Source organism: Hevea brasiliensis, chromosome 14 (assembly GCF_030052815.1).
Source record: "Hevea brasiliensis isolate MT/VB/25A 57/8 chromosome 14, ASM3005281v1, whole genome shotgun sequence".
Taxonomy (NCBI): domain Eukaryota; kingdom Viridiplantae; phylum Streptophyta; class Magnoliopsida; order Malpighiales; family Euphorbiaceae; genus Hevea; species Hevea brasiliensis.
The window spans coordinates 3,073,981-3,218,159 of record NC_079506.1 but is presented as its reverse complement, the minus strand read 5'-3'; the positions used below and the strand labels follow the sequence as shown (position 1 = coordinate 3,218,159).

The following is a 144,179-nucleotide window of genomic DNA, read 5'->3' as shown; positions in this document are numbered from 1 at the left end:
ATATGACTTCCCACCAAGACTAGTAGGAGATACGGGTCCAAATAAATCAAGATGAAGCAACTCTAGTGGCCTAGTGGTAGACACAATATTTTTAGATTTAAAAGATGCTCTAGTATGCTTTCCTAGTGCACATGCTCTACATTGAAATTCATTCTCATAATTAATCTTAGGAAGACCATTAACAAGTTCTTTCTTAGACAATTTTAAGAGTGTATGCATGCTTGCATGACCCAGTCTTCTATGCCACAAATAACTAGAGTTATCAAGAGATACTAGACATGTACCATGATTAGTTTCAAAATTATTCATGTCAAGCAAGTAAACATTATTGGATCTATTTGCAATGAACAATGTGTCATTATCTAAGTTATTGATTGTACATAGAGAAGAAGTAAACTTTACCTCAAAACCTTTATCACAAAGTTGGCTTACACTTAGCAAGTTGTATTTCAAATCTTCAACAAGTGATACATCTTCAATACAAGGTTTGGTTCCAATTGTCCCATTTCCAATTATTTTTCCTTTCCCTTTATCTCCAAATTTTACATATCCTCCATCTTTCATTGTAATTTCTGAAAACTTGTCCTTTTCACCGGTCATGTGCTTTGAACAACCACTATCTATATACTATTTATCACTTTCCTTCATCCCTTTGAAACAAACCTCATTGTCACTTTCTTCTTCCTTTTGTAAACTCTCGACTTTCTCTTCAAGTGCCATCATACAAAGAAGAGCAGTTTCTTTGTCACTTGATTCATCATTTGAAGATTCTTCACTGTTGCTCCATACTATTTTCATAGCTTTCTTGCTCCTATCTTCTTTTCCTTTCTTCATTTTGAGTAATGGACATTTGGGCTTGATATGTCCAGGTTTGTGACACTCATAACATGCAATTTCTTCTTTTGAATCCCTGAAGTGTTTATCCTTGGGAGTATACTTTTTCAAGAATTTCTTGTATTTGCTTCCTCCCTTCTTGAAAGCTCTTTTAAATTTTCTTGCAAGCATAACCATTTCATCATCATCATCACTAGAAGTACTTGAGTTGTCACTTGAGTCAACTTTGAATGCAACTCATTTCTTCTTATCTTCATCCTTATTTGACTTGAGAGCAATGCTTTTCTTCTTCTTTTGCTCATTTTCAACTTCATCTTTCATGTATACCATCTCATGTGCAATGAGAGATCCAATGAGTTCATCATAAGCGAATGTTTTAAAATCCTTGGTATCTTGGATAACTGTAGTCTTTGCTTCCCAAGATTTTGGAAGTGATCTAAGAATTTTCTTCACAAGTTCAGCTTCCTCAAATCTTTTACCAAGCGCTTTGAGAAGATTTACAAGATCAGTAAACCTTGTACTCATATCCGCAATTGATTCTCTTGGCCTCATTTCAAACAGCTCATAATCTCGAATAAGAAGGTTTGCTTTGGACTCTTTGATGACATCAGTTCCTTCATAAGTGACTTCAAGCTTATCCCAAATTTCCTTAGCATATTGACATCCTGAAAACACGATTGTATTCATTAAGGTCAAGTGAGCAATGCAAAATATTAATAGCTTTAGCATTTATAGAAATTTTCTTCCAATCATTGTCATCAAATTCATCTTCAAGTTTTGGAACTTTTGTAGTTCCTGGACCATTCTTTTGAGGAACAAGTGGACCATTTTTAATAATTCTTCATGCATCAATATCTACAGATTGTATGAAATTTCTCATTCTTACTTTCCAAAATGAATAATTAGTGCCATTGAAGAGTGGTGGTCTAGTGATTGAGTAGCCTTCAGCTAATGGTGTGGGTATACCGGCAGTATTGCTAGATGAACCAGCCATTATGGATCACTCTAAGGTTGTAACACCCTAAGCAAGAGAGACAAGCTCTAATACCAATTTGTTGTCCCAAAACAGTCCAAGAGGGGGGGTGAATTGGACTTTAACAATTTTTCGGCTCTTGCTTGTAGCCTAATGAAAAATTGTGACTTTGTTCAACTAGGTGCTTTTCTATATATATATAATGAAAGTAATATGTGTTTCAACAATGTGTTCCTAAATTGCAATTCAAGCCTCAATCAATGTATATGGCAATATCTAACAAAACATGCATCATACAATATACAACTAATTTCTCAAGTCACTCAATATGTCCTCAAGTTTATCAATTCAATCTATTCAACCAACATTCAATATCATGTATACAAAGTAAAATTTAAATTGCACAAAAATAAGGAGGTCAAGGTTAGAGAGATCAAACACATTGATTTTTATAGTGGTTCGGCTTAACTAGCCTACATCCACTCTCTCAAAAAACCCTCTTTGAGTCTTCTCTCCACTATTTGCTTCTTTTGAAGGCAAGAGACCAAAAGCCCTTTACAACTTTTCAACACCAAGCTTTTACCAAGGTAGCTTGAAACCTTCACAAGTACTATCTCAAGCACTTACTCTCTCAAGCTTCAATAGGTGCTTGTACAACCTCTCTTAAATGCAATTCAATGTTGTAACACTCACTCTTACTCAATACAAATCAAACTATAAAGAAGAGATGAGTTGATTTGCCAATGTAGCTCAAAGACTTTAAAGCTCTTGAATGAAAGCAATAAATGAAAAATCAAGATTGGAGTTCAAATGTAAGCTTTCATCAAGTGTAAATGAAGTAAAGAAGGTGTATTTATAGTCCCAAATCATTTTAGACCGTTTGAAACCTTTTTGGAACGTTATACACACTGCCCAAGACAAAATGGCCGTTATTTTGTCCTTTTGTGCGAAGTTGAGCAGCTGTGATCATTTAGCAAACTAATGAAATTTTGGCAACAGTAGTAAACTGGTTAGCAAACTAATGTTTTAGAAAACACATTAGCAAACCAGTTAGCAAACTAAGTCAACAGCTGCATGTCTCAACTTGCAATATTAAATAAAATGATTTAGACCTTAAAAAAAATGTTCCAATAGTAGTGTCCAAGGTCATGATGAGAAAAAGTAATCAGAAAATAAAATTTCATTTTTGAGCTCCATTTGACTAAATTCTCATCTATTCTTTTCACATAAGACCTAAGACTCAATCTCTAACTCTATGACTTTCATACCTTTTCTTTGAGTCTTGGCTTTCATAGTCTTGTTCTTTTCTCATTTTGAATTTGTCTTGAAATGCCTTTGAGTATCCTTTCTCCTTATATGCAACTTCAAGAATTCTTTATGAATAAGACAAAGAATCTACACATCACTTTAAAGTTGGGTTAGATAGATTCTCTTTGAGTTTTGTTATCATCAAAATCAATGCTCATTTTGAGCTACACGGGGTCAACATACATCATATAGGATTATGCATAGAAATAACTATTTAATACCTCACTTATGGTATTCAGATCGAAGGTGAAGCAACAACAAAGGGTAGAGGACCTAGTGTATGGGACACATTTTCCAAGGAGACTCCAGGTATCTTTGAATGTGTATGAGCAAATTATTAATCTCTAAAATTCTTTATATATGTATCTGCAGAATGTTAATGATTTTTATGTAATATCGCAGAGAGAATATTGGATCACAGCAATGGAGATGTTGCAGTTGATTTCTACAATCGCTTCAAAGTATAATAGTCAAACTATTTTTCATTTTTTTTTCTTTAATGGATCAACAATAAAATTAAATAAATTGTGAAACTGATCTTGTAGGAAGATATAGCAAATGTGAAGAACATGGGTTTTAAAGGTTTCAGAATGTCCATTTCATGGTCCAGAGTTATACCTAGTAAGTATTATATCAATCATTTCAATTTTGATACATAGCATATTTATCATTTTCTAACTTTAGTTTTGAAATTTTAAATGTTCAGGTGGAAGGAGACGTGAAGGAGTGAATAAGGAAGGGATTAAATTTTACAATAATGTTATCAATGAAATTATAAGCAATGGTGATGATTTTCTCCTTTCATTTTAAAGGATTCAAATGACAAATAGAAAATTTATTCCTTCGGTATGTAGAAACCATGTTCAACATGGCATATTGAAGGGATGTGTTCTTTTCTATTCCCATTTCAAAAACATAATAAAACGCAAAATATTTATTGGAAAATTTGAACAAAATACAATTATTCAACTAGCATAAATTGATCTTCTAGTTTCTCTTTTTTTTTTTTTAAGGGAAAGAAGAAATTTTATCTTCCATGCACTACTCTTATTGAAGATGGAAATTATATCTAACTTCTAATTTATTTTGTTGCTAAATTCAAGATTGGGGCCTTTTTGTTACTATTTTTCATTGGGATACTCCTCAAGCTCTAGAAGACAAGTATGGTGGCTTTTTAAGTCGTAATATAGTGTAAGTAGACAACTTTATATTACATATAAAAAATTGATTGTTAGAAGTTTCATATCAATTTTATTCAACAATAATATTCTCATTTATCTAATAAAACATCTTATTAATTATTTGCATAAAATATAGGTATGATTATCTTGAATATGCGAATCTTCTTTTTGAAGAATTTGGTGACCGAGTGAAGTATTGGATGACTTTCAATGAACCATGGGCTCTTAGTGGATTTGCCTATGATGATGGGGGTTTTTGCACCTGGTCGATGCTCATCTTGGGTGAATCATCAATGTCGTGCTGGAAACTCTGCCACTGAACCATACATAGTTGCCCATCATCTGCTTCTTTCTCATGCTGCAGTTGTTCAATTATATAGAGAAAAATTCAAGGTATATATGTGTGTGTAATTAATTACTTAGTTTTTTTTTCCCTAGTAGAAATATATGCATATTTAGTTTTTCTTCCCAAGTAGAAATATAAGCATATTTGAGTTTCTTATTATATTGATTGTGCAGCTAATTCAAGGTGGCCAAATCGGGATAACATTCTTTACCTTCTGGTTTGAGCCTCTATCCAATGAATCAACGGATGTAGAGGCAGCGAAAACAGTGCTTGATTTCATGTTTGGATTGTGATTTTTTTTCCCCCTCCAAATTAGGCTAATAATTAAACATTTATTTGTACACAAGTCTATACATTTAGTTTTCATAATTTTCAGGTGGATGGATCCTATGACCTATGGCACATATCCGAGAACTGTGAGGGATTTAGTTGGAGATAGATTACCCAAGTTTACTGAAACAGAATCTAAGTTTCTTAGAGGATCATATGATTTTCTTGGGTTACAATATTACACTTCATATTATGCAAAACCGAATGCTGCAGTTGATCCAAATCATATTAGATACAAACCGATAATCATATTACCGAGACTCGTAAGTTCATGTGTATGTCTATATATGTGTATATATATATATATATATATATATATATATATATATATCTTTCTTAAAAAGTTTAGTTGACATGGTAATTTTGTTTTGTTTTTTTTTTGGCACCTGGTAGCATATGATTATGATGGTAATCTCATTGGTCCACAGGTTAGCATGCAAGACAATATAATAGAAAGAATATATAAGAAAGAGAATTGTACATTTATGGATGATATTATTGACATAAAAAATAAAATTTGGAGGCTTACTCATCCTGGTTTTACATTTTCCCAAAAGGCATCCGACATCTTTTGAATTACACCAAAGACACATACAATAACCCAATAATTTATATTACTGAGAATGGTAAGTAGTCTATGCCTTTCTCATGTAGAAATGCTAACTAGTTAATTAAAGTTACATTTTTTTTTTGCCTAATTTATTAAATTTTTCATACTCAAATTCAGGGGTTGACAATAATAATAATGAAACCCAACCCATTGCGGAAGCGCTTAAGGATGAATTCAGAATAGAATATTATCGAAAGCATTTATGGAATGCGTTGGGATCCCTCAAGTGAGTTTACAATTTCCAAGATACTAACATAGAGATTTTCGATAATCACTAAATATTTTTCCTAACATGGTTGGTTTTGGCAGGAATTACTCGGTTAATATCAAAGGTTACTTTGCATGGTCATATTTGGACAATTTCGAGTGGAATATTGGTTATACATCAAGATTTGGTTTGTACTATGTAGACTACAAAGATAACCTGAAAAGATACCCCAAAGATTCAGCTAAATGGTTCACAAAATTCCTGAGCCATTAACCTAAGAAGCCATTGCAATCGAACAAGATCTACGAGGTTACTTCAAGGAATTCAAGGAAGGTTGGCAAATACTACATAATGTAGCTTATGTTGCGCTTTTTATATGTCACTTGCAATAGAATAATATCATTGGACTACTCTCAGCTCCAATGACCTAGATTGTATTGTCTCCATTAATGAAGGCTCTATCTTTTATTTAAAAAAAAAAAAGAAAAAAAAAACTTCTTAGATCTAATTGGTTATGTTAATATTTATAATCTATTACAAACTAAATTCGACATTTTATTAATTGTTAGACTAAATTCTCTTTATCGCAATTATAGAAGCGTGTAACCCATGACAGAATAAAACAAACACAGTACAATATGATATTTATGTGGTTTATCCTTTTATTGAGGCTAAATCAACGAACATGAACAAGTGTCCCTATCTTTTGGACTTATAATCTTTCTCTATCCATATGTTAAAATTTAATAATCTCTCCCATATAATGTTTTTATTTATAGTGTTAATACTTCAATTCTAATTATAATAGAAATTTCTGTCAATTGCAAGTTGCCAATTTTTTTTTTTTTTCATTGATCATATATAAAAAAAAAATTCATCATCATTTTTTTTATGGATCATTTCATCAAAAAAAAAAAATTTTATTTTTTTTTTTTTTTTTTTTTTTTTTTTTTTTTTTTTTTTTCAAAATGAGAGTGATGAAGAAAAAGTTAAGCTTCCAGTTGGATTAGAACTTTTTTTTTCTTTGCCTCTGCTTTTTTTTTTTTTTTTTTTTTTTTTTTTTTTTTTTTTTTTTTTTAAGAGTTGTGTGTCACTCTGAATGATATATAAAGTTCATGGATAAAAAAAAAAACCTCTCTGCATCAATGCAAAAGTGTCTGCCATAGTAAAAAAAACTACAAACTTGTTCCCAATGTTGTTTAAAAACATTACTAACTGGAAAACTTCCTCAGCTATTATTCTGTGTTATGCTTGGTGTGTACAAGATATGTAATGGAGGACAAGAGATCAGAGAATTCATTAATGGCATACTACTTTCCAACCAATTGTATTTGTTGTTCTAGCTCCAATTTTTAATATAACCATGAGGCCTGCTTGCAAGGCATTCTTCATCCAGTTGATATCAATGAATGAGAATTTTTATTTCAAATGAAAATTTATGAAATTTCAACATTATGTTAAATTCAAATACCTTGTAATTTGAAATTCACACATATCCAAAATGAGCTTTACATAATTATTGAAAACTGGCGGTGTACCGCGTTTCTGCGGTAGCTATTTAATTTTTTTTAATAAATTTTGTAAAAATTAGAAAAAAAAAACTCAAATCAGGTAAAAATGTTTTGCCTTTTAGGTATGAATTGAACTAATAAAAAAATTATTAATAATATTTTTCTTCAAATGACATATTAATAATGTTGTAAAAAAAAATTACATGACCTATATATCTTTCTGTGGAAAGTGAAAAGGAAAAAGATCAGATATATTTATTTTTGTGAATATCTAAGAAAAATAATTGGTGGTATGTACACTACTGCTTGAAATGAGGGGAACAGTACTTATGTTCAAACTTATTATTTCTTTTTCTTTTCTATGAGAGTGATTTAAATTTTATTTTCATGGTTCGGTAGTAATTATTTATTTAATTAATACTTATATTATAAATTTAATGAGTTTTTCAGGTCGGTCACACAATCCAAGTATTTCACAATCCTATATAAAAGAAATGGCATTGTGAAATTACAAAAAAAAAAGTTTCACAATATATATAAAAAAAAAATGGCATTGAAATTTTTTATTTTATTTTGCTACAGCAAATAAAAAAAAATTTTATTTTAAAAAATAGTTTTATTATGTCTTTTAGAACTTTGTAATAAAATATAATAAATCTATTTATGTAATTTAAAGTTAGAAGGATCTTCTTTGCTTTTATGTAATTGTTTTCTTTTGAAATCTACAAAAATGTAGTATTGAATAACTGGGTGGCATACATCTTACATTCAGAATCTGTAGTGATCCAATTTGTTTTCCTATCATGGAGAGGACAGGAATTGAGTGAAATCATGTTCAGGGTCAGATCAGTAGTCTTGGAAGAAAAAGCCATTGAAATAGATAAATAAGCTGAGGAAGTGGTGGAGCAGCTTTCAACATCCCATCCAAAACTGATAGCCAAAAGATGATGCATGGTGGTGGGGAAAAGAGTAGTAGATAATAAGATAGTGTTGGTGCTGTTATTATTAGTTTCCTAGTTACCTGAGGTGCAATAGAAACAGCTAAAATGATTCTCATTCAATATATTCTTGTAGGCATGAGATCATACTAAATGACTACTTTCTTAAATTCTGATACCTTAATAAAGATTATGCCAAATTATTGTATACAATTGATGACTAACCAGCATCATAACTATCTACAAAGATAAATGAAGAAATGGGAATAGGATTGTTGTTTTGGTTCTTAAATGGAGCAATGAATAAGAAAAAGCTACATATGAACCTAAAGAGAAATTTTGATGCAAAATAGCATCTTTGAAGGCATATTTTTAAGATTTTAATCATTATTTTGGATGGAAGTATATCTTTGAATAGAAAATAAAGAAAAGTTGCAAATAAAATATAAAATAATATTCTAAGAGCTCATTTCCATCTCATTGTGCTCTTTGCCTGCTATGGTAGTTCTGGTGGTATAACTTTCTTCCAGCATATGTGAAAACTGAGTGAATGAACATAAAAGGTGCAAGGCCAATCTGCTGACATTTTCTGCTACCAATTTGTTATGACTATTATGCAGCAATTCTAATATCCAAGCCTCACAATTAGGAGCCTTAAACGACAATGCAGAAGTTCGGATGGAACATGAATGGATCTTCATTATGTAAGCCAGGTAAGAGTGGAATTGGTGGAGTCCTTAGAGATTCGAATGGTTTTTTCATCTGCATTTTTTATTGTACTACTGGTTTTTTCAATGTTTCTGAGTTTAAAGCTCTTTCAAAAGCTTTGGAATTATCTCTAGTCTCCCTTTGCATTTTAAATTTTGGTGCTGAGGTTATACTTGAGTCGGATTCAAAGATTAATCTCTTGGTCAATGAAATTAGACACTGTTCCTTGGCGTGCTAATGCTGTTGTTAACTCTATTTCTGCTGCTTAAATGCTCTTCCTCCAGTGCTATTTTCTTATTCTCTTAGGTAGGTAGATTTTGTAGTTGAATCCTTAGCAAAACTAGGTGTCTTTTGGTCTGATGATCTGGTTGCACTACTTTGGTTTCAATTTGACATCTTGTAAAGGAAAAGGCTGGTCTATAGGTTGGGTGTATCAGGGACTGCCTGATAGCATGGGTTGGCTAGGAGGCCTTCTTCCTTGTTTTTGATCATTTTTATTATAAATTTCTCTTGTTTAAAAAAAAAAAAAGGCACAGAAGTTCGAATTTTAATATTCTCGGTCTTCAAAGAAAGTGTTTGGGACCGTATAGAATGCAAATTTAGCTAATATTTCCCAGCTAATAGATACAGATTGCAGTCCACACCTAATACGATAATGAGAAGCCACTTGGAATTTCCATTTCTAGTCATCAACAAAGATCCTAAACATAAAATAAGAGTGCTCAAAGGATGCATAGAACAACTAATTAGTATTAGATGGTGATTGAACACACTAAATTGAGCAAAATAATTCCAGTTTTGCATGTATATGTGATAGCTATCCTGAATTCAAAAGCTTATTCTAGGCTTTCAACAACTACAAATATAATTAGTCTTTCATCTCGTTTATTGCTTTCCAGATTTTAAAATATGTACCTCCATTTTACCAATTTGGTAGCTTTGCTCTCTTCCTCTATTAGCATCTGACAATTCCAATTCCACTCCATTTCTCCCGCTTCACTGTTAAAAATTTAACACAATTTAGAAAAAAAAATGGCAGAGGAACTATCATGAACCACTTCACCAAACTTGGAAAGTTCTTCCCTCAATCCCTCTGAAGTAGTTCATTAGCTAAGTTCTGAAAATATAATTAACAAAGTGCCGAATCAAAATCAAACATATTAATTAATTGAAAATGACCATCCCAAGTAAATAAGCAATGTCATAGAATAGTTGGTCAAAATTGCAAAATAAAAATAAGAAATTCAAGTCATTGAAACACCTCAAACATTTAGTACTCTCTCTAGGAAAATAGGAATTAAAAAACATCAATATAGTCATTCAATACAATGTTCTTTTTTTTTTTTTATGGCTATACATAGTCAGCCTTGTACCTATGGTAATGGCCCCTCATTAAAGATTGAAAAATCATTCCTTCAACATTTTCTCTTGCCTAATATACCCATTTAGAAGCATCCCAGTAACAGAAATCACACATTTTTGTTCTCTTTGGTTCTTTAGCACTTAGCTATAGCTTGCTAGCAACTTGCCACCAAATATACATAAACTAAGTAGAGTTAGCAATGGAAGAGACTGAAGAGTGCCTTGAGCGAGGAAGATCAAGAAATTGGGAAGGGAAAATATTATCAGAAAAGCTAAAACCATATCTCTTGTTAGCAAAATCAAATGAGCAAATAAAAATCATAAAGAACAAATCAACAAAAGGTATGAAATTAACAATTTCAACAAAAGAAAGAAGAAAGACAAATACATCACATACTAATAATTGAAGAAAGAAACCAATAACTCAACAACAGAACACAAACAAAAAAACAAAGAAAAGAAGTAGGATTTTAAGAAGAAGCTAAATCATGGAAATTGTACAAAACATTCATACAAAGATACAAAATAGTACCAAAAACGTGCAAGGAAAAATCATGACTAAGAGCACGCTGAAAGGAATAATAGTGAATTCACTATTTCACATGGGAAATTCAGCAATGGAAACAATGAAATGGTAACCCAAATTAAATGAAAAATAATAGTAAATCAACTATTACCCATCAAATCAAGAATAAGCAAGCCACTTAAAAGAAGCAAAAGCATGGAGAAGAAGATGCTCTGCCACTCAATGCGCAAATGAGTCTCATGAAATGAACGAAAAAAGCCGAAACGAAAGAAAGACGAAATGAGGCAATAAGGCAGAACAAAGATGGAAACGGCACGCCTAAGACTAAAATGGTTTGCAGAAAGATTTCATTATTCTATCCACTTTGCCCTAACAGCAGGAATGGGCTAAGAGCCATTCTACAACATCCTTAAGCGGAACAGCAACAACTACAAGAGATGGGTATCCTTTACCATGCCAAGGTCTCCTTGACCGAAGTCTGTAGCAGCTCAGTACAGACAAAGAAAGGACTTTGCTCAACCCAAAAAGGCCTAGTCTTTCAAAGGTCGCGCCTCAACAACAACTATATCTAAAAGCATGACCAACCCCTAGCTCAAGTGAAGTCACCCTCGCTCCTGTACCAATTAATTTAGGATTTTCTAACTTCAAAGGTAGTTTAGCCACCTCGGTCTGAATAAGGGAAAAGAGAAAACTAGTTCAAACAATTTCTTGGGGCTGTTGTGGTTGTGTGCCCTTTGTCCTTGTACCATTTCCTACTCCTAATAAGTGAAATCTCAAAAGTTTACGTTTTTTGCGCCCTGCAGGACGCATGGAGAAAGGAATGGGGAAGGCGTCCAGCATGCAAGGGAGAGAGGAAGTAAATTTGAAGTAATCCATAATATATTTCATTCAGTACAAAATTTAAAAAAAAATCTAAATCCGAATAACTCATAAAATTGAAGATTTAAATGAGTATTAATCAGTCAAATTGATCTGTAAACATTGTTTATAATAAATGTTGCATATGTAACTCGAGTCGATGCATGCACTTAAATTAATCTAAAAATTGCATATTCTTGTTTAATCCAAGGGTTAAAAACATATTATTTATCTGATCGTTTCAGTTCGAATTCTCTCTCTCCCTCAACCTCCTTACACAAAAAAATCTAAAAATATTTTGAGGGTATATATTATTTCAAATAGCTATCAATTGAATAATCACTTTTTGAATTGATTTTATCAATTTTCGGTTAACAAATGGATTTTTCGATTTTGTTTGCTCGCTTTAACACGGCATTGGCAATTTTCAACTATTGACATGGACAAATATTTATGTATTTATTTTTTACACTCCACACTTTGTCTGTTTCTCCACCGCAATTTAATGTGGAACATTGTCAATCGCAGAAATCTTTGATAATGGATAATAACATTATCCCATGTATACCGTGTACTCGTCTACTTCTATCTCTTTGTCACCACTAGACAAGAACACTATAACAATTATGCACTCATGTATATATAAATGCATTGGTCAACATAGAATGAACAAGCTCCGTTTTACACAAATTGTGGTGCCCACACTTACATGGCATCAGAGCTAGAAAACTAAGCCTCACAGCTCTCAACGAAAATGAACCCACAACAAATCATTGTTCCCAACACAAGTTCCTCTTCTCTTTCTTCTCTTTCGTTATCCAATGCCACCCAATATCTTTTCGTGAAATTAACCTCCAGTAATTATCTTTTATGGCAAGCCCAAATGATGCCTTTGTTAAATGGGCACAATCACATAGCTCCACATGCTGCTCCACCGCCTCAAACTCTCACGGACAATACTCCTAATCCTGAATATATTTCTTGGTATCGTCAAGACCAGCTAGTACTAAGCTGGTTATTATGCTCAATTTCAGAGACTTTACTCCCTCAAATTATTGGTCTCCAAACTGCAAAGGAGGCCTGGCAAAAATTAGCAACGATTTTCTCCTCTGGATCTCGGACACAAATTCAGCAGTTACAAAAACAACTCAAACACCTTTGCAAAGGAAGCGACTCTGTTGATGTATACATGCAGAGTGCCAAATCAATTAGAGACCAATTGGCAGCACTCCAATGTTCTATTCCGGACGATGCTTTTATCAGTGATATTTTAGGAAGGTCTTGGTGTTGATTAAAGATATATAAGTATTAATTTATTTTATTATATAACATATAGAAGAACTAAAAGTGTAAATTTTTTTAAAATATATATTTTTTATGTTATACATAGTTTTTATCATTTAAGAATAAATATTACAACTAGTTTAATTATTATTTATAATATTTTTATATTTATCTATTATCTTTTAGTTCCTCATTTATGGTAGTTAGAGTGAAGGTAAAGAACCCTTTGGACCTAGTATATAGGACACATTCTCCAAGGAGACTCCAGGTGTCATTTTATTTGTTTGCAAGTAAATTATTCAATTTCTAAAACTCTTTATCTATATAAATATATATGCAGAATGTTAATTATTTCCATGCAATATTGAAGGAGAATATTGGATGGTGGTAATAAAAATATTGCAGTTGATTTCTGTAATCACTTTAAGGTATAATAGTCAAACTTTTTTTTTAATTGGATCAACAATATAATTTAAATAAGATTTGTAAAATTGATCTTGTAGGAAGATATAGCAAATGTGAAGAATATGGGCTTTAAAAAAGTTTTTGGATTGTCCATTTTATGATCTAGAATTATACCTAGTAAGTATTTTATCAAAGTTTAAATTATAAACTTTCAATTTGTGTTGGCTTCATCAGAATTCTGATTACATAGCATATTTATACTAAACTTTCTTTTGGGAGCATTGTTGGAATAATTACCTAAACTTTCAGCCATGGCCAAGGCTACATTAAGCTTTTTCACGTTTCGTCTCATCAACTCATTGTTTGCTCAAGGCTTCAAACCTTTTAGAAAATTGAATAGCCTACTTGTTTCTCACATATCCTTGATGTTTAGCATTAGTGCCGAAAAGTTCCTCACCTACTCTCCACATGCTGGGATAAAATTATGGTTTCAGTTCCTTCTTAAAGTTATCTCAACTAACAAATGTCTCGATGCGCTTATCTCGTTGTTCAAGGGTAAGGCAAACTGACTCATGCTCTATTGTCATCCCCTCAAAAGTGTCACGAGGTCATTACCTTCTCTTTAAAAGGTGCAACTAATGGAGTGTAGCACCCCCACTTATGGCAAAAAGCCTCCTCTTTCTTATCTAATGTGGGACCAAATCACCTTGTCTACTCCTTTTGGGGCTTGGCATGACAATCATTAGGACATTCATAGACTCAAGCAAAATCATTTAAACCCTTTTTTTTAATGGGTGTTGATAAGTGCATAATTTATTAATTTTACTCCCATCACATTTAGTATTTTTAGTGTGTTTTTTATGTTTAATTCAGTTAGTTAAAATATATTTGTCATTTAGATATATTTTTAGATAGTTGTGGAATAATTGTGTTAAATGGATAAATTTTCAGTGTTTGACATTTGCTATATTTTTTAGGTAATTTTAAAGTTGTGGGTCTCCAAATTGATTGTTGTTTAATCCATTGAAAAACTAAGATAGAGCACTTCAAATGATAAAGAGGGACCAAAGCCCAAATCAGTCTCCAAGGTTGACAAAATGAGCTATGGATCTATTGCAAAAGCCCATAATCGATGGGTCACTACCAGTTTCAGTATTTATTTTGTACCTGTAGTTTTAGACGTCCAAATAAAGCAAGGCCAAGCCCAATTGAACCTTAAGAGCCACCTCTACAACTTCTATGAAGGGCTAGACGAGAGATGAGGCCATTTTAATTGTCAAAAATGGCAATGAAGTCGTCACAATGGGCTGGACTGTCTGACTGAACCAGTCCCAGTTTTTGGGCCATGACTTGGGCTGTAGACCTTCGATTTGGGTCCATGAGTACCCATTGGAAAGCTAAGAAATAGGGCTAGCTTTCCTGAAGAGGGCAGAGGCAGATTCGGAAAGAAAGTTGCTGAAAATCTGCCTTGATTCCAGAAACGTGAATGCAGGCTGAAAATCTGCATCTTGAATTTCAAAACCTTTCCTAGTTTGGTTTGGTTCCTATCTTTGGGATTAGTTTTTTTTTAGTATAAATACGTCTTTGGGCAGCAGCTAAGAGCATCCCAATTCAGACCTTCATTCTCCATAGACACCATTCAGCAGCCTCTCCATTCGTCTTTTAGAATTCTTATTTAGATTTCTTTATTTTATTTTTCTCAATCAACTCTACTTAGAAGTTCCTTAACTTCACCCTATCACAATATTCTCTAACAAAAGATTAAAAGCTTGAAAGAAGAGGCAAGTAAACTAATAACCATCACAATAAATTCCATCAACACCATACCAATATATCAATAATTTTTCAACACAAAACAAAAGGGTTGAAATCAATTAAGCTTACACAATTAAAGTTCTATAAAATTTTAAGTCAATACACACCAAAACACAAGGCTAATTTATCAAGGTACAACCATTATAGCTCTTTGCAAATCTTAGGAGAGATAGAAATGCCTTATATATATATATATATATATATTTGAAATTGGTACTTCTCTTTTGTCACAGTTACTTTTTTTTTTTTATTTAACCATCACCTTCAGAAAAGTACCTTGCTCATTTCCTAGCTAGCTTTTGGCCCGAGAATCGACATGGGGTTCATAAAGACCCCTGGTTAGTTTGCTTAACTAAAATAGTGGAGCAATTTTCAAGTTCAACCTTTTATTTCTCCTAATTTATGCATTTACATATTATAAAGTGTCATAATAGATTAAACAAAGTTCTGAAATATGCATGACACTAGTTTAAAGCACACATAACTAATCATTTCACCATTAAATCAAGCCTAAATGATTTATGCAGAAAAAAATTGCTCTATGGTATGGAGAAGAGGGAAAATCCATCATTAAAGTTACTATTACCTTGCTTAAAATCTCAAAAATTCAATCTAAAATAGAAAATTTATTTCAAGGACAAAGCACTTATCTCCGAGAGTTAATATAGAATCATGAATCAAGCTTATAAGAATAAATTTATTTTTTTTTTTTTTTTTTTTTTTTATTCAAAAAGATTGCAGCAACAAATTTCTCCTCCCCCACACTTAAAACTTACATTGTCCCTAATGTAAAGCTCAAATACAAAAGAAAAGAAAAAAAAATGCTAGAAAATAAAATAAGATAAAGAAAAGAAAACAAATATGATTGTGGCTAACAAGCCACCCATGGGTTGCCTCCCAAGAAGCACTTTTGTTTATCATCGTTAGCTCGACATGGTAAAGCTCCTTAGTCCACATAAATTGGGTTACTCAATTTGAGCTCCTCCACTATATGCTCCTGAAACTCTTCATAAAATGGCTTGAATCTATGACCGTTGACCTTGAACACGTTATTAGTTCCTAAACTTTGAATTTCAATTGCACCATAAGAAAACACATTAGTAACAATAAAGGGTCTAATCCAACGAGAACGCAACTTACCAAGCATCAGCTTTAATCTGGAATTATACAATAAAACTTTTTGTCTAACCACAAACTGCTTCCTTAGAATTAGTTTGTCATGGAATGCCTTGGTCTTTTCTTTATAGATCTTAGAGTTCTCATAAGCCTCAAGTCAAATTTCCTCTAATTCCTGCAATTGTAATTTTCTTTCCACACCACTAGTATCTAAATCCAAATTACATTGTCTAACAGCCCAATAAGCCTTATGTTCTAACTCAACAGGAAGGTGACACAACTTATCAAATACCAATCTGTAGGGGGACATACCTATGGGTGTCTTATAAGCAGTCCTGTAAGCCCACAAAGCATCATCAAGTCTAAGGCTCTAATCTTTTCTATTTGGCTTCACTGTTTTTTCCAAAATAGACTTGATCTCTCTGTTAGACACCTCTGCTTGTCCACTTGTTTGAGGCTGATAAGCTGTAGATATTCTATGGTAAACAACATATCTCCTCAATAATGTCTCAACAGTTCTATTACAAAAATGTGTGCCCCGGTCACTAATTAAAGCTCTAGGAACTCCAAACTTGCTAAAAATGTGTGACTTGATAAAACCTACAATAGCTTTAGAATCATTAGTCCTGGTGGCTTTGGATTCTGAATCATCTCATTCCTATTTTTTTGCTAGTTCATCTTCATAATCCGTAATTGTTGTATAAGATTGAACATGAGTAGCAATTAGGTTTTATTGATTATGATCCAGGTTTTCAATAATAACCTAAGGAAACAATAGGATGGATTAAATGATTTATGCTTCATAAATTGTTATTCAGCTTAACTACTTCATTTTCTTAAAGCAGTTATTAATTTGATGAGGATTGCTTAATACCAACTCTGTTCATAATTAGAGTCAATAAGAGTGCTGAGCTCGAATTGATGAGTATAGGGAAGTCAGGGGTTTACCTCGCTATTTGGTAAATCTACGTTAAGTATTCAATAAGAGATAATTGTATTTCTTTTGTCTATGATCAAATCAATGCATTGGAATGCGAATTACCTTGGACTGAAGTTTGTTTAAATTGAGATTTTCATATTTAGTTCTTGAATTTCTGATTTCTTCTGATTTTGTGTTACAAACACCCCCCTCCAACAATCTTTGTTTCTTTCATTTTTCATTACACACAAGTGCACGAAAATTAATAATTCAGTCTCTAAGGTTTGACTTGGATTTACCACTTGCTACAGAAAATATTTCATTACTGGTAATTTTAGTTAATTTAATTTCTGATGGATTCGACACCCATCAGGTGTCAATAAATGCACAACTAATTTCTTCATGCTTTCACATTATCACATATCAGTGGTTGTACATCCAGGAATTGAAGGAAGGTTGGCAAATACTTCATAATGTAGTTGTGATTTTTATGTGTCTTATAATAAATTTTTGGTGGTGTTGTGTTTCCTTCAGGAATTCTAAACTTGTGTTGTATTGTTATCCTATCTTTGAAATAAATGTTATTATCTTTTTGTGTTGTGTTTTAAATTGTATCGTTTATTTTTCTTAAGATAAGTTGTATCGTTTTACCCAGGTAGGTGTAAGAGTTACATTTCCTTTATCAATTAAGACTTCATTTCAAAAAAAAAAAAAAAAGAACTAATTTGAAAATATTTTAACTGTAAGTAAAAAATTTGCGTCTTAAATGCTATTGATTTGTTTGGCCACTTTTTGAATCGATTTTATATCAATCGTCAGTTGACAAATGGATTTTTTTTTTCTTTTGTTCGCACACTCCGTAATTAAATATAGAATTAAATATTAATTTATAAAATATTATTATCTAACAATTTCATAAATTCTTTCTTTTAATAATTAAAGTTAAAAAATTTATAAAAAAAGTTTATAAAATATTTTTTTTCATAGGATTCCGATCGATTCTTTATGCTCCTTCCTCCGACTTCTTGGCATGGCGCTGCGAGCTACGTACCTTCATCAATCATTCTTTTAATAATGCAAAGACTAGCTGCGTGCCCGCTCATTGCTGTGGATAGCTAAATTAATTCTTTTTAAATAAATTTTGTAAAAAAAAATCAAATTAAGTATAATCACACAGTATTTAAAATAGAAGAAGAATAACACAGGATTTAACATGGTTTAACCGGAATGTCTACGTCCATGGGCAAGACAAGAGAAAAAGGTCCCACTATGATGAAAAGAGCAAGAAACAAATCAATCAGAACTCTCAAACTCTAACTCCAGTGTGTTTCCCAAATATCTCATAACTCTACCACAAATGGTAGAATATTACAATATTTATACTGGTCCATACCGTAGGGGCGTTGCCCCGCACCCCCAAGGAGACAGTGGTGGGCTTCGGGTCCAGGCCTATTGGCCTATGCCCTCCACTACTACTACAAATCTCACTTTTTATCCCAATTGAGTCGCAGCGCGAAACTTTCGAGTCGGGTCACAATTCGAACCCATGAAAACATATCTAAAAATTCATAGCCACAAAAAATAACATGAACTAATAAAGAAATTATTAAATAACATATTCTTTTAAATGATACGTTAATAATATTAAAAAAATTGCATAACCTATATTTCTATTTTGGAAAGCGAAGAGGAAAAAGATCGGATATGTTTATTTTTTAAATATCTGAGCAAAATAATCAATGATATGTACACTACTGCTTGAAATGAAAGGCAACAATGTTGTCTTTAGCTATGGATTGAACTAATAATTAAAGAATATATATATTATTTAATAATAAAAGTAGATTCTTATGAATTATTATATTAATTGAATAAATAATATTAAAATAATTAATAATATAAGTTATTCTTTTTTATGCTGAAATAGAATTTTGTTGAAGTCATTAAACAAGAGTCATTATAAATAAACCAATTGCAAGCACAAATGATGAAATAAAAATCTAATTTTGATTGTTATAATTTGATTCCGGTAGCCATAATCTTTGTGAATTTTATAATTGTTTTTAATTAAATAACAAAATAAATTATATTCAATTTCAAAAGTAGTAATATTTTTAACTAAATAAAAAGTAAATTTAATAATTAAAATGCAATATTTTAAAATTTAAATTATATAAAAAAGGGTTAATAATATTATAATGGAAGTTGATATGCATAAATATAAATTGATTGAAAAAAAATAAGGTGAAAAAAAATTATTAAGAGGTAATGAAATTTACATAATCATGTAATACATATTAAATTATATTATTAAAATAAAAAAATAATTAATTAACCTGCACAACGGATAGAATTACTAATAAATTAGTTTACCTTGTTTTAAGGATTAAATCATTAATGATTTCACATTATTTATAATTTAAAAAAAATTAAAAATTAAATTATATTTTATCAATAATTATAAGTTATAAATTTTAATTCGATGTGTTAAGTTCTTTGAATTTAAACTAACTAGTAACTTGTAATTCATTTCAGTTCACATAATTCATAATTCGAACTTAAATAACTCAAAAATTAAGAATTTAGTTGAGAAGCAACTCAATGATTCGATCAAAAACTATCCTATCAACTCTAACTTTAATTTAAAAATTAAATGAATAATATTTATTTTTTTGAAAAATTTAATATTTTATTGAAAAACGATTTACAATTAGTAAATTGATTCATTATATATATATAAAATGACTCAACAAACAGCTTGATTTAATCTATAACCCAAGATGACCTGACTCAACACGTTTTTCAATTCTATTTATAACCATAACACATTACAATTGCGCGGTGCAAGTCCAGCCTTGAGAACAAAGAGAAGAACCATGTCCTCTAAACCTTTCCGACCCCACCTCCCTCCACCCAAACCCATTCACCATAACAATTCCTTAGCTTACCCTAGAAATAACTTTCCTATCAACTCTAACCAGTGATGCTCCTTCCATTTACGTCGAAAATTTTCCCTCTGAATCAAGTGTTCAAGGCCTTTGGAGGGCCCTCTCCAAGCTGGGAACAATCCTTGATGTTTACATCCTAAATAAATTAAGTGGTTTTATTAATGTTCCCTCATCATCGTTGTTGAGCATCTACTCTACATCCTCAACTACACTCGGATTGGTTCCTATAAGCTTAGAGCTTTTGTCTCTAAATACTCTAGGGGAAGGGGACCATCATTTGTCCAACCTCCCACTATCCAACCTCCCACTATCCCCGTTAAAGGCAGCCAAAACTTCTACTTTGACATCTGCCCAAAGCAACCAAGGGAATCAAATTCTCTCAAGTAACAACCTCTAGTAAGGGGTTGTTATAAAATCCCAAAGGCCATAGAGAAACCAAACTTGGCTTGGCTTGCTCAATCTTCTACTGTCTTTTTAAAGAACATTCACTCTCTAGTCAGTCTTCAAGCAAACTTTATGTTAGAGGGAATTTTCTCCATTGATGTCAAGCCCTTCGGTGGAGACACACTACTCTTAAGCGGTGACAATAAAGAAATCATGGACATTTTTTTATCAAATCCACTAGATTGTAAATGGTGTGAGAATGTCAACAATGGCAAGACTTTCATACCGCTATCACTCGCTTGTTTGGCTTAGTATTCAAGGTGTTCCGCTCCATGCCTAGTCAGAGGACTTTTTAGCTAGATAGGGAGTTCCTGTGGCAACTTTGTATCAATGGACAATACTAGTAAGTCAAAAACAAGATTGGATTCACTACAAAAAAATAATCAGTTTTGCAACAAATTATTGTAACTGACTAACCGATTATTGTAACTGACTAAAATCGGTTGCTATTAGCAACTAGTTTTATAATTGATTTATGATTTTAGTTTTTTTAGTAAAATAGTTAATTTTAAAAAAATTTGGCAACCAATTAAAGAATCAGTTGCTAAATCAGTTGTTGTTAGCAACCGATTTATAAATGGTTGCTGAAATTGGTTGCTAATAACAACCGATTTATAATTGATTGCTAAATCATTTGCTAATCGATATTAGAAAAACCTTAAATATATAATTAGCAACCGATTTTAAAATTAGTTACTAAAAATATATTGTTAATAGCAACCGATTTTAAAATTGATTACTAGTAGCAACCAATTTAGGGAATTGGTTGCTAAATTAAAGAATTATTTTAATTGACCTTAGATCGGCTTCCAAAATTAGCAACCAATTTGCAATCAGTTGCTAAAATCGGTTATTATTTGTAACTGATTTCATGTCAATTATTAATAGCAACCGATTTTTGCAATCAATTGTAAATCGGTTGCTGAATTTTTTCCCCCAACAATTTTCTCCCAATTTTTTTTTCTTTTATTGATTTATAAACGATTTGCGAAGCGGTTGCTAATAGTTACCAATTTTTGCAATCGACTTCTAATAGCAACCGATTTTTGCAATCGACTTTACAACCAATTTTTCCCTCTGAAAATTCCCACCCAATTTTTTATTCTCCCTTTTTGATTTGCAACCAATTTGCAAATAAGTTGCTATTTTTTCCTCTAAAAATTTTTGCCCAATTTTTTGTTTTCTTTTTTTTATTTGCAACCGATTTGTGAATCGATTGTTAACAACAATATTTTTGAAATCGATTAAAATCAATTGTTATTAGCAATTGATTTTGCAACTGATTTATTCCCCCCCCCCCACCCCACCCCAAAAAAAAAAAATTCTTGTACATTTTTTATTTTTATTTTGATTACCACCGATTTGCTAATCGGTTGTTGATTTCTGCAATCGAGTGAAATCAATTGCTATTAGTAACCAATTTTGCAACCAATTGCGAATCAGTTGTAAAATTTTCCTTTCAAAAATTCCTGCTTAATTTTTAAAAGAAATTAGCAACTGACAATCGCTTGCTAATTAACTTATATAAACTACTACTCATTTTCTTTCTCAACTACTCTTTTTTTTTCTCCAGTACTCATTTTTTTCTCTCTTTCTTCTCTTTTCTCTCATTTTCTTTATCATCTTTTTCATTCTCATCTATTTTATTTATCATCTTTTCTTTTCTAACATATTTTTTTTATTATTTTTTTCTTTCTCATCTATTGTTTTCATCATTTTTTCCCATCTATTTTCTTTTTCATCTTTTTCTTTTTGATACATTTTGTTCTTCACTATCTTTTTCTTTATCATTTATTTTCTTTCTCATCATCTTTTTCTTTATCGTTTATTTTCTTCATTATCTTTTTCTTTCTCATCTATTTTCTTCACTATCTTTTTCTTTCTCATTTTTTTTATTAAATTTATTTTTTTGGCATAAAATAAAAATTGTGTACAATTATATTTTTTGTTGGTAAATTATTTGTAGTATTAATTTTTAGTAATTTTTTGTTATAATATATATATATATGGTAATTTTTTTTAGTGATTTGTATTATAAATATGTTTTTATATTTAATTTTTTGTTAATATTTTTATAATAGTTATTATTAGTAATTTTTTATAATATTTTTATATTAATTTTTAGTATTAATTTTCATTAATAATTTATTATTTTAGTAATTTTTGAAAATTTTATTTATTTGAATTTTTTATTTCTTATTTGGAAATTTAATTTTTCTATAATTTTTTAAAATTAGCAACCGACTTTTTGGTTACTAAATTAGTTGCAGATAACAACAGATTTACAAAATGGTTGTAAAATTATAAAATTAAGGATACCAAATTTTTTTACAACTGATTATGTTTTGGTTACTATTAATAATTGATTTTGATTGCTAAATTGCTGCTAGCAACCGATAGTTTTTTTATTAAAAGTTTTATTTTTTTTTTAAAATTAATTAATTTAGCAACAGATTTAATTATCGGTTGCTATTTACAATAGATTTGATTATCGGCTGCTATTTACAACCAGGCTCATTGTAACCGGTTGAATCGGTTGCTAAATCGATTTATTAGGAGTTGCTTTTTTTTTTTGTGTAGTGGTTATGCTAAAATTCTATTGTTAACCAGTCATATTCGGGTCAAATCAATTCTAGTAGATATTAATTTTTCGTGGTTCAACATCAAGATTTATTAGGAGCCCTGTTTTAATCTTTTCTCCCCAGCCATTGAAGCTCATTTCCCTGTTCCTTCTCCGTCCATGGAAGTGGATGACAAAGTTTTAAATGTTGAGGAACACAGCAGCCCCAACACTGGAATCAGGTTCCATCCGGAGAATACCTGTCCTTCATTATATGCGTCTCCCCTTGGGAACTCAACCCCTCTACATGTTGAGCCTTCTGAGTTGTCGCCCCAGTGTAATAATCGTTCTCAGCCCTTCTCTGAGCCAAACGGCCCTCTAGGAAATTCAAGTAATGGGTTGCCTCAACTCTCTGTTGTTAGGGGTTCTAAGCTGGCTGTTCCAGCTAGCCCTAATAATTGTGAGACAGTAGGCTAGGAGCTTGTCGAGACGACTGTTCCCACGCCTGTTGCACCTGTGTTAGCTGATCCTTTAGTCACGTTATTAGAGAAAGAATCTGAGTCTGCGCTCCAACCCCATTCTCCTCTCAATCTGGAGATGTTGGAAGCTTATGAGCCATCCCTCTCTGCTACTGTTGATCCTAACCCTTTGCCTTTAATCCCTTTTGTAAGTCCAGCCCACCCTCTCCCTCCTCTTTGCCTTCAAAAAGCATTTAAGCTCTCTAGGTTATCAAAACAGAAAAGGAAGAATAGACCTACTCGTGATTTGATTGATTTTATGCCCAAGTTGCATAAGGCCAGTAAAAAGAAGAGTAAGAAAATTGGTTCTCCTATTCATTTGAAGAATGTAGGCCCAACTATCCTGTTCATCCTTCGGACCGTGACATTGTCCGCATCAATTGCAGTCATCACACCACAGGTACTAGAAAAGGCATAGATTCAATTTTGTTTGATGATGCGGAGGAAGCAATCCAAACAATTAAGCTTGGTAAGGATTTGGGCCTCACTTTTTTGGCGCCAGATGAGGAGATTCTAGATTTCATGTCAACCATATTAGTTCTCATTTAGCCCTACGGATGAAAGGAAAATAGTCTCTGCTGATTTTACACTCTTGGGTTGGTTTAGTTTTTTAAGGATTGATTTGTGGTTTTCAGCTCTTTGGTTGTTTTGGAGTTTTGGGCTTGAGTGGTTCTTTAAAATTCTGTGCAGTTCAACTCTTTTCTTGATTTGTGTTTTTTGAGTTTTTTGTTGTGATGGTCTTCGAGTGGGGATGCTATCTTGATTTCTTCCTACTATGACTCTAAATTGGTTCCAAATCATTTTTGGCACTGACATCTCTTTTGCATTTGTGCTTTGAATGGCCTCTGTCAGATATTGGAAGAGGTCTTGGTTAGTCTTCTAAACGATGCCTAATCGAAAACTTTATTAACTCAGTTCACATCTCTTCCTGTGGAATCTCTGAAGCGTAGGTGGTGCAAAGTATAGGAAATGTATTTTTTTTGGCAATTCAGGTGGCTTGCATGCTTGTTGGCATTACATAACTTTCGAATTGATCATCTCCTCTTACTCCCAAATTCAATTAAAGGGAAGGAAGAAGTGTTCACAAAGCGTTTCAAGAAGTTTAAGGAAGAAGTAAGGATGATTCTCTTCAATTAATGTTGATGAAGGGGTCCAATTGCGCAAGCAAGAGTGGATTTTGTTTCCTTGGGGAATTATTTCAGTCAAAGATGGCAGCAGGTAGTTAGGTGTCAAAATGGGAAGAGGTTGAATTTTTTTAGTTGGATTTTCTACTGCACTGGAAGGTCTTGGGCCTTAATTTCCTCTATTTTCCCTTCTTTTATGCTTCTCTGTTTTTGATTTGGAGGCAGCTATCCCTTGGCAAGATGCATGGGGTTTATATGGCAATTTCCAATAGGTTAAAATCCATGGTTGTCTTGTTCTTCTATGACCCTTGGTGTCTGTTGGTTTTGGCTTTTGTCTATTTTCCTTTGCTACTTTCAAGTCTTTATACCAAGTCTCAGCAATTCTTTTTTTATTTTGTTGCAGCATATCTTTGGGCTTGTTTAGTCTCTGCACATTGTTTCAGATTTGGTATTCGGGTTTAGCTGAGTTGGATTGGCTCTAGTTGGTTGAGTCCTTTCTTTGTTTTTCTTCATTGTTATTAATAAAAAATTTGCTTATAAAAAAAATTATAACAGATTATAATAAATGTCAGAATTAACAGCAAAAATTTTATAGCAACATTAATTTTCTTGCTATAAAACTAACATACAGCAGCAACAACAACAACAACAATTACTATTAATGGGACATAAAAAAAAAATATGACAACAATTATTATTCATTGTTGTTACTCTTGATAAATTTTTTACACCAATAATTGTTGCTACTGATAACTTTTTTTTTTTTTGTAGCTTACAGCCATAATTTTTTAACAGTATTATGCAATAATTTATACATTGTTGCTAAAAGTGTAAAATTTATTGTCATAGGTTTATGGCAGCAATATAAGAATTATAGCATGTTTCTACTAAAAAATTATAACCGTATAAGTATTTTACAACAAGATTATTGTTGCTACCAAAAGTTTATCAATGGTAACAATAATGAATAATAAGTGTTGTCATATTTTTTTTATGTACTATTAATAGCAATTGTTCATATTATTGCTGTATGTTAACTTTATAGTAATAAAATTAATATCGCTACAAGATTTTTTGTTGCTAATTCTAACATTTATTGTAATAATAATATGAAATGATAATTAAAAATTAAATTATATATTTATTTACGATTATATTAATATAAAACGACTTTATTGATTTAGTCCACATGAAAACGTAATATAATAAATGTGCCAAAAAAAAATCTCCCATCAAACACATGCTAATCTTAAATTGCGCATCCAACTTGCATTGCAGCACAAGTTTTTTCCTTTACAATAAATTAATGATCTAACAAATACAGTCGAAAAAAACTTTTTTTTTACTTTTTTAATTTTATTTCATCCTTTTAATTTTAATAATTTATTCTAATTTTATCAATTTAACTATAAAAATTACAATTAAAAAAATTTTAATACGTATTTTTTTTTTCTATCGTTCTCAAACAACTCAAACGCTTCATTCTTGTCTCCTACCTTTGCATAGGCATCTAATGTTGTGGTCCAACAAACCGTATTTCTCAGGGACATTTCTTCAAGCAGCGTGTGAAGTTGAATCAAATCTCCGGCTTTACCAAACCTTCAGGCTCCAGTCAATGAATTCAACGAAACAAAAATCTCACTTATAGTTAATCATAAATAACTTCACCCAGCCTGCATGTTACATGCCTTTAAAAAACTGTAGGTGCAGCGACTCATTATAATGAACACTGCATACTGAGTTACATAATTTTTATATTTTCATAATTCAATTTCTTTTTTTAGTTTATTTATTTTTATAATTATATTTTATTCATTTACTTTTTATAATTACATTCTTAACAACTAAGTCACCTTGTGTATTTTATTTATTTATATTTATTTTCAAGACAAATATTTAAAGGATAATAAAATTGATTTCAAAGACACAATACCAGTACATAATGCATTACATATTTTAGAACAATGAAAACAACCAGGGCACGGATCACCACAATTTTTATCACAAACACAAAGTCACCGGCCGGATCTGAGCAGCAGCCTAGTGATATTATTCAACTAAAAAACACGCAAGTCACACAGATGTGGAACCTCTAGAAAGCACATGCTATTTGAACTCGCTAGCCTCTGGAGAAATCTTGGGGATCTTGCATGAATGTAGTAGAAGACCACATAAGTGTAATGGCTTCGAAGAAAGGAACCGGCAGAACCAAAAAGCTGAAGACTTGGGGCATCTTTTCAGGTTATCTTTGTAGTCTACGTAATACAAACCAAATCTTGAAGTATAACCAATATTCCATTCGAAGTTGTCCAAATATGACCATGCAAAGTAACCTTTTACATTAACTTTGTATTCCCTGCCAAAACCAACCATCATTAAGAAAATCATAAAGGATTATAAAAAATCACTATATTAGTATCTGGAAATTAGACTCACTTGAGTGATCTTAGCACATTCCACAAATGTTTTTGATAATACTCTATCCTGAATGTATCATTAAGCGCTTTGCCAATGGGTTGGCTTTCATTATTTTCATTGTCAACCCCTGAATTAGTGTATAGAAAACTTACATAAATCAAACCAAAATATAAAAGTAGCTAATTAACGAGTTAGCATTTCTATATGAGAAAGACGTCAACCACTTACCATTTTCAGTAATGTAAATGACTGGATTATTGTATGTATCTTTAGTGTAGTTCAGAAGATGTCGGATACCTTTCGGGAAAATATAAAACCAAGGTGAATAAGCCTACAAATTTTGATTTCTTGTTAGTGATATCATAAATAAAAATATAATTCCGTCTTTGCTCTATTTTTATCAATTTATTTTCTTGCATACTAACCCGAGGACCAATGAGTTTACCATCATAATCATAAGCTGTCAAGTGAAAAAAGTAAAACAAAGTTACCATGATATCAATTAAACTTTTTAAGATTTTATCAAAAAACAAATAAACTTTCTAAGAAACTTATATATATATATATATATATATATATATATATATATATATATATATATATATATATATATATATATATAATTTTCTACATGAACTCACGAGTCTCGATGATATGACCATCAGTTTTATATCTAATATGATTTGGATCAACTGTAGCATTTGGTTTTGCATAATATGAAGTATAATATTGTAACCCAAGAAAATCATATGATCCTCTAAGTAATCGAGATTCTTTGTCAGTAAACTCAAGTAATCTATCTCCAACTAAATCTTTCACAGTTCTTGGGTATTGACCATAGGTTATAGGATCCATCCACCTGAAAAATAAAAAAATAAATGGGATTATGAACGCACTAATATAAATATTTAATACAAGCCTAATTTAGAAGAGAACTTACAATCCAAACATGAAATCAAGGGCTGTTTTGGCTGCTTCTATATCTGCTGATTTATTAGATAGAGGTTCATACCAAAAGGTAAAAAGTGTTATCCCTATCTTGCCATCTTGAGTTGTCTGCACATTCAATTCAACAGAAAGCTTAAATCTACTTAAGTTTTTATTTGAGAAAGAAACAATATAATCACCATATATATGGTCTACATACTTGGTATTTTTCTCTATATATTTGCACAGCTGCAGCATGAGAAAGGAGCAGGTGATGGGCAACTATATAAGGTTCAGTGGCTGAATTTCCAGCACGACATTGACGATTCACCCAAGATGAGCATCGACCAGGGGCAAAAACACCATCATCATAGGCAAATCCACTAAGAGCCCATGGTTCATTGAAAGTCATCCAATACTTCACTTGCTTACCAAATTTTTCAAAGAGAAGATCCGCATAATCACGATAATCATCCCTATATTTTATGCAATTATTCAATAATATATTTTATTAGTTAGATGAGAACATTATTGTTGAACAAAATTAATAAGAAAGTTTCAACTTTTTTTTTTTAAATATAACATGAAGTTGTACACTTACACAATATTACGGCTTAAAAAGCCACCATATTTATCCTCTAGGGCTTGAGGAGTATCCCAGTGAAAAATAGTAACAAAAGGCTCTAATCCTGAATTTTACAACAAAATAAATTAGAAGTTTGATGTAATTTTCTAACTTCATTAAGGGACAAGAAAATATTTGGTGTAATTTTGCTAGTTTTTCAAATTTTCCAATAAAAATATATGGTGTTTTATTATGCTTTTAAAATGGAAATACAAAAAACACAACCTTTTAATATTATTATCATTTTGACATATTTTCTTAATATTAATTAGAGACATAAATTTTCTATTTGCCATCTTGAATCCTTTAAGAGGAAAGGAGATCATTATCACCTTTGTTTTTAATTTCATTGATAACACTATTATAAAATTTAATTCCTTCCTCGTTCACTCCTTCATGTCTTCTTCCACCTGAACATTTAAAATTTCAAAAATAAAGGTAGAAATTTATAAATATGTAATGTAGCAATTATTCATATGTAGCCACCACAAGTTGAAGGGTTTAAATTTCGATAAATACTTACTAGGTATAACTCTGGACCATGAAATGGACATTCTGAAAGCTTTAAAACCCATATTCTTCACACGTTGTATATCTTGCTGCAACGTTAATTTTACAAATCTTGTTTAATTTTATTCTTAATAGTAAGCAAGGATTTTGAAGGAAAAAAAGAAATTATAAAAGGTTTAGAGTATTGTACTTTGAAGTTATTATAGAAATCAACTGCAACGTCTCCGTTGCTGCCATCCTTTATCCTCTCTGCATGATTACACAGAAAAAATATTATATGCATAAAATTTTAGAGATTAAATAATTTACTCACACACACAAAGATACCCGGAGTCTCATGAGTGAATGTGTCCCAGACACTAGGTCCTCTACCCTTTGTGTTTGTGTGGCCTTCAATCTGAATACAAAATATACATTATTAATTTCTTATTAATCTTCAAAATATATTTTTTGGAAAAATAAAAAAACAAGAAGTGCTTGCACTCTTCTTAACACATATATACTGCTATATTTCCATGTCACGATGGACGAAGGTTTACATATACCTGGTAAGCAGAAGTAGAAGTACCAAAAATGAAGTCATTAGGAAAATAAGTGCGGTGAAAATCTCTAGGGATATCATCATAATCGTCTGCCAGTGTTGGCTCAGTGAGAGTTAACAAGCTCACGAGGAAGACGAGCATCCCTAACAGCTGCAGAAAGTGTTTAGTAGCCAAAGCCATAATGATAATGCTATGATTTCAAGTGCTTGTGTGCTTTTCACTTGTTGGAAATGCCCCCTTTATATAGACTTCATGCAATACTTTCACGTGACGAATCGCATGCATGGTCGGTAGGTTTTTTTCCCTTCCACACACCACACCCCACCAAACCCAAAGAGGGTTCAATGCAAAATGAAGCGAGGATACAAATGAAAATTGACATGAAATACGAGGGTATTTGTAATACAATATGTTTGGAGGGGCCATCACCAATTTTTAAAAATTTATACTACAAGAAAAATATGCTATTAGTAACGCTGTTAATTCAATTTAGGGATGCTGATTAGCTTAAATTTTAGATAAATAAAGGTTTTAATTCAAAATCTTATAATTGTTGAGATCATTTTACTACCGCTAAATTAAAATTCAATAGTTTAACTTCTAAACAACCGCATTACTAAATTTAATATTTCATTAACATGACCAAGTAACAGTTAATAAATTCTACTAGGGTTATTCTATTTACATTTCATTTCTGGTTATTGGTATATTACATTTTGTACATTTCCATAGTTTTTCTAAAATCAAATTTTATTGTTCAACATTTTAGACTATCCATCCCTTAGAAGGCACTGTTAAAAGATTATCATATTTAATGCTTTTTTTAGTTAAATTGACATAGTTACTTTGTATGAATGTGCTTGTCTTTTAAATATTTAGAGAAATTTAAGATTTTTTAATATATAAACAAATTTAAGCTATCTTTATAAAATTGTTTTTTCTTATTTTTTTTTTTATTTTTGCATATAAGAATATCAAGAAAACACTTAATTTAAAAGTTTAAAGGTGTAAGTGAGGATTTTAATAATAGTTTTATATCTCTGACACACTCTCACATGTGAATGACCATTAAGCATGAATCATGAACAACTACACATGAAAAATCTAAATCTTTTGATTAGAAAGATTTTGATATCATGTAAAAAAAAAATAATTTTATACCTCTAATAAAAAAAAAAAAGTAGTGGTTTATATGTCTGCGGAGCTACTATGTCTTTTGTCATATTAATATTTAAATAATTAACTAACATCGTGTTAGGTAAAGATTTTACATGAAAAAAATAAATGGGAAATTGAGATTTAATATGCTATTTGCATCGTTCTCATCATTCATTAGCTTAGATTTTTAGGTTGGATAGTATTTATCACATCGGAAAAAGTTTTACCTAGAATTATATATTATAAATCTAAGACATAAATATATAAATTTTACATATTTTATATATAAATTTTATCATTTATGTTATGACTTGAATCTATGACAAATTAGATCTATGCAAAAAATTTTCATATCACATGTAGGGCCTGACACTTATGTTAGTATAGTTTAATTGTGCCCTTGTATTCCATCAGTTTGTCCATTCAATTATGTCACAGGCAACATGGCCTAACATATTTTTCTTGCATAAATATGGGATATCATCGGTTTACCATTTTGAGTTTCACTTTTTTTTAAGAAGGATTCTGGTCATATTCCTTCCATCCTATAAAAATATGTTTACTTTTCTTTTTTTATTTGTTTTAAATTATATATCACTTTTTTTTTAATTAGTAATTATTTATTGACTTGTTGATATACTCCTATTTAATATGCACTGAAAAAGTAAAATTTATTAATTTTAAGAATAATTAGTAATATGAATTATTTGATTTTTAATGTAGTAATTAGAAAAAGATTAAACAAAATTTGTTACTTTTAATTATATTAACTATATTTTTTTTATTCATATGAGAATAGAAGTAACCCAATCTTTTATAGGATGGATGGAGTATTATATTGAAATGTAGGTTAATTATTATAGTTACCCATCAAATGACTACAAAAAAAAAAATTTCGGTACAAAAAAAATTAATTTTTATTAATTGAATTTTTAAGTTAAAATGTGGGTTAATCGAATTAATTCAAATAAATTAATTTCCGATAAATCATACAAGTCATTAAATTGATTCTCTATTTAATAATTAATTTTGTGCATGATTTAAATTTGTTATTTTACAATGTTATATGAATTAAAATCATTTATAAATATCATTTTAAATTAAAATAGAATTGACTTAAATGAATAAATTGAATCAAAATTTATCACCTCAAATATCTAAATTTTTAATGTATTCATTAGGAAAAAAATGGTTTCACTTTCAATTTTGAAGTTCGTTATATATACAAAAAGATAATATTCGATATTTTATTCCGACTTTAGAACTTATAACACTTGTATGGCATATTTATAGTTTTATAATAGTTTTTTAAATTACAATATTTTTTTTAAAATTTAAATTTACTTAATAAATTAACTTTTGATAACATGTTTTGAAGTTTATTAAATAGGAAAAAGATAATATTTTAATAAACATTCATATTTATTAATTACTTACTGTTTATTGTTTTAATATTTTATCTTATTAGATACCTACTACCAACTGTTCAATTTAATAATTTATAGATAGTTCATTTATTCCAATAGAGGGTAGATATTTAATAAATGCTAACACCGATCTTATTGTTGGTAGATGATGGGTAACACCTACTATTTGTTAACATTTATTATTCATAAGTTTAATAATTAATTACTTTTATGAATTATTTTCATTTATTGATTTTATCTCCTTTTAATGTGAAAATTTTTATTTTCACACAATTCACAATTATAGGTGAATTGGGTTTTATATATATATATATATAACCCATGATCATAATGTAAGTAATTTTTCATTTTCATACCTTTTGAAAAGTATAAGAACACCAATTAATTTAGATTTACCATATTAATATTTATTAAGTTTCTATCATGGACTGAATTTGATATTATAATAATATACATCATGGTAGATGGTAATAGTAAGAAATGGTAGTTAATAAATTGTATTTTGACCTATGATCGCTGGTCAACATTTCTGTTTGTATATTGGTCCTATGGATGGACCTTAGTTGACAGTAATGCAACAACTATACCTTACTAAGCTTTGAGGGCTTGTACTACCTCATCAAAGGGGAAAAAGGCTTTTAAGTCCGGTAGGTTGATATTATTTCAAGATGGGGATCATTTAAGTTTTGTTTTTTTTTTTTTTTTTTGTTAATTTTAGTTGAATTCTTTTGAGTTACAAATTAATTTAGATTATTATATGAAAAAATTTTAAGTTAAATTTTGATTAATTAATAAATTTATAGTTATTTCAGGTTAAATTAAATATGAATTTTTATTAATTTATTTTTTAAATCAAAATTAGATTGATTAATTATTATCTTTACATAATTTATTAAATTTTATATTATTAAAAACCTAGCTACCTTTTACTAAATTTAATATTTTATAAATCATCAATAAAATATTAAAATTAGTGGATGATAATACTTGATAAATGTTAGTATTTATTATTAGTAGATGAAAGGTAAAAATGCAATTAGCTTATCATGCACCTACTATTTGTTAACATTTATTATTCATCATTTTAATAATTTTTTTAATTATATAAAATTAATTTAGAAATGTTATTATTTATTAAAAAAATTCAGTAAAATAATTTATTTAAATATAAAAATAAAATTAAAAAAAAAAAGCTTAACTTTAAAATTAGCAACAGTTTGGATATTCTAATATCCATTGGTCGGTTCTTTTTTATTTATTTATTTGTGATATGAGAAGAACAAGTTATTTAAATAGCTATATCACATGCTTCACAACAACAATTAAACAACACAATGTAATTGTCTACCATATAATGTGAATGATTCTATTTACCTAATAAGTGAATCCTTTCAATTCAACGATTTAGCCAACTTTTAAAGAAAAAGGAGAAATATGGCAACCATCCATGAACTGATTTATTTTTTATATTTTGAAAACTTTTTTTATTAGACTAGCCTGATTTGATCCGGTGATTAAAAATATATCATTTATGTGATAGGTGTCAAGTTTGAATTTCTACCTCCAAATTTCCTTATAAAAAAAAATTTTAAAAAAAAATCATTAATGAACTGGGCTTAGCCCCTATTCAACTATATTCAGTTTGTACATATTAATGATATTTTCCAATTTCCATGCCGAATTCAATACGTTCGAAATGGGTTTTATTGCTCTCATAAATAGCCAATTTTTCCGGTGGCAACCACCTTCCCTTTCTTTTTTTTAGTAACTCTCGTATTTATTTCAGTTTGAAAAGATTTATTATAGTAGATTTTAAGTGAATAAATCATATTTCTCTTTACTGGGCAATAATTTTATTAAATGTATTATAATTCCGGAAAAATTTAGCAAAATGAATTCCATCTAAATGTTGGTCGATAAACTGCCCATATACACCCAACTATGCTAAATGAAAAAAATCTGGAGCAAGAACACAGAACAGAGAGACCAAGAGCTGTTACAATCTCTAGACACAGAACATAGCAGTTGATCAGCAGCAGCCAGAGCGAAAAGGGACAAAAAGAATTCCAAGGATCAAAGGACTCGGGTGACAAAATAATAAAGCAGCCAATACCATGACAAAATTGACTCCAAAGTAAAAGGGGCAGGCCCGAAGCTCAGCTCAGCATCTCCCCAGCAAATAGCAAGACAGCAGGTGCAAGGAGTCATTGGCAAGAGACAGCAGGTGCGGGAGCCAAAGACAAAATCACATAATCAAAAAGCACTGATGGACTAAAATCCAAGAACTCATGATATGGTAACCTGCAATCGGATGGTTAATAAAGAGGAGGTGCAAAAAGAAAAACACATAAAGGCAATAAAATCTTCTTGGCCTTGGAACCCTTGCTTAGCTAAAAAATCAACTGCAGGGTATAAAATCGCTGTGAGAATAAAGAAGGAGAAGAAATTGCCCTTCCCTTCCAAATGATCTCCAAACCTGTTAACATTTATTATTCACAATTTTAATAAATAATAATTATTTTTTATTAATCTTATAAAATTAAAATTAGAAATATTAATTTTTATTAATACATTTTAATAAACAATTTAGTTTAAAAATAAAATAAAATTATAAAATGCTTCAAAAGTGAAACTTTAAAAAAATCAATGTAGTTTGGATATCAACCAAATTATTAAAGTTAAATGGCTATAATTCACCCTTAGTTCACAACGGTCATCACAGCATCATGTAATTATATCTACGAATGTGAATGATTATTTTAAGATTCTATTTTCCTAAGTTAGTGAATGCTTTCAATTCAATAATTTAGCCAACTTTTAAAGATAAAAGGAGAAGTATAGCAACCATGAACGTATTTATATATATTATATATTTTTAAAAAAAAGGACTTTCATACTGGACTGGCCTCAGCACCTCTAGTCTGTTTCTGCAAATCCTTTCGAAAAGTTTCCATGCCCAATTCAAGCCATTCATAATGAGTTTCTTTGCATGCCGTAACCCATAATCAGAATAGAAGTATCAGATTCTCAGAGAAAATTCTTACTATAATAAATTATTATTGATCTATATAAAAATTCAAATTTGAAATTCGACATTCCCCTCACTTTTTAAAAAGTATGAAGAGACCAATTTGGATCTAATTGAAAACCTAGCCGCCTTCTTTTTTAAACTCTTTCTCTTCTCTCTCTTCTTTTGTGAGCTTTTTAGAGTGGTCATCAATAAGTATTTTCACCGGTGGTTATCTTTTCCTTTTTTTTCATTTTTTTTTTTTTGTGTTTTTTTTTCAACAATCTCTATATTTATATCCTAAAATAGATCTGTGTTTTGTTGATAAATTTGAGTTTTGTCACCTCCTGTGGAAGGATTTAGTGTTACCTCTTTTGTGAGAATTCGATACGTCCTCTATGACAATTTGTTGTTTCCTCCTTTACAAAAATCTATTTTTTCTTCTTTATCATAGAGTTTATTAAGTATTTTGCTTTGTTATTTGATTAGAAATGCAATGATAGAAAATACAACGGATATCAAAATTTGATGGTTTTCAAATCGGGCTCGTAGGAAGAAATTTTTTTCCATTAATCAATTGGTTTGATTAGATTATAATAAGATGACCCTTTTTACGATTATGTATCTCTTTCTACATTATATATATTTTTATCAACTGACCTTTCTCACTTCTATACTAATTAATTTTGGCATGAATAATTTATTTATAATATAATACATTAAAATTAATCTATATAATAGAATAATTTCAGTAATAAAAAAAAAAACAAAATCAAAATGACCAGTTCATTACCTTTCGTTGTTGCATAAACCAATGTATTTTAAATGGCAAATTTCGTATAAGTCAGATATTGAGGAACACCAAGCTATGTCTATTACTTGTTTCCCACCCACAAATTCATATACAATCAAAACTTTAAACATATAAATCTCAGCAAAGTATATGTTTCTTCTTATCTATTTTCATGTATAGAATAGAAAGAAAGCCTTGAAAGTATTTATATTTGCAGGGTGAAAACAGAATCAATAGCTGAAATATTTCTCCCAGTGCTAAAAAAAGGGAAGCAAAAATAAATAACAACACATGAAAGGAAGAATTGTATCAATCAATAAACTCATTATCCAAGGAAGATTTATCAGAGACTAAACCTGCTTATTGATGATAACAAGCAAACAACCCCACGACTGCCAAATAGAATGCATGCATATTGTATGAGAAAATGCCTAAAAGAGATTAGTTGTCACAATCCATAATCTAATGCATCAAGAGCTGTAAATATTAAAATGCAACAAACAATATGAAAGAGCCAGATAGGACTTGCATATCTAAGGTCCGCAAAGTGAAAAGGCTCTCAATAATAAACCAAAATAAAATGTTGAAAAAAAAAAAAAAGGAAAAAGCATAAAAACCCACTTGCTGTTGTGCAGTTTGGTGCTTGATAACAAAGTTTGTTGCTCTTGCTTATGAAACAGAATCTAGATTACATTATAATAGTGGTAATTAACACTATGTTTTATAAGGTGATGAGCAATTTTATGTGTTTCTAAAATTATAAATTTGTGTTTGGGAGAATTCATGATTTTTTATACTATGATTTTTGAAAATCTTACATTTTTCCGCTCAACACTGGTTGATAAGTTTTTCACTTGAAAGCTCTCAAAAACCTTCACTTCTTTTTAAACAACCAAAAATTATAAAAGTTTAAAAACTATTAAGTAAAATAAAACAATAAGATTTCAGGAAAACAATAAAACAATGTGCAGCAAGTGTATTATAATGAATGCATATGGATCTTTTATTAAAAGGAAAAAGATGTAAATGAATTAATCTGAAGAAAATAAGCATCTGCATGAGACAACAGGTGAGATAGAGGCCTGATTTGTTGATTTCTAAACTGCAGTCTATGGCCTCCACTACAGCGTTTCTTGTCCAATTTGTACCATGAAAACAGAGACATTAATGTCCAATTTGTACCATAAACTGCAGTCTATGGCCTCCACTAGAGCGCCATTTGGCAGCGTACAGTGACCCTATTTTAGAGTTCAGCTTTATAATATTTATTTATATAGATATGTGATGGAGGACAAGAGATCAAAGAGTTCATTAATAGCATACTACTGATCAACATATGGTTCGTTTTCTTTTCAGGTATGCTTCAGCAATCGCAGAGTATGAAATTGCTGTGAAGATGGAGAAGAAGGAGAAGAACTCGACATTTCCTTTCCCAAATGATCTCAACACACTTATGTATTTTCACTGAAAATTAGCATAAGTAATGATTAAGAATTGAGAGGTAATTGACATTTTTTTTTTTTAAATTTAATCATTCTGAGTACAACAATGAAGATGCAGTGATTCTATTCTTCTTTTGGAGGAATTTCTTGAACCACAAAGCAGATTGTTTGAGATATCTTTTTAATTCATTTCTGTAATCTACATAAGTGATTCCAAACCGAATGGTATAACCCAAATCCCATTCGAAGTCATCAAGAAATGACCAAATATAGTATCCTCTCACATCAACACCTTCCCTGCCAAGAAATCACATCAGGCTGCATCAGTATAAAAATCAATTTCTGTTCAATCAGATATAATAAAGATGGATTTGTCAATGCCTCAACTTACTTGACAGCTTTTAAGATAGATTGTAGATGAAGATGGTGATATTTTATCCTCAACTTATCTTCTAGAGCATTAGCAAGTGACAATGAGCTACTGTCTCCCATTCCTGAGGATAAGAAAACCAGAAATATTGCAACAAAAATTCTGAAATCTTAACCAATCAAGAATTGAATCAATCAAGCACGTTCTTGACAAACTTGAGTATGTTTTTACCGTTCTCTGTGATGTAAATGGCAGGATGATTGTATTTCCTCTTTAGATACAGTAGAAGTTTATAAAGTCCTTTGGGGTATATGTATAGCCAGCTGCAATCAGTCTACAGAACAAATATAAATAATAAAATTTCTCAGTATAATTATTCTTTTTTCTCTATGTGTTTGTATGCAAGAGAAAGAGAGAGAGAGAGACAGAGAGAAGGCTTACCGGCTCGCCAATAGGAATCCCATTCTTCTCAGCTGAGAGAAATAAAAACATGTGTGTATAATTAGAAGATATAAATGAAATTCCTTGTCAAATTTGTGCAAGGTCAGAATTTGTGAAATTACTTGTTCTATTAACTCGGCTATCCGTTGTATAACTCAGATTGATACTGCTATAAGATGCAACATCTTCTGCATATGATGCTGTATAGTAATTTATTCCAATGAAATCAAAAGACCCTATCACCATTTTTGCTTGTTTTTCTGTAAATTCAGGAAGTCTATTACCCACCAAATATCGCATGGTTACTGGGTAGTCACCATAAGTGATTGGATGCACAATCCTACAGAAATCATGTACACAAAAAGCTCTTAGCAAGGAAGAAAAAATATTGTTCCCAAAATCCAATAATGGGTTGAAAGAAAATCGATGTACAGAACTCACCATCCGATCAAGAAATCAAGAGCTCTGGAGGCAGCTTTCCTGCTAGAAACATCATCATATTTAGGAACTGCCCATGCCGTAAAAACAGTAATCCCAATAATTCCTCCTTGAGAAGCCTAAATTTTCAGTTAATTGCGTCACAACATTGATTACAAGACATTCATTCCTTTGATAAGTAAAAATAAGTAAAAAAACCTGGTACTTTTCTCTATACAATTTCACAGCAGCTGCATGGCAAAGAATCAAGTGGTGGACTACTATGTATGGTTCTGTTGCAGAGTTGCCTTCGGTGCAGTTTCCGACATAATCCGAACACCGACCTGGTGCATTGTATCCATATGCATATCCATATATACTCATTAAATTAGGCTCATTGACAGTGACCCAGTGCTTCACTCTATCACCAAATTCTTTGAAGCAAAAGTCCACAAAGTCATAGAAATCGTTCCTAATTAAGACCAGCAACCAATTCCCAGAAGTAAATAGATTAGATTCTTTTTCCTTTTTTTTTTACATAAGGTCAGGGAGACTAAGTGCCCTCTCCAGGCAATCTTAAGGACAAAAATAATCCTAGAGTACTCCCCAGCTGAATCCAGTTGGGTATAGATTAGGTAATTTTAAATGCTTATTTTTTACTTACACAATGTTGGGGCTTAAGAGTCCTTTATACTCATCTTCAAGTGCCTGTGGAACATCCCAATGGAACAGGGTCACAAGGGGCTGTATACCTGACCAACATAGAGGATATTAGAAAGAGGAATTTCACATTGAAAGGGGATCAGAATTTTACCATTAGAAAGCAGATCACTGATTAGAGAATTGTAGAACTTGACTCCTTCCCAGTTCACTCCACTGCTAAGTTTTCCCTCTTAAGAAGAAAAAGCTCCATTTAGAATCAACATTGATGCATTCAATAAAAGATTTAGACATAAAAAGTTTAAGCAAAAAGATTTCTCAAGCATGAATACCAGGCAATATTCTTGGCCACGAAATCGAGAATCTATAGGAGTCTAAACCAATTTCTTTCAAAATAGAAATGTCTCCCTGTACATAACATTTCTCAATTATACATTCATGAATGGGAGAAAATTGCAGAGAAAGACCACATGAATTTTATTTCAGTAAACCTCATAAAGATGGTAGAAATCCTCAGCAACTTTCCCATTACTATGGTCTGCAATTTTTTCTGTCATGAGATCAGAAACTGTCTTAGAAACAATAAATTTGTATATGAAAAATTTCTTGTTGGGGTCAATAAAATCATTGAAGGACCAAGTTTCAATTCATATAAAAGAAAATGAAAATGTTTGACATGTATTGAATTCGATTCTTCCGCATTCCCACACTGGGTTTCCCAAAAATTCATACTGCTGCCATAGACAAAATTCAATATTTATACTGGTTTATACTACGGGAGCATTGTCCCCTGCACCCCAACATCATTTGTGGGCTCCTATCACTCTGTTACCACCACAACCCTCGAAAAGTATCCCATTTGGGTAGCACCATATGCTTCTCAGCTTAAGTCATAATTCATTCCCAATAAAAATCATATCTAAATTACAAGCCATATCATAACAGTAAAAACTAAGCATTTTCAGAGAGGTGGAGAGAGCAAGAGACCTGGATGTTCCTTAGTGAAAGTATCCCATATACTTGGCCTCCTGCCATCTAGTTCTGTTGCTCCTTCATACTGTGATGCAGGAAAAATAAAAAAATAAAAAAATAAAAAAATAAAAAAAAGAAGAAGAAGAAAGAGAGAGAGACAACATTTAGCATTTAAGGGAAACTGTGAATCTAATTGAACACATTGGGCACTGACCTGGTATGAACTTGATCCTGCTCCAAACACAAAACCAACAGGAAAACTACTCCTACTAAATTTGGTAGAAAGCTGAAGTGTATTCTTCCCTCCAGCAAGAGCAAGCAAATAAGCAAGATTTAAGAGGCAGAGGAGGAGATAATATTGTATGTTCATTCTTGACTGGAACAAAGTTTGTTCTAAGCTCCCTATACGATCAAGGGGTTGAAAATATTACTAGCAGTAACAAAAGTAATAGTATATTAATTCCACCAATGATATAAAAATAATAATAAAAAAATCAATTTCTAAGCTATAAAAAAATTCAGTTTCTCATGAAATGGAAACAGAGTACTGTTAACACTTTTATCCATTTGGGTTACCAATTTTGCCTTAAACAAATGGGAGAATGGTACTTGTCTGCTGATTTCTCATCCACCTTGCAAATTTAAACTCTAATAATTGAGTTGGGAAATTAATAGATTTCTGGTTGTTGAAAAAGTTGGGCATCAAATAGCTACCAAATGTCAATATCTGTCAGTTAGCCTTCAGCTTCATGTCATTGGCCATCCAATGAACAAATAGTTGATCAAGAAAATCAAGAAATGATAATCATCAAGAGAGGAAGAAAGCAAGAAAATCAAGAATACTCACCCAAAAAAAAAAAAAAACAAAGAAATATGCTGGGTTTTGGTTAAGAAGATCAAACTGACACCCAAAAAAAAGGAGGAGAAAAAAAATCTACAGTTTTGACGTCATACCTTTCGTTTGTTTTCTTGCAGAAGAGGAGGTTTAGCTGAGTATTTAAGCAGATGGTGTCAGCCATTTTCATCAGGAATAAAGTTCTGCTATGCTCCAAAACAGAATGTCATAGTCAGGGTAATACATTTCCACACGTTGTTAGTCACGTGGAAACAGCAGAAAAACGAATAATTGAATTTGGGTCCCAAGCAATAATTTTAAAAAAAATATATTAATAAATATTTGAGTCTCCAACTATCAATCTCAACCATCAGTATCTACTGGTCAATTACCAAGATGAGTGTTATGTATTAACTTAGTGGCACTTATTGAAGATGTGAAGCACTTGCCAATGAATATTATGTACTATTATCTTCATGGCATATATTGGAAATATTAGAGCCATAAATTTTGATTTAATATTATCAACTTCACACAAATATGTCCAAATTAAAATGAACGGTCAATATCTAATAGTTAATTACCAATAAGCATAATCAAATTCAGAGAATGATCATATAACAGGAGAGAGAGGTGAGTTGATGCCAGCCTAGCCAGTCACCATAGATGTACAAGTCAATTTTAATTTAAACATCCTAGTTTAACCCAATTACAGGTTTATACATAATTAATTGATAATGGGTTTGCATAATCTCTTGGTCTTAGTTATGGAGGATGCAAAACTTAGAAGCTTAATTAGTAAATGCACATACATGAAAGGATGGCTTCATTATCAAGTGTACAGATTTAGTCAAAGATGAAAACTAAGAACATCTAATAATCCACAAAATACAGCTAAAAGAATAATCAAAGGAAGCAAAACAACAAAAATATCAACTATAGATAAAGCCAGAGAATGGATAATATTGCCAGCTTAAAGCAGGATAGAAACATAGAAGAAAAACGTTTGAATGGACAAGAAAAATACAAGGTATTGACTTTTTTAAGAGTCTATATATGTGATATATATTTAATGAATTGACTTAAGAACCGAGAAAAACTTACTTAGACCTTATTTATTATAAACTTAAATCATCAATATATATATATTGATCCCACTTATTTAATACATAAGTTTCATTATGCATAATATGTCTTGAATTTACGATGAATCAGGGCTCCTTAAGGATCTATTAATTATAAATTTAGGAAAATCAAACCAAACTTTTTGGCAAAACTTGCTGAAGAATTGGTTGCCTCTAGGATGAGGGTTCACTTCTAAGGTTATTTCTATTACTCCAATGCCTAGGCCAAGAGTTGCAGAAATTCTTCAGCCTTGCTCTTGGCATTAGAACCATAATTAACTTGACTAGGGTCCTTGAGCCATAAAAGCTTTTACCATATTTTAGTTTGGGCTTAACGTTCTGACATTCAGGCAATTAATTAAACAAAATTAACAGCGTTCTTTGCGTTAATCAAGAAAAAACATCTGTTTGCAATCACTGAATTCGATTGATGATGACCAGATATTTGCAATATTATAATTGAATGCGATTTTTGTTTGGAAAATTTGCACCTTTTTAATGCTCTAGCGAAAAACATCAACATCTGAGGGGTAATTTTTATAGACATTTTTAAATTTTATTCCATATTTCACTTCCATCTCTTAACTTTAATTTATTATTAAAAAATTCTTAAATTTTAATTTTGTTATACAAAAATCCCTTTAACCTATTATAAATATGCTATAACAACTTTTCAAGTTAAAAATTAATAAAATTACATTTTTACTCCCTTTCCTCTCACACTTAAAAAATATCCAATATTTTAACTATCATCTATACTTATTATAAAAATATTAATGTCATCACAATAATTTATTTTCTATAAAAGATGATTATTTACCTATCACTGAAAAGTACTGAAACTGTATTTGTAGATGTCATATTATAATTTAAAAGATTTTTAATTTGAAAAACCTGTTATTGTAGTTTAGAGGGTTTTTTTTTAAATAAAATTAAAGTTTAAAGATTTTTTTAGTAATAAATTAAAATTAAGGGATAAAAGCGAAACACGGATCAAAGTTTAGGGATATGCTATAAAAATTATTCATATATGAGGTAATTCTACTTATTAAAGTGTTTTGTTTAGTTTATAAGTTGATGAAACTTACTTATAAGTAGAAAGTTATAAGTCAATTAATGTTTAAATTACTTTTAAATATATATTAAACAAACATTTAAACTATTTAAAAGTTAATTTTAAGTAATTTTATTAAATAATTAATTATTTATTTTTAAATTAATTTATAAGTTAAAAAATAAATTTCAAGTCAAAAAGTTAAAAGTGAATAGTTAAATCTAATATCTCTTAATTTATGATTGCACTGTAATGGGCCACTATACCTGTGAGATAATAACAATCAAGGTTGTCGGTCGTTTAATTAAAAAAAATGGATTTTTTATTTATTTTAAAATTCAGTTTAATTTAAAAAAAATTAACTTATTCTGTTTGACTTAATTTTTTAGAATAAAAAAATAATCAATCAAAATTTTATTTATTTATATTTTTATATAATATATATAATAAAAAATTGAATCCAGCCAGCATATCTCAAATTTTTTTTGTTCAGTTTAGTTTCTTTATGTAATTTGGTTAAGTTTTTGAAAAAAAAAATAATAATTTGATCATTCAATTATTTTAATTTGATTAATTTAAAATACAGCAAACACTTGCACTCCGCTGATTACCGCAACGATGAACTAACAATACCAATCATACAGCACTCCAAACTTTATGTTATGAAGGAATAATTATTATTTAGCTTTTTTATTTTAATATATTTTAAAAGATGCATTTGTTACTCTTAATATTTAGGTTCTGGTTATTTTTTAATCTCTTTAATCATTTTAAATGTTAATTTAAATTTTATTTAATTTCCATAGTTTAAAAAAATATAATTATATATTCAATCTAATTTTTAATCATTAAACTATTTAATTTTCATAACACTGATTTCTCTCTTATTTAAATATATTGATTAATAGAAAATTTTAATTTAAACTTAATAAAGTAAAAAAAGTAAAAAGAACAAAAATAGAAAGATTAACTAATGTATTTAGAAAAAAAAAAAAATACAGTCAATAGGTGATCCAAATTAATCTGCAGCTCAAAATGACCCACTTAAATCCATCCAAAAAAGGCAAGAATCGAGATGATCCACAGCACGAAATAAACCTGAACTCAAATGATCTAAATCCGACCTCACTTGATCCAATGGGTTCTGGGTTGATTCAAATTACCTATCGCTTTATTTATGCATAAAGAATTTTGAATTAAATTCAAGGTAATTGATATAAATTGTGAGTTATATCGATTCTAAATGGTTTTTTTTTAAAAAAAAAAAAGAAAAAATATATAAAAACTACTTTGTAATTTTATGTTTTGATACTTGAAAATTTGTGGTTTAATTTTTCTCAATTTGATATATTGAATTTTTCTCGATTAACAAATGTAGTTTAAATCATTAGTTGCTGTTAAATAATGTTGATATGGCACTGACATGGTAACATATGGACGATAGATCAGCAAAAGCACCATGTTTGTCAGTTATTGCCATGTTAATGTCACATATTTATTAAATTAGTATTATTTAGTAGTAACTAATAATTTAGATCACATTTACTAACTATGAAAAATATAAGATATTAAATTGGTAAAAATTAAATTACGTTCTCTCATAATCAAAATGCGAAATTATTGTGTATTTTTTATCCTTTTGAAAAAAATAATAATTTCATTCATTTAATTTTCAAATAAAAAAATAAAGTTAATTAAATTATTGAATTCACCCACAATTTATCAGATTAAAACAGATATATTTGGATCAAATTTGCTGGTAAGGTCAAAATTTATCACCTCAAGGGAAAAACTAATCACTTATTGATATTCTGAAAAAAAAAATTACAACAGATTATTATCTATTGTTTTGCAGACCTCGTGTTTTGCCAACTTTTTTTTTTTTTTGTCATATTCTAACTACCACATTGTCACATTGATGTATATTAATGTGGACGGCAACTGGGTTGATAAAAATATTCACATAAAAATATTATGTATGATCATATATTCCACCTTAGAGAAATTAATGAAATTTTGACGGAAGAATTCCAGAAATCTTAAAATAAGGTGAAAGAAAACCAATAGATTAATCACTATATATCCTTCAACCATCCAAAAAAAAATCAATAGATTAGTCACAAGTGCTACGTCAAATGCGTAGAGGATCATAAGTGCTTAAATTTTTTATTAATTATTTAAAGTTTCTCCACCTAAAATTCTTTTCCTTCTTAGTAATGTCACCTTCCAGTCAGAACATTCGTCATTGGAAATTGGACTCTTGAGTACATCAAGACATTGTGAGTTAAAATTATTCATTAGATTAAAAATTTATATTTAAATTTCGACATTTTTTATATTGTTTACATTTTAATATAAATATTTAATTTAATTATTATTAATTTTGTTTTTATATAAATTCAAATTTATGTTAAATACATTCATTTATCAATTTTTTTATTTATTCTTATGTCACTTCGTTTAATATTTTTATACGATAATTAAAGAAATAATTAAATTATTTAATTTATAATAAAATACTCTTTAATTTGATTAAATTATCTCATTTATTTTACTTAATTAAGAAAGAGAAGAGAAGTGATGAGATATTTTTTAAAAAAATTATAAAAAATAATTATTATATTTAGTAGACATAAAAGTGAAATTAAAAAAAAAATTTAATTAATACTCTTAATCTTCTCAACCAATAGATAATTATAAACAAAACAACTTATAAAAAATGATAAATAAAAGTAGACAAAAGCAATATTAATAGAGATATTATTAAGTTAATTTTCACATTTTAAAATTAAATTTTTTTATAAGGGTGCATTTTCCCACCTCTATCTAGTATATTATAATAAATAAATTTGAAATATATCACAATAGATTCAAATTTTAATTGATAAAAAAAATGAGAGTTTTCATACTTACCAACTGAACTACTCCAATTGGGTGGTACATTAACATTAATTTGTCAATCATCAATTTATAGATCATGAATTGTATATATGTTCATATTTTAAGTAAAATATTAATTACTCATGCCACTTCTTTTCCAAATAACTTTTTAATCAAGTTCTCATATTATTTGTTTTTTATTTATTTTAAATAAGTTTTTAAGAACATAAACAGGTGTTTATGTTTTGATTTTTTTTTTCAATTTATTTAAAATAAAAACACTTGATGATTAGTATTGGTAATATACAAATGTGAAATGTGAGTTGTGAGTTGTGTGGAGTTAAAATTTCCACATTGGAAAGAGATAGATGAGTGAAAGATAATAAAAAGAAAAAAAAAACTATAAACATACTGCCTTAATAATATTGTGGGTTGGATGTGATACCAAATTCATGAGTTTATTCTTTCACAAGACTCATCAAAAAGAAATTTTCTATGCATTTTGAGCTCTCTGAATCTCTAACACTTGGGAGAGATAGTTGAACTTATAAGAAGAATGTAACACCCCCTTTATTTTAATTTTTCAGAGCTCTTTCCGTTCTTGTTAGCTTTCTAGTCTAGTGGAGGTCTAGCCAGTATGCACTTTTGACAGTTTACTTTTCTTCTTGAATTTCTGGTATAAATATAAATATAGAAGTTATGATTACTAGAAATCTATTGCTATACTCCTTGATCTTCATAGAGAGGAAAATTTATAATTATATTTTTGGATGTTCTTAATCGGATTAGTATCATTTCAGTTAACTGTGATAAGAATGTCAGATAAATTGTTTATGTCCTTGTTCTAGGAGGTGTTTATATTTCTATTAGCAATATTTTAGGCGAAACTCTATTAGCTTATCGAGTTGCATCCATTTCTATAGGTTAGGGATGGGTGTGACAAAGAACTATAAACTGATTGTTTTATGATTTTGAGTTGAATGTAGCTCATCAACAAAAATTCTCATCTAATATTTTGGACTCTTTATATCTCTAACAGATAGATTTTATTTATCATTATTTCAAATTAACTATTTTATGTAAACTCCATTTACAATTTATGTGTTTTATTCCAAAATTATAAAAATTTCACAACATTTTCAGTAGTTGATGATGTTTTAAATTATATTACTTTTTAGCCAAAATGTTTTAAATTATCTTATATTTTTCACTCAATATACTACATAGCCCAAATGAATTTTTATTAATTTTTTAACTACCATTCCAAATGCATACGATCCAACTGCATATGAACAATCAAATAGCTGATTCTATCAGTTTGTAATTGATTTCAATCATCTTGAAAGACTGGAGTTTCAGATTTCTAAACAGAGGGTTGTTGTGGCCCATTGGAGACTTGACCATTTCAATCACTCCGAATATAATAAAGAGGTTTCATTGGTTTTATTCCTTCTTTGGAGGAAACTTTTGAACCATAAAGCAGAGAATTTGTGATATCTCTTCAACTGATTCTTATAATCAACGTAAGTGATTCCAAATCGAAGAGTGTAACGTGACATCCATTCGAAGTTATCTAGAAAAGCCCATAAGTAATAACCTCTCAAATCAACTCCTTCCCTGCAAAATCAAATATATAATTAAGCTGCAAATTAAATAGAAGAAGTTATCATTGAGTGATTAGTGATGTTGAAGTTATATATATCTCGAGTTTGAACTCCAATCAAAGCTTAGTGCAAAAAATAATGTTAGAGATCTAGGGAACTCAAAAAATAATGCAAAAACACCTAGGGAAAATTTTTCATGATGGGCCTTATGAAAAAACACACCGAATCATCAGCTCTGATACCACTTGTTAGAGATCTGGGGAGCCCAAAACCCCCTATAGAGAATCCTTTAGGATGGGCCTTACGAAAGAACATACTCATGAGCTCGATACCACATCTACTCCAAAATCTTAAGACAATAGGTCTATGGATCATTTCCACTTATATGTCTTTCACTCATCCAATCTTTTTTCAATGTGGGAATTCCACACTTGTATATTCCCAACAAGAATAAAGTCACAAAGGGCTCTATATCTGATCAAAATACAAGATGTTGGATGGAGAGAATAAATGGAAAATACTTGGCTACACATGGTGTGTTACACTAATCTAATAAATGAGTGTCATTGTTCAGAGAAATTTTAGAATATAACTGATATATGTACAATAGATTTATTATAGTTTATTATTGTCATTAATCATAGTGGATCTTATATGAGTTCCATTACAATCAACAATTAAAATCTATCCATTATACAGACAACGGTTGTATGAAATAATTTATCCATTGTTGGACAGGTGCAAAACTCTTGGTGTATATGGCAATTCATTAGCCAAATATAAAACATTCAGAATATATGGCACTCATTAATTTGATGCAATAAACCTGATGTAACCAAGTCTTTCAAAAAATAAAATTAATTAATATAATAAAGGTGTGGAAGATTTTTAAAGCTTACCATTGGCTAGAAGTTCATCAATAAGATAATTGCAGAAATTGACACCCTTTCAATTTATTCCCCTACTTATTTTTCCATCTGAGAACAAGGATTCCATTTGCACACATATTGGTTGGAAATCATCCATAAGATTAAAATTTGTATTTCAAGCGAATATATCTTACTGGGTAAAATCCTAGGCCATGATATGGAGAACCTGTAGGAGTCTAGACCAATTTCTTTCATCAACTTAATGTCCTGTAACATTTCTCAATTAAAAAAAATCAAGATATACACAAACATAAGCAGCTTCTTCCCCCTCAGAAGAACAATTAAATATCCTATGCATTTTTCCAATTGGCTTCAAACTCAATGGTGCTAGAGTAGTTTCCAAAACTGTGAGCTCTCAAGTTCAAGTTCTAGTCAGAGCTAAATGAATGGGGAAAAAAAAATCTTATCTAGACTAATTAGAATGTTACCTTAAACAGATGGTACAAGTCTACAGTCGGATCTCCCGAACTGCGGTCTGTTATTTTTTCTGCAATGTAAAATCAGTAAGATTAAAACCATCGTAAAAATGAAAAATCTGGAAAATGATTATATATATCAAACAATATGCTTAATAGAGGGTTATTATATATATATATATATATATATATATATATATATATATATATATATATATATATATATTGAAGAGACCTGGATATTCCTGTTGACCCCGTGTAGCTCAAAATGAGCATTGATTTTGATGATAACAAAACTCAAACAGAATCTATCTAATCCAACTTAAGTGATGTGTAGATTTCTTCTCTTATTCATAAAGAATTTTTGAAGTTGCATCTAAGGAGAAAGGATATTCAAAGGCATTTCAAGACAAATCAAAAATGAGAAAAGAACAAGACTATGAAAGCCAAGACTCAAAGAAAATATATGAAAGTCATAGAGTTAGAGATTAAGTCTTAGGTCTTATGTAAAAAGAATATATGAGAATTTAGTCGAATGGAGCTAAAAAATAGAACTTTATTTTCTGATTACTTTTTCTCATCATGACCTTGGACACTACTATTGGAACATTTCTTTTAAGGTCTAAATCATTTTATATTGCAAGTTGAGACATGCAGCTGTTGACTTAGTTTGCTAACTGGTTCGCTAAAATATTAGTTTGCTAATGTGTTTGCTAAAACATTAGTTTACTAACCAGTTTACTGCTGTTGCCAAAATTTCATTAGTTTGCTAAATGATCAGAGCTGCTCAACTTCGCACAAAAAGACAAAATAACGGCTATTTTGTCTTGAGCAGTGTGTATAACGTTCCAAAAAGGTTTCAAACGGTCTAAAATGATTTGGGACTATAAATACACCTTCTTTACTTCATTTTAGTTTGATGAAAGCTTACATTTGAACTCCAACTTTGATTTTTCATTTATTGCTTTCATTCAAGAGCTTTAAAGATTTTGAGCTACCATTGGCAAATCAACTCATCTCTTTTTTATAGTTTGATTTGTATTGAGAAAGAGTGAGTGTTAAAACATTAAGTTACATTTAAGAGAGGTTGTACAAGCACCTATTGAAGCTTGAGAGTGTGAGTGCTTGAGATAGCACTTGTCAAGGGTTCAAGCTATCTTGGTAAAAGCTTGGTGTTGAAAAGTTGTAAAGGGTTTATGGTCTCTTGCTTTTAAAAGAGCAAATAGTGGAGAGAAGACTCAAAGAGGGTTCTTTGAGAGAGTAGATGTAGGTTAGTTAAGCCGAACCACTATAAAAATCATTGTGTTTAATCTCTCTAACCTTAACCTCTTTACTTTTGTGCAATTTAATTTTTATACATGACCTTGAATATTGATTGAATATATTGAGTTGATATATTTGAGGATTTATGAGTATGATGAGAAATTAGTTGAAAGTCTTGTGATGCATGTTTTGATAGCTATAAATATTGATTAAAGCTTGACTTGCAACTTAGGGACACTTTATTGAAATACATATCACTGTCATTATATATTAAGAAGCACTTAGTTGAACAAAGCCACAATTTTTCATTAGGCTACAAGCAAGGGCCGAAAAATTGTTAAAGTCCAATTCACCCCCCTCTTGGACTATTTTGGGACAACAATTCCAAGGTGAAAGTGTCCAATATGCTTGGTTTCCTGCCATCCATATGTGCAGCTCCTTCAAACTGAGGAGAAGAAGAAGAAAATCAGAAAGGAGACTGAAAACACAATTTCTACAAAAGCAATTCTTTTTTTTTTTTTTTTTACTTGGTAAGCACTTGAAACAGCTCTAAAAATGAAACCATTAGGAAAATAACTGCGACTGAGAGTGGCAGAGTAACTTTGAACTCCTCCACAAGCCAGTGTCATCATCAGGACTATGCACAAAACAAGAAATCCTTCCACTTTCATTTCTTCATCTCTCAAATCAACCAGAAAATTAAACCTCAGGTGCACAACTTATATATTGAATATGCAGATTGCTAATGCTAGCAAAAAACCTGCTACTTTCTCACTCTACCCAAGAACTAGCTAGGCAGCACTTAATTTTAATTAATATCCTACTTGATATCGTATTATTATATAATATAATAATACAATGGTTTGTCACATGTGTGTGAATTCATTCAAAATTCTTCTCCTAAACTTTTTACCTTTTTTTTAGTTATATATGTCAGTATGTCAGCTTCCAGTCAATAGACATTCGCATCCACTTTTGCTGGAATCAGAATTCTTGAGATATCAAGAACCCACAAAAAAAAAGAAAGAAAATATCAAGACTTAAATTGATTAGGCCTACATATTCACTTTCCCAATTAAGCCATTATATTATATCAAAGCTGACGAGGTGGCACATGGGTGAGGTAGAGTTTGGATCGAATTATTTTGAGTTGTAGGTTTACTCGGATATTTCAACGAATTGATATGAGAAAATTTGGATTAATTTGTTAATTGTGGTTGTTCTGTGTTAAATATTAATTTTTGTAAAAAAATTTAATTTTATTTATTTATTTTTCATATAAATATTTAGATTGATCATGTCAATCAAATTAGTTAGGTAATCCATGAATTGTAATTGCTTGCCAAAAAGGGAAAAAAATATTAGACTGAATTTTAAATATCCAAATTTACAAGTTGTATTTCTGATAACGATTTATTAATTTCTTATCAAATTGAACTCTTTTCAGAGTCCAACAAAGAAGACGATCCAGTGGTTACATTTTCTCCATGGAGGAAATTCTGGAACCAAAAAGCAGAAGATTTTGGAATTCTTTTCAACCCATTTGTATAATCGATATAAGTGAGGCCATATCGAAATGTGTAACCAAATTCCCACTCGAAATCATCCAGAAATGACCATACATAATACCCTCTTACATCAGCTCCTTCCCTATCAATATCATATCAGTCTCAGTAGAAATCAAATGAATGAATTTATATATACTGAAAATAGAATAAGCTCTGGAAATTAAATGAATAATTCTGTAAATTATCACTCACTTGATGGCTTGTAGGAGATAAGATAGATGAAGATAGTGATATTTTATTCTCAGGCTATCGTTCAGTAAATCGTTAATTGACATGGAGTAATTATCTGCCATTCCTTCCAATCAAAAAGTCATATTTGAAAATGGATTAATTATTATCCATTTGAAACTCTCTTTTCTTTTTCCAAAATTCATAATAATATTAATAATAACAACCTGATCAGATTGCTTACCATTCTCAGTGATATAAATAGAAGGATCGTTGTAATTTCTCTTTATATAGAACACCATTTCTCGAAGTCCTTCTGGGTATATGTATATCCAGGTAGAACCAGCCTACACAACCAATATCATCCAATTTTTCTTGCTATAATCAAACTATATATATATATATATCACAAGAAATGTTATATCAGTAGGAAAAATTTTTGGGATGAGTCTAGCCCAAAAAATCTGAAAATGTATTGGGCTTGAATATACAAGCTGGGCCAAGCTCAACCCACAGCTTGATCAAGTCTCAAACAAAAAAGTTGGCTGGCCTTGAGGTTGGCCCAACCCATAACTAGATCATAAAAGACAAGATTTCCCGTTTGGGATTGTGATTGGGATGTTAAAAAATGCTTTTTTTTTGTTTAAAAAATTATTTTAAATGTTGAACAAAAAAAAACTTTAACTATTTTAGAATTCTATGCCTAAAATATATAAATTTTAATTTTAAATTGATTTTTAATATATGCTAATTAATATATTTAAATAATTATTATTTTTGATTGTAACTCTAATCGTAATGTCAAGCAGATTTTATATTAATTAAGTGTAATATATATATATATATGCTCCTGGGAAGAGAAAGAAAACCTGTTGTCCAATGGGAATCCCATTTTTCTCAGCTGCAAGAACCAAAAAAATGACAATTAATGAAGAGTAATAAACGGTAAAATTATGCAAATAAATTGCAATATTTAGAAATTTTGAAGCTTACTGGATTCAATAACCTGACTATCTGTTGTGTAACTTAAGTTGACACTGGTAGAAGATGTAGATTCATCAACATATCTTGCTGTATAGTAATTCACTCCAACGAATTCAATACATCCTTTTATCATCTGGGATTGTTCTTCTGTGAATTTAGGCAATCTATCCCCCACCAGAGTTCTCATGCTCTCTGGGTAGTCACCATATGTTAGGGGGTGAAGAAGCCTGCACAGAGAATCATTATTGACATTTTCTGTTTGTACAACTTTCCTGGAAAATATTCTGTTGAAAGAGAAATTTTGCCTAGGTGGGTCCCAAATGGGACTTAGTCCATCTGTGCTCCAATTGAAAATATTAATTATGAAAGATGGAAACCCACCATCCAATAGTAAAATCAAGGCCTCTAGATGCAGCCTTCCTGCTGGCAATCGTGTCAAATTTGGGCTCCTTCCAGAATGCTGTTACAATAATCCCAATTGTTCCCTTCTGAGAAGCCTAATTGTTCATTCATTTATTTAGAATGTTAATGGTTTTAGAAACTTTTTTCTTAATTATGCGTTTAATTACACAAAATTCTATAGTTCACTCTCATTAATTTTCTCTTTAATTCAACCACCGAGTTCATTGGAAAAATTCTTTTTTAAATTTAATGTATCATAAATTTAAAATATAAAATATATAATACGATTTACTTAGGCCTCACATATTCATATTTTGAATCAATAATGAATCAAATTTAAGTCAGAAAAATTGTATATGTATTTATAAAAAAAAGTCAATTACAATTAAGTCCTTGAAGTTTAACAAAACTAACAATTTGATTCTTAAATTTTATTTCCATTAACAAATTGGTCCTTACATTTTACTTATATTGACAAATAAGTTTTTATGAGCAGTGAATTTTGAGGACTAATTTGTTAATAGAAGTAAAATGTAAAGACTAATGTATTAACAGAAATAAAATTTAGGACCAAATCATTATTAAACTTACATTAGGAAGTAATTTATGAGTTTTATTAAATTTCAAGGATTTTATTCTAATTTACCCAAAAAAAAAAATTGCATACCTGGTATTTTAGTCTGTATAATTTTAGAGCAGATGCATGACAAAGAATCATGTGGTGGATTACAATGTAAGGTTCAGTTGCAGAATTTCCATTCCTACAATTTCCGATATAGTTAGAGCATCGACCTGGTGCAGTCGCTCCAAGTGCATATCCAAAACAACTAAAATAATTTGGCTCGTTGAGAGAGACCCAATACTTCACTCTATCTCCAAATTCTTCAAAACAAAAGTCCACATAATCTCGATAATCATCCCTAAAATATTAGCAATAATCAATGTATATTAGATTGAAATTATGCTTTAAGTATCATATAAATTAATTACTTATTTTGGATATATAAAATTAGATATGACTTACACAATCTTTGGGCTTAAAAATCCACCATATTCATCTTGTAGAGCTTGTGGAAGATCCCAGTGGAATAAAGTTATAAAGGGCTCTATACCTATACAAAAACATGGAAATAAATAAATTAATTTGGTAATCAAAATAGAAATTTTATATATATAGATACAATATATAAGTTTTTCTCGTCATACAACTAACCATTTGATAGGAGCTCATTAATCATAGAATTGTAGAAATTGACACCTTCTGGGTTCACTCCAGCGCTGACTCTTCCGACTAAGAGCAATCCGGTGAGTAACGATAGAATGCGTGAAATCATAATGAAAGAAATTATAATATGCATGCTTTGGCAAATATACCAATGAGCTTTAGTCAATTGAACTAAAAAATTCAACAAGGTATGCTTTTGCATAGTGTGACTCTGCATTCTGGACCGTTGATTGATGCAGGTCTCACAGTGAAAAGCATGTGAAGCCCACATGGATTAGTGCTTGGCATTTTCCAAGTTCAACATTGGACTGAAGTGCAGAGTAATTAATGATCTTACAAGGTAATACTCTTGGCCATGAGATTGAGAATCTGAAGGAGTTCAAACCAATTTCTTTAATCACAGCAATGTCCTCCTGCAAAATTTTTAATTAGAATTAATAAATCATTCCTTCTAAGAATGAGCAAAGGCATATTAATTAAATTAATTACCTTGTAACGATGATAAAAATCCTCTGCAACATCTCCTGAGCTGTGATCAGATATTTTTTCTGTGATCCGACAATTATATCTCAGGAGCCATAATAGAAAATGTTAAATAATAATTATGATGAATCAATTGAGCACAGGAATGAAGAAGAAAGACAAGAGAGAGGGACCTGGATGTTCCTTGGTGAAGGTATCCCAAATACTTGGCTTCCTGCCATCTGTATTTGCTGCTCCTTCAATCTAAATCAAATGTTGATTGTAATATATATACAGTAAACCAAATGACTAATCAAGAACATTAATTAGCATACATTACTATAAATTTGCTTGCCTGCAAATATATATACTTACTTGGTAAGCACTTGTTGCTGCCCCAAACATAAAATCCTTGGGAAAACTGCTTCTACTAAGAGCAATAGAGTTGTGAAGATAAGACTGGAATCCATCAGCAGAACCCCACAAACAGGAGGATAGGAGAAAGAAGAGAAGAGGAAGTGGTTGAATATTCATTATTTGGCTACAATTATTCAATGTCCAAACTCCCTTTAATCAAAATATTCTACAACAGGTATGGTTCAGTAATGATGATAATGACTTCTGACAAAAAAAGTAGGAAAAAACCAGTAAGATGATAATGGCCATTTATATAATAAAAGGAAAATTTAAGAACAGCCATCTAATTGTAAAGCTATTATGCTCCGTTTGTCAGAAAAACATAAACTGTTGAAAGAATGCCATATAAATGAATCATTGAGAGGATTTTGTAGCCATTTTTTTTATCATCCCTCTGTTTTTTTGGTTTCTTTGAACTGGGCTGGGACTGGGTGTTCAGCGTTTTACCCGTTGACAATGGGGATACAATGGGAACTCTTCTCCTCCCTCCTCAATTTTGGTCTAATAAAATTTTTTGTTTATAAAAAAAAATAGTGTTGAAAAAAACAATTTAAAATAATTTTTCACAGAAAACAAAATTTTCAAACTATTTGTTTCCCAACAGTATCTAAAAAAGTAATTTTCCACAGAGAAGACTTATTGCTATGAAAGTGATTATAATATAAAAAAAAAAAATAGTTGCATTTTATTTTTCTGCATTTAAGATGGTACAATAAATGTTTTGCAACTTGCAAAATGTCTATGGGTTAAGACTACAGCCATAAGATTATAGTCAATAAATAAATACATACGCAGAATAAAACAAAACAAAAAAACAAAGTATATTTTCTTTTCTTGGCACTGTTCTTTTCACTAACTTAAAATTTACTCAGACCTCATATATAGGTAATTATAATGCACGCGTCATTATCCACCTGAAAGCGACTCAACAACTACCACATCACGTAGCAGAAAAATCATTCCCATTTTAAAATAATCATATAATTAAGCATTACTAGTGGAGGTTGCCATTGGATTTGATAATTCCCCATTAACACTGGGTGGAAGGCACAGTTCATTTATTAATTATTTTATATGTTCTGTTATCATTATTAAATTTTTAAAATTTTTTATATTATTTTTTATAAAAATATAATATGTTTATACTCTATTTTTAATTAATTAATTTTTTTAAAAAATTTCTATTAAAAAAAAAACTGAATTGTTAGATATCTTCACCCTCATTTCTTCTAATTTCTGATTTTCTCACCTTCCTGTCATAACTAACACTTGACCAACAAATGATTATATATAGAGCTGCGATAGGTCATTATCAAAATCCAAAACGAATCCACCGCCTCTCAATTCATTATCTTTTTGCAATCTATATGTTGAAATTAGTAAAATCGTGTACCATGAATTGACTTCCAGTTTTAGCTTGCCTTGTTCGATTTAGAGATGCAACAAGTCATGCTCTTTCTTTCATTGATCATTGCCATCTTTAAATTTGGATAGTTTCTTCTCATAAATTACGTACTATGAGAAAGATAAAAGAAACTCATCCATGTTTAATAAAGTAAGTATGCCATTAATGGTCACTCGTTCTAAAAGAAAAGGATTTCCAGTAATAAGTTTTTGATATCCAGTAACTCTTGTTAAAAAATAATCACAAAAATTCACATATTTATCTATTCTACCATGAGGTAGATTATACTTCTTTAGGATAAAAGGGCTAAATAATTTATTTAATTAGCTTAAACTTAAATTATTTCATTTTTATATTTTTATATAAATTTTTATTTATTATTATTATTATTATATAGAATTTAATTACATCAAAATTTATTTTTTATTGATATAAATTTTATTTTTATTAAAATTTTATTCTAAGTATTTTTCTATAAAATATTATTAGTTTAAATTATTTTTAACAAAAAAATTACATATGATCTCAAAAAAATTACATATTAAAATTTAATTAGCTATAAATAAAATATATGAAACTAATAATAATAATAATAATAATAATAATAATAATAATAAAAGAGACTATTAATTTTATAATATTAATTAATATTTATTTTAAGTCTATCTATTAAACTCCTGTTAATCCTAATTAAATCTTAAATTTTTAACCTTTTATTTTCATTATTAACTGAATCCGATTTAAAAAACCTTATTTTCACTGGAAAAAAATTTTAAATAATTAAATTGAGCAATTCTTAGATGAATTTATCTATTTTGCTGTATGGAATGAAAGTAAATGAGAATCACAAAAATCAAATATTCATCAATCATTCGAAGTACGACAAAAAAAAAAAAAAAAGCTAATTTTTTTTATAAGCACAAAGAATAATCATAATTATATTTCTGATCAACATATACTTATTGGATGATTGGGAAGCACAAAGCACAAAAATTAAAAAGAAGGGGCTAAGAGATATGATAAATGGTGAGAAAGGTTTTTTATCCTTATGATATCATTTAATGCATCATTAAGGATTCTGATTTCTTATAAAATTAAGCAAGCTCTCATTTCTTCTAGCTTCTGATTTTCTCAACTTCCAGTCATAACTAACAAATGATGATCGAGTCATGATCAGGTTATTATCAAAATCCAAAACGAATCCATGACCGTAAATTCATTATCTTCTTGCAATCTATATGTTGAAATTTATAAAATCATGTATTATCAATTGGCTTTCACTTTTTCCTTGCCTTGTTCAATTTAGAGAAACTCATCCATTCTTAATATATAAATTAATTATGCCGTTAATTATTGATGCGGAATATACATGATAAAACCCATTTCTTGAATACATAATAAATTAGATTTAATTAAGTTTTTCCTCCTCAATATGAGATTTGAGCAGTTATTCTTAATTATAATTTTTTGGTTAATTATACTATTTATTCAACTAGATTAGTTTGTAACTAATAAATATTTTAAATTCAAAAAATAAGATATTGAATTTATTATCTATAATATTGGTTTATATAAACACTTTACCTATATATTATTTTTTTTCCTCGGTTCTCTTTACATATATTTGTCTAGTCTAATTTGATATAGTGACTAAAAGTATATAACTCGCTTAAAAAATTTAGGTTTAAGTCCCTACTCTCCCAATTCTATATTAAAAAAAAAATCCAAAATTACATTTCTAGCTCATCCTTTTTATAAGTTTTATTGTAATATGTATGGTCTACAGAAAGAGATGCTTAAGATCAAGTCAATTTATGGGGGAAAAAAATTATAATATGTAGGATATATAAGGTATTTTCCTGTTCTAATATAAAAAAGAATAAAATAGAAAGAAAGAACTTATATAAAAATACTACAATAAATATTAGAATTAACAACAAGAATTTTATAGTAAGAAGTTAATATATAGTAAAAATATGAACAATTGCTGTTATATAAAAAAAATTATTATCATTAAAATTTGTTATCTGCAATAATTATTGCCATCAATAATTTTTTTCAATGTATAATAGCAAGTAATGAGAGAGAAATTTATCTTAAATTGCAATTGTGATCATATATATATATATATATATATATATATATATATATATATATATATATATATATATATATATATTCATCAATCATTCGGAGTACAACAAAGAAGAGCCAATTACATTCTCTTTGTGGAGGAAATTTTTAAACCATAACGCAGACAGCTTAGGATATCTTTTCAATCCATTTTCATAATCGATATAATTGATGCCAAACCGAACAGTATAACCAAGTTCCCACTCGAAGTCATCCAGAAATGACCATACATAGTACCCTCTTACGTCAACTCCATCCCTGCCAAACAAATCATAATTATTTCTCAACATATATAGTTTTTTAGCCTTTCCAATCAAAGTTTTTATTATTTGATAATTATATCTAAACATTCTAATTTTAAATAATATAAAATATATTTCTCCATCTTTGAATTTGAGAGTAATTATAGTCAAAATGTTAAAATTAATTTAGAGAATTTTAAATTTTATTCACTTGAAACAATAATTGATAATAAAAAAAAGTTTATTGTATATAATTACTCTCAATCTTAAATATTAGGATATGTGGTTTAAAATTAAAACATTTGAATATAATTATCCATTGATGAAAATGTTTAGCATTTTCTATCTAATTGGCCTAACTTTTTGGAAGATCAGGAAGCACAAAGCACTAAAATCAACACTGACGATCCTCAAAAGAGGGGGGAAAAAAGAAGCACTCACTTGATAGCTGCTAGAAGATATGATAAATGGTGAGAATGGTATTTTATCCTTATAGTATCATTTAGGGCATCACTGAGGGGAATCGAGACATTATTTGGATCAGCCACCCCTGAAAGAAAGAAAAGAAGCAATTATACATATTTGATATTTATGTGAAAAGCATTTATACCATGAACTTGTAACGTATATCATATGATTGTTACCATTCTCAGTGATAATAATGGGAAGGTTGTTATATACTTTCTTTACATATAGCATAAATTCTCCAATTCCCCTCGGATAAATGTAAAGCCAAGTAGGAAATGCCTGAAAAAAACAATTGAAGAAATTAATTAAACACAATAAATATTATTTAATATTCTAAAAATTTTCTCATTAATTTATAGGCGAAAGTAAATTAAAGACAATTTATTTGATTTTCCTTTATTTTTAAAATATATTTCAAGTCTTCATATCTTCTTATTTTAACTCATTATAAATAAAAAAATAAAATATATAATTAAATATACCGGCTCACCGATTGGAATTCCATTTTTCTCCGCTGTAACCAGAAAAAAATAAATAAATAATATAGTGAAATATTTTTTGTCAAGAGCAACATTAACTTATAATTAATATGTAATTAATTTCATGAATGAACTTACTTGTTAGATTAACACGGCTATCTGTGGTATAACTTAGGTACATGCTGCTATAGGATGTGACTTTTTCTGCATATCTTGCAGTATAATAATTTACTCCAACAAAATCAAGAGACCCTTTAACCATCTTGGCTTGTGCTTCTGTAAAATTAGGCAATCGTGTCCCCACCAAGTATCTCATGGTCTCAGGGTAGTCACCATATACCATTGGATGCACAACCCTATACGTTAATAATAATAATGATAATAATAATAATAATAAAATAATGTTTTCAATATTATATGATTTTTTTCTTTTTTTTTTTTTTCTTCTACTGAAGATTACGAAAAACACTCACCAACCAAATGAAAAATCCAGGGCTCTAGAGGCGGCCTTTATGCAAGAAACTGTGGGGTATTTGGGCACCATCCATCTGACTGATACTGTAATCCCAACTTTTCCCTTTTGAGAAGGCTAAAAAGAAATCAATTTTTTTATTATTGGGGATTGCTGAACAATTATTCCGGGAAAGAAAATAATTATTAATTAGCGGCAGAAACTTGACTGCTTCTATATATATATACACATATGCAAACCTTGTATTTCTCCCTGTATAAATTTACAGCAGTTGCATGAGAAAGAATGATGTTATGAACCACCATATATGGCTCCGTCGCGGAGTTCCCCACCGTGCAATTTCCAATATAGCTAGAACATCGACCGGGGGCATCAATGCCAATTGCATACCCTTTAAGAGCAAATACGTCGGGCTCATTCAAAGTGATCCAAGACTTCACCCTGTCGCCGAATTCTTTAAAGCAAAAATCCACATAGTCACGATAATCATCCCTATATATGTCGGAAAAATGATCGATTGATTATTAATTGCAAATATTAATTACAAGTTAATATTGATTAAAAGGCTTGATTAATTAACTTACACAATATTAGAGCTTAGGAATCCACCATACTCATCTTCAAGGGATTGAGGAACATCCCAATGGAATAAAGTCACTAATGGCTGTATATCTGCTTAAGATGAAGTAATTAGATGACAAATTATTTCTTTGATATTAATTTAGAGCAGATAACAAGATTCTACAATCTGAATTGTTGATTATTCTGGGTTACACCACATCATTTTCCATTAATTTAGTCATTTGATTTGAAATTATCTTATATATAGGCAACATGAGAGAATCTGAATTCTGGTGATAACAGAGTAAAATTTTACCATTTGATATGAGCTCATCAATGAGAAAATTGTAGAAATCAACGCCTCTCTGATTCACTCCTCCACCGATTTTTCCCTCTGAGAACAAGATGGCATTCCATTAATTTCAATAATGTAGGAAATTAATTCGAATGGATTTTGTATGAAATGATCACGGAAATTGATTGAAATGACGTTCTTACTAGGTAATATTCTAGACCATGAGAAGGAGAATCTGAAGGAGTCTAACCCCATTTCTTTCAACCTAGCAATGTCCTCCTGTAGGTTTTAATCTTCATATGACTATAGAGAAAGGAGTTTGTGTGTGTATATATATATATATATTGCTCTGGATCATACCTTAAAAAGATAATAAAATTCTTCTGCTACATTTCCAGTACTATGGTCTGCAATTTTACCTGTCATAAAATTGGATTTTAGTGGGAAGCTTCATAATAAAGTTTGTATGGAAAATTTGACTATCTACTGAATTGAAATATTCCTTATAAGCCTTAGGAATTTTGGGAAAATTTTATAATGTAACTGTTATACATATAATGATTGTATTTTGATTATTAATTCAAATGGTTTCTCTTTTCCGTTGCTGATATTTTCTAGTCTATGTATAATGCCTATTTAAGGGCACTTCAAGTTGTTAAGTTGAGTGTGATCTTGAATAAAAAGTAATTTTCAGTTTCCTGTCCTTTACCCAACAAAATTAACCTGATAAAGAAAAGGAGAAAACAAAAGAGACCTGGAAAATCCCTGACGAAAGTGTCCCATATGCTTGGTCCTCTTCCATCTACTTGCGTTGCTCCTTCATACTAAACAATTAATAATAATTTTGTATTGCAATTAGGAAAGGAAATTAAAACAAACACAGAATTTATTATACATGTGCAGTGCGCACAGCAGAGCACACCTGGTAAGCACTTGAGGATGCTCCAAATATAAAGCCGGCAGGAAAATTGCTCCGGTTGATCGGAGTTGTGAAATGTGATGAACTCAAACATCCAATGTGAGTCAACAAATTGGTAAAGACAAAGAGATGGACAAAAAAGAATTGAGTATTCATATCAGAATATTTATATAATATGACAATAAGCTTATTCCAATGAAAGTCAAAAACTTGCATAGTATTTATTAGCAACTATACCGTAAGAAAAGGTTAGTTAGGTCTTCTACTCTTCTCTAAAGGGTAGTTGAAAGAACAGGAAAAAGAATGGTAAGTACTGCATGTGTATAAGGCCCTGTGCTAGATAATTTTACAAATGATTTCAATTGATAAATGACTAGTAATTTTATTTTAATAATATAAATTTATATATATATATATATATATATATATATATATATATATATATATATATTTGTATTTTATATTTTTATAATTGTGGACAGAAATTAACTATAATTTTTATACTTTCTAATTATTAAATGATTTCAAAACATGTATTTTTTAAAGCACTATATATACTTGCGCACATAATTATATAAGATTTGATAAATAATTTATCAAACATAAACATCAAAATTTTGAAAAATATATATAATAAATAATTAAAAATATAATTAAATTATCAAAATTAGTGAATGAAAATATAATTGTTTCTATCTGTTGTTTTTGTCTTGGTTCAAGGTTAGATGTGTCCACTGATGATAAATTGGAATTGCTGAAAAGGTCAAGAATTATTTAAACAGAAGCATCCTTTTCAATCATATCTCATAGTGTCCCTTGGCCCATTCTTATTCACTAATTAATGTGGAATGTGGGATAACCATTTTCCTCAAATGCAATTTAGGAGATTCCCAGCCCAAAGAGATTGGATTGTGGGCTTCAATTTGAATTAGGCCACATCACTAAACTGGCCCATTTTGATTTGGTTTTGGCCCATTTATATATACCCTTTATTTTCTTGTTCAGCGAAAGTAGGACAACCAACTGTAGAGAGAAGAAATTATTGTATGGACTTAGCCACCACAGGCTTAAAAATCTAAATATGTGAGATGAATAAGTTGTATTAAATGCCCTTGATTATTTCATGATTAAAATAAATTCTTTTAATTTTAATTTTATTTTTTGAAAAAGCCCTTTTAAGCAAGTTTCGGATTTATTTTCTTTTTGTTTTTAATTAACACTAAATTAATATTTAATAAAATAAATTTGTAAATTATTTTTTTATTTTTTATATAAAAACTTAAATATTGATAAAATATTATATATTAATAAAATATTATTTTAAATTTTAAATTTATATTATTATATTATCAATTTTTCAGGTTGTTACAAATTAAATTTTAATTAGAAATAAATAATATATATAATTAATAATTTTAGTAATAAATTTAGTTGGAATAAAATAATTTTATTGCTAATGATTATTAATTAATTCAATCATAAAGATAAAGAGAAAAAGCAAGGAAAGAAAGAAAAATAGTAGTTTTATTATTTTTAATTACAAACCTGTTATTATAGGTTCAGAAGATTTTTTATGAAATAAAGTAAAAGTTAAAAAGATTTTATTTTAATCAATTAAAATTAAATGATTAAAATAAAATAATCACATAAGTTGAGAGAATAGTCGATGCAATTATCTTATGTGAGACCTATACATTCAATAGATGGACCTTAACATATATTTTGTAGAGCTTAAAATTTTTTAAATGGTGGAATATGATCATATAATCGATCCTAAAGAATCTTATTATGGTTATAATTATAATGGTAAAGTTAAAATAAAGCTGATCCCAGAATATCTTGATTTTGAGTATCAAAATTTAAAATTTAATTAGCTTTATTTTATTAGCTATAAATAAAATATATGAAACTAATAATAATAATAATAATAAAAGAGACTATTAATTTTATAATACTAATTAATATTTATTTTAAGTCCATCAATTAAACTCCTGTTAATCCTAATTAAATCTTAAATTTTTTTGTAAAAGAAGTAAGAAATTTTGAAATAAGAATTCTGATCTTTATTGCTCCAGAAATCAAAGATATATATAAAAAATTACAGCTAACAAATAGGTTCCTAATCAAGCTAAACTACCAAAATTGTATCAGAATCATACAACAAAAGGTAAGAACAGATATGTACACAAAAATTCATAAACAAATGCCCTAAATAAATGTAAAATAAGTGGTAGCTAACAGCCCTTCCAATACCCCTCCTCAAGTTGGAGCATGGAGATCTCGAATGCCCAACTTGCAAAAAAAAAGTCAAACTGATCATTTCCCAATGCCTTTGTGAAGATATCCGCAGGTTGCATTGAACTACGTACATAATCTGTTCGAATGTTACCATTCAATATCTCATCACGGATAAAATGATAGTCCACTTCAATATGCTTGGTACATTCATGATAGAAAGGATTAGCAGCTATATGCAGAGCTGCCTAACTATCACAATACAAATTCATAGGTTCAGTATGCGCCACACCAAGAGAATTCAATAATCCTTTCAACCATTTAAGTTCACAAGTTGTAGTACTCATAGACCGATATTCAGCTTCAGCGAATGAGCGAGACACTGTCTGTTGCTTTTTAGTCTTCCACGAGATAGGGGATTCACCCAAAAGAACAAAATAACCGGTCAAAGACCGTCTCGTCAAAGGACAGCTTGCCCAATCAGAATCACAGTAAGCAGACAATTTGAGATCACAATTGACATGCAGTAGTATACCATGACCTGGATTTCTTTTCAAATAATACACAACTCTAACAGCTGCCTCCCAATGAGCTTTCTTCGGTTGTTGCATGAATTGAGCAAGAATATGCACACAATAAGACAACTCGGGCCGAGTTATTGTTAGATAAATAAGCCGTCCCACCAGATGCCTATACTGAGCAGGGTCATCCACATCATCACTCTCGGTAAGGGCCAGCTTGTGATTTTGTTCAAGAGGAGTTTTAGCCGGCTTGCAACCCAGTAATCCAACTTCTGAAATTACATCCAATGCATACTTACGTTGACACAAGAAAATACCATTCGAGTTTCTGGCTACTTCAATCCATAAGAAAAATTTCAGCTTCCCCAAGTCTTTCATATGAAAGCAATGACTCAAATAGTTCTTGAATTTTTGTACAGCGAAAACATCATTGCTGGAGATAATAAGGTCATCCACATAAATAAGCACATTCAATTGAACAGTCCCAGCTCGAAAAGTGAATAAAGAGTAATCTGAATATGATTGATGAAATCCATAAGCTTTCAGAGATGCAGCCAATTTCGCAAACCAACATCTAGGTGCTTGCCGCAAACCATATAGAGATTTTCAGAGTTTACAAACCTTCCCTGGTGATTGAGAAGCAAATCCAAGCGGCATCTTCATGTAAACCTGTTCCTTAAAATCACCGTGTAAGAAAGCATTTTGGAAATCCATCTGATGGAGTTCCCAATTCTTTGCAGCCGCAACGGCAAGAAAGGTACACACAGTAACCATTTTTGCTGTAGGAGCAAAAGTCTCCTGATAATCTATGCCTTCGACTTGATTATTTCCCAATATCACTAACCGCGCCTTGTATCATTCAACACTTTCATCATAATTGTATTTAATTTTGTATATCCACTTGCTTCCTATTGCTTTCTTCCCAAATGGTAGATTTTCAACTGTCCATGTACCATTATCCTCCAAAGCCTGTATTTCTTTTCTCATAGCCGCTCTCCACCGTTCATCCTTAACTGCTTCTGCATAAGAGCTTAGTTCATGTCTTGTAGTAATGGCTGCCAAAAAACATCAGTGTTGTACAGAGAATTTATCATAAACCACATAATGTGCTATAGAGTAAGGCGTGCCTAAGGAATCAGATTGGGAAGGTGAGCATACCGAGGGGCTTGTTTTGATGGCGTTTTTCACATAATCCTTCAAACGAACACTAGGTTGCTTGGCCCTTTGTTCCCTACCTAGTTGCTCTTCAACAACTTCACCTCATCCACTCCCTCACTATTTTCATGGATCAATTCTTCCGTTTCAGGATTCACCTCACTTTCTCTACCCATACTTTCATCGTGCTCCTTTCCCAAGTTATTCTCTAAACCATCAACTTCATCACCCAACTCCTCAACTCCATTTTTAATGAGTTCATCACCCATTGTTTTCTCATTTGCATATGGAAATTCTGTTTCAGCGAATACCACGTCTCTTGATACAAAGTATTCTTTAGTTTCCAAATCATACAATCTCCATCCCTTCTTTTCAAATGGATACCCAACAAAAATACACCTACGACTTCTACTACCAAATTTATCTTTATCCCGATTCAGATTATGCGCATAGCACAAACAACCGAAAACCCGAACGTGTTTGTAAGAAGGTACTTTCCCAAAGAGCATCTCATATGGGGTTTTACCATTTAATAACATAGATGGAGTCCTATTAATCAAATATCCGGCTGCAAGTATACATTCTCCCCAAAATTCTATGAGTAAATTTGCTTGGAAATGCAAGGCTCTTGCCACATTAAGAATATGGTGATGTTTTCTTTCCACTCGGCCATTTTGTTGAGGTGTTCCTACACAGGAAGTCTGATGCAACATCCCTTGTTCATCAAAATATTCTTTCAAGCACATAAATTCACTTCCGTTATCACTTCTGACAATTTTCACATTTTTTTCAAATTGGCGTTTAACCATCACAACAAATTTCTTAAGAACACAAGCTACTTCTTGTTTTCCATTCAGCAAATATATCCAAATAGCATGAGAGTAATCATTAATAATTGTTAAGAAGTAAATTGCTCCACAAGAAGTTGGGACTCTATAAGGTCCCCACAAATCACAATGTATCAATTCAAAACAACCATCAGCTTTATTGTCACTAGAAAAGAAAATCTCTCTTGTTTGCTTTGCTCTAAAACAAACTTCACAAGTTTTATTAGTTTTCCTAACTATGCTACCAGCTTCTGGAATTAACTCTACCACCTTATAAGAAGGATGACCCATTCTCTTATGCCAAAGCTCAAAAGACCCCACATCAGTTACCTTGCAAGCATGTACCGATGTCAGTCCCTTGAGAAAGTACAGCCCCTCGAGTTGTTCACCCGCTCTAATCAAGTGCCTCGAATTTAGGTCCTGTATAGCACAAATTTTGTTAGTGAGTTGAATAACCAAATTTGAATCATTAAGTAGTTGTGATACAGAGATCAGATTGCAATTCAAATTTGGCACATAAAGGACTCGTTGCAATTTCAAGTCTCCTCCAAGCAACACAGTTCCTTCTTTCACCGCCAAGGTCTTTTCTCCATTAGGTAACCCGACTGAGCATGGCACAATGTCACGCAATTCACTCAAAAATGCCAACGTTCCTGTCATATGATGGGAAGCTCCTGTGTCAATAATCCAAGAAAATATCCTCTACGTACCTGTCAGCCTCTCATTGCCACCATTCCGACAAGAATTCAATATGCCCAGTAAAGCAGCCCACTGCTCTTCATTTAATCCATTAAGACCCTTTCGATCTTAATCTGTCACAATTCCACGCCCACCATCAACTCCAGTTGCTTGTGTAGCGTTGGCATGAGCAACTCCTCCCTTGCTATGTCCTGCTCCATTGCCACACTTTTGACCACCTCCTCGTCCAGCAGAAGTTCCACGTGGTCTATTACCCCACCATTCTGGATAACCTATTAGCTGGAAACAACTTTCAACATCATATTCCTCTCGGTTGCAATTAGAACAAATTGAGGATTTGTCTTTATTCCCCATTGAATTTCGACTACCTGCTCGAATTGCAAAACTCATAGGATTACCTCTTTCTTCCTTGGTTCGTGTCATAGTTCACACCCGCTCTTGCTGAACAACCAGAGCATAGGCACGATTCAAATTGGGCAAGGGTTAAGTGCTCAAAATATTAGAGCGCACTGTTCCGTATCCTTCTTCATCCAAGCCCATCAAAAACTGATGAACTCTCTCTTTTTCACGCTTTCTTTTTAATTCAATGGTAAGATTGCATCTGCAGCCTGCACAGATACACACTGGTATCTGATCATAGTTGTTTATTTCATCCCATAACGTTTTGAGTCTTCCAAAATAGGACACGATCAATTGACCTTCCTGCCTATAATTTGCCAAATCCGATCTCAGTTTGTAACACCCCTATTTGTATAGCCTGGTATATTTCACTGTTTCGGTGACCAGTGTCGGTCTGGACAATTAAGGGGATTAGAACCATACGTAAGACAACTAAAGAAACCATAAACACAAATAATTAGTAATGTTCAATTAGTTAAGTATAAATAAGAAAAACAGAACATAAGAAGTTAAACGAGCCGAGAGTCACAGCAATGGGTGACCTCCTCGGGAACGGCTGCGAAGTCATTTTAAACTCAAATTTTGAACCGTAAAATGTGACGCTACGGTCCTTAGGACCCTTATGAACACAGTGGAAAAGAGAAAATCACAAAAAAGAACTGTTAAGCTAGTCAAATAATTAGGTCAGGGAGCCGGAAGAAATATGGAATTATTTGCAAACCGAGATGAACCGGCGAGGGGCAATTTGGTCAATTGACCCCGAGAGCTGACTCCTGACCTAACAGTCAAATAAAATCGGAGAAAAGAAAATTTCCGAATCAAGAATTAAATTAAAGCACTAATAGAAAAAAAAAAGAGAGGAAAATGAAAAAGTAAAAAGGTGATGACATCATGCATGTCCTCATGCATGATGCCATAAATAAATTAATTAAGTTAATTATTAATTTAGATTTTTGTGATCTTCCATAAGTTAAATTAGATAAAAGAAAAGAAAAAAAAAAGAAGAAACAAAAAGTCCTCTTCCATCTCTCTTTGCCACCTCACTTCTTCCATAAATTCTCCATGAAAGCTCTTCATTTAAGCTTACACTTAAGCTTAATTTTTCCTTACTCAACCTTAATAACTCTCATAAAAACTTCACTAGAGCTTGTTATTGCAACTTGAGAAGAGGATTACAAGAAGAAAGAAGAGTTAAAGATAGGGTTTTGAAGTTTTAAGAGAGGTTAGTATGTTAACTTGTTACTTTCCATTTTAAATGCATAATTAGTTGTTGAAATGAGCTTAGAACTAATGAAATGAAATAAAAATATGGGGGAAGGACCATTACTGAATTTTTGGCCAGCTTGAAGGGGAGTATGATTTGCATGAATTTAATGGGTTTGAATGAATTTATGGACCTCCCTTAGTTGAATGATTATGGTTGAGAACTTTGAAATTTGCTAATGGTAATTAAGTAGTGAGATTAGGGTTTGAAACCTAGGGTTTGAACCAAAAATATGAGAAATAAGTAAATGATATCTTTGACCAATTGTGTAGTGAAAAATGGTCAATTGTGACCAAATGAGTTGTGTTGGAATGGTTGGAATGGAAGCTAAATTCGGAGGTTGTATGGTCATGCTGCTAGTAGCATGACCAAGTCAACTTTGAAGGACCAAAACTGAAATTTTACAAGTCCAATTGATATGGTACCAATTGGGGATGAAAATAGACATAAAATGACACAATTTTCATTTAGGAACCATGCCCAAAAAGTGACCAAAACTTAGTGAACCAATTCACCAAAGTTGAATAAGAGCAGTCTGCCACTGTACAAACTGACCAAATGAACAGTATTCATTTGGTCATAACTCGAGCTAGGCAGGTCCAAATGACCTGAAATTTTACCAGTGGTTAGATGAGATATAGACCTAAAACTTTCATGAAGAACACAAGTCCAAATTCTGCCAAAAACTAAGTCATTTGGCCACCCCAAGTTGGTGACTCAAATCTGCCAGCACCAAAATTTGCCCATAAAATCTGGGTTGTGTCCAATCCGGCAGCCCTAGTTCAAATGGCCATAACTTGAGCTACAAAACTCCAATTGGGTGATCCAAAAATGAGAATAAACTTAAGACACTAAGAAACATTTTCTATGAAGGAAGTTTTGCCAAATTCCAACAGTAGATTGATCAATGGAACAGTGCAACTTGGAGCACCAAAACTGAGAATTTGACAATTTGGCCAAAAGGACTTAAGCTTTGAGAAAATGACCAAAATCAACAAATTTAATGACCAAAATGTGGTATGTGGGTGAAGTTGAAGTTCCCATACCTATTAAGCCTTAAAAAGTCAACAATTTGACTTGAATAGTGTAGTGAATAGTAACCCGAAACACAAAAACTTCGAGAACGTCGAAATTAGCTCATTAAAGCTAGGTAAAAATTGAGTGAAATTTATTTTTGGATTTCTACTAAGTTATGGTACTGAAATACTGTGAAATTGTGTGCTTCAGCTGAAAAAGACTTGGAAACTCGGAGAGGCTGAGTCAAGGCCTAGAGGCGACTCACGTTAGGTCAGTGCACAATAATTCTTGTTTAAATATTTTATTCTCAAAAATTTGACCTTTGTGATTAATTATGTACTGTGTTGCCATTTTAAAATCGCAAATATGACTTTGGAAATTGATTAGATTTTTCATAAATTATTTGAATAAATTGTTTTGAATTGATTTTGTGTTCACACTTAGCATGACAGTATTACATTATTCCTCCTCCATTTATGGGATTGAGATCGTTTATTTTCCTCCCTCTCTGGCTTGCCAGTTGAGGTTGAGACCGGATGAGTACTCATTAGCTAGCTAGCCACCTCCCTCATTGATTTCGATTAATGGGGTTGTAGATTGCTTTGTCGTGGTGTACAACACGGTATTGATCGGAAATTTTGTGTCATGGCTTAAGTTGTGTATATAATTTTGGCAACACTGTGTTTAATGAATTATTTGACTAAATGGAGTTGTTATGAGCTTTGATATTTTTGAAATATGATTGAGAATTATTTAAATGATGTTTCATTAATGAATGATTTATTTATTGTATTTTAAATTTTTATTGTGCACCACTGAGTATTTTTATACTCAGCAATAGCTTATTTTGCTGTCGCAGATAAGAGCAAGGAGAAAGTAGCAGAGTGAGCTGCTATCGAATTGTAGACCACATCGATCATTTTGTACGGGTATTATTTTATACCCTTGTAGATAATTTTGATGTAAATATAGAAATGTTGTATGTATCAATGTAAGTTGAGCAGTTGTAAATAAATTGTAATAATATTATTTATTTTGGATTTCCTTCTGTAAATTAATATTAGTACATGTGAATTTCATATTTTATGCTTGTGAATGGAGTTATTAAGTATTTTGAGATAATGAATTTTGATTTGGATTGTGGAATTGTTTTGAAGTGAATCGAATTGAGTTGATTTGTGATTTATTGGAGGATGGGAGTTGTGGAAAACTTTTGGAAGTGTTTTTTTTAGGTATTTGAAGAACGGTTTTCTCCAATTACAAACGGAACTCTGTCAAAATTTTTATAAAATTTGCGGCAAAATTAAAATGGAAAAAATTTTTTACTAGTAGTTAAACTTTGAATAAATGGTTTTTAATTCCTACCAAAATGCTCACCACTTCCAAAATGTAAGAAAATTGTTTTAAAATCCCTTGTAGGGTACTTAATGAGTTATCGGTAGGTAAAGTTCGGTAGTTCATTAAGTATTCTACGGGATCATGTTATGTCTTACAGAGGGGTAAGGTGTGACATGTTTTAGTGGTATCAGAGCATGGTTTTTCAATAAAATTTAACTATGTGTATGAACATTTTATTGATAAGTACAACTGCTCAAGTGTCTTTAATTGATACATATGACATATTTACATCATAAATATGCACTAACGGAGGTCAACCTCCTTGTGTTTGATCTCAGGAAGTAGAAAATTTTGGAAAACAGAATGGAAGGAGGAGATCATTCCGAAGAACAATCTGTTGAGGCTGAGGTTCAAAGGGAAGCCCCAGCACTCCAGAACGTGAGTGGGTCAGCCACTCCAACTCCTGCTCCAGCACCGCAGTTCCCTGCTCAATTTGTACAGCAAATGGCTACGTTTTTCCAGCAAATGGCGGGTAATGTGCCACCCCAAGCTCAAATGCCAGTACCTGTAGCACAACCACAGCCCTCAGCTCGGTAATATGAAAAATTGATGAAATTTGGGGCCATTGAGTTTAAAGGCACTGTGGATCCACTGGAGGCAGAACAGTGGTTGGAAAGAATGGAACGAGTTTTCAGAAAACTACAGTGTACGGAAGAGATGAAGTTCGAGTATTCTGTTTCCTTGTTACAAGGGGATGCATATGAATGGTGGAAGACCATCCCCCACAGCCTGGTTGAGCCACCTGTGCTGACATGGACAGACTTCCTGAGGGAATTCAGGCAGAAATGGGTTCCTGATGCATATGTAGATATGAAGTTACAAGAATTCTTGAGTTTGAAACAAGGGGACCAAGCCATAGCAGAATATGAGAGAGACTTCTCAAGGCTAAGCCACTATGCTGGAAGCTTAGTCTCCACCCCCAGAGACAAATGTAAGAGGTTTGAGTCCGGATTAAGGTCGAATTTGAGAATGCAAGTCGTGGGTTTCAGACATCAGAATTTTGCTGAATTGATCTCACAAGCCCTGGAACTGGAAAGGATAGAATCAGAAAGGGCAGTGAAGAAAGGTACACAGGAGAAAGAGAAGATTGAAACGACTACTGGGCAAGCATCTGAGAGTGGTTTTGGAAAGGGGAAACAGTTTGGGGGATCCAGCTCCCGTAGATCTGGCAGAGGTAGATTTTCTAGCCAACGACCACCCGGTGCAGTCGTGACACACAGACACCCGAGGAGCTCTATCGATGCAGCGGTCTGAAACTTGTGGTAGAACTCATGGTGGGGTTTGTTTCAAGGCCACCGGTGCATGTTTTAACTGTGGAGGGAGCGGACATTTCGCTAAAGATTGCACTAGTCCGCGCCAGTCTGGATCTTTTGCTACATTTGAAGGATCAGCCCAAGTCTCTGCACCTAGAGGGTCACAGTCAGCTGCTAGAAGTAGAGGCAGAGGTAGGGGTCCTGGTAACACTCCTGGAAGTCAAAGCACTGTTAACCAGCCAGTACCTAGTGGCGCACCAGTCAGAGTGTATACCATGCGTCAGAGGGAAGAAGCTGAAACATCAGACGTTGTAGCTGGTAATTTTTCCATCCTTGACCAAGATGTACATGTATTATTTGATCCTGGCTCCACACATTCGTATGTTAGTGCTAGTGTGATGTGTTCTACTGCTATTCAGTGTGTACCAATGGACTATGATGTGCTAGTAACTAGTCCATTAGGCCAGGTCGAGGTAAATAGGCTATATAGGGACTGTCCTTTGGTGATCCAAGGACATACTTTTCTGTCTGATTTAATTGAAATGCCCTTCAGAGATTATGACATTATCTTGGGCATGGATTGGTTAGCCAGGCATCATGCGATGATTGACTATAGACTGAAGACAGTCACTTTTGGTCTTCCTCAGTATGGTGATGTAGTAATACATGAGGAGAGACAGTTATTACCTTCAAATATCATTTCAGCTGCACTGGCCAAGAAAATGATTAGAAAAGGGTGTGAGGCGTACTTAGTACATGTGATAAACACCCAAGTGGGGAGTCCAGCACTGAGGGACATTCCTACTGTATGTGACTTTTCGGATGTATTTCCTGAAGAATTGCCAGGATTATCTCCAGAAAGAGAAGTGCAGTTTGAAATTGATGTTATGCCTGGTGTGGACCCAATCTCCATAACACCATACAGAATGGCACCTGCAGAAGTAAAAGAATTGAAAGTACAGTTGCAAGAGCTGCTTGATAAGGGCTTTATTCGCCCTAGTGTGTCACCTTGGGGAGCGCCAATATTGTTTGTTAAGAAGAAGGATGGCACTCTCCGGTTATGCATTGACTATCGGCAGTTGAATAAGGTGACAATAAAGAACAGATACCCATTGCCCCATATTGATGACTTGTTTGATCAGTTGATGGGTGCAGCTGTGTTCTCCAAAATTGACCTGAGATTAGGTTATTATCAGCTGAAAGTTCAAGAGCAGAGTATTTCAAAAATTGCCTTCAAAACCCGTTATGGCCATTATGAGTTCTTGGTAATGCCATTCGGGTTAACTAATGCTCTGGCTGCTTTTATGGATCTGATGAACACTATCTTCAGACCATACCTCGACCAGTTTTTTGTGGTATTTATTAATGATATATTGGTCTATTCGAGGAATGCAGAAGAGCATGATAGACATCTGCGGATTGTACTACAAACTTTGAGGGAGAAACAGTTATACGCCAAATTGTCGAAATGTGAATTTTGGCTGAAGGAGATATCCTTTTTGGGGCACATAGTATCAGCAGAGGATATTAAGGTAGATCCTAGCAAGATTGAAGCTGTCCTTAATTGGAAGCCACCCAGAAATGTCACGGAGATTCGCAGTTTTCTGGGGTTAGCTGGATACTACCGTCGATTTGTGAAGGAATTCTCCATGTTGGCATCTCCATTGACCAAGCTACTTAGAAAGGATGTGAAATTTCAGTGGACGGACAAATGCCAGCAAAGTTTTGATGAATTGAAGAGATGTTTGACAGAGGCTCCAGTCCTGACTTTACCTACACCGGGTAAAGAATATACTGATTCTGATGCTTCTCACAATGGGTTAGGTTGTGTGTTGATGCAAGATCGATATGTCATTGCCTATGCATCACGCCAGCTAAAACCGCATGAGAGGAATTATCCAACACATGATTTGGAGCTTACTATTGTGTTTGCTCTTAAGATCCGAGACATTATTTGTATGGGGAGAAGTGTTACATCTACAGATCATAAGAGTTTGAAGTATTTGGGCCCCAGAAAGAGTTGAATTTGAGACAGAGGAGATGGTTAGAGTTGATAAAGACTATGATTGTCCGATAGACTATCGGCCAGGAAAGCTAATGTTGTGGTGGCGCCTAAATCGCAAGACTATGGCAAGTCTACAGTTACTCCCTTGTCTTTGGTACATGAGTTGAGATCATTACATGCCGGTTTAGAGATTAATGATGAGGCGGATAGCGATTACATGGCATGTACAGCCGGTGTTAATTGATCGGTCGAATGGCGTAATGATGAAAGGTATCGGTCGTTGGAAGAAGTCCGGCAGGCAAGAAACCGAGTTCTCAATCGAGAGGATGGTTTCTTGCTACACGAGGCGAATATGTGTTCCTAATGATGTTAATTTGAGGCGATCATTTTGAAGGAAGCACATGAGTCTCCTTTGTTATACATACAGTGGTACAAAAATGTATAGAGGGCTAAAGGAGCATTCTTGGTGGATGGGTTTAAAAGAGATGTGGCGAGTTTATATCCAAATGCCTAACTTGTCGGCAAGTAAAGGCGAGCATCAAGTACCAAGGTTGTTACATCCACTACCAGTGCCAGAATGGAAATGGGAAAGAATAACGATGGACTTTGTAATGGTACTTCCGAGGACACAGAAGAGTCATGATGCAGTATGGGTCATTGTTGACAGACTGACTAAGTTTGCTTATTTTCTGCCAGTCCGAATGGACTACAGTTTGGACAGATTGGCCAGGTTGTACATTGATGAGATTGTGAGACTGCATGGAGTGCCAGTATCCATCGTATCAGACAGAGATCCTAGGTTCACTTCTAGATTCTGGGGTAGTCTTCAGAGAGCCCTAGGAACTAGATTGAACTTCAGTACTGCATTCCACCCACAGACAGATGGCCAGTCTGAGAGGGTAATTCAGATTTTGGAGGACATGCTACAGGCTTGTGTGATTGAGTTTGAGGGTAGTTGGGATACACACTTGCCTTTGATTGAGTTTGCTTACAACAATAGCTACCAATCAAGCATTGGGATGCCTCCATATGAAGCTTTGTATGGCAGAAAATGTAGAACCCCGTTGTGTTGGGATGAAAGAAAAATGATTGGACCCGAAATTGTTCAACAGACTGAAGAGAAAATTAGGGTGATCAAAGATCAACTTAAAGCTGCATCAGACCGTCAGAAGTCCTATATTGATTTGAAAAGAAGGGATATTGAGTATGCAGTGGGTGAGAAAGTTTTCCTCAAGGTTTCTCCTTGGAAGAGGATTATGAGATTCGGCAGAAAGGGGAAACTAAGTCCTCGTTTTATCGGGCCATATGAGGTATTGGAAAGAGTGGGTTCTTTGGCTTATCGTTTGGCACTACCTCCAGAGTTGGAGAAGATACATAACGTCTTTCATGTGTCTATGTTGAGGAGGTATCGATCAGACCCATCTCATGTACTACCAGTAGAGGAAATTAAAGTGAATCCAGACCTCACATATGAAGAAGAACCCATAGAGATTCTGGCTTATGAGGTGAAGCAGCTACGGAACAAGTAGATACCATTGGTAAAAGTGCTGTGGAACCATCATTCGGGCCAGGAGGCTACTTGGGAATGAGAGGAGGACATAAGGAGACAACACCCACAGCTGTTCAGAGATTGATACCAGATAAAAATTTCGAGACGAAATTTATTTTATGGGGGGGAGAATTGTAACACCCCTATTTGTATAGCCTGGTATATTTCACTGTTTCGGTGACCGGTGTCGGTCTGGACAATTAAGGGGATTAGAACCATACGTAAGACAACTAGAGAAACCATAAACAAAAATAATTAGTAATGTTCAATTAGTTAAGTATAAATAAGAAAAATAGAACATAAGAAGTTAAACGAGCCGAGAGTCACAGCAATGGGTGACCTCCTCGGGAACGGCTGCGAAGTCATTTTAAACTCAAATTTCGAACCGTAAAATGTAACGCTGCGGTCCTTAGGACCCTTATGAACACAGTGGAAAAGAGAAAATCACGAAAAAGAACTGTTAAGCCAGTCAAATAATTAGGTCAGGGAGCTGGAAGAAATATGGAATTATTTGCAAACCGGGATGAACCGGCGAGGGGCAATTTGGTCAATTGACCCCGAGAGCTGACTCCTGACCTAACTGTCAAATAAAATCAGAGAAAAGAAAATTTCCGAATCGAGAATTAAATTAAAGAACTAATAGAAAAAAAATTAAAAAAAAAAGAGAGAAAAATAAAAAAGTAAAAAAGTGATGACATCATGCATGACCTCATGCATGATGCCATAAATAAATTAATTAAGTTAATTATTAATTTAGATTTTTGTGGTCTTCCATAAGTTAAATTAGATAAAACAAAAGGAAAAAAAAAAAGAAGAAACAAAAAGTCCTTTTCCATCTCCCTTTGCCGCCTCACTTCTTCCATAAATCCTCCATGAAAGCTCTTCATTTAAGCTTACACTTAAGCTTAATTTTTCCTTACTCAACCTTAATAACTCTCATAAAAACTTCACTAGAGCTTGTTATTGCAACTTGAGAAGAGGATTACAAGAAGAAAGAAGAGTTAAAGATAGGGTTTTGAAGTTTTAAGAGAGGTTAGTATGTTAACTTGTTACTTTCCATTTTAAATGCATAATTAGTTGTTGAAATGAGCTTAGAACTAATGAAATGAAATAAAAATATGGGGGAAGGACCATTACTGAATTTTTGGCCAGCTTGAAGGGGAGTATGATTTGCATGAATTTAATGGGTTTGAATGAATTTATGGACCTCCCTTAGTTGAATGATTATGGTTGAGAACTTTGAAATTTGCTAATGGTAATTAAGTAGTGAGATTAGGGTTTGAAACCTAGGGTTTGAACCAAAAATATGAGAAATGAGTAAATGATATCTTTGACCAATTGTGTAGTGAAAAATGGTCAATTGTGACCAAATGAGTTGTGTTGGAATGGTTGGAATGGAAGCTAAATTCGGAGGTTGTATGGTCATGCTATTGGCAGCATGACCAAGTCAACTTTGAAGGATCAAAACTGAAATTTTACAAGTCCAATTGATATGGTACCAATTGGGGATGAAAATAGACATAAAATGACACAATTTTCATTTAGGAACCATGCCCAAAAAGTGACCAAAACTTAGTGAACCAATTGACCAAAGTTGAATAAGAGCGATGCACATTGTACAAACTGACCAAATGAACAGTGTTTGTTTATTTGGTCATAACTCGAGCTAGGCAGGTCCAAATGACCTGAAATTTTATCAGTGGTTAGATGAGATATAGACCTAAAACTTTCATGAAGAACACAAGTCGAAATTCTGCCAGAAACTAAGTCATTTGGCCTAAAACTAAGTCTAAACTAAGTCATTTAGATATAGACCTAAAACATCGAAATTAGCTCATTAAAGCTAGGTAAAAATTGAGTGAAATTTATTTTTGGATTTCTGCTAAGTTATGGTACTGAAACACTGTGAAATTATGTGTTTCAGCTGAAAAAGACTTGGAAACTCGGAGAGACTGAGTCAAGGCCTAGAGGCGACTCACGTCAGGTCTGTGCACAATAATTCTTGTTTAAATATTTTATTCTCAAAAATTTGACCTCTGTGATTAATTATGTACTGTGTTGCCATTTTAAAATCGCAAATATGACTTTGAAAATTGATTAGATTTTTCATAAATTATTTGAATAAATTGTTTTGAATTGATTTTGTGTTCACACTTAGCATGACAGTATCACATTATTCCTCCTCCATTTATGGGGTTGAGATCGTTTATTTTCCTCCCTCTCTGGCTTGCCAGTTGAGGTTGAGATCGGATGAGTACTCATTAGCTAGCTAGCCACCTCCCTTATTGATTTCGATTAATGGGGTTGTAGATTACTTTGTCGTGGTGTACAACACGGCATTGATCGAAAATTTTGTGTCATGGCTTAAGTTGTGTATATGATTTTGGCAACACTGTGTTTAATGAATTATTTGACTAAATGGAGTTGTTATGAGCTTTGATATTTTTGAAATATGATTGAGAATTATTTAAATGGTGTTTCATTAATGAATGATTTATTTATTGTATTTTAAATTTTTATTGTGCACTACTGAGTATTTTTATACTAAGCGATAGCTTATTTTGCTGTCGCAGATAAGAGCAAGGAGAAAGCAGCAGAGTGAGCTGCTATCGAATTGTGGACCACATCGATCATTTTGTACGGGTATTATTTTATACCCTTATAGATAATTTTGATGTAAATATAGAAATGTTGTATGTATCAATGTAAGTTGAGCAGTTGTAAATAAATTGTAATAATATTATTTATTTTGGATTTCCTTCTGTAAATTAATATTAGTACATGTGAATTTCATATTTTATGCTTGTGAATGGAGTTATTAAGTATTTTGAGATAATGAATTTTGATTTGGATTGTGGAATTGTTTTGAAGTGAATCGAATTGAGTTGATTTGTGATTTATTGGAGAATGGGAGTTGTGGAAAACTTTTGGAAGTGTTTTTTTTAGGTATTTGAAGAACGGTTTTCTCCAATTACAAATAGAACTCTGTCAAAATTTTTATAAAATTTGCAGCAAAATTAAAATGGACAAAAATTTTTACTAGTAGTTAAACTTTGAATAAATAGTTTTTAATTCCTACCAAAATGCTCACCACTTCTAAAATGTAAGAAAATTGTTTTAAAATCCCTTGTAGGGTACTTAATGAGTTATCGGTAGGTGAAGTTCGGTAGTTCATTAAGTATTCTACGGGATCATGTTATGTCTTACAGAGGGGTAAGGTGTGACACAGTTGCTGCATTCGTGGACCATTCCCAATCGAGAACCTCTGTTTAATATCCTCCCACAGATCCTTTATGTTCTCCATGTGAGAGATGGTCGAGCGAAGCGTCGGTTCAATGGTGTTAAACACCCAAGAAACCAGCATAGAGTTAACCGTCCACCATTCTTCGAGTTCCAGTGAGTCATCTGTTGGTTGCTTGACAGATCCATCAATAAAACCATATTTCTTTTTGGCCCGCAATGCAGTCCGCATAGCTTGCGGCCATTCTTCGTAATTCTCGCCCTTCAACTGAACTTGGGTAATCAAGTTACCTGGGTTGTCATTCGAATTCAGTGTGTAAGAACTAGAAGTTTTCTTCCCTAATCCAGAACTCTCATTTTTCTTTTCATCAGCTATGGCTCTGATACCATATAAAAGAACTAAGAAATTTTGGAATAAGAATTCTGATCTTTATTGCCCCAGAAATCAAATATATATATATATATATATAAAAAATTACAGCTAACAAATAGGTTCCTAATCAAGCTAAACTACCAAAATTGTATCAGAATCATACAACAAAAGGTAAGAACAGATATATACACAAAAATTCCTAAACAAATGCCTTAAATAAATGTAAAATAAGTGATAGCTAACGGCCCTTCCAATATTTTTAACCTTTTATTTTCATTATTAACTGAATCCGATTTGAAAAACCTTATTTTCACTGGAAAAAATTTTAAATAATTAAATTGAGCAATTCTTAGATGAATTTATCTATTTTGCTGTATGGAATGAAAGTAAATGAGAATCACAAAAATCAAATATTCATCAATCATTCGGAGTATGACAAAAAAAAAAAGCTAATTTTTTTTATAAGCACAAAGAATAATCATAATTATATTTCTGATCAACATATACTTGTTGGATGATTGGGAAGCACAAAGCACAAAAATTAAAAAGAGGGGGCTAAGTGATATGATAAATGGTGAGAATGGTTTTTTATCCTTATGATATCATTTAATGCATCATTAAGGATTCTGATTTCTTATAAAATTAAGCAAGCTGTCATTTCTTCTAGCTTCTGATTTTCTCAACTTCCAGTCATAACTAACAAATGATGATCGAGTCATGATCAGGTTATTATCAAAATCCAAAACGAATCCATGACCGTAAATTCATTATCTTTTTGCAATCTATATGTTGAAATTTATAAAATCATGTATTATCAATTGGCTTTCACTTTTTGCTTGCCTTGTTCAATTTAGAGAAACTCATCCATTCAATTTAGTGACTCTGTACCCATTAAATAGTAACCTCGTCGCGGGAATATGGTGAACGAGGTTATTAAATATATGTTCAGATTAGACATATAATTTAATTAATTTATTTTATTAATAAAAATTATTATATTACAGTCTTAAGTGTGTGTATATATAATTATATTAAATAAAATTTATAGTAAATTTAAAACTTGTATACAATTATTTCCACCGTAGCTAGCTTGGCTTATAAAATCACAGGCATCCCTTCCCAAAGGACCAAACCCAACAAGCAATTGAAATTTGGTTTCACCACAGAGAGTTAAGAGAGAGCAGAGAAACATGGGTTCCGAAGGAGGGGATAACGGCATGTTCAGTGTCACTGTGACCAAGAAGGAAGTGGTGGCGGCAGCGCTACCATTGCAAGAACATTGGCTGCCACTTTCCAACCTAGATTTGCTTCTCCCTCCAGTTGACGTGAGTGTTTTCTTTTGTTACAGAAACAATAATAACCATATGATGAAGAGTTTCGGGTCCATGGTGGGTGTTCTGAAGAAAGCAATGGCTCAAGTTCTGGTGTCCTACTACGCCTTCGCGGGTGAGGTAGTGGAAAACTTCGTGGGAGAGCCTGAGATCCTATGCAACAACAGGGGTGTGGACTTTTTTGAGGCTTTTGCAGATATTGATCTCAAAGACCTCAACTTGTATAACCCCGACCACTGCATTGAAGGCAAACTGGTGCCCAAGAAGAAGGACGGTGTGCTGGCTGCCCAGGTCAGTCGCGTATTAAAATTTATCACACACATGCGGGCTTGGAATTGTTTATTTAATTATTTTAACATTATTATCCGCAAATTCTCTGTACACCTCTATTCTCCAATCATTTTTTTTTTTTTCCGGGAAAGATGATTTCATTCAAAGTCCCAAGAAGGTAAGGTAGAAATTACAAAGTAGTATTTCCACATACCTTTTGCTTTTAATAGTAACGTACGGCTCCAAATTAAATGTTTTGATTTCGGAATATTTAGTTAATTATTTACAAATTAAAATAATAAAGTAAATTAATCCTGTAAAAAATTCCTTACATATAACTTTTTTTTTTTAGCTGCAACTAAAATTATATTACAAAACTTTATGGGTATCCTGATACAAGATAGCATAAGCCAATCAGGTGAAAATATCTTATTGTTTTCTTTCACGCTCTGTTTAAGAAATTTTTCTGAGAGCAGGAAAATAAAGATTGAAAAATAAAAAATATTTTTTTTATTTTTGTCTAAATAAAAAGGGAGAAAAATAAAAAGAGAAAAGAAAAGTATGATAAATTTATAATTTTATTTTATATATTAAAAAAAATTTAGAAATAAATTTATAATTTTATCTCTTATATTTTTAAAAAAATTTAAAAAAGAGTAATTTATAATTTTGATATGTAATTTTACCTTTTTATTATTTTCTCTCAAAATAAAAAAAAATAACAAAAAAAAAATAAAGATTATTTTCCCTTCGCTTTCATTTTTTCTTCACTTTTAAATAAAAAAAATATTAATCTCAATTATTTTTTCTTATTTATTTTCTTCCCTCCCCTTCCCGTATCCAAACAAAAAAGAGGGTTAGTAGCATGGCTAAATACCTCTCCACATTTTGTCAAAAAAAAAAAAGCAAATGTATTCATGTCAAATCAGCATCGGCCGAAGTGGCTGACGGCACTTTGACTCATTTTCACCAGCCCAATAATTCCCAATCATTCAAAAAATTTTATATATATGTCATGAATTAAAAAAAACAAAAAGACAAGTCAACCTATAAATATATATATAAGATGATTTGGAATAAATTATTTACAAGAGAATATTAAAATAAATTTTTATATAATTATATTTATTTTTTAAAAATAATTTTAAAAATTAACAACGTTTATATACATAATTCGCAATCATAGGTAACGGAACTCAAATGCGGCGGTGTCGTGGTGGCGTGCACATTTGATCATCGCGTATCAGACGCCTACTCGGCCAACATGTTTCTTGTGTCGTGGTCAGAAACGGCTCAATCCAGAGCGATCTCAGTGGTTCCATCTTTCAGGCGATCTCTGCTGAACCCTAGACGTCCTGCTTGCATCGATCCTTCCCTGGACAACATGTACGTACCCATCTCCAAGCTGCAACCTCCCAATGAGCCTCAGGCCGATTCTGATCACGTCATAAGTCGAATATATTATGTGAAAGCCGATCAGCTTAACGAATTACAATCACTTGCAAGCTCCGCTGGCTACAAGAGGACAAAACTCGAATCTTTTAGCGCTTTCTTGTGGCAACTGGTTGCCAAATCTGCCAAATAAAATGTTGCCGCTGGAACGGCAAAGATTTCAAAAATTGGCATTGTGGTGGATGGGAGGACGAGGTTAAGTGATAAAACTGTTAATAAAGCAACATTAATGGATGCCTACTTTGGAAATGTACTATCAATTCCCTATGGAGGAAAGAGAATTGATGATCTAATCGAAAATCCATTGAGTTGGGTAGCGAGTGAGGTCCATGATTTCCTGGAGAGTGGTGTGACAAAGGAGCATTTCTTGGGGCTGATTGACTGGGTTGAGGCTCATAAGCCAGAGCCAGCCGTGGCTAAGATATACAGTAGCGGTAGTGATGGTGGACCGGCTTTTGTGGTGTCTTCAGGGCAAAGATTTCCGGTTTCAAAGGTGGACTTTGGGTGGGGAGCGCCTGCCTTTGGGTCGTATCATTTTCCTTGGGGCGGTAGCGCTGGATATGTCATGCCGATGCCAAGTCCAACCAGGAACGATGATTGGATAGTGTATATGCACCTTTTGAAGGGGCAAATGGAGTTGATAGATATACACCTTTTGAAGGGGCAAATGGAGTTGATAGAGGCTGAGGCTGCCAATTGTTTTAGGCCCCTCTGTTGGGATTATCTTAATCTGCTTTCATCACATTCTATAGTTACCCCATATACCATATAATTTATTTGCTCCTTATTAATTGAAATTAAGAATTAATGCTTTGCATTCGATGTTGTTGTTAATTGTAATTACAGTTTGATCTGCAGTTATATTAATTATCTTGCCCATCAGTTGCTAGATTGTTAGTACATATATAGTTCAAATAATAAATTTTACGTAAAATTATTTTTCTTAATATATCGAGTACTTAATTATATTGTCCTAAAAAAAATAAATAATTTATATCATTAAATTATTTTTAAAATTAATATATTTTATTTTTAAATATGTATTAAATAGAAGTAAGTTAATAAATAAGGACCTGGACTATAGTAATGCCCCCCAACTGTACACTGGGATGAGCATTTGATGAATTTGAAGCAAAGAAATTCCATCGTCTTCGTCGTAATCAACTATTTTAGTTATTTTATTTTATTAAAAAAAAAAAAAAAAGGATATGAGTTTGGGTAAAATTCACCCAAATCACCAGCTGGACTCAAAGCGACAGTGTAATGATTATAATTAGATCCACCACCACCTCCTCCTCCTCCCCCCTCTCTAAGCAACATTGCCTTATTTTTTAAGCTGGTAAATTAGTAACTAATTAAATTTAGATCTTATTTAAAGTTTATGTCGGAGTGTTATGCTTTTTTAATTGAATTGATGATTTTCAACTATTTTATTTTCATTCAATTAATTATTTTTTCAATTTAATTTAATTATATTAATAATTTTAATTAGATCATTAACTTAGAAATATACATTCATTTACAATATATATATATTTTTTATTTAACTTTTATTTACAATATATCCCACAATCTTGTTCACTAATCAATGAGGAATGTGGGATAACCATTTTCCTCAAATGCAATTTAGGAGATTCCCAGCCCAAAGAGATTGGATTGTGGGCTTCAATTTGAATTAGGCCACATCAGTAAACTAGCCCATTTTGATTTGGTTTTGGCCCATTTATATATACCCTTTATTTTCTTGTTCAGCGAAAGTAGGACAACCAACTGTAGAGAGAAGAAATTATTGTATGGACTTAGCCACCACAGGCTTAAAAATCTAAATATGTGAGATGAATAAGTTGTATTAAATGCCCTTGATTATTTCATGATTAAAATAAATTCTTTTAATTTTAATTTTATTTTTTGAAAAAGTCCTTTTAAGCAAGTTTCAGATTTATTTTCTTTTTGTTTTTAATTGACACTAAATTAATATTTAATAAAATAAATTTATAAATTATTATTTTTTTATTTTTTATATAAAAACTTAAATATTGATAAAATATTATATATTAATAAAATATTATTTTAAATTTTAAATTTATATTATTATATTATCAATTTTTCAGGTTGTTACAAATTAAATTTTAATTAGAAATAAATAATATATATAATTAATAATTTTAGTAATAAATTTAGTTGGAATAAAATAATTTTATTGCTAATGATTATTAATTAATTCAATCATAAAGATAAAGAGAAAAAGCAAGGAAAGAGAGAAAAATAGTAGTTTTATTATTTTTAACTAAAAACCTGTTATTATAGGTTCAGAAGATTTTTTATGAAATAAAGTTAAAGTTAAAGGGATTTTATTTTAACCAATTAAAATTAAATGACAAATAAAATAATTATATAAGTTGAGAGAACGATCGATGCAATTACCTTATGTGAGACTCATACATTTAATAGATGGACCTCAACATATATTTTCTAGAGCTTAAAATTTTTTAAATGGTGGAATATGATCATATAATCGATCCTAAAGAATCTTATTATGCTTATAATTATATTGGTAAAGTTAAAATAAAGCTGATCCCAGAATATCTTGATTTTGAGTATCAAATAGGAAAAAAAAAAAAAGAAAAGTAGAGATTGAAACTCTAACAATCTCTTTCTATTTAAAAGTTTTTTAAACAAAGATGATGGATGAGACATTAAAAGATAAAACCTAATCTAAATTTCAAAATAGAACTGTCATTGAGCTAAGCCTGTAACAAACTAAGAATTTAACAAATCCAAGTGAGGTTCAATCTAGTTTTGAAGGAATAATTTGAACCAGTAGGCAGAATATTTGAGGTGGCGTTTGTTCTTATTCTTATAATCAACATAAGTAATGCCAAATCGGAAGGTGTAGCCAGAATTCCACTCATAATCATCCAAGAATGACCATATGTAATATGACTTCACATTAACACCCTTCCTGCCAAATTCAAATTAGTCATGATATTAGTTTGTTAAATATATATGCCCAATTAATTAATTCACATGATTTTGTTTTAATTTTCCAAATTATATTATTAAGAATCTAATAATTACTTACTTGATAGCCTTTAAAATATGGGATAAGTGGCTGCTAAGGTATTTTATTCTCGCACTATCTTTAAGGCTAACTTCAAGTGGCAAGGTGCCATTGTCAGCCATTCCTGCAAAGCAGGGCAAAAACATCATTAGCAGCTAATAGACAAGTTAGACTAACAGAAAGTACCAGAGAATTTTCCAATTAAAAATAAACAAGCTAGACTAAAATAGGATTTTTTTTTTTTTTACCATTTTCTGTGATATAAATAGGAGGATTATTGTAATTCTTCTTCACATGTAATAGAAGCTTTCGCAGTCCCTTTGGATAGATGTAAAGCCAACTCAAAGCAGTCTGCAAAACTTGAGAGATGAAATAGCTAGCAAACATAATATTTCAATATATATATATATATATATATATATATGCAAGAAAGAAATATGTACCGGTGTGCCAACGGGAACTCCATTCTTTTCAGCTGAGATGAAAAAATAATGCATAAATAGAATTAGTAATAGTTGGATTAAAATTCATTCTTCAAAAGTAAATAATCAAGATTTTGAGCATACGAGTTGATATTGCACGCATGTCGGCGTCATAACTATGGTTGGAAGTGTTAGTGAATGGGGCACTCTCTGCATAATATGTGGTGTAGTAATTTAGGGTAAGAAAATCAAAAGACCCTTTTAAAATCTTGGATTGTTCTTCACTGAATTTTGGGAGTCTATTTCCCACTAATTCCCTCATGCTTTGGGGATAGTCACCATATGTAATTGGATGTGCAATCCTACAAAAAATATTTGACAAATAAATGTTAATTTCAAATAGAAGTCTATTTAGTATTACTATGTAAACTGTTATTAGGAAAAACATCCTTTTAAATATATTAATTAGCGATCAAATTATAACTTCATCGAAAAAGAAAAGTACATAATTACCATCCAAAATAGAAATCCAAAGCTCTGGAAGCAGCCAAGCGACTAGACTTTGTATTGCATTTTGGGATAAACCATTGGCCTGCAATTGTAATCCCAATTTCTCCTTTCTGCATAACCTGCAACAATTATAATAATTATGAGTTCATCTTTACCCCAAACCAAGAGCTTGTATCTTATGTAAAGTTGCACACATTTGATTCGTACAAAAGCATTGTATCAGAATTGCCTCTGGAATTATAAGATTTCAATAAATTTCAGTTAGAGTCAAATTAAAAAAAAAAAAAAAAAAGGAATGCAAACCTTGTACTTCTCCTTGTACAATTTCACAGCAGCTGAATGACAAAGAAGCATATGGTGGATGACAATGTAGGGTTCAGTGGCAGAGTCTCCAGCTGAACAATTTCCTACGTAGTTGGAACATCGACCCGGAGCAACGGTACCATTATTGTATCCCATCATGGCAAATATATTGGGTTCATTCATAGTTACCCAAAGCTTTACTCGATCACCAAATGTCTTAAAACAAAAGTCTACGTAGTCTAAATAATCATACCTATTCATCAAATTATAAGAGAATTATACTTTCAAGGAACTATATATGCATTTTTCTTTCCCTTGTTTATATATATTCAAGCTTCGTTTGTAGGGCAAGGCATATCTTACACAATCTTGGGGCTTAGAAAGCCACCGTACTCATCTTCCAGAGCTTGTGGAGGGTCGAAATGGATTAAAGTTACAAAGGGCTTTAAACCTGTTTAAAATTATGAACTTATTAGATGATTGAAAAAAAAAAGTGCGAGAGAGATAGAGAGATGGAGGGAGGAGATGGAATTTGAGTACCATTGGCAAGCAGCTCGTTGATGAGGTCACTGTAGAATTTAACACTTAGTGGATTCACTCCCCCACTGATTTTCCCCTCTGAATCCAAAAGTAAATTAAAACATTAAAAATCAATAGCATATGCTTCTCAATTTTAATCGAAAATTCTAATCAATTTCAATTTCAGATGATTCATTCCTGCCTGTAGTTAATGGATATCAATTGGAGTCAATATGTGCATTGTAAGATTGATTTTGGGTCATTAATTAGATAAAATCTCAATTTCAAATTGTTATCATACTTGGTAATATTCGACTCCATGAGATGGAGAACCTGAAGGAGTCCAAACCAATCTTTTTCATCAATTTTATGTCCTCCTGCAACATTTCACATTCATTTTAATTAAATTGAACCAATAAGTTTTGATTTAGTGATACTAAAATTTTAAGATTTTTAGATTTCGAGTTTAAACTCATGCAAGCAAAAGAATATTTGAAGAGCAATTAGTTAATTAGTACCTTATAATGGCTATAAAAATCATCTGCTACATCTCCTGTACTATGATCAGCAATTTTTTCTGCCACGCAAAGTTAAATTCATCAGAAAGAACAAAAAGCAAAAAGATAGGAGTAGTAGGATGCACGATATGAACCACTCCAAGCATAAATGAAAATACACAGATGTTAAAAGGAGAGACCTGGATGTTTCCTGACAAATGTATCCCATATACTTGGACCTCTGCCATCAATAAGTGCTGCTCCTTCAGACTGAAGAAAATTAAATATGTAAATTCTAATCTGAAGAAATCAGAAAACATTAATTGTAAACAAAATGAATCCATCTTTTTCAAGGGGCATTTCATTTCATTTGATATTTATTTTAGCCTTTTCCTCACAATTTTTTTTTATCAGAAAAAAAAATCATATGTAATTTCTCTCTCACAAATTTGACATCACTTGCTATTCATCATGAATACATCCGATTCAAAATCATATGTAGTCCATTTTAATTTATAAAAATTAACATTTTGATCGAAAATATTTGTAACTTATAAATAGATTTATAATTCTTCCATTATAGCAAAATGATGAATAATCCGAAGATGAAGAATATTAATGTATTTCAATTTGTATCAAAGAAGAAGAAGAAACGGGAGGAGGATAGAAGGGATTAGCATCATACTTGGTATGCAGCGGATCCAGCTCCAAATATGAAATTTTCTGGAAAACTGCTTCTGTTGAGTGGCAGCAATCGGTTATGTTTCAACCCGTCAGCACAAGTTGCTAAGGTGACTAAGGCTAAGAGGCCCAAGATGAAGTATCCTCTAGTTGCCATGGCTTGATTTGGCATTCGTCAACTTCTTTTGAATAGTCATATAAATAACAAAGGAATCTCTCTTTAATTCGATGCCTGCTTTAAATATATTGAAAAGTCTGGTTTTATGTTGATAAGACATATCAAATGGGGTTTCTTAGATTTGAAGAGAAGACAAACCTGCTTAAGATAAAGTGCAACCGAGAAAGCCAGTCAAAGTAATAATAGAAGTGTTATGCTAAATATCTAAGTCTTTCTTTATCTTCGTGAGATTTGAAGTTTAAAATTTAAGAGAAATCAATAATATCATTTCAAAAAATATTCGTAACGATTTAGCAAATATATAGTGACTGTCAATAAGGTAATATGATTGGTTTTCCACACCTTAAAAGTCCAATAATTTATCACTTTAAATTTGATCTCTAGATTTATTATTTTTATGGTAAAAATTATTATTAGATTTTAGACTCCACAGATTTTTTGAGATGAGCGTCAAATTCCATATTATTGGACTTCTTTAGATGAGCTCGTCTCCATCAAAATAACAATTTGGTTTGTCCCCTCTTTCCTTTTAATAAGGCTAACCACATATCTATTTTCCAACCAAACCAAATAATTAGCTGAAAATTTTTGAAATTGAAAATTCTCATTGAGCAGATTTTTTTTTTTTTTCGAATTGAATCATTCTAAAATATATATTTTCAGTAATTGAATTGAATTAAAATTGAATTACATTGAATTAGAAAAAAAAATTGATTTCAAATTATTTTTTATTTTATTTTATACAATAATTTCAATTAAATATTAGTATGAATAATTTCTATCATAATTTAAACTGAAATTTCACATATATTTTACCAACAATTACATTTATATAATTCAATTAAATTTTGTCATATTTATATTTTTTAAAAATTTTTATCATAATTAAAATTTTAGTTACATATAATTTTTAAATAGTTACATTTATATAATTAAAATAAATTTTATTTCAGTGTATTTACATTCAACTAACAAACTAATATTACATAGCATATTAGAACTCAATAAAATTAGTTTAAATGATAAAGGTGGTAGCTCCTATTTCTTATTATATATATATAATTAGAGATAAACTCTATGAATCTCTTTTTATTTAAAAATTTTAAAAATATGAGGGAGGAGAGACTCCAAAATAAGACATAATCTAAATTTAAAGGTACAACTATTATCAAGCTAAAGCTTGCAACACTCACAGAATTTAACAAATCCAAATGAGTTTCAATTTAATTATTAGAACTTAGGAGGAATTTTTTGAACCAATAGGCTGAGTATTTGAGGTGGCGTTTGTTATTATTCTTATAATCAACATAAGTAATGCCAAATCGGATGGTGTAGCCAGAACTCCACTCAAAATCATCAAAAAATGACCATATGTAGTATGACTTCACATCAACACCCTTCCTGCCAAATTCAAATTAATCATCATTAGTATTCTTAAAAAAGAGAATAATCATGATTAGTTTGTTAAATATGTCCAATTAATTCATTCCTTACTTTATAGCCTTTAAAATATGAGATAGGTGACTACTAATGTATCTTATTCTCATACTATCTTTAAGGCCAACTTCAAGTGGCAAGGAGCCATTGTCAGCCATTCCTGCAAAGCATGTCAAAGACACCATTAGCAGCTAATTTTTGTACGACTAAAATAGGCAATTGATTTTTTTTTTTTTTTTACCATTTTCAGTGATATAGATAGGAGGATTATTGTAATTCTCCTTCACATGTAATAGAAGCTCTTGCAATCCTTTTGGATATATGTAAAGCCAACTCAAAGCAGTCTGCAAAACTTGTTGGGTTAAATAGCTAGTAAACATAATTTTTTTTTTTTAAAAAAAAGGTGCTAATTAGACTTATTATTCTGTTTTCAGAAGTAGTATTAGCAGCTAATAATTTAAGCAGTTCTTTTAAAATGTGCAAAGAAAGAAGATAATATATATATACCGGTGTGCCGATGGGAACTCCATTCTTTTCAGCTGTAATGAAAATAATGCATAAATAGAATTAGTAATGCATAAATGGATAAAAATTAATTCTTCAAAAATAAATAAATAATCAAGATTTTGAACATACGAGTTGATTTTGCAAGCATGTCAGTATCATAACTATGGCTGATAGTGTTAGTGAATGGAGCACTCTCTGCATAATATGTGGTGTAGTAATTTAGCGTAAGAAAATCAAAAGACCCTTTTAAAATCTTGGATTGTTCTTCACTGAATTTTGGGAGTCTACTTCCCACTAATTCCCTCATGCTTTGGGGATAGTCACCATATGTAACTGGATGTGCAACCCTACACAAATATTTGACAGACTAATGTTAATTTCAAAAAAGAGCCTATTTAGCATTATCATTTCAACTATTATTAAGAAAAATTTCACTATAAATATATTAATTAGAGACTATTAAAAAATTATAGTAAATTAAAAGTACTTAATTACCATCCAAAATAGAAATCAAAAGCTCTAGAAGTAGCCAAGCGATCAGAAGGTGTATTGTATTTTGGGATAAACCATTGGCTTGCAATTGTAATCCCAATTTGTCCTTTTTGGATAACCTGCAAAAATTACTATAAATTTTGAGTTCATCACTACCCCCAAACCAATGGCTAATGTACTCAAGCTACCATCAAATTTGGTTCATATAAAAAATCTCATATTAATTGGCTTTTAGTTTAATAGTATTCGAATTGTCTTCAGAACTACAAGATTTTGAGATCAAATATTAATTAGAGTCAAATAAAAAAAAAAAAAAAACAAACCAACCTTGTACTTCTCCTTGTACAATTTCACAGCAGCTGAATGACAAAGAAGCATATTGTGGATAGCAATGTAGGGTTCAGTGGCAGAGTTTCCGGCCGAGCAGTTCCCTAAATAGTTGGAACATCGACCCGGAGCAAGGACACCACTACTGTATCCCATCATGGCAAATATATTGGGTTCATTCATAGTTACCCAGAGCTTGACTCGATCACCAAATGTCTTGAAACAAAAGTCTACATAGTCTAAATAATCATACCTATTCATCAAATTAGAAGAGAATTATACTTTTAGGTACTGCATACCCATTTTTCTTTTCCTTGTTTATAATATGATCAAGCTATACTTGTGGGGTAAAGCATCACTTACACAATCCTGGGGCTTAGAAAGCCGCCATATTCATCTTCCAGAGCTTGTGGAGGATCGAAATGGATTAAAGTCACAAAGGGCCTTAAACCTGTTTATATTAGTGAAAATTATAAACTTGTTTGATGATTGAAACTGAAAAAAGAATGTGTGTGTGTGAGTGAGAGAGAGAGAGAGAGAGAGAGAGAGAAGGAGGGAGGATATGGAATTTGAGTACCATTGGCGAGCAGCTCGTTGATGAGGTCATTGTAGAATTTAACACCTAGTGGATTCACTCCCCCACTGATTTTCCCCTCTGAATCCAAAAGTAAATTAAAACATTAAAAATCAATAGCATATGCTTCTCAATTTTAATCGAAAATTCTAATCAATTTTAATTTCAGATAAGTCATTCCTGCCTGTTATTAAAGGATATCAATTGGGGTTAATATGTGCATGGTAAGTAAGATTTTGGGTAACTAATTAGATAAAATCTCAATTTCAATTTGTTATCATACTTGGTAATATTCGACTCCATGAGATGGAGAACCTGAAGGAGTCCAAACCAATCTTTTTCATCAATTTTATGTCCTCCTGCAACATTTCACAATCATTTTAGTTAAACTGAATCAATAAGTTTTCACTCATCTATAAGGCTTTAAAATTTCAAATTTTTGAGATAAATTGAATTCAAAAGCAGAAAAACAAAAAGAATATATATTTCATAAGTTAGATTTTAGTATTATTAAATTATATATATGAAGAGTAGTAATTGGTTAATTAATACCTTATAATGGTGATAGAAATCATCTGCTACATCTCCAGTACTACGATCAGCAATTTTTTCTGTCACATAAAGTTAAATTTAACCAATAAATGTAAGGAAAAAAAGAAAAAAGAAATTAGATACATTATGACTTCTTTCGGGGATAAATTTTTTTAAAAAAATAAAAATTTTCTAAAATTAAAAAAAAAATGAATTTTTTATTTTAAAAATGATAATTAAAAAAAAAAAAACAGTTATATCCCAATATCTTGGGCCTCCAGGCATAAATGATGTTGTATCAGCCACTCCATGCATAAATGAAAATATACAAAAGTGAAAAATAGAGACCTGGATGTTTCCTGACAAATGTATCCCATATGCTTGGGCCTCTGCCATCAATAAGAGCTGCTCCTTCAGACTGAAATAAAAAAATATTTAAATTCTAATACATAGAAATCAAGAATAACATTAATTATGAACAAAATGAACCCATCTTTCTCAAGGAACATTTCATTTCATTTGATATTTATTTTAGGCTTTTCCTCTCACATAAGAATAGCAAAGAAGATTGATGAACTTCAATTTGTATTAAACAAGAAGAAGAAGAATATCATACTTGGTAGGCAGCAGATCCAGCTCCAAATATGAAATTTTCTGGAAAACTGCTTCTGTTGAATGGCAGCAATCGGCTAGGTTTCAAACCATCAGCGCAAGTTACTAAGGTGACTAAGGCTAGGAGGCCGAAGATGAAGCATCCTCTGGTAGCCATGGCTTGATTTGGTGATCGTCAACTTCTCTATTGTCCCCTTCATATATACAAAAATAGAAACCAGATTTTTTTTTACTAATTATATAAATAATATATGAATCTTTCCTTAATTCGATGCCTGAATTAAATATATGGCGATATTATATTACATATTTACATAATTTAGTTATAATAAATTATATATATCCTATTATCAAAAATTGGAATGGGTTTCGAAGCCACATGCGTATACATTTGTGTGTGTGCAAATCGAAATTGGGCACATGGACATTAGATATTTTTTTTTATTTTAATTTTTTTAAAAAATAGTATATTACGAAAAGAAAATTAATTATTAAATTACTGAATGAATAGCTAGTTGCGTATTATAGTATATATTAAATTAATTAAATTAATTTTTAAATTGAGAGAATGTGATGGATGTCATTAATAATTATTTTTAATTATTACAGGGAATAAAAAAAGTTAAAAAGGTAAAACAACTTCATCAAGGGTAATGGATGGTTTTCTTTTTATTTTATTTTAATGTTTTCTTTTGCACTTTGATTTGGTTGGTAGTAATATTATAAGATGATTGATAGCCACCCAGTTGACTTTGTTTAATTGTTGCATAAATATAAAGGGTATTATTATTTAATTTAATTTAATTTAATTTCTTTTTAATTTAATAACTAGAAATCATCCACATTAAGAAGTAAAATATTCACAAGTTTGGAATTTATTATTTCCCAACTGATAATATACAAATACAATAGGCTCTCTTCTCTTTATTTGGTTCACTGAGACATAAAGGAAGGCCAAGCCCTGTTGGTAATTTTTTTTATGTATATATCATGTTAGGAATAATGCTCAAATTGTATTTGTTAAAATCTTCAATTTAATATATTTTTAATATTTTATTTAAATTAATTTAAAATTTTCAATTTAAACTCAATTTAACATAAAAATTAAAAAAAATAAAATCAAAAAATTGAATTTTTTAATTTTTTAAATTAAATTAAGAAATCAAGAAATTCAGCTTAAAAAATTCAAAAAATTAAATTTCTTAATTTTTATCTAAATCAATAAATTTAATCCAAAATAAATTGAGTTTAAATTAAAACTTTTATATTAATTTAGACAAAAAATTAAAATGAATTAATTTAAAATTTAGTTTTTTTTCTATTTTAAGAAGAATTTCCTGAACCAGAAGGTAGAATCTTTGAGATATCGATTCAAATTGTTCTTGAAATCAACATAGAGTAGACCAAACCGAACTGTGTAACCAGCATCCCATTCAAAGTCATCGAAGAAAGCCCACATGTAATATCCCTTCACATTAACACCATCCCTTAGAGAAAAAATAATAATGTAAACTGTTGGATTCTTGTAATTTTCCTTGATGTATAACAGAACTTATCTCAGCCCTTTTGGTGGATGAAAAGCCAGTTTAGAGCAGTCTACAAAAGCCCATTTTGGCCCATCATTAGCATTAGTAATTAAGATGATGGCAAAAATATAAAGGATTTCTTTTCCTCTCTTCCTTTATCTTATCAAATAAATCATATTGGCTTGGCTTAATTATTGGAGTGGACATACCGATAACACCCTGTGAGTCATTTGATGGTGTTTTTTTAAATGTTTTGCCAAAATTAATTGATCGAAGATGACTGAAATTTTTGAAGATTCATCAATTAATGTCTATTGTTAATAAGGTAATTTGATTAGTCTTCTTGTATTTTTAAAGTGAAGAAAGTGGGGGAAGTCGAATATTTTCATTTATTCACCATCGATCTTTATTTTATTTTGGAAAAGAAGATCAAAGGAATAGAGACTTGAACATGACTCTGTTAAGTGAGTAACATACACTCAGTCATTAAATAAATAAGGCTAGGCATATAAATTTTATTTATACTTCCTTTTTTTAGAAAATGACATATAAAACTAAAATTATTGAGTTAGCAGTCTTAATGGTCGAATGTCTACCTCACAATGAGGAAATTTAATTTTAATTTTTTGAAGTAAGAAAAAGAAAAGAATAGGGAGACAAAAATACCTTTAACTTCATTCAAGAAAAAAGGGCCAATTTAAGCTTTGAAGTTCAACTTCAACCTTTTAATTCATTATTCTTTCCCATTCAGGTTATTTTCTCTCTTGTTTCTGGCAATAAGAGACATTAGAACATGTAGCAAACCAAGCAAGCAGAACATTCATTTCCCCTTTATCCTTCCAGATCAGAAGTCTTATTTTTGAGAAATTATTCAACATATGGGATAGAAAAAAAAGTCATTGTTTATTTCTCAGCCAAAAATGGAATCTGATCCTCTGCATAATCATGGATAATTCCTCTGCCTCTGCAGGAAGTTCTTGAACCAAATAGCTGACTTCTTGGGGGATCTTTTCAAGCCATTTTTGTAGTCTACCACATTAATTCCATACCTCATAGTGAAAGCAGCAGCCCATTCAAAGTTATCCAGTAATGACCATGCAAAGTAACCCTTAACATTGATGCCCTCGCTGCCAACACCCCCACCAATCAACTATTACAAGAATAATGATAATTAAGAAGTACATAAATACAGGGAGTAAGAAAACTTACTGAATGGCTCTGTTGAGGTACGCAAGATGATTATTGTAATAGTCTATTCTATATGTATCATTTTGAAGTTCTTTAATTGTTAAGGTACCATCATCAAATTGGTCAATCCCTGAAATATAAATTAAGAGACATTAATTCTAAATCCAGTATTAATTTGTAATGAATTTAACATTATGTTTGTTTTTCCTTACCATTCTCAGTGATATAAATTGTTGGATTGCTGTATTTTTCCTTTGTATATTTGACAATATTATGAAAGCCTTTTGGATATGAATGAATCCAAATCGAACCACCCTGCAATGTTATTCACTCAAAATTATTCACAAGGAAATCCCTTTTTTTCCCAAAAGTTTTTTTAATAATATTAATTATTTGTTGCACGTACCGACGGACCAATAGGAATTCCATTTCGCTCGGCTGCAAAAAAAAAAAAAAAAAAAATGAAAAGAGAGTTAAAGTATAAAAATCCAGAGATTGATTAGAGTGAAAAGTGAAACTTACTTGTTAAATTAGTGAGGGAATCTGTGGAGTAGCTAATATTGACTGGATTAGAATTAGCAGGTACAGCAGCTGCGTAAAATGCACTGTAGTAATTTAATCCAATAAAATCAAAAGATCCTTTCACCAATTTAGATTGATCTTTGGTGAATTTAGGCAATCTATTTCCAACAAGGGTAAGCATGCTTTGTGGGTAGTCACCATAGGTTAATGGGTCCATGTACCTGTTTAATTAAGAGAAGATGGATGGATTAATTAGTGTCACATATGTGTATAGTTTATAATAAAAATTAGTGGTTGATTGATTGTGATCATGCACTCACCATCCATACATAAAATCAAGGGCTCTAATTGATGCCTCCTTGTCAAGCTGAGAGTTGGAGAATGGCACCATCCAATGAGAAATAAGTGTTATCCCAATCTTCCCTTTCTGAGATGCCTTCACAATTCAATTTCATTTAATTAGATAAGTGGGTTATGTTCTTTTCCAAATCATACTAGAATTTTGAGTCATTAATTTAACAGATCATGCATTTACCAATGGAAAATTTTGTTGTGTCTTCATAGATTTAAAAATATATTAAGAGATACAGTTGATGTAGATAGATATTGCCAAAGATTGATTTGGGCCATACACATGCTCGAACCGGTTCTTTTCCTATTGAATGTAAATCAAATTGAAATTGAAATAAAAAAGTATGAATAATTTGATAGTCCGATTTAATCTAAATCATAAATTTAAAAAATAAATTTGAAAATTTGTTTCAACCATTGGATTGTATCAAACTGGATAGAACCAAAACCGTTTTCAAACCGAGCTTGAATTGTGGGAGACCAGAACCGATGGGAACCAGCCCCAAAGGCGGGGTTAGGATCACCCTGGCCACAGATGGAAACCCGCCTGTGGCCAAATTTACTTATGGACCTATCAATTTTGCATGTAAAATTCTTTTTTTAGTGTATTAGTCTATATGAATAGAGTCTAGATAAAAATGAATTGAATAGCGAATTAGTATATGTACTTACTTGGTATTTTTCTTTGTAGAGTTTTACTGCTGCTGCATGAGAAAGTAACAAATTGTGGCCAACCAAATAAGGCTCAGTTGCAGAGTCTCCAGCTTGGCATGCTGGATTCATGAACCTGGAGCACCTTCCTGGCGCAAATTGGCCCACGTTATAACCAGTGTTGCTATAACTCCAGGGCTCATTTAATGTGATCCAATGCTTCACTCTATCCCCAAATTCTTTGAAGCAAAGCTCTGCGTAATCCTTGAAATCATCCCTGTGTGCAAGTTCCAAGTACATTTCATTAACAGAATAAGAGTGATTTGCTAAAAATAACAGATCAAGCACTTTCTTTCTTTCTTCACTTACACTATGCGAGGGCTTAAAAATCCACCATATTCATCTTCAAGGGCTTGAGGTAGATCCCAGTGAAATAAAGTCACAAAAGGCTGTATGCCTGTGAATAATTTCATGAAAGAAGAAAAGTTTCAATTCTTGTGCTTGCTTGTTTTTCCTTTAAATTTCTTGAAATTAATCTTGGAAAGTGCCAGTCTTGATAATGACTGAAAAAATTTCATACGACTTTTTTTGAATAAATATGAATCTCAAATGATGAGGATTCTTTTTCTTCTTTTTAGTAGTGGGATTTAGGAAGAGAACTCGATCTTGACTCTGGTAGGTGAATGACACATCTTCAATCAATGGATCAAGTCGCTAAGCATGTATTTGAATCTGATATTATTATTATTATTATTATTATTATTATTATTATTATTATTATCATTATTATTATTATTATTATTATTATTATTATTTTCATTTGAAATGCAAATCCAAATCCTCAATCATTTCAAATATATTAACTATCCAAACAGAGCCTAAGAAAATTCATAACGATGAAGTGGAAATTTTCAGTTATTAAAAGGAATGTATAAATGTTGACCTTCTGATAGGAGCTTATTGATGAGATTATTGTAGAATTCAATGCCCTTCCCGTTCACTCCTCCACTTAGTTTCCCACCTGTGCAACAAATGTTAACAGTTTTTATCCTACTTTATAATAATTTTTAAATTTATAATAAAATAAACTTATAAATTAAAAATAATAATAATAAGCTGAAAGGACTCACCATTTCATTTTGATGCTTATAAATTTTGTGCTTGTAAATTAATTTGATTAAGTATTTTACTATATTACTCATTTAAATTTCATTATAAATCTCATTTAAGCCAAACAACCTCTAAGATGTATAATTAATCATTATAATGTCAATATCGTATCTATGACTGTAAACTTGGAATTTGAACATCAAGCATGTTGATGTTGGTGTCTATAAATTTAGAATTCAAATGAATATTTTAGAGATTTTTATGGCTAAATTGTAGTAGTGATCTTACGAGGTAACACTCTAGACCAGGAGATAGAGAATCTGAAAGCATCTAAACTCATATTCTTCATGATGTCCACATCTTCCTGTCAAAACATTCAATTCTACAGATAAAGGACAATAGAGACCGAAAATATATATGTGTGTGTGTATAGAAATCATATTCAGAAACCTGATAACGATGATAAAAATCAATAGCTACATCCGCATTAGCACGGCCTTTAATCCTTTCTGCAATGCCACGAAATACCATAAAACAAGTTATGAGATTTCTCTTTAGGCTCATTCAACCTGGAATTGCAGAACCTATCAGAAGAATTATTAACCTGGATATTTGTGAGTAAAAACGTCCCATATACTTGGGCCCTTTCCATCTTCATTTACTGCACCTTCATACTAAAAATAATTCAAAATATCAACAGAAAATTTATCAAATTTCCCCCCAGAAAAAAAAAATGCATATATATGCTATATGTTATTCGAACTCTGTACCTGGTAAGAAGCCGCAGCTGTTCCAAAAAGAAACCCCGGTGGAAAACTGCTGCGATTAAAACAAGCTGAAACGAGTCCTGCAAAAGCCAACAGGTTGCACAAGAGCAGCAAGCCTATCCCTGAAGAGCCTTGAATCGCCATTACAAAAGCTAATGGTTTTAAGACGCCCTTGGACAAGATTCAAGAAATTTTTAAGACACTTGCTTAATTATTACTCTAAATCAACTTCTCTATCTATTTATATTACTATTTTTAATTGTTTTATTTGTTGGATTATGCTTTGTCATTTTGCATTCTACGCACAAACGGCGGGAACCCACCATCTAATATCATACATAACAAAGGATCTATTAATTTCTAGAAATATTTTAGTACTTAACCCACATAATATTTTATTGCAGGCCAAGATTATAAATTTAATTCGCCATATATACCTTCTCTTCTGGAGGATTCTTTTTTGTGTTGATATCTAAAGTACCATGCAATTGCTTGAAAGAGACTTGGATGATTAATCTTTAATTTCATTGATCGATAAAAACTACTAATTGGTGCGCAAAGGAATATTTATAAGAATGCCAATGAAGCTTACAAGCCAAGCAGCTTTCACATTCTTTTTCTCATGAATATGCCCAATATGCTAAGTCCATTTAATATTTTAAATCTAAATTAAAATATAATTTTCGAGGCAAAAGAATTTTTATCCACCTTCCAAACTCTTTCTTATATATTGCCATGGTTGGACTGGACCTAGGTGGCTACATACATGGGTATCTTGCCAATATGAATATTTCCATATTGAATCGGCTAGAGATGGGTTTGGTCCGGTTCTAATTAGAACGGCAATTTTAGTTTAAAGGGTTAAGATTCAAAATTAGATTGAAGTCTAGGTGTAGTTTTGATCTCGATTTTAGTTCGGTTTTATTTAATTTTGATTGAATTTCGATTTGGTTTAATATAGTTGATCTAATTTGATCAAATTTGACAACTACTTTTTTTCTAAAAATGTGAATTTTTATCCAAAATTAATCGAATTGTTCAGAATTGGTTCAACTGATTTAAAACAATTCTTATCAAATTCAGATTTCACAAATTTCGATCTGATTTTAATTTTAATTTTGATTGATCTGATTCTTATCCAAACCAGGACCTGGGCCATGTCTAGAATCGGTATGTTAACCACACATAGCATAGATAGGTAACATTTCCATGAAACCTTGGAATTTCCTCTATTTTTGTAGCGTAGTCTCTCCTGTTAATAGTTACCAAGTTCTTTAGCAAGAACTCTGGCCTTACATATATAATATTAATATATATATATATATATATATATATATATATATATATATATATATATATATATATATATATATATATATAGATGTGGGCTTTGGGAAGCGTGGATTAACAAATACTCAGCTGGCCCAGTTTCTATGGGCTTCATATTGGCTCATGTAAGCCTGATCCTTCGGCTCATTCAAAATTATCACAAAATGTCCCCATATGTTGTGCCTAGATATAAACATGTTAAATTTTTTTATTAACTTTTAAATACATAAAGGATAAAATTTTGAGTTACAGATAACTACGTTTGATAGAAAATAGTTACATAATAAAGATGTGTCACATGCTAATATAATAATTCAAACTAAACTACAATAAGTTCTCTATAATTAAGTTTCAAAGCTCCCTATCCTTTGTTTTGGTGTGATTCCCAGAACCAATAAATTCTTTGAACCAATTTGCTGATTTTTTTGGATACCTTTTCAATCCATCTTTATAGTCTATAAAAATCAAACCGAATCGGACCGAATAGCCAGAACTCCATTCAAAATTGTCTAGTAATGACCATGCAAAGTATCCCTTCACATTGACGCCAATTGCTATTGCATCTTTAACGTAAGACAAATGATCATGGTAGTAATCTACTCTTTGGTTATCTTCTAGGGAAACCGAACCAGTATTAACCTCACTAACTCCATTCTCAGTTATGTAGATGACAGGATCATCAAACTTGTACTTGGTATAGAGCAGAACATCTTGAATCCCTCTTGGGTAAACAAAAAGCCAACTTGAACCACTCTTTTCACCAATTGGGACCCCATTTCTATGGGTTGAAACATTGGCACAGGAGTCAGTAGTGAAGCTGGGGCTATGGGTTTTGCAAGGAATATCATTTGCGTAACTTGCAGTGTAATAGTTTACTCCAATAAAATCAAAAGATCCTTTAACCATCGAGGCTTCCTTTTCAGAGAACTTTGGCAATCGTTTTCCCACATTATTAACCATGTCAACAGGGTATGAACCTGACTTTAGTGGTTCCATAAACCTTCAAGAAAGAGAACAAAAAAAAAAGGCCATATAAATTACTAGTTCAATAAATGAAACTGCTAAATAGATGGATACAAAATGTACACTTACCAATCATACTGAAAAGCAAGGGCTCTAGATGCTGCTTTATGGTCATTACTTGACTCGGTTAAGGGCACAAACCAGCCAGAATTTAGTGTAATCCCAATTTGGCCTTTTTGAGACTTCTATATATTAAAAAAAAAATCCAGTCTTATTAATAAAATAATCAAGATAATATATATTATTAGCTAGTAAATTTAAGTGCATTCTAAGCATATTAATGGGAGATGAGACTATATATACAGTTTGAATTGATTAGATTTTTTTTGTCTAAATTTGATCTATTATGTAGACTCAAGATACAAGATATAAAGTTAAACTTATTTATTAAATGCGTGGATTTCACATATTTATATCTGGATTCATATCGACCAGGTATAAGTAAAAATGTCCCAATTCGTTAGTTAATGCAGAGCTTATATGTTTTATGTAATAAAATCTGCATCCAATTTCTATTAGAAAATGTAAGTCTTGGTTTTTTTTTCTGGTTTTGTACCGTTTGGTTTATTCTGTTTGGATTGTATTGTGTATCCCTTCTTTAGATTTTTTTCACTTAATATGCCATTATCTAGGTTGGGTGTATCAAAGAAGCCTATTCATCTGAATTTAGTCGCGATGTTCATACTAAGTAAATTACATATATTTATATATATATATATATATATATATATATATATATATATATATATATATATATATATATATATATATATATATATCTTGCACAATCACACACCATTAATTATGTATTCTCCTAAATTGAAATTGATTGCACACCATCTATTTATTTATTTATATATTTTTATTAGAAATGTTAAATATATGAATTTACCTGGAATTTTTTCCTATAGACTTGAACTGCAGCAGCATGAGCAAGAAGCTGGTAGTGACCTACTGTGTATGGCTCGGTACTGGAATCGCCTTCAGTGCAGTTCGATGTGGAAGATTTTGAACATCTGCCAGGTGCAAATGCACCAGTTACATATCCACTAGTAGCAAAGGTTAGTGGCTCGTTCAATGTAATCCAGTGCTTTACCCTATCACCAAATTGGCTAAAGCATAATTCTGCATAATCTTGAAAGTCTTTGCTGCCCATAGAAATAAACAAATAACTTGATTAAGGATTCAAGATATGTAAATACACAATTTTATTTGAATCTGACTAGAATTTAAACTCGAAATAGAGTACTTACACAATTTTGGGGCTTGAAAAACCAGTGTATTCATCTTCAAGGGCTTGTGGAACATCCCAGTGGAATAGAGTCACAAAAGGTTTGATTCCTGTAATTAAAACATAAATATGTAAGAATTGATTGGTGTCTGCAGAAAGAGAGAAATTAAAGGGAGATTGGGTTTGGAATTAATTGATAGTACCACTTGACAGGAGTTCATTGATGAGATTGTTGTAGTAGTCGATACCCTTTTGATTTATTCCTCCACTAACGTGACCAACTAAAAAAATTATTAGAAAAAATAACAAATAAAAATTAATAATAATAATGTCATATAAAGCTAATTAATTGATAATGACATATGTGAGTCTCTATATAATTACCAGAAAATAAATGATTATTATCATTATTATTATTATTATTATTATTATTATTATTATTATTATAAACGTAAGATAAACTTACGGGGCAAAAGTCTAGGCCAGGAGATGGAAAATCTGTAAGCATCAAAACCTAAGCCTTTCATTATAGCCACATCTTCCTGATCAATCCATCAAATCAATAAATTTATAATTAATTAATAAAAGATAAAGAAAGTGGTTTAGGTAAAATATATAATTTGCATGGATAGAATTTTATACCTTGTACTTATGATATGAATCGTCTGCAATCTTTCCACTACTGTGATCCGTGATCTTCTCTGCAACACACACAAATTCTTTTCAAATTGAAGTCTATATTCTATTTATTATGGCTCAAAGCCCGTGATTTGTATTTTCTTCTCTTTTGTTTTCTATTAAGAATGTCTCTTAATTAGTTTCTTTGGTACTTAATCTAATTGGGACACTCAATCTTTGATTTCTTGTTAATACTAATTTCCTTCCATCAATTTATGTTAGGAATTGAAGTAGGTGAGAACAGTCTTGCTTGTGACAAACAAAAACTTGAACCATAATTAAACATAATTAATATGATGTTTAATGCTAGTTATAAGTAAGAGAGAAAGAGACCTGGGTGCCTCTGAGTGAAGGTATCCCATATGCTAGGTCCTTTACCATCATCAAATGCAGCACCTTCATACTGTAGAATCACACACATATGTATTATTATATATAAACTCCCATGAATTAAAATTTATCTAAAAGCTTAAGACACACATGAAACCAACTAAGCTAAAACTTAATACAGAAGGTTAGGAGTTCAAATCTGATAATCCAATCGCTTTAATTTTTGAAGTATATAAAAATAAAAAATAAAAAATAAAAGAAAAATAGCACAAACCTGATAGGCAGATGATGCAGTCCCAAACACAAAATCTGAAGGAAAACTGCTCCGCTTAAGAGAAGAAACCCCATTATTATTCGTCTCCGGCGCACCTTGTTCACTGTAAACCACTGAGGAGGCAACCAAGAAACTGAAAAATAGGTAATGGAGGCCTTTAATTTCCATGGTTAATCGCTTTCCAACACCAAGCATTCTATATTATATTTATATGCTGAGGAGCTAAAGAATGCTGTGACATCTTCACTTTTGTGCTAGTATTTAAATACCATCTCTGGTTTCAAGACTATGGAGGATCATGTGGCGCTTTCCAAGGGTGATTAGGGTAAAGAAATGTATTGAAAAAAGTTGATTAGTTGAAGATTAGTGTATGTCATATTAAATAAAGCAGGTACTATGTCCAGCTTGCATTTCCCATGTTAGATAAGCTAAATGAACTAGAAAGATTAATGAGAGGTTGCTTCAAGCGTTTGCAAATAACAAAACTTTCTTTAATTAATTGTGAACAACTCATTTGGTTTAGCGATTAGATAGGAATTATCTTGATATTTCATACATCTTGATAATTGCAAATATAGTATATATAATACTAAATTAAGGTGGAAAAACAAGTCCTAAGGCCTAAGATTAGCCACTCCTCCTTTTATAAGTTGTTCTAGTCCTTGGGTAGTTTGTTTGTTTAGCTCAAATCTATATGTATACACATTTTTATGTAATAGGTTTTGTGCGCCCTTAAAATACAATTTTACAAAATTTTCAATCAACACATGATTTATAAATATATTATAATAATTACATATTTTATATTAGTTTTATTTTTTAATATAACTTCAAACACAGATAAATGCTTGGTTGTTATGTAATGATATAAATTTTATTAAGATTGAAATGAATGAGTATTTAAATTTGATAATATATTCATGTTTTATATTTTTTTTTTAAATTATAAATTTAAATTACTTTTATTTTAAATGATAAGCTTAAATGATTTTCATAAATAATATTTTTTGATATTTCAATAAATTTTATAAATTAAATAGTAATATAAGTTGTTAACTATTATGCAATAGTAATAATTAATTAAAATTAAACTTTTAACTTTAAGAACTATGGCTAAATCCCCCCATAAAATTAAAGATAACTTATTTAATCTATATATTAAAAAATAAAATATTAAAATAATTATTTTATAAGTTATAAAAATATTTAATGTTATATCATAAAATAATGATTAAACAAAAAAAATAATATGGTATTACTTTACATCCACAATTATGATATATGTTTTTATTGTAGATATTGATTCCCTATGAATAATTACAACTAAAATAATAAAAAAAACATATTATATGTTAATATTAGAATACGATTATTACAAAAATTAATATTAAAATATAATCAGTACAATATAATATATGAATAATTGAAATTTTTTTATTTATTGTTTTATCACTCTTAGAAAGCTTTTCTTATGTTCAAATATGTTATAAAATTGAAACATAAAATCTCACGAAACATGATAATTTCATATTCTTATGTAAATTAATATATTTAGTACTAAGTAATTTTACCATACAGTTAGTAATGATATAAATCTCCATTTAAAAAAAAATAAATTTATCAACTTAGTAATAAATTACACGACTATTTTTTTTATTTTCAAAAATGTTAATGTTAATAAAATATAATTTTACAAAATACTTTAAATATAATTTATATTATCTTTTTTACTTCAACATCAATCAGAATTATTTTTATTTTTTTTATCTATTATCATTAATATAAGGTTCTTTTTCTTCACTTAAATACCATTTTCATACTCATATATAACACTAAGACTCTATTTGGCAATATTAACTATTCTAGTAACCGTTAATTATTAGATATAGTTATTGGATTAAATATTAAATGTAAAAATAATAATATCATCTTGTTGACTTTAATCAAAATATACTCTTTTAATTTTTAAAAGTTATGAGTAATTTTTCATAAACTACTCTCTCGATCTCTAAATATTAGTATGAATACTATACCACTAAACAATATAAATAATAAAGCTAGTGTTTTAATTAGAGTCAAAATACTAAATACCACTTTAAAAGCCATTACCGAATAGAATCTTCAACTAAGATAAGAACTCCAATTTAAATTATATGTCCACTATTAATTATAAAGAAATTCCTAGCCCGGATATATAGTGTTAGAATTCCAAGTTCACTTAAAATTAGGAGTTGAATTAAATTAGGAAAATTATTTTTTAAAATTTAAATTAAGAATTAAAGAATAAAAGATTAAGAGAGAGAGAGAGAGAGAGAGAGAGAGAGAGTTTGGTTTAGGAAGAATGCCGCGGAAGTCCAAATTCAACAAAGCATTTGGAGTGTTAGTATTTGAATTTTCTAATTGAAATTGGACTTGTAGTTGCCGACCATAATTTGCCTATAAAAGGATAAAGGCGGCTAATAAAGCCACGTTGAAGAGATGCCACCAAATAATTTTTTTTTTTTTTTTTTGAAAGAATCGATAGTGTTTTAGCTTTGGGCATGCTCTTGTTGTTATCAAGCTAATCGACAGCTAGAACTATAAGATCGATTCCCCTTTGATTGCATGCTTGCTAAAAATTTGGTTTCGTATACACTTTGCCATCATCAAGAACCTCTAAAAGTTTATAAATTCCAAATTATAATATATCTTAAAGATTTAATGTATTGCATGACTCTTATTAATGAAAATTTTCTTTCTTTTTTTTTTCTTGAAAGAAAAAAACAGAGAAATGAAGGTTAGGTTAGAAAATGACGTATATATTCTGTGTTTATAATATGACAAAAAAATGCTATACAGAAAGCTAATAACAAGAAAACTGTGGTTGAAAATAACTGTAGTTATGGCATGTCAAAGAAGTGAAATTAAGTAGTTTGGTGTGGTAGTTGATCTTCTCATTTATGTAGCTAGAATGTTTATTTACGTTTATACATGGATGGCGACAGATGAAAAACTTTTCCCTTTTGGAATTTGTTCGTTTCTTCCCCTTCATATGAATTATGAATCACATTTAGAATTAGGATTAGGCATTTTTGTCTCATAAGGTCTATAGGTTCCATATACAAATAAAAATTTCACATCCAATTAACAAATAAATAATTAAGATGTAATGGCCTAACTTGATTTAATCCAATAATTAAAAGGTATATTATTACTTGGTAGAGTCAGGCTTGAATCAGCAAATCTTCCTCGTTATTATGAATTTTTTTTCATATATATATATATATAAAAGGTTGAAAGAAGATTACAGATCATGTTCAAATACAGCAAGATTTATACTTACAGGTCATAATTTTTTTTTTTTTCTTGTTTTCTGGAGTACATTTGCATGGAAACTATATATATTTGTATAAATTACATTTTTATAAATGAAAATTTATATTTCCTCTTTCTAATTCAATTATTATCTAAAATACTGCTACATCCCTTCTCTGTAATTGAATGTGATTCCCAGGAAGAAGAAATTTCTTGAACCATTTTGCCGATTTTTTCAGATACCTTTTCAATCCATTTTTGTAGTCTACATAGACCATTCCAAAACGAATTTCATAACCATCTTCCCATTCAAAATTGTCTAGAAGTGACCATCCAAAGTATCCCTTTATTTTCACGCCACTCCTGTTCAAATAATTAATTTTATCCTCATGAGTCATTACACCAATTATACATCATTGGGAAAAAAATAAATAAATAAAATTGTGTATCACTCACTTAATTGCTTTCTGGACGAATGAAAGATGATCATTGAAGTAACGAATTCTATAGTCATCCTCTACAATTATCCAATCAGTATCAAGCTCACTAACTCCTGAAAAAAAGAGTTATAAATTATAACTTGTGAGTGTAAAAGCAAAAGCACATTTGTCCTCTGCAAAATAAGCATTTCATATAACTTAATGGTACTAAAGTCGTCTCGAAAATCATGAAGTTTCGAATTCAATTGCAATCAAAGCTAAATGAACCAAATAATAATGATGATAATAATAAACATCCTATTATTGTAGCTGTTTGATCTTGATATCGTACCATTCTCAGTAATGTAAATGATTGGATCATTAAACTTGTTCTTGGTGTAGAGCAAAAGATCTAGAATTCCTCTTGGATACACATAAAGCCAATCTGATCCTGTCTGCAAATTCATTTATAGTATGAGAAACCACAGCCCATGAAATATACAACTTGAATCTACATGCTGTAATGTTTTATATGTGCATTAAATCATACCGCAGGACCAATGGGAATCCCATTTCGCTCGGCTGATGCATCAAATTACTTTGTATCAGAAATGAACAAGGCAGAAAATTTGTTAACAATGGAAAGAAAAATAAAAACGTGAATGAAGGAGTTTCTTACTTGTGGACTGAGCACAAGAGTCAGTGGTGTAGCTTAAGTATTCAGTTTTGCAAGGAACATCAAAACCATATTTTGAAGTATAATAGTTAAGTCCAATGAAATCAAAAGATCCTTTCACCATTAACGATTCCTCCTTAGAAAATTTAGGCAATCGTTTCCCCACACGAGCAACCATATCAGCTGGATACGTACCAGACTTCAGTGGTTCCATAAACCTTCAAAATTCATACATTTAGAAGAAGGGGATTTAATTTCGATGCCAGTAATCTAGTTCGAGCATACTCCTGACTGTAAATACTAAAAAAAGGAACGTAAAATTTATATATACCAATCATATTGGAAAGCAATGGCTCGGGATGCTGCACTAAAGTCTCTACTTGAGTTAGTCAAGGGTAAAATCCATTGACAACTTAGAGTAATTCCAATTTGACCCATTTGAGACATCTACATCCATAAAGAAAAGAAAATAATAAGAAGAAATAATGAAAAAATTCTAATAAATAGCGAATAAAGAAAAGAAAATGCATGATTAAATGAACCTGGTACTTGTCCTTGTACACTTGAACTGCAGCTGCATGAGCAAGAAGTTGATGATGAGCTACTATATATGGCTCCGTACTTGAATCACCACCGGTGCAGTTATAAGGGAGCCAGTCGGAACATCTCCCAGGTGCTTTTTTTCCAGTTGCATAAGCATCACCAGCAACAGTTAATGGCTCATTCCAAGTTATCCAGTGCTTCACTCTATCACCAAAGGTTTTGAAGCATAACTCCGCATAATCACGAAAATCATCCCTATGCATGGAATAATTGAACAATTAATTAATTACGGATATATATGTTGAATGCATATGATTTACTACTAATTACTTACACAATTTTGGAGCTTAAAAGACCACCATATTCATCTTCAAGAGCTTGAGGAAGATCCCAGTGGAATAAAGTCACAAAAGGTTGGATTCCTTCATGATATGATAATTAATAATTAATGTTACATCAAGGTCTATTATTACATGTATTAATATCTGTTGTATAGAATGTTACCCATCAACTACTCTATAGTCTATATGGATGTGCACAAAAAATGTTCTAAATGAGAGTGAAAACATAAAGAAAAGACAGTAGAGAGAAAAGGATAGAAACTGACCATTAGCTAAGAGTTCATTGATGAGATTGTTGTAGTAATGAATTCCCTTTGTATTTATGCCTCCACTAAGATGGCCACCTAAAATTAATATGTAGAATTTAAAGAGAGAGAGAGAGACCATGAAATGGAAAATTTCATTAAAATTAATGGAAGTGGAGAATCTTTAGAAAGAATAAGAACACTAGCTCTCTCTCTAAAGCTAGAATGATGAATACTTACGAGGTAACAGTCTAGACCATGAAATGGAAAATCTGTAAGCATCAAAACCTAGGCCTTTCATTATAGCCACATCTTCCTGAACACAAAATCAATTACTTTTAGAAAAGTGGTAAATATATAGTGCACAACTTAAAAAGAGGGAACATATCCCTAAAGCCTTAGTCGCTGTTGTTTTCATAATTATAAAATTTTAATTTAAAGTCAAATAAATGTATACCTTGTATCTATGGTATGAGTCAACAGCGATGTTTCCATTACTATGGTCCCTTATCTTTTCTGCACCACCAATATTACAGTATTATGATATGTTAATTCCATTAAAAGAATATTTAATTGTGGTTAATATAATATATATCAAAGCCTATTATTTAATTATTAACTTTTTTATAATTTTCTTGTCTTTTTCATTTTTCTTTTTCACCTGTCAAAAATACATATATAATGACGTATCACAAAACTCAAAAAATAAAAAATAAAACATGTGTATTTTCTTAAAAAGAAATTTTTTTTATATTTAAAGTTAATATATTATGAATTTAAAATATAAATATATAACATTTTAAATTTCATTTTTTTATACTTAAATTTCTATATCTATTCACTATGAAATCAAAACATATAACACATATGCAGATTATGTGGCCTAGGGAGTCTGTGCAAGAATAGGTACCCTTAGTTCTGCTTGGAACATTCAGTAATTAAATGTAATACAAAATAATATAATTTTTATAGGAGATTGACAGAGAGAAAATTCAAATTTAACACCTATCAGATGAGTGTTATGTATTTAATTTTTAATCAAGTTAAATTATATATGATCTGAGCGAGATAAACTATGCATGATCGGAGCGAGATGGGGATGGAGACTTTTTTTTTCCTTTATTTTCATGAAAGTATTAGATATCATGACAAGAGAATGATAGAGAGAGAGAGAGAAACCGGGGTATTTTTGAGTGAAAATGTCCCAAATGCTTCGTCCTCTACCATCTTCATGTGCTGCACCTTCATACTGTAGAATCACATCAGACATTAATCAATTTTCTAGCTAGCTATATATGACCATAGCCTTAGACTTTATTTATCTTGATCCTAATTTCTCCATGTTGAATTAATTATTCTAATAATTTGACAAGACAGGAAGCTGATCAGCACAAACCTGGTATGCAGATGATGCAGTCCCAAAAATAAAACCTGCCGGAAAACTGCTCCGGCTATGAGTAGCCAAATGCTCTATAGAATCGTCACTGAAAACCACCGAGACCAGAAGAAAAATGAGAAATAAGGAAAGAAAGACTTCAACTTTCATGGTTAGTTTATTTTCTGTTGCTAATAAGATGTGCCTCCATGTAGGAGCCAGCATCCGACTATATATATTTGAATTATCTTGGTAAAATACCATTCTTGCCATCATGATTTGAAGATTCTTTAGCACTTTCAAAGGGTAATTTCGGTAGATAAATAATTTTTAATCCCAGGATAATCTTTCAATGGATTTTGTGGTCCCTGTATTTGAATTTTTTCAATTTCTTCTTTTTTTTTTTTCTTAACATTTAATCAGATAGCGTCGTCTGATCTGTCAATATATATTAATTTAAAAATTTTCAATATTTTAAAAATTTAATTAAAATTTAAAAATTATTTTAAATTATTTTTCTCTACTTTCTTATACGATAAAAATTCTTTTTTTTTCTTATTTTATTTTTTAATTATTTTTTAAATAAAAAATAATAATTTTTAATAATTAAAATTATATTACAAATTTTCATAATTAAATTAAATATTTATTTATAATAATAAAAATGATCATATTTATATAGAATGAATAAATATCATATATTAAAATTTTTTAAAAATAAGTTTTAAATATATTTTATAATAATTTAAATTTTAAAAAAAAAATTATTTTTTTTATTATCGACACATGCATTTTTCACATTTATTTTTAATTTTATATATAAAAAATAAAAATTAAAGTTCTAAAAAAAAATAAAAAGTATATATATTTTCATAGAGAAGCAGTTTTATATATTCCATCATTGCTTGAAGCATTTGTTAAATATGAAAAGAGTGTTAAGCATATCATACAATAATTATTCATTTTAATATAGATTTATATAAATAATTAAATTATTTTATATATCAAAATAATTAATTAAATTAATGTTGTAATTTTGGGGGTAGAAGGGCAAAAACAAATATAAAAAGATAACTAAATGAAATTTAATTAATTAAAAATATTGGAAGTGAAATAAAAATATAAAATAGTAAGAGATAAAATTAAATCTTTTACTTTTTTTTTTTAAGCATTGAAATAAAGGGTGAGATTCCATTTCGCTCTCTATTTTTATATAATTTCACATTTATTACCATTCGCATGATGGTTTCATGCCGGAATCTATATATATATATATATATACATAACTGTTTGGTGAAACCTACCATCTTTTAGTTAGCTTGATTGATGACGTGAAACCACAAGTCTTCATTCTATGTTGCAGTAAAACATATACAAGTCTTCATTTGAAATTTTAAACCTTATATTACAAATTTTCCCTTCAATTAAATGAGCTTTAAGGTATTTTTTATAATTATTTTATTTTTACATAAAATTAAAATATTAAAATTGTTAAAATTGAAATCGATCCAATTTAAATTTCTCGTGACAAGCACTACTTAAAAAAGACGACTCCAATTTTATTAAATTGAATATTCAATGTATTCTTAATTGTTATTGAGAACAGAAATCATATAAATAAATTAAATATAAATATATGCATTCTTTTAGATTTTTTTTTTTTTTTTTGCCTCATCCTTTTATGGATAAATTATAAATACGGATAGAAAAGAGAGTTGCTTTGAATATAGAAATTTCAATTAACAAAAATATAGAAATGAAAATCTAGCCAGAAAGAGAAATCATATTAAAATTGAAACAGTGCTTTAATTCAGACACGACACGCCTGTGAGTTGCACAAGCAACTCTGACTTTAGAGTCCGTCTGCGGTGGGAATCTAGAATGGCACAAATGTCCCATTAGTAAGAGGAAAAGAAAAAAATGTTCAAGGCATCAAAAACCAAGGTTGAGTGATCCAGTTTCCAATCCAGGTATTATCTCTGCAAAATTAACTCCCAACTACATAATCCTAAATAAGTCTGCCACCAATCTTAATATATGAATGCTCTAAATTGAATTGTGAAATCTCCAGTTTGAATCCCAATCAGAACCAAATGAAAAAGAAACTGGAGAATTTATGGACTTTCCTCGTCTAATATGAAAAGGGTATATGTTGAAAGTTTGACACTCTGAATCAAATTTCTAAAATAATATTTACTACTCAATTTACAGGCACCATACATCAACTGGTCAAGGTATATGTTATAAAAATGCCTGCGAAGTGCTTTATACCATTAAGTTCTGCAATCAAAATGCACAAAATAGCTTTACCATCCAACAGCAAGGGATAAACGATGATAAACATCTTAGTTTCATTACAGATGTAGCTTAGCTTGGATGCATATCCGGAAGGCTGGTAGCCAGTTTCAGAAGTTGGAAACATGAACATAAGACGGCTGGTATCAAAATCATACGTTCCAACTGAGACCAATGCATATCAAATAGCATCCATAGACTTCATATGAGGGGAAGAATGTGCGCCTTACCATAAAGACAATGGATTCTGATTCATAACCACTACTACTAGTATACGGGAACTGAAAAAAATTGAATCTGGAATTGCGAAGTAATTTTCATGAGCTGTTCCTTTAAATTCCACCCATCAAAGTCCAATTCAAAACCAGCATACCAATTACTCCACAATTTCCCCTTCTTCTAATTCCTCTTGCACTAATGAAGTTCCCCTGGAATTCCAAAAATCTTTCCTTTCTTCTAACCTCTCTTCCTTGGGAAATTCACCTTCTAAATCAAGAAAGTCATCAGGATTGACTTGTCCAATGAGATCCGAGTAGGCATCCATCAAGCCTTGATCAAAATCAAAGTCCATAGCCTCAAAAATTCCTGGTTCCATGGTCTGGGAATTGTAATGTGAATTATTGCTTGCTGCCTCTCTTGCCAAGGCATCAGATTGCTCACATAATGTGTTCTCAGATATGCTTTGATGAGGGATTTCATGTAACGGACTCAAAATTACATTTTTCAGGAAATCATAAACCTGAGGATTTGAGGGGTCATCGTTTTCTTCTATTTCCTCCTCCCTGAAGGCAACACCTTTTGGGCTTGACTCATCATTGTGAACAGAATTCTTAGATTCTGGTCTATTAGTGACAGGTTTCACATCTTTGACAACTTCAAAATCGTAACTGTGTGAAGGGAGGAAAACATAAATTACAGGGTACTCCAAAATAACAACATTGGCTAGTTGTTGCTTTAATGGGGCCTTTATGTCCAGCTCATAGAAAGGTGACTTGGGTCCCTGAAAAACACAAATAAATTAGCTTCTTAGATGCTGGTACAGCAGGAATGAATTAGCAGTAAAGACTGATTTGGTCAAGTAGTTAGACTGCAAAAACTAGCCCCCATGGCTAAACCGAACATTTGTTTAAAATCACAACAGCTCATAGAATGGTTGGTACTCAATAGAACATATGTGGCTGATCCCAACTATTTTGGATGGACAATCAATTTGGTTGAGTTTACTATAAGAAAAAAAAAACAAAAAAAGTGACCCATTGCACGAAGCATCCCACACTTGTGGGCTCTAGGGTGAGTTGATGTATATAGCCTTACCCTATTCTGCAAAGATGCTGCTTTAAGTTTACCATAAATAAATCAAAAATATACTAATACATCATAAAGAGTTCATATGTGGCACATAGATCCTGAATGAATATAAAATACCTTTGGATATTTACGGATTAAAAACTTAAGAGAGTCCAGATGCTCATCACAGAATTGCCTTAATTGATGGTTCCATGGTCCAGGCTTTAGATGCTTCTCAATTACGGAGCAGAGGTATGTGTCTTCATGTACTCTGCAGCAATAATTAAACTCAGTTCTTTTGCATATCACCTTAGTTATAAATACCAAGAGATTGTGCCAAAGGGAAGAAAAACACAGTCAAGAGAAAGTAGAACCACTTACCCATGGTCAAGCAAAATAACATCTGTAGAGTGAAATCGCCACTCAATTGTCCAAGATATAAATTTCTTCCTGAAAATATTAGCACATATTTGAATCAACCACCTTCACAACTCTTCAAATAAACAGCTTTGACATACATAGATCCCTTAGCATCAAACACGATGAATAACAGCATAAAAGTAGCATCTAACGTTACATAGTACTAATGGCAAATAATTTGTAACTCGGTAAGGTAGTTTTTTTTTTTTAATAAAAAAAAAAAGACTATAGATGGAAGATTTTGAAAATATCAAGGTAATGTAAGTAACAAGGATTTAAAATAATTCCAAATTATGCCAGAGGCACGCATAAACATGAGAAACCAAGGAAATTTACCAATATTATATAAAAAAAAAAATTTAATATCATAAAAATTTAAAAGATTATCAAACAAAGTCATCCAAAAAAGAAGTTTTTATATGATTGAAATGATACGACTACTTCAAAGGCTATGCTTGTCTATAATTGGCAATAACCTTTGGTTGTAACGAGATTGATTCTTCTCCCTCTTTGACATTCCACTTGGGAGAAAAAGAAGCTTTGTTCTCCGGCCTGCAGCAGCACCCTTAAGGCTTCGAAGATGAGCCGGTAACCTAAATTGAGGATATGCACACAATTTTGTTCTCATTCTCTGAGCAGATTCAGCAACCCTCTTCATTTCCTCAAGCAAACTATAATCTATTTTCCAAATTTACCAAAACATAGCAAATGGCATTACCATGTCAGCAAAACTAAGCACAATATAAACCATAACTGCATTATAAAGGGCTTTAAGAAAATCCAATCTCAACAAACTAGAATCTTCCCAGAAGAGTTCTGACAAAACCAAGCTAACTACAATTTTTCCACCCACAAAAAGAAGGGAATTCAAATCCAACATGTAAATACTTAAGATTACAAATATTAAAAAGTAGAGTGTTGAATATGGAAGAAGCAAAAAAATTAATTAAATAAATACAAAGACCCAAGTGTGAGCAGGTGGCCAATTTCTAATATTCGCACATAATAAAAAAGAGGAATAATTATCAATTAAAAACTCCCAAAGAACACTAAGAACATTCCTAAAAGGCATTCAAATTCGAACCCAGCATGCCCAGTATAACTAGTTAAATAGAGCCTATTCTCAAAACAAGCCAAAAGGGAGTTAATAAATTCAGACTCAATACAGCTAATAAATAATTTCGAAGACAAACAAGCTCAAAAGAAAAAGTTCGAAGAGTACCAGATAAGAGGAGATTATCATTGAATTGAGATAGAGGGACGAACTGCGTCTGAAGCCGCTTTCCCGAGCAGCCAGTGCGTTGCTTGTGAGCTTTGACACAAGGAAGGCTGCAAGAGCGAATAGAGCAGCCTGGGCATTTGTACTTTGATGGGTTCTCCTTGCACTCTTCGCATAGCGGGTTTGGGTTTCGTGAAGATTGATCCTTACTCTGTGGCTCCTGCTCCATTAGAAAGAGGAAAGGGGAGAAATTTGGGTTTATAGCTTCAAGTGTACTAGGGTTTAACCTGGAGAATAAGGATGGCCATTGCTATTTATTTATTTCCTTTTCTGTTTTCGAAAACAAAACGCACCGTTTCTGCATCAAATTGCAAATTTATAGTATTTACTAAATGTATTTTAAAATTTAAAATAATATAAAATTATATAAATTAAAAATTAATATGCCTAACCCAAATCATAAACATATGTAAACATAATAACTCTTAAATGGATAAAAATACTTTCATATATTTATAATTATTTAATTTAATTAATTAATATATAATTTTTATTAAATAAAATTTAGAAATATTAATTTAGTAGGAAGTCTATCTATTAATATTACAAATTTATTTATATTTATTAAATATAATTATATTATTAGGAATACTAATCTAATAAAAAGTCTATATATACTAATGTTATGAATTTATTATATATATATTATAAATATAATTAAATTATTAATGAAAATGTAACACCCCAAATTTTATTATTTATGAGTATTTTTTATATTTTAATTTTATTTAAATTTTAGGAATTTTTTTGAGATTTTTCGGATTTTAAAAATCGGGTTCGATTTTCCAAAAATATAAACTTTGATGATTTTTAAAAATTAATTTAAAGACCACGTGGCAAAACTAAAAATATATTTGGAGTCTACGTATTTTTCTGAGTTTTACGGAATTTTTTCGGAATTTTTGGACCTCGTTTTCGGTCCCGAGGCAGAGTAAAAATTCAAAATTTTGTATTTCGAATCGAACCGGCCGAATCGAACCGGACCGAATCGGACCGATCGAATCGAACCGGCTCCCTTTCCTTTTTCTTCTCCCGCGCGCGTCGTCCCTCTCTTTTCTCTTTCTTTTCTCTCTCCTCCTCCCCTGCTGGCGTCGCTCCGATTTCTCGGCCAAATTAGGCCGATCCACCAATTGGACCGGGTCTTGTGTCTAAAATCATCTACTCGGCGAGAGCTTTCCATAGACACCAAGAACGCCGAAATCCATCGAGCGGTTTGTCCGATTTTTGCTCGGGAAGATTTTAGCTCATTTCGACTTTTGGGCTATATTTCTCGAAAACCGTGAATCCCACGAGGAAACCGAGGCCACCAGCACGCTCCATTCGTCGAGAGCTTCACAACGACATAAATTTCGAATTTTTCCGATACCGTTTTTCGGTGGGTCCCACGGAACTTCGCAGTGTAATTTCGAGCATTAAATGAGCTTAGAAAATTCTGAAAAATTTATGTGCTAACCCCCGTGTTATGGGCTTCGTGTAGGTATCCTCGATTCGCGGAAATTCGGCGATTGACCAAGTTCGCAAATTTCGGGCAGAACGGACGTGGCCGGAAAAGTCTCGAATTGGGCGAGGTTTTGGCTAGTCCCCATTGTCAGACGTCCCGAGCACGTCTCCGAAGTCGGAATCGGCAAAGGTAAACCCGAACCTAGTTTTTACGTAATTTTCTAGTGCTTAAATAGGATTAAAAATCCATAAAATATTCGTGGTAGCTTAGAAAATTACGATTCTTTTTGCAATAGCTTAGTAATATTGCTAAGGACCGCGGGGCAAAGTTTTATAATTTTTAGAGCTTGTTTGGGCAGTTTTTGCAAAAATGATCAATAATAAGGACTAAATTGAAATTTTGCGTATTGTGATGGATGATTGATTTGATGGGCCCAGGAGGGGCTGTGTGATATGATTGAACTGTTGATGTATGGATTGTGAGTATAGAAGTGCGTTTTTAGCCCTTTTGCAAGTTGGGTAGGTCCTAGGTATAGGGAGACTCTGCGATTTTCTGCACGACTTAGGGCGTAATTGGTCTTTTTCTTTATTTGTATTGAGTCGATTGTATTAAATAAATGTAATATGATTGTCGTGAGCGGGATGACCTTCTTCCTCCGCCCGGCCGCCACGGTAATTTGTCGTCAAGTCCGTGAGTATAATATTAATTTTAATTGTAATTTCGATATTATTATATTTTCAGCATGCCCATGCATCACTTATATGCATATATTTATTTAGTTAAACTCTAGGCACGAATTATGTTGCATTCATAACTGTTAATGTGCCATGAATGTTGTTGTGGTAATTTGGAGCAGTGTGCGTGCGTTGGCGTGCGTGTGATGTGGTGTGGACTATGGATAGGGCCAGGCGATCCACGGCTTGAGTAATTCGCTGGGACCCGATCCTTCGAGGGGTAGTCACGGCTTGAGTAATTCGCTAGGACCCTCGATTTGGTTATTAAGTGGAAGTCCGAGCTTGAGTAATTGGCCCCAGGTTGGATTTAAGAGAGCTGTATAGGGGATCAGCTCCCATATGTTATGATTGATACTACAGGGTGTGTGAGTGCTCCAAATTACCTTTTTGATGTTATGATGTGAAAATGTTGTGTATGTTGCATTTCACTCTACAGGTTGCATTAGTTTCAGATAGTTATAGAGATTATAGTTAAGATTGATATTTTACTCTTGAGTCGAACGCTCACTCTGTTCAAAAATTTTTCTGAGCCACAGGAGGATATTTTGTTCTGGGTTAACCTGCCTTTTTACCTCGCAGGTTGTTTATCAATATTGTGTAATTTTAATTACTCCTAGAATTTCCGCATGTGTTAGCAGTAATTATTTGAAATTGGTCTGTAATATTATATTCATGTTGGACCTGTAAACTTAATATTTTAAGTCTGTTTGATGGATTGGATGAGGGAGCTGAGCTCCCATTTATTATTATGTTGATGAGTATGTGGAGGGTGAGCTGAGCTCCCCAATGGATTGTTTATTGTGTTTACAGGTCGGGTGAGTCGAAAACTCCCCGTTGGAAAGTCCATTTTATGGCCGGACTCTGTCCGTTTGTTTTCTTGATATTGGGCCCAAATGGGCCTTAGAGTTGGGTTAATGAATAGTTAAGGCTTACTACGGGCCTCGGGGGCTTTAGGCTGGCCCAGGTCCTAGTCTTAGGTCCGCCCATAGGTTGGGTCGTGACAAATGTGGTATCGAGCTTAGGCTCAGTTCATAGGGAAAAATTATCTAAGTGTTGGGAAGAGTCTACTAGGAGTCACATGCGGAGTATAGGATTCTGTTTCGTCTTTTCCTATAATTCTTTGTTTCTAGATTCTACGTTATACCTCGGGAAATATAAGATTACCTCAGTTAGTGTCTTGATTTTCGTGGAGTACACAGAAATGTGAAATAGAGTTAGTAGACATGTGAGATCTATCATGAGGATACGTACTCCAAGAAATGTTATATTTTTGTCAGTATGGGTTTAAATGGTGTGCCCATTTCGTGTAAGACACGAGTACATAAAAGTGAGTCTTAAAAGTACAGTTGCCCTAGATAAGGATGAGGATACCACTACTGGCAGTCATCAGTAGATGACCCAGTCAGAATAAGTTTGTGATAATAGAAGATTCGGAGAGATAAGAAATTAGGAGACCTAGTGCATCGGGACGTATCGTAGTAACTATACAATATTCTCGATGTCCGCTCTGTAAGTCGCAGATTCATGCAGACATGAGATTATTGTGTAGAGCTGCGTGCATCCCGTGGTGCTCCATAATGAGGGTGTTTGAGATGGCTTCGCTTTGGTACGCTTATGCGGAGCGAGTTCTATATTTGCAGAGGAGTTGGGAACTCCGGATAAGAGTCTAGAGTTAGAATATTGAAAGGTCACAGTTGGGTGATAACTAGAGTCAGTGACTCAGTTACCCCAGCATGAGCTAGAGTTACATCAAGAGTTGCCATCAGACCAGAGGTTTCGGACTAGTTGCAAAGTAAAGGTGACACTTATAGAGTGAGAATAGTATATCTTGTGTGTATCAGTATGGAATAAAGTATAACTCTACTACCTAGAGAAGGTCGAAACTATGAATTGATGATTTATAGAGCTATGATATGATAAAAGAGTCATTAACTTGACATGGTTCTGGCAAGGTGGTAGATGTAGTACCTTTGTTGCAACAAGTTAGGATATAGTCCTATCTTTTGAGAATGGATCGAAGGTTATTGCGATAATGATGACTTATGGAATAGTGTCCCGGATGGGACCGTAGAGTGTGGTAGATAGTAGTTGGCTCGGGTATCCCGAGAGGATACAAGTTCCATTATAGGAATCATATATAATCAGATCACGATGGATGTAAATCCTTTGAATTGGATGACGGGTTTGGGTGCTCGAAATCTTAAGTTTTGGAATTGAGTAAACATGGAAAATAATAATAATAATAAAAATAATAATAAATAAAATTACTTCAGAATCAGTTCGAGGTAGTTAGAGGTTCGTTATGAATGTCGACAAACATTTTTAGTGTGATCAACGAATCACTTTGTAGTGAAGCAATAACGACAGGACAATAGTAGGGGTAGAACGAAAAGTGATAAGTCTGGATGGTTATAAATCACTAGAAAGTTCAAGGATCAAATTAATGACCCTAGATAAGGGTGTAATTAGTGTTGGATGAATTTATTAGTGAGAGAAATCTTTGATGAATCAAAAAATGTTATGGGCACAATAAAAACGATGATAGATATGAATCATAGGTCGAGTATAAGTAAAGTTAATAAATTATAAAATATTATGTCAAGAAGGAAAATGGTACGGTAAAGGGTTCATGCAGATGATACCTTATAGGTAGAGCATAATTGTGCTAGGAGATGATGAAATTTGGAGAGAAAGACCAAGAAACTTAGGTGAAACGTTATAATATGACAATCGGGTGTAGTTGAATATAAGAGGATATTTTCTTTCTTTTCAAGTTTAGCTTGTGCTTTTGGTTCTAGAAGGTTATATAAGGAATGTAACCGAGTCAAGGAGACCTAGTTATTGAGAGTTTAGTAGGCACAAATTCATACATAATTTCTGATATGAGAATGACAGTAAGTGCATACCTAGTATTAAGTATGAAAGGACGAACAGAGTAATGACAGGAGTTAAATTGAGTTAGCTACTAAGGCTTGCAACTGTTTTAAACTATGAGCTGGAGGAAGTACTATTTATGGTTGAGATTCAATAGATGAAATTGTTGTTGATGGGTAATTTGAGGTTGAATTTTAGAAAGATATGAGAAGTATATATGATTATATTAAGGAGAATGAACATGTGAAGTATCTTGTTTGGAATTAAGGCATGACACATATTTCCTACAATCGTGTTAGTTCAGATGGAACTTATAGTTTATGGGGCTCATATTCATCCAGGATAAGCAATTTCCTACTAAGGCTGATAGGGAATGATAATGTTCTGATAGTTAAGTTGGAAAAAAGGGGATACAAGAAAAAAAAAAAAAAATTTTTCTATGGGTAATTATAAGTGTTACATAAGGTGAAGAATGTCTTTGGTAGGAGTAAATCATAGGGTTAGAATTCTTGAAGTAATGAAACTAGTATTCAAGATAAGACTAAGAAATAAAAAGAAAGTTAAAGTTGATGATGGGATAGACATCTTTGAAGGAAAAGGTGTAAGGATGAGATAGGACTAAAATTAAGGAATAAGTACAGCAGGTTGAAATGATACAAACAATACCAAAAATAGGAAAAGGGAAGTGGATAAGATGCAAAGGACAGGAAGAGAGCTCGATAGAGTCAGTTTTAATGATGAGGATAAGGAGTGTCTAACCACTGCCCCTGTGTTAACACGACCTATGAGCGGTGAAGGATACACCGTGTACTGTGACGCCTCCAGAGTTGGCCTAGGGTATGTTTTGATGCGGAATGGAAAAGTAGTGGCTTATGCTTCAAGGCAGCTGAAGAGGCATGAGCAGAACTATCCCACTCATGATTTGGAAATGGCGGCTGTAGTCTTTGCACTAAAAATCTGGAGACACTACCTGTATGGTGAAGTGTGCGAGATATACACCGACCATAAGAGTTTGAAGTACATCTTCCAACAAAGGGATTTAAACTTGAGACAGAGGAGATGGATGGAGCTTCTGGAAGACTATGATTGCCCCATCCAGTACCACCCTGGGAAAGCCAATGTAGTAGCAGATGCTTTAAGCAGAAAATCTTCTGGCAGTTTGGCGCACATTTCAGCAGAGAAGAGACTGTTGATTCAGGAGGTACATGAGTTGATGGATCAAGGTTTAATCCTAGATCTTTCAGATGAGGGGGTATTGTTGGCTCACTTTTCAGTGAGGCCAGACTTGAGGGACAGAGTTAGAGTTTCCCAGCACAGAGACCAACAATTGATGAAGATTATAGAAAGAGTACAGCAAGGTGAAGGTGGTGAGTTTGGATTTGCCAATGATGGCGCCCTAGTGCAAGGTTCTAGGATATGTGTGCCCGATGTGGACAACCTCAGGAATGAAATCATGCAAGAGGCACACTATACACTGTACAGTATCCACCCAGGTTCCACCAAGATGTACCATGATGTGAAAGATAGCTACTGGTGGAATGGCATGAAGAGAGACATAGCAGACTTTGTGTCCAAGTGCTTGACTTGTCAGAAGGTGAAGTTTGAACACCAGAGACCGTCGGGAAAGCTGCAAGAGCTCCCTATCCCGAGAATGGAAGTGGGAAATGATTACTATGGATTTTGTGGTAGGTTGCCTCGTACCACGCGAGGATATGACTCGATATGGGTAATTGTAGACCGCTTGACCAAATCAGCTCACTTCTTACCTGTAAAGACTACATACTCTGTGGCACAGTATGCCCGGCTCTACATTCGAGAAATAGTCAGATTGCATGGAGTTCCGGCTTCCATAATATCTGACAGAGGGCCCCAGTTCACTTCTCGGTTTTGGAGAAAGTTGCAGGAGGCACTTGGCACACAGTTGAACTTCAAGATCTGACCTTCCACCCTCGAGCAGACGGACAAATCGAAAGGGCGATCCAAACATCGAAGACATGCTTCGCATGAGTGTCTTGGATTTTGGAGGTCAGTGGGATGAGCAGCTAGCTCTGGTGGAGTTTGCCTACAACAACAGTTATCACTCCAGCATAGGGTTGGCACCCTATGAGGCATTATATGGAAGAAAGTGTAGGTCTCCTCTGTGTTGGACAGAAATGGGGGAAGCGAAAGTGCATGATGTAGACCTAGTGCAGTACACTTCAGAGGTAGTTCCTTTAATCAGGGAACTACGAGGGCGGCTTTCGATGGCGTAAGAGTTATGCGGACCCAGACGGAGGGATGTGGAGTTTGCGATGGCGACTATGTATTCTGAAGGTTTCTCCAATGAAGGGAGTCATGAGATTTGGAAAGAAGGGCAAGTTGGCACCTCGGTATATCGGACCTTTTGAGGTTCTTGATAGAGTGGAGCGATTGCCTCAGGTTGGAGCTACCACCCAACCTTTCTCACGTTCATCCGTGTTTCACATCTCCATGCTCAGAAATACATTCTGATCCTTCTCATGTCTTGCACTGGATGTGATAGAGCTAAAAGAGAACTTGACATTTGAGGAGCGACTGTAGCCATAGTGGACTACCAAGTGAGACAGTGAGATCCAAACAGATCCCTATGGTTAAGGTTTTGTGGAGGAGTCAGTCAGTGGAAGAGTGCACCTGGGAGTCAGAGCGGGACATGCGTAGCAAGTACCCTTACTTGTTCAATGCATAATCATGTGTTTTATTCTGCCTTGTGTAAAAATTCGAGGAATTTTCTGTAAGGGGGGAAGAATGTAACACCCCAAATTTTATTATTTATGAGTATTTTTGATATTTTAATTTTATTTAAATTTTAGGAATTTTTTTGAGATTTTTCGGATTTTAAAAATCGGGTTCGATTTTCCGAAAATATAAACTTTGATGATTTTTAAAAATTAATTTAAAGACCACGTGGCAAAACTAAAAATATATTTGGAGTCTACGTATTTTTCTGAGTTTTACGAAATTTTTTCGGAATTTTTGGACCTCGTTTTCGATCCCGAGGCAGAGTAAAAATTCAAAATTTTGTATTTCGAATCGAACCGGCCGAATCGAATCGATCGGATCGGACCGTTGAATCGAACCGGCTCCCTTTCCTTTTTCTTCTCCGCGCTGCCGTCCCTCTCTTTTCTCTTTCTTTCTCTCTCCTCCCCTCGCTGCGTCGCTCCGATTTCTCGGCCAAATCCGTGGATCCGCCACCGATTGGACCGGTCTTGTGTCTAAAATCATCTACTCGCGAGCTGTCCATAGACACCAAGAACGCCGAAATCCATCGAGCGGTTTGTCCGATTTTTGCTCGGGAAGATTTTAGCCCATTTCGACTTTTGGGCTAGATTTCTCGAAAACCGTGAATCCCACGAGGAAACCGAGGCCACCAGCACGCTCCATTCGTCGAGAGCTTCAACGACATAAATTTGAATTTTTCCGACACCGTTTTTGGTGGGTCCCACGAACTTCGCGGTGTAATTTCGAGCATTAAATGAGCTTAGAAAATTCGAAAAATTTATGTGCTAACCCCGTGTTATGGGCTTCGTAGGTATCCTCGATTCGCGGAAATTCGGCGATTGACCGGTTCGCAAATTTCGCCGCATGCACTGTGACCGGAAAAGTCTCTGAATTGGGCCGAGGTTTTGGCTAGCCCCCTGTCACAACCCAAAATTCTGAACCGTGACCGGCGCATAATTTAAGTATTCTTAAATCATGCAAGCCTTAGCAGAATATCTTGAATAAATATATTGTTACTTACTAATCCCACAAATAAACAAAATGCTGAATAACATCATAAATATCCCATAAGTAAACTGCGGAGTCTCTACAGATTTCAAATAAAAACTTAAACTGTTCAATAAACTAAACTAATTATTAGCCCGAGAAAACATGAATTCGGGCATACCATGAGAACAAATCAAAGTTGTCCCTCTCCAGTAAATGGACTGAATATGTGGATCACCGCATAATTCTACCGAAAAATGATAATGCAGAGAAAACGTGGTTTGAGCTAGATGCTCAGTGAATGATAATTATAGCACACAACGGAATAGGAACAGGCAGACGCTTGATTAATTTCACAATAAATTTTCTATTCAATAAAATCATGCTCATGCTGTCAAAAATCATTAATGAAATAACTTCATAAAAACATAAATATAAAAGAAATTCATTCAATAAAAATTTTATGGTACAGTGCACCAGGGTGATGATACCCCACATCATCAAAGGCCAGATGGTAAGCGCTACGGATATCAGATACCTTCCTCCTCCTTCACAGATATCAATGCATATGATACTAATGCAAATCATAAACTGCAATGATGCATGACTCGACAATGCAACCTAATACCGTGATAGTCCACACGGCGGAGCCAGATAACAGAAACAGATACTGGGCACAGGTACCAATTCAAAATAGAAAATCAATTTGTACAAATCAATCAAAATCAATAAAAAAATTTCAGATATCAAATAATAACTGATAGTGTAATTCCAATAGTGTATTTCAATAGTTTCAGAGAGTCAATAAAATCAAATCAATCTCAAATCAATTCAATAAAATCAAATCAATTCAGTAACACATCGGTAAATTTTGTAGTCAAATATCAATCAATATAAATACATTAAAGGCCTGTTCCCGGAATCCTAATGGGTCTAATGCAGAGATAGTTGACAAAATCAATTATTTAATCAAAATCGAAATAAAATTCAATATTAAAATAAAACTCTAGAAAATCATATATAAAATCATTGTTAAAATATTGATTTAAAATTTCATTTAATAACAAACTTAATGCTAAGAAATTTTTAAAGGGACAAAAACGGTGTCATGTACTATAATTACCACTCACCTGGAACCTCCAAGACAATAGTTATTTCAATGAAAGGGAGACAATTTCAATTGACTGATTGAATATTTGAATCTCCTACATACCCAAAATATAAAAAAAAAATATTAAATAATAATAAAATAAAATAATTTTAATATATATATATATATAAAAAGGTGGGACGAATTCAGTTTGGGGATTTGCGGTGGAGGATTTGTGCATGTGGGAGGAGTGGTTATGCTGACATATATATATATATATATATATATATAAACGTGATGAATGGGATGGGACGAAGGGACGGGTCGAACAGCTATAGCTTTATATATATATATATATATATATATATATATATATATATATATATATATAACAATTAATTATTGTCTAATAATAATTATTATTAACTCAATTCAATATTAATTATCAAAAAAATAAATTTATAGAGTAGTTGTAACAGATCAAGAAAAGAAAATAAAATTAGATTCACCCATTATTGAACAAGGGATGAGAATTTTTACCTTGAAAACAGAATCGAATGTGATGAATAGAGAAGGAAAAATTTAGGAATTCTCTGTTGAGAGTATTTGATAGAAAAATGAGGTGACAAATAGGTTTTGAGAGCAAAGTTTAGGAGAAGAGATGATTAGGCTATATATATATATTTCAAGAGTTCTATTAGGTGTAGAATGGGATAAGAGTTATTATTGAACTGGGTTATTCAGATTGCAGATATATATTTAATTTCAAAAATAATATATATATATATATATATATATATACATATTTAAAAATAAATAAGCAGATCATCCAATAAAAAATATATATATTTTTATAAATATATTAAATTATTATTAGCTAATTAAAATAAAATAATAATAAATAATATATGTATATGGGTTTCCACATACTTCCCCCCTAAAAAAAAAATTCGGTCCCCGAATTTGAATAGACAAAATTCTAACCTGAAGAATCAAATAAGTGAGGATATTTGGCTCGCATTTCAGATTCTGCCTCCCATGTGGCCTCACTACTTGAGTGATGATGCCACAAGACTTTGATCAAAACCACTTCCTTAGACCGGAGTTTCCTAATTTGTCGATCTAAAATCTCTACTGGTTGTTCCTCATATGACATATCATCCCTAATTTGCATGGTTTGAGGTTGTAAAACATGAGATGGATCTGGTACATACTTCCTAAGCATAGAAATATGGAAAACTGGATGTACATGTGCAAAACCAGGTGGAAGGGCTAAACGGTAAGCAACTGCTCCAATTTCTCTCCAAAATTTCAAATGGACCAACAAAACGAGGGCTAAGCTTCCCTTTCTTCCCAAACCTCATGATTCCTTTCATAGGGGAAACTCTCAGAAATACATGATCACCAATCATAAATTCTACATCTTTACGCTTAGGGTCAGCATAACTTCTTTGTCGACTTTGAGCAGTCAAAAGTCGATCACGAATTAGTCAAACCTTCTCTAAAGTTAATTGTATCAACTCTGGTCTAGTAAGCCTTCTTTCTCCAACTTCATCCCAACAAACCTGTGACCTACACTTTCGACCATATAATGCCTCATATGGAGCCATCTCTATACTTGCACGATAAGCATATTATAAGCAAACTCCACTAAAGGCAAATGATGATCCCAACACCACCAAAATCCATAACGCATGCACGAAGCATGTCCTCTAATGTCTGTATGGTCCTTTCTGTCCATCCATGCGAGGTGAAAAGCAATACTAAAGTCTACTCGTGTTCCTAAAGCTTCTTGGAATTTCTTCCAAAATCGAGAAGTAAACTGAGTACCACGATCAGAGACAATGGAAACTGGAACTCCATGAAGACTAACAATCTTGTTTATATACAACTGTGCAAGTTTAGCAAAGTCATATGTAGTCTTCACATGAAGGAAATGAGCAGATTTTGTCAATCTGTCCACTATCACCCAGATTGCATTGTAACCACTTCGTGTACTAGGTAAACTCACAACAAAGTCCATGGCAATATGCTCCCATTTCCACTCGGGAATAGGCAATGGCTGAAGTAACCCAGATGGTCTCTGATGTTCTGCCTTAACCTGCTGACAAGTCAAACATTTAGCAACAAAGTCTGCAATATCCCTCTTCATGCCACCCCACCAATAATGCTCCCTTAAATCACGGTACATCTTAGTTGAACCTGGGTGTACTGTGTAAGCAGAATGGTGTGCCTACTCCATGATTTCTCTTCTCAACTCATCAACATTGGGGACACAAAGTCTAGTGCCATAACTAAGAACTCCATCATCATTCAACATGAATCCTTGAGCTTGGTCTTGATGAATATTATCTATAATCTCACACAGCTGAGAATCCTTCTTTTGAGCAGCCTTAAGTCGATCAATCAAGATAGGCCTAATTCGAAAATGTGCTAAGAATGATCTAGCTATGATTTCAAACTCTACTCCCTGATCTAGCAATTCATGTAATTCACCAATCAAAGGCCTCATTTTGGTAGATATATGGGCTAAACTACCAGAAGACTTCCTGCTTAGAGCATCAGCCACTACATTAGCTTTTCCAGAGTGATACTGTATGGTGCAATCATAATCCTTCAGCAATTCTACCCATCTTCTTTGCCTAAGATTAAGATCACGTTGGTCAAAAATGTATTTGAGACTTTTGTGGTCAGTGAAGATTTCACAAGTCTCACCATACAGATAGTGCCTCCATATTTTCAAAGCAAAAATTACCGCAGCCATTTCCAAATCATGAGTTGGATAATTCTGCTCGTGTCTTTTCAACTGACGAGAAGCATATGCAATAACCCGTCCATGCTGCATCAAAACACATCCTAAACCAATCCTAGAAGCATCACAATATACTACATAACCCCCTAATCCAGATGGAAGGGCTAACACCGTGTCAGAGTTAAACGAGTCTTAAGCTCCTGAAAACTTTTTTCACAAGCCTCAGACCACTGAAATTTCACATTCTTCTGTGTCAACTTAGTTAAAGGTGCTGCAATACGAGAGAAGTCTTGAACAAACCGTCTATAATACCCTGCTAAACCCAAGAAACTACGAATCTCTGACACAGTTGTGGGTCTAGGCCAATGAAGCACTACCTCAACTTTCTTCTTATCAACGCACACCCCATCCTTAGATACTTTATGGCCTAAGAAAGCCACACTATCTAACCAAAACTCACATTTTGAGAACTTGGCATATAGCTTGTGTTCTCGTAAGGTCTGAAGGACAATTCTCAAATGCTGTTCATGCTCCTCCTTACTCTTTGAGTACACTAGAATGTCATCGATGAACACTATAACAAATTGATCTAAGAAAGGCTTGAAAACTCTGTTCATGAGATCCATAAAAGCGGCCGGAGCATTGGTAAGACCAAAAGACATTACAAGAAATTCATAGTGTCCATACCTAGTCCTAAAGGCTGTTTTGAGTATGTCTTCTTTCTTGACCCTCAATTGATGATACCTAGATCGAAGATCAATCTTGGAAAAATACTTTGCACCTTGAAGTTGGTCAAACAGGTCATCCATGCGTGGAAGATGATACTTATTACGCACAGTTACCTTATTCAATTGCCTATAATCAATGCACATTCTCAAAGACCCATACTTTTTTCGTACAAATAACACAGGAGCACCCCATGGAGAAACACTAGGGCGAATAAACCCCTTATCTAGTAGGTCCTGTAGTTGCTCCTTCAACTCCTTAAGTTCTGGGTGCCATACGATAAGGTGGCATAGATATGGGCTCAGTTCCAGGAACTAAGTCTATACCAAACTCTACCTCTCGCTCCGGGGGTAAACCTGATAAATCTTCTGGAAACACATCAGGAAACTCCTTAACCACTGTAACATTCTCCAAACCTGCACCTTCTACCTGAACATCTCTAACATAAGCTAGATACCCTTTACACCTCTTTCGCAATAATCGTCTAGCACTCACTACAGAGATAAGATTACTAGAGGCTATACTGCGATCTCCCTGAAATTGAAATTCTGCCTCCCCAGGAATTTAAAGAGTACAACTTTATTATGATAATCCAATGAAACGTGATAAGTGGCTAACCAATCCATGCCTAAAATCACATCAAACTCAAACATATCCAAAGAAACAAGATCTGCAGCTAATTCCCTATCTCCAATGTGAACTATACATCCCCTATATACCATATCAGTGTCTATTGCATCCCCCATAGGTGTTGATACAGATGAAGGATACTCTAACAAAGTAGGTGGTGTACTAAATATCATGAAAAAGTATGGAGAAACAAAAGAATGGTTGTGCCCCAGTCTTAGCCATAGGTGTCTGTTCAGATGTCTGATTAATAGTTTGAGGTGGTACCTCCCTTGTTGGATCAAGGTTTGCACCATTAAGACCCTTAGCCCTAGTTCTCCTCTTACGTCTAATCGACTCAGGCACCTATTCATTTTTATAAACAAGTATTAAATTTGAAAATGTGAGCCAAATTAAGACAGGTGAGAAGGTATGAAGGACGCAGATATCTAAAGCAATGATAAACTGAAAAGACGTTAGGGATCCTATGCTCCGCAAGTTTACTAGACCTCAACCGAGCTCTGATACCAACTTTGTCACGACCCAAAATTCTGAACCGTGACCGGCGCATAATTTAAGTATTCTTAAATCATGCAAGCCTTAGCAGAATATCTTGAATAAATATATTGTTACTTACTAATCCCACAAATAAACAAAATGCTGAATAACATCATAAATATCCCATAAGTAAACTGCGGAGTCTCTACAGATTTCAAATAAAAACTTAAACTGTTCAATAAACTAAACTAATTATTAGCCCGAGAAAACATGAATTCGGGCATACCATGAGAACAAATCAAAGTTGTCCCTCTCCAGAAAATGGACTGAATATTTGGATCAGCTGCAGAATTCTACTGATAAATGCATGAGAAAACGTGGTTTGAGCTAGATGCTCAGTGAATGATAATTATAGCACACAACGGAATAGGAACAGGCAGACGCTTGATTAATTTCACAATAAATTTTCTATTCAATAAAATCATGCTCATGCTGTCAAAAATCATTAATGAAATAACTTCATAAAAACATAAATATAAAAGAAATTCATTCAATAAAAATTTTATGGTACAGTGCACCAGGGTGATGATACCCCACATCACCAAAGGCCAGATGGTAAGCGCGCTACCAGATATCAGATACCTTCCTCCTCCTTCACAGATATCAATGCATATGATACTAATGCAAATCATAAACTGCAATGATGCATGACTCGACAATGCAACCTAATACCGTGATAGTCCACACGGCGAGCATAATGTAAAGAATCATCGCACGGTACCAATTCAAAATAGAAAATCAATTTGTACAAATCAATCAAAATCAATAAAAAAATTTCAGATATCAAATAATAACTGATAGTGTAATTCCAATAGTGTATTTCAATAGTTTCAGAGAGTCAATAAAATCAAATCAATCTCAAATCAATTCAATAAAATCAAATCAATTCAGTAACACATCGGTAAATTTTGTAGTCAAATATCAATCAATATAAATACATTAAAGGCCTGTTCCCGGAATCCTAATGGGTCTAATGCAGAGATAGTTGACAAAATCAATTATTTAATCAAAATCGAAATAAAATTCAATATTAAAATAAAACTCTAGAAAATCATATATAAAATCATTGTTAAAATATTGATTTAAAATTTCATTTAATAACAAACTTAATGCTAAGAAATTTTTAAAGGGACAAAAACGGTGTCATGTACTATAATTACCACTCACCTGGAACCTCCAAGACAATAGTTATTTCAATGAAAGGGAGACAATTTCAATTGACTGATTGAATATTTGAATCTCCTATATACCCAAAATATAAAAAAAATATATTAAATAATAATAAAATAAAATAATTTTAATATATATATATATATAAAAAGGTGGGACTAATTCAGTTTGGGGATTTATGTGGAGGATTTGTGCATGTGGGAGGAGTGGTTATGCTGACATATATATATATATATATATATATATATAAACGTGATGAATGGGATGGGACGAAGGGACGGGTCGAACAGCTATAGCTTTATATATATATATATATATATATATATATATAACAATTAATTATTGTCTAATAATAATTATTATTAACTCAATTCAATATTAATTATCAAAAAAATAAATTTATAGAGTAGTTGTAACAGATCAAGAAAAGAAAATAAAATTAGATTCACCCATTATTGAACAAGGGATGAGAATTTTTACCTTGAAAACAGAATCGAATGTGATGAATAGAGAAGGAAAAATTTAGGAATTCTCTGTTGAGAGTATTTGATAGAAAAATGAGGTGACAAATAGGTTTTGAGAGCAAAGTTTAGGAGAAGAGATGATTAGGCTATATATATATATTTCAAGAGTTCTATTAGGTGTAGAATGGGATAAGAGTTATTATTGAACTGGGTTATTCAGATTGCAAATATATATTTAATTTCAAAAATAATATATATATATATATATATATATATATACATATTTAAAAATAAATAAGCAGATCATCCAATAAAAAATATATATATTTTTATAAATATATTAAATTATTATTAGCTAATTAAAATAAAATAATAATAAATAATATATGTATATGGGTTTCCACACCCCCCATTGTCAGACGTCCCGAGCGCGTTCCCGAAGTCGGAATCGGCAAAGGTAAACCCGAACCTAGTTTTTACGTAATTTTCTAGTGCTTAAATAGGATTAAAAATCCATAAAATATTCGTGGTAGCTTAGAAAATTACGATTCTTTTTGCAATAGCTTAGTAATATTGCTAAGGACCGCGGGGCAAAGTTTTATAATTTTTAGAGCTTGTTTGGGCAGTTTTTGCAAAAATGATCAATAATAAGGACTAAATTGAAATTTTGCGTATTGTGATGGATGATTGATTTGATGGGCCCAGGAGGGGCTGTGTGATATGATTGAACTGTTGATGTATGGATTGTGAGTATAGAAGTGCGTTTTTAGCCCTTTGCAGTTGGGTAGGTCCTAGGTATAGGGAGACTCACGATTTTCTACGACTTAGGACGTAATTGGTCTTTTTCTTTATTTGTATTGAGTCGATTGTATTAAATAAATGTAATATGATTGTCGTGAGCCGACAGCCTTCTTCCTCCGCCACCGCCACAAGAATTTGTCGTCAAGTCCGTGAGTAAAATATTAATTTTAATTGTAATTTCGATATTATTATATGTTCAGCATGCCTATGCATCACTTATATGCATATATTTATTTAGTTAAACTCTAGGCACGAATTATGTTGCATTCATAACTGTTAATGTGCCATGAATGTTGTTGTGGTAATTTGGAGCAGTGTGCGTGCGTTGGCGTGCGTGTGATGTGGTGTGGACTATGGATAGGACAGGCGATCACGCTTGAGTAATTCGGGACCCGATCCTTCGAGGGGTAGTCACGGCTTGAGTAATTCATTTGGGACCCTCGATTTGGTTATTAAGTGGAAGTCCGAGCTTGAGTAATTCGGGCACCAAAGTTGGATTTAAGAGAGTCAGATAGGGATCACTCCCATATGTTATGATTGATACTACAGGTGTGTGAGTGCTCCAAATTACCTTTTGATGTTATGATGTGAAAATGTTGTGTATGTTGCATTTCACTCTACAGTTGCATTAGTTTGAGATAGTTATAGAGATTATAGTTAAGATTGATATTTTACTCTCTCGAGTCGAACGCCACTCTGTTCAAAAATTTTTACAGCCACGGAGGATATTTTGTTCAGGTTAACTCGCCTTTTTACCTCGCAGGTTGTTTATCAATATTGTATAATTTTAATTACTCCTAGAATTTCCGCATGTGTTAGCAGTAATTATTTGAAATTGGTCTGTAATATTATATTCATGTTGGACCTGTAAACTTAATATTTTAAGTCTGTTTGATGGATTGGATGAGGGAGCTGAGCTCCCATTTATTATTATGTTGATGAGTATGTGGAGGGTGAGCTGAGCTCCCCAATGGATTGTTTATTGTGTTTACAGGTCGGGTGAGTCGAAAACTCCCCGTTGGAAAGTCCATTTTATGGCCGGACTCTGTCCGTTTGTTTTCTTGATATTGGGCCCAAATGGGCCTTAGAGTTGGGTTAATGAATAGTTAAGGCTTACTACGGGCCTCGGGGGCTTTAGGCTGGCCCAGGTCCTAGTGCCGGTCCGGCCCATAGGTTGGGTCGTGACAGAAAACTTAAACAAGATTAAAAATTCAATAAAAGACAAAGTAATTAACATATCTTCCATAAAAAAATCTTATTAAAAAGGGTGAGACTAAAAATTATTATTGAATTTAACATTTTACATTATATTATATAAAATTTATTATTTTAATTATAATGGTATTTATTTTTTAGACATGCAATTATAAAATGAGTTAATAATTCTTTAGTTTCTAAAAAAATTATATTTTTCTTATTTATTTTTATTTTTTATGTTATTTTAATATATAAAAAAATCATCACACGTTAATTCCATATTGATTATCTCTAAATTATCAATTTTAAATTTTAAGGACATTAAATTTTAAAAATTTAAAATTTTTAACATTAAGTTTTAAAAAAAGTTAAGTTTTTTAATGAATTTTAATATAATTTATTTTTATAATATATATTAAATATTATTAAATTCGATGATAATATATATTAAATATTATTAAATTTGATGACAATAATTTTATAATTATCATAAAATTAAATAAATTGAATATATTTATATTTTAAATAAAAGTTTACAAAATTTAATAACAATTACAAATTAAAGATAATAAAAACGCACTTTGTGTGAGTAAATTTATCATTATGTCCACCAATTAAATAGTTTCAAAAAAAAAATTAAATGTTACTCATTTAAAATATTTATCTCAAATTATATATATATATATATATATATATATATATATATATATATATATATATATATATATATATATATATATATATATATAACTTTATAAAAATAAAAGTTTTTTTTAATAAAGCATCATTTAAAAAAATAAAAATAAAAATAAAATTTTATAAATATTTTATTTTTAATTGCGCTTAGGTCGGGTTAATATAGAGTTCAAAATTGATTCATTTCAATAAAATTTTAGCATAAATTATAACTTAATTTGAAATTTTACAACATTATAATTAAATATTTTTATTTTTACTTTATTAAAATTACTCACTCAATTTTAAATTTATCTACAATATAATATTACTGTTAAAAAGTAAATTTTTTATTAATGAAAGTGGAAAAATATTTAAGAAAAATTTAATTATAATTTGTTTTTTGAAATTTTAATTTGACTTGATGAAACAAATTTTAAATATTATTTTTCAATAGATTCATCGGAGCAAATGAGTTTTTTTGTTAATTGAAATTAAGAAATATACATTTTATTTTAATAGTGTTATGTGTTCTTAGGGCCTGTTTAGTTTAACCGTTGAATACAACTGATAGCTGTTAACCGATAGCTATTACTGTTAGCTGATAGTTGTTAGCTAATAATTGATAATAGCTAATTTATGTTAGGTGTTTACTAAAATTATATTTAGCTGTTGCTTTCGATATGTGAAATAACTAATAAGACTATATATCATATAATTTATTTTATTATTTAAATAAATATAAAATTATAAATTTATTTTATTATTTATTTTATTATTAAAATAAATATATAATTATTAAATTAATATATTATATCATTTATTATATTATTAAAATAAATATATAATTATTAATCTATCGTATAATATCATTTATTTTATTATTGGAATTAGAAAATAATTATTTAAAAAAATTAAATAACTTTAAAAATATAGATAAAATAAAAAAAGTAATTATTATTGTTAATAAAAAAAATTATAATTAATTTTAAGTATTTAGATATAAAAAAATATTTTATATTTTATATTATTAATAAAAATATATTTTAACAAAGTTGAAATACATTAATTAAAATATTAAAATTATAAATAAAAAAGATAGAAATATTAATAATATTAATTTTCAAGTTAAATAAAAAATGATAATATGATAAAAATAAAAAATAAAATCAAATTAGCTATCAACTGATGAGAAACAGCTCTAAAAATAAAACTGATGCAAACTGTAGCTAATGAATACCATATCAGTTGCCCATTAGCTATCAGTTTTGTTTTTTAAAGATTATCAAACACATTAATTCATCTATTTGGGTGTTTATCAGCTATCAATTGTACTCAACAGTTGAACCAAATACCTCCTTAATTTTGTTAATAGTAGATATTGAAAAGTCTTATTAGCAATAAAATCCAAGTGAGATAGGATTTTCATCTAACTTGATTACTTAATGTCACTTCCTAAGTTAAATGATATAGTAATTTTTTTTTTCCTAATTCATATTATATTTAAATATACAAGGTTGAAGAATAAGAATAAAAAAAATTATTAATTTTAAAATTAAAAAAGGTATGGAAGAAAAGTACAATAGTAAGACTAAATTATTTTTATATAAATTATTCTAAGTTAATTATAACAAAATGTCTAAATTTATTTCGGATACCAAATATAATATACTCATTATTTTAATTGAAAATTAATATATTTTAAATAAAATAAGAATAAATAATTAGTAATTCTAAAATTTTTACATAAGGATAGAGCTTAATAATGGATTTAGTATCATTTAAATGAGAGTTTTAAATTTAAATTTAATTATAATTAATTTAACTGTTTATATTTTTTATATATTAAAATTGATGCAAGAGCCTCGTATTGAATATTATTAACTCAATAAGTAGTACAACATGGTTGTATGAAAAATTAAGAATTTTGATATTTATTTATTTTATACTCTTAATATTATAAATTGATGGCTGATGCATTAAATTATAAATTCACTTTATTTTGATTGGCTAAAAGATAATATAGGAGATGATTATTATTTAAACAAATCTTTAATTTTATCGGTTAGATTATTTTCCTACTTAAATTCAAATCCTATTTTATTAAGAAATATTATTTTATCAAGAATTTTTTATCTAATTAAAAATTAAATAAATCAATATACATTGAGAGAAATAGAAATCCTATTAGAAGTATCCTAATTTACTTTGAGATTTATTATTGTTTGATTATAAATCTCTTATGGAGTAGGTTAAATTAGAGATAATGAAATTATTTAAATATGGATATAAATAATTTTTATAACTAAAAAAAGGCATTCATATATAAAATTCAAATATTAATAATTTATTATTGTTGTTCACTTCAAAATCATCCATTAATATTTGAAGAGTCATAAAGTGAGACCACTATATGGTTTCTAATAGTTAAATATAGGCATATTGGAGCATGGTAGCAAGTTTAATGGTGCTCCTCTTTTGCTGTGGTGTGAAAGAAAAGGCAAGAGTTAATTAAATATTAATAAAGAAAAAGAAAGTGACATATGGTTTGATTGTAGATAATGCTTAGAGTCAAAAGGAAGAATGTTTATTAATATTATAGTTTGTTGCCTTCACCAACACTTTAAAATACACACACACTCCTTCTTATTGGAGATTTTTTGCCCTTTTCCTTTTTCCAACCTCACTTTTGCATTCACACATTTTTTTTTTTTAATGCTTATCACTTCTCTTAGAATAAATCATATGCAAATAAAGGAAATTAATTGAATTTTTAAATAATTATATTTAATTTATATTTTTTTAAATAAGTTTTTTAATAAAAAAATTAAAAATTTTCATTTCAATCGATAAAAATAAATTAATTAAATTAAATTCTTATAAAATTTTATATTCGAAACACAAGAAATATGAATTTATAAATATATAAATCTATATTCATCACAAAATTAATTATAATTTATTTTTTAAAAAAAATATTATTTTAGACTCTATTTATTGAGATTGAGAAATTAAATTTTATTTTTTAAACATCATTTTAAATGTTAGGAAAAACAATTTAATTAATCGTTTTAGAGATTTTATAATTAAAATATGTTAAATTTAATTTTAATTTATTATAATTAATATATAATTTAAATGTTAAAAAAGCTTTGATTATTTAAATTTTTATAATAAAAAATAATTCTTAATTTTTTTAACGAGGACTTAAATAGCAATAATATAACACCCCTAATTTTCAAATAATTATATATATATATATATATATATATATATATTATTCTAACCTAGTATTGTGAACTTCGCGTATGTACTTTCATTTCGTGGAAATTCGATCGTCGCCCGGATCTGTAATTTTGGGCCGAGCAGATAAGCTGCTGGAACCATTTCAGAACTGGGTCAAGTTCATAGGTTACCCCACTTGTAACGATCGGGCTCCAACCACTAGACGAATTGTCCGCTTTGGCCATAAGTCTCACGGTTTTGTCCCATAGGTGGAATGGAGAATTTCCCAGAAGGTCACCTATCCTAGGATTTCTCTTAAGCAAGCACGCTTAATCTTTAGTTCTTCCAACTCTCTAGGCTATTCCACCAAAAGGCGTCTCTAGTTATTAATTCCACTATTTTATATATTATTACTTTTTGAACCTAAGACCAACTCCGTGCTTTGCCGATGTGGGATTTGCCTAAGGGACCTTTCTCCCCCCCTTTCGGGACTCAGTGTCCTCGCTGAGGTTTGCTCCACCATGGCCCAAGAGAACACGCGAGCGGCTTTGATACCAATTGTAACGATCAGGCTCCAACCACTAGAGAAATTGTTCGCTTTGGCCATAAGCCTCACGATTTTATCCCATAGGTGGAATGGAGAACTTCCCAGGAAGTCACCCATCCTAGGATTTCTCTCAAGCAAGCACGCTTAACCCTGGAGTTCTTCCAACTCTCCAGGCCATTTCACAAAAAGGCGCCTCTAGTGATTAATTCTACTATTTTATATATCATTACTTTTTGAACCTAAGACCAACTCCATGCTTTGTCGATGTGGGATTTGCCTAAGGGACCTTTAAAAATTTGGACCATTTTTCGATTTGTGCGTGTCATCCTTGCGCAGGGGCCATGATAATCTTCTCTGTATCATTCTAATTTTATCGGATTAAAATAGAGTGTTCTGATACACTGTGTGGCATATCTTACTCGGCTACACTGTAGACGGGTAAGGGGTGTCACACCACTATTTTCAGACGTTCTGGACGTGTTCCAGTTATCAGATTTGACATAGGTAAACTCGAACTCTACATTCCAGAGAAGGAGTGAGAAACGATAAAGTTGCATTAACTGGGTTGTCATGGAATACAAATGCATTTGTCCTATAAGAGAAGAGACTCAGTTCACTTTCCAATATTGATAAATGGTGTAGGGTACACTTGACACTTGGATGGAGCTCTACATAACTAGTTACATAAAGATGGACAGGAGCTGGTCTAAGGATCTTAGTAATGATACAAAAGAGATTGAAAATTTAAAGTATCATGGGAGTGAGAAGATTTATAGATGTTGACCATTGAGGTCAGAGGACAAGTAAAAGTTTCGAACGAGATGTATATGATAGGTGCTACAGGAAAGCATTTCATAGGATACTATAGGGTAAGGAACATAAGTCATGTTTTTGGGGAATAGAGATTATTGAAACAAAGGAATGAGGACTGAAGTAACCAAGAGACACGTTAGGGCGTAGTAAAAGTGAGGTAAGCGCCAAAGTTGATTAAATTTATCAGATATCAAGTCGAGAGAAGTGGAGTTATAATGAGTACTAGAGATGACAAAAAAAAAGAGGGGTAAACGAGTAGTCAGATGTGATGATTTAGACTCATAAGGAGGATGGTAGCTGGCATACTACGACAGGGGCAGATAGACATAAAATTTTTTAACCATCCATGCATATCCAAGGCAGAAAGATGTAAAATTTACAATGGGTGACCGTGTTCTTGAAGGTTTCTCCTATGAAAAGGGTTATGAGATTTGGAAAGAAAAGGCAAATTGGCACTCCATTATATAGGACCTTTTAAGATCATGGACAGAGTGTGAGCAGTTGCCTATCAGTTAGAGTTGCCACCAAACCTTTCTCATGTCCACCCAGTATTCCACATTTTCATGCTTATAAAGTATGTTCCCGATCTTTCTCATGTGCTGCGACTAGACACAGTGGAGTTAGATGAGAATTTGATATTTGAGGACCAACTAGTAGCCATAGTAGACTATCAGATGAGACAACTTTGGTCAAGGCAAATCCCTATGGTTAGTCCTATGGAAGAGTTAATCTATGGAGGAATACACTTGAAAGTTAGAGCGGGATATGCGCAGCAAGTACTTATAAGTTTGATACGCAATTATGTGTCACTGTTCTGCCTTGTGTAAAATTCGATGACGAATTTTCTATAAGGGGGGAAGAATGTAACATCCCTAATTTTCAAATTATTATTATTTTTATTATATATATATATATATATATATATATATATATATATATATATATATATATATATTATTCTAACCCTCGTATTGTGGACTTCGTGTATGTACTTTCATTTCGTGGAAATTCGATCGTCGCCCGGATTTGCAATTTCGGGCCGAGCAGATAAGCTGCTGGAATTATTTCAGAACTAGGTTAAGATTATATGCTACCCCACCGTTTTCAGACGTTCTGGACGCGTTCCAGTTGTCAGATTTAGCATAGGTAAACTCAAACTCTACATTACTCAAATTTTGCCTTGTACTGGGTTAGAATAAAATTTATAAAATATTCGTGGATGATAAGAAAATTACGATTTCTATTGCAATAGCCTTATAATATTGTTAAGGACCGCGGGGCAGGTTTATATAATTTTTAAAGTTAGTTTGGATAGTTTTTGAAAAATATTAGTTTTAAAGTCTTATAATTAAGATGTCTGATGTTGTGATTATTGATTGGTTTGGAGGGCTCTGGAGGGGCCATATAATGATGATGAGCTATGGGTTGAGTTTAGAAGTGTTATTTGAACCATTTTGCAGGTTGGGTAGGTCATAAGTATAGAGGAGACAGTGTTTTTGGTCTTTTCTAAACTTGTATTGAGTCAAATATATTAAATAATTATAATAAAATTGTCAGGTGAGCCGGGACAGCCTTTCTCCTCCGCCCAGCCGCCGTAGTGACCTCGGTTCAAGTTTGTGAGTAAAATATTAATTTTAATTGTAATTTTGATATTATTATATGTTCAAGCATGCCCATGCATCACTTATAAATATGTATCTATGTAGTTAAACACTAGGCACGTTTTATATTGCATTCATAATTGTTGAAGTGCCATGGATGTTGTTTGTGGTAATTTGGAGCAGTGTGTGTGCGTGGCATGCGTGTGGTATGGTATTGGATATGGACAGGACGGGTAGACACGGCTTGAGAGACACTCGCTGGGACCTGGTCCTTCGGGGTAGACACAGCTTGAGAGACACTCGCTGGGACTCCGCATTTGGTTTATTAAGCGAAAGTCCGGCTTGGCAGAGGTTGGATTAAGAGGGCTGTATAGGGGATCAGCTCCCATATATGTATTGCTTGACAGTGTTGGGTGTGTGAGTGCTCCAAATTGCCTTTTTGCTGTTATGATATAAAAATTATGACGATGTTACATTTCACTCCACATGGTGCATTAGTTTTAGATAGTTATAGAGATTATGATTAAAATTGGTATTTTACTCTCTGAGTTGAGCGCTTACTCCTGTTCATCTATTTTTCCACGCTACAGGAGGATTATTTGTTGTGGCTAACCTGCTCTTTTTCTTCGCAGGTCCATTAATAGTGTTGAATGTATTTTGTACAATTGAGTTAAATTTTAGACTCCGCATGTGTTAAAAGCACTTATTTTTATTTTGGACCTGTATTATAAAAGTTATGTTGGACCTGTAAAATTATTAACTGTATGCATGATGAGATTGGATGAGAGAGCTGAGCTCTTATTTGAGTTATGACATTTTGATTATGTGGAGGGTGAGCTGAGCTCCCCAATTTATTATATATTGTGTTTACAGGTCGGACGAGTCAAAAACTCCCCATTGAATTATCCATTTTATGGTCGGACTCTGCTCGGTTGAATTCTTAAAATTGAGCCCAAATGGGCCTTAGAGTTGGGTTGAGAAATAGTTAGGCTTACTACGAGTTTCGGGGGCTTTAGGCTAGCCCAGGTCCTAGTATCGGTCCGACCCATAGGTTGGGTCGTGACAAATAACAAAATATTACATATTAGTGCAACATTATATTATAACATGATCAATCTACAATATAGAGCAAATCTATGAGTCAAATATGGATTATTTTTTATTTTAAGGTATGAGAATATCAAATATACATTGATAAAAAAAGAATATCAAATATACAGGTTTCAAGTTTGAATTATTTATTTATTTATTTGTGTAATGATAAAAAGAGAGTGTTATAGGGTTTATACTTTAATTATTTTCTTTTAATTTTTTACTTAAAATATATTTTTAATTTATAATTTAAAAATTAGTTAATTATTTAGTAAAGTTATTAAATGTCTAGTTAAAAAGTAATTTACTCTGTATATGTAATTAATATTATAATTATTGAAATAATAATAAAAATATTAATAGGATAATATACTTTATATTTAGTTAAAGAGTAATTTTTGACTAACTTATAAATCACATCAAATATTATGCTCTATTTGTTTTGTACATTTTTTGT

At 31.5% G+C, this 144,179-nt stretch overlaps 10 protein-coding genes, 1 non-coding gene and 2 pseudogenes across 23 annotated transcripts; 2 read left to right on the top strand and 11 right to left on the bottom strand.

The window, feature by feature from the left end:
* Nucleotides 1–5,793, top strand: part of LOC110669307 (cyanogenic beta-glucosidase-like) — an 8,877-nt pseudogene extending 3,084 nt beyond the window's left edge.
* A 20,928-nt stretch (nt 5,794–26,721) lies between these two features.
* LOC110669340 (beta-glucosidase 24) lies at nt 26,722–30,062 on the bottom strand. Its single transcript, XM_021830970.2, has 13 exons — nt 29,852–30,062; nt 29,634–29,703; nt 29,497–29,555; nt 29,320–29,395; nt 29,129–29,206; nt 28,773–28,860; nt 28,392–28,647; nt 28,185–28,300; nt 27,886–28,103; nt 27,670–27,704; nt 27,473–27,575; nt 27,263–27,371; nt 26,722–27,182 (listed from the first exon to the last, which is right to left on the bottom strand). The coding sequence occupies exons 1-13, from the start codon at nt 30,026–30,028 to the stop codon at nt 26,933–26,935; spliced, it is 1,635 nt and encodes a 544-aa protein (XP_021686662.1). The 5' UTR covers nt 30,029–30,062; the 3' UTR covers nt 26,722–26,932.
* A 7,594-nt stretch (nt 30,063–37,656) lies between these two features.
* Nucleotides 37,657–41,367, bottom strand: LOC110669342 (beta-glucosidase 17). 3 transcript variants are annotated; one of them, XM_021830977.2, is made up of 14 exons: nt 41,112–41,367; nt 40,750–40,937; nt 40,551–40,620; nt 40,055–40,113; nt 39,896–39,971; nt 39,718–39,795; nt 39,568–39,655; nt 39,123–39,375; nt 38,928–39,043; nt 38,609–38,826; nt 38,487–38,518; nt 38,277–38,379; nt 38,067–38,169; nt 37,657–37,972 (listed from the first exon to the last, which is right to left on the bottom strand). In XM_021830977.2, exons 2-14 carry the CDS (start codon nt 40,903–40,905, stop codon nt 37,765–37,767), a joined length of 1,560 nt encoding a protein of 519 aa, XP_021686669.2. In that variant the 5' UTR covers nt 40,906–40,937; nt 41,112–41,367; the 3' UTR covers nt 37,657–37,764. The 3 variants fall into 3 exon arrangements, with proteins under 3 accessions (XP_021686669.2, XP_021686670.2, XP_057990073.1); XM_021830978.2 differs by having other exon boundaries at nt 41,250–41,343; XM_058134090.1 differs by lacking the exons at nt 39,896–39,971; nt 40,055–40,113 and having other exon boundaries at nt 40,750–41,367.
* Nucleotides 41,368–47,729: 6,362 nt separating this feature from the next.
* On the bottom strand, nt 47,730–56,496 carry LOC110669341 (beta-glucosidase 17). 8 transcript variants are annotated; one of them, XR_009143208.1, is made up of 15 exons: nt 55,825–56,496; nt 55,644–55,713; nt 55,477–55,535; nt 55,325–55,400; nt 54,976–55,053; nt 54,787–54,874; nt 54,430–54,682; nt 53,742–53,857; nt 53,370–53,587; nt 53,246–53,277; nt 52,621–52,723; nt 52,401–52,503; nt 49,096–49,448; nt 48,932–49,009; nt 47,730–48,045 (listed from the first exon to the last, which is right to left on the bottom strand). XR_009143208.1 is itself a non-coding variant. In XM_021830974.2 (14 exons), the coding sequence occupies exons 1-13, from the start codon at nt 55,981–55,983 to the stop codon at nt 49,391–49,393; spliced, it is 1,413 nt and encodes a 470-aa protein (XP_021686666.2). In that variant the 5' UTR covers nt 55,984–56,496; the 3' UTR covers nt 47,730–48,045; nt 49,390. The 8 variants fall into 8 exon arrangements, 6 of the variants coding, with proteins under 6 accessions (XP_021686666.2, XP_021686667.2, XP_021686664.2 ...); XR_009143207.1 differs by having other exon boundaries at nt 48,932–49,448; XM_021830974.2 differs by lacking the exon at nt 48,932–49,009 and having other exon boundaries at nt 49,390–49,448.
* Nucleotides 56,497–59,432: 2,936 nt separating this feature from the next.
* On the bottom strand, nt 59,433–63,039 carry LOC110669344 (beta-glucosidase 17-like). Of its 4 annotated transcripts, none has more exons than XM_058133991.1 (13): nt 62,844–63,038; nt 62,676–62,738; nt 62,282–62,340; nt 62,125–62,200; nt 61,943–62,020; nt 61,650–61,737; nt 61,305–61,557; nt 61,067–61,182; nt 60,732–60,949; nt 60,597–60,628; nt 60,291–60,393; nt 60,088–60,196; nt 59,433–59,662 (listed from the first exon to the last, which is right to left on the bottom strand). In XM_058133991.1, exons 1-13 carry the CDS (start codon nt 62,932–62,934, stop codon nt 59,458–59,460), a joined length of 1,491 nt encoding a protein of 496 aa, XP_057989974.1. In that variant the 5' UTR covers nt 62,935–63,038; the 3' UTR covers nt 59,433–59,457. The 4 variants fall into 4 exon arrangements, with proteins under 4 accessions (XP_057989974.1, XP_057989973.1, XP_057989976.1 ...); XM_058133990.1 differs by having other exon boundaries at nt 62,676–62,745; nt 62,844–63,011; XM_058133993.1 differs by lacking the exons at nt 62,125–62,200; nt 62,282–62,340 and having other exon boundaries at nt 62,844–63,039.
* An 18,751-nt stretch (nt 63,040–81,790) lies between these two features.
* On the top strand, nt 81,791–84,710 carry LOC110669345 (coniferyl alcohol acyltransferase-like; annotated as a pseudogene).
* Nucleotides 84,711–86,486: 1,776 nt separating this feature from the next.
* On the bottom strand, nt 86,487–89,217 carry LOC110669343 (beta-glucosidase 17). The gene is made up of 11 exons (XM_021830983.2): nt 89,162–89,217; nt 88,945–89,020; nt 88,665–88,742; nt 88,488–88,575; nt 88,125–88,377; nt 87,825–87,940; nt 87,456–87,673; nt 87,333–87,364; nt 87,138–87,240; nt 86,911–87,013; nt 86,487–86,790 (listed from the first exon to the last, which is right to left on the bottom strand). Exons 2-11 carry the CDS (start codon nt 89,003–89,005, stop codon nt 86,622–86,624), a joined length of 1,221 nt encoding a protein of 406 aa, XP_021686675.2. The 5' UTR covers nt 89,006–89,020; nt 89,162–89,217; the 3' UTR covers nt 86,487–86,621.
* A 1,856-nt stretch (nt 89,218–91,073) lies between these two features.
* Nucleotides 91,074–94,636, bottom strand: LOC110669346 (beta-glucosidase 17-like). Its single transcript, XM_021830984.2, has 13 exons — nt 94,484–94,636; nt 94,216–94,285; nt 93,889–93,947; nt 93,620–93,695; nt 93,340–93,417; nt 93,126–93,213; nt 92,763–93,015; nt 92,439–92,554; nt 92,073–92,290; nt 91,944–91,975; nt 91,678–91,780; nt 91,494–91,596; nt 91,074–91,400 (listed from the first exon to the last, which is right to left on the bottom strand). Exons 1-13 carry the CDS (start codon nt 94,634–94,636, stop codon nt 91,223–91,225), a joined length of 1,527 nt encoding a protein of 508 aa, XP_021686676.2. The 3' UTR covers nt 91,074–91,222.
* Nucleotides 94,637–96,815: 2,179 nt separating this feature from the next.
* On the bottom strand, nt 96,816–100,853 carry LOC110669309 (beta-glucosidase 12-like). Its single transcript, XM_058133506.1, has 13 exons — nt 100,598–100,853; nt 100,432–100,501; nt 100,278–100,336; nt 100,116–100,191; nt 99,661–99,738; nt 99,087–99,174; nt 98,739–98,994; nt 98,036–98,151; nt 97,716–97,936; nt 97,600–97,631; nt 97,406–97,508; nt 97,215–97,323; nt 96,816–97,132 (listed from the first exon to the last, which is right to left on the bottom strand). The coding sequence occupies exons 1-13, from the start codon at nt 100,736–100,738 to the stop codon at nt 96,949–96,951; spliced, it is 1,533 nt and encodes a 510-aa protein (XP_057989489.1). The 5' UTR covers nt 100,739–100,853; the 3' UTR covers nt 96,816–96,948.
* A 1,254-nt stretch (nt 100,854–102,107) lies between these two features.
* On the bottom strand, nt 102,108–105,798 carry LOC131168781 (beta-glucosidase 13-like). The gene is made up of 9 exons (XM_021830998.2): nt 105,460–105,798; nt 105,189–105,258; nt 104,820–104,878; nt 104,644–104,719; nt 104,381–104,458; nt 104,200–104,287; nt 103,839–104,094; nt 103,016–103,131; nt 102,108–102,923 (listed from the first exon to the last, which is right to left on the bottom strand). Exons 1-9 carry the CDS (start codon nt 105,652–105,654, stop codon nt 102,275–102,277), a joined length of 1,587 nt encoding a protein of 528 aa, XP_021686690.2. The 5' UTR covers nt 105,655–105,798; the 3' UTR covers nt 102,108–102,274.
* A 2,954-nt stretch (nt 105,799–108,752) lies between these two features.
* Nucleotides 108,753–112,555, bottom strand: LOC110669360 (beta-glucosidase 12). Its single transcript, XM_058133505.1, has 13 exons — nt 112,374–112,555; nt 112,157–112,226; nt 111,435–111,493; nt 111,218–111,293; nt 110,999–111,076; nt 110,726–110,813; nt 110,391–110,646; nt 110,180–110,295; nt 109,852–110,066; nt 109,723–109,754; nt 109,525–109,627; nt 109,210–109,306; nt 108,753–109,116 (listed from the first exon to the last, which is right to left on the bottom strand). Exons 1-13 carry the CDS (start codon nt 112,521–112,523, stop codon nt 108,906–108,908), a joined length of 1,551 nt encoding a protein of 516 aa, XP_057989488.1. The 5' UTR covers nt 112,524–112,555; the 3' UTR covers nt 108,753–108,905.
* Nucleotides 112,556–114,591: 2,036 nt separating this feature from the next.
* On the bottom strand, nt 114,592–117,867 carry LOC110669349 (uncharacterized). Its single transcript, XM_021830988.2, has 5 exons — nt 117,577–117,867; nt 116,831–117,032; nt 116,316–116,384; nt 116,073–116,205; nt 114,592–115,647 (listed from the first exon to the last, which is right to left on the bottom strand). Exons 1-5 carry the CDS (start codon nt 117,800–117,802, stop codon nt 115,024–115,026), a joined length of 1,254 nt encoding a protein of 417 aa, XP_021686680.2. The 5' UTR covers nt 117,803–117,867; the 3' UTR covers nt 114,592–115,023.
* Nucleotides 117,868–140,506: 22,639 nt separating this feature from the next.
* Nucleotides 140,507–140,612, bottom strand: LOC131173674 (U6 spliceosomal RNA). Its single transcript, XR_009143986.1, has one exon. It is a non-coding gene; the product is annotated as a U6 spliceosomal RNA (small nuclear RNA).
* Nucleotides 140,613–144,179: the final 3,567 nt, after the last annotated feature.

Coding starts and splice junctions, on each gene's coding strand:
- LOC110669340 (XM_021830970.2), bottom strand. CDS start 30,028: ATGGCTTTGGCTACTAAACACTTTCTGCAGCTGTTAGGGATGCTCGTC. Junction 29,396..29,496: donor ATTTCTATAATAACTTCAAA/GTACAATACTCT, acceptor TTAACGTTGCAG/CAAGATATACAACGTGTGAA. Junction 29,207..29,319: donor ATGGTCCAGAGTTATACCTA/GTAAGTATTTAT, acceptor TTAAATGTTCAG/GTGGAAGAAGACATGAAGGA.
- LOC110669342 (XM_021830977.2), bottom strand. CDS start 40,905: ATGAACATACAATATTATCTCCTCCTCTGCCTCTTAAATCTTGCTTAT. Junction 39,972..40,054: donor ATTTCTACCATCTTTATGAG/GTTTACTGAAAT, acceptor TGTTATGTACAG/GGAGACATTTCTATTTTGAA. Junction 38,170..38,276: donor CATTTACATCACAGAGAACG/GTAAAAACATAC, acceptor TCTTATCCTCAG/GAATGGGAGACAGTAGCTCA.
- LOC110669341 (XM_021830972.2), bottom strand. CDS start 55,983: ATGAATATTCAACCACTTCCTCTTCTCTTCTTTCTCCTATCCTCCTGT. Junction 55,536..55,643: donor CTTCACCAAGGAACATCCAG/GTCCCTCTCTCT, acceptor GTCGGATCACAG/AAAAAATATCTGATCACAGC. Junction 55,401..55,476: donor ATTTTTATCATCGTTACAAG/GTAATTAATTTA, acceptor AAAATTTTGCAG/GAGGACATTGCTGTGATTAA.
- LOC110669344 (XM_058133990.1), bottom strand. CDS start 62,996: ATGAATACTCAATTCTTTTTTGTCCATCTCTTTGTCTTTACCAATTTG. Junction 62,746..62,843: donor CATCCTCAAGTGCTTACCAG/GTGTGCTCTGCT, acceptor TTAATTGTTTAG/TATGAAGGAGCAACGCAAGT. Junction 61,183..61,304: donor TATACAGGGAGAAATACAAG/GTTTGCATATGT, acceptor ATTTCTTTTTAG/CCTTCTCAAAAGGGAAAAGT.
- LOC110669343 (XM_021830983.2), bottom strand. CDS start 89,005: ATGAAAAAGATTGGTTTGGACTCCTTCAGGTTCTCCATCTCATGGAGT. Junction 87,241..87,332: donor GAGTTCCCGTTGGCACACCG/GTACATATTTCT, acceptor CAAGTTTTGCAG/ACTGCTTTGAGTTGGCTTTA. Junction 87,014..87,137: donor TATTTATATCACAGAAAATG/GTAAAAAAAAAA, acceptor CCTGCTTTGCAG/GAATGGCTGACAATGGCACC.
- LOC110669346 (XM_021830984.2), bottom strand. CDS start 94,636: ATGGCTACCAGAGGATGCTTCATCTTCGGCCTCCTAGCCTTAGTCACC. Junction 93,948..94,215: donor ATTTGTCAGGAAACATCCAG/GTCTCTATTTTT, acceptor TTTATGTGACAG/AAAAAATTGCTGATCGTAGT. Junction 93,418..93,619: donor ATGGAGTCGAATATTACCAA/GTATGATAACAA, acceptor TTTTGGATTCAG/AGGGGAAAATCAGTGGGGGA.
- LOC110669309 (XM_058133506.1), bottom strand. CDS start 100,738: ATGGCGATTCAAGGCTCTTCAGGGATAGGCTTGCTGCTCTTGTGCAAC. Junction 99,739..100,115: donor CTGGTCTAGAGTGTTACCTC/GTAAGATCACTA, acceptor TTTGTTGCACAG/GTGGGAAACTAAGTGGAGGA. Junction 98,995..99,086: donor TTTTTAAGCCCTCGCATAGT/GTAAGTGAAGAA, acceptor ACTTGCACACAG/GGATGATTTCAAGGATTACG.
- LOC131168781 (XM_021830998.2), bottom strand. CDS start 105,654: ATGCTTGGTGTTGGAAAGCGATTAACCATGGAAATTAAAGGCCTCCAT. Junction 104,288..104,380: donor CAATGAACTCCTGTCAAGTG/GTACTATCAATT, acceptor TTTTAATTACAG/GAATCAAACCTTTTGTGACT. Junction 103,132..103,838: donor TCTATAGGAAAAAATTCCAG/GTAAATTCATAT, acceptor TTTAATATATAG/AAGTCTCAAAAAGGCCAAAT.
- LOC110669360 (XM_058133505.1), bottom strand. CDS start 112,523: ATGAAAGTTGAAGTCTTTCTTTCCTTATTTCTCATTTTTCTTCTGGTC. Junction 111,077..111,217: donor ATGGTCTAGACTGTTACCTC/GTAAGTATTCAT, acceptor TATTAATTTTAG/GTGGCCATCTTAGTGGAGGC. Junction 109,755..109,851: donor CTCTTGTGCTCAGTCCACAA/GTAAGAAACTCC, acceptor TTGATGCATCAG/CCGAGCGAAATGGGATTCCC.
- LOC110669349 (XM_021830988.2), bottom strand. CDS start 117,802: ATGGAGCAGGAGCCACAGAGTAAGGATCAATCTTCACGAAACCCAAAC. Junction 117,033..117,576: donor TGATAATCTCCTCTTATCTG/GTACTCTTCGAA, acceptor TTTGGAAAATAG/ATTATAGTTTGCTTGAGGAA. Junction 116,206..116,315: donor GTTATTTTGCTTGACCATGG/GTAAGTGGTTCT, acceptor TTATTGCTGCAG/AGTACATGAAGACACATACC.